The sequence below is a fragment of the Manacus vitellinus genome, unplaced genomic scaffold (assembly GCF_001715985.3).
Source record: "Manacus vitellinus isolate BGI_N305 unplaced genomic scaffold, ASM171598v3 scaffold_26_pilon, whole genome shotgun sequence".
NCBI lineage: Eukaryota > Metazoa > Chordata > Aves > Passeriformes > Pipridae > Manacus > Manacus vitellinus.
The window spans coordinates 7183817-7326197 of record NW_021939960.1 but is presented as its reverse complement, the minus strand read 5'-3'; the positions used below and the strand labels follow the sequence as shown (position 1 = coordinate 7326197).

At 45.2% G+C, this 142381-nt stretch overlaps 4 protein-coding genes across 10 annotated transcripts in view; 1 reads left to right on the top strand and 3 right to left on the bottom strand.

Annotated features, from left to right (window-relative positions):
- Positions 1–20408, top strand: part of CHRNA4 (cholinergic receptor nicotinic alpha 4 subunit) — a 21193-nt gene extending 785 nt beyond the window's left edge. Inside the window, 4 exon segments of the mRNA XM_025895233.1 lie at positions 866–1017; positions 4614–4858; positions 13534–14914; positions 19823–20408. Of these exon segments, the coding sequence (XP_025751018.1) occupies positions 866–1017; positions 4614–4858; positions 13534–14914; positions 19823–19948 (1904 nt within the window). The 3' untranslated portion in view covers positions 19949–20408.
- Positions 20409–26321: 5913 nt separating this feature from the next.
- On the bottom strand, positions 26322–77620 carry COL20A1 (collagen type XX alpha 1 chain). The gene is made up of 40 exons (XM_018073873.3): positions 77515–77620; positions 74284–74368; positions 71826–71936; positions 70011–70154; positions 69625–69783; positions 68509–68709; positions 67120–67275; positions 66042–66161; positions 65713–65877; positions 64333–64497; positions 62851–63023; positions 62113–62242; positions 61465–61610; positions 59724–59847; positions 59111–59250; positions 58384–58513; positions 57715–57857; positions 56509–56641; positions 50910–51052; positions 50164–50293; positions 49549–49605; positions 46705–46743; positions 44515–44653; positions 42667–42809; positions 42184–42293; positions 41347–41505; positions 39279–39356; positions 38555–38641; positions 36349–36402; positions 35291–35386; positions 34726–34779; positions 34324–34377; positions 33947–34000; positions 32500–32571; positions 31784–31819; positions 30376–30442; positions 29351–29539; positions 27991–28068; positions 27183–27338; positions 26322–26686 (listed from the first exon to the last, which is right to left on the bottom strand). The coding sequence occupies exons 2-40, from the start codon at positions 74354–74356 to the stop codon at positions 26673–26675; spliced, it is 4422 nt and encodes a 1473-aa protein (XP_017929362.2). The 5' UTR covers positions 74357–74368; positions 77515–77620; the 3' UTR covers positions 26322–26672.
- A 2749-nt stretch (positions 77621–80369) lies between these two features.
- Positions 80370–95508, bottom strand: LOC103765799 (DEP domain-containing mTOR-interacting protein). Its single transcript, XM_008932763.2, has 9 exons — positions 95267–95508; positions 89222–89400; positions 86040–86163; positions 84626–84804; positions 83815–84000; positions 83308–83448; positions 82972–83042; positions 81799–81903; positions 80370–80642 (listed from the first exon to the last, which is right to left on the bottom strand). The coding sequence occupies exons 1-9, from the start codon at positions 95350–95352 to the stop codon at positions 80514–80516; spliced, it is 1200 nt and encodes a 399-aa protein (XP_008931011.1). The 5' UTR covers positions 95353–95508; the 3' UTR covers positions 80370–80513.
- Positions 95509–104503: 8995 nt separating this feature from the next.
- ARFGAP1 (ADP ribosylation factor GTPase activating protein 1) lies at positions 104504–126028 on the bottom strand. Of its 7 annotated transcripts, XM_018073819.2 has the most exons (14): positions 125846–126028; positions 122216–122279; positions 121206–121315; positions 119743–119914; positions 119014–119114; positions 118353–118442; positions 117614–117710; positions 116179–116235; positions 115196–115228; positions 113827–113856; positions 112102–112158; positions 110463–110522; positions 109193–109269; positions 104504–108742 (listed from the first exon to the last, which is right to left on the bottom strand). In XM_018073819.2, exons 2-14 carry the CDS (start codon positions 122273–122275, stop codon positions 108415–108417), a joined length of 1272 nt encoding a protein of 423 aa, XP_017929308.1. In that variant the 5' UTR covers positions 122276–122279; positions 125846–126028; the 3' UTR covers positions 104504–108414. The 7 variants fall into 7 exon arrangements, with proteins under 7 accessions (XP_017929308.1, XP_017929310.1, XP_017929309.1 ...); XM_018073821.2 differs by lacking the exon at positions 110463–110522 and having other exon boundaries at positions 109193–109263; XM_018073820.2 differs by lacking the exon at positions 113827–113856 and having other exon boundaries at positions 125846–126026.
- Positions 126029–142381: the final 16353 nt, after the last annotated feature.

Below are 142381 nucleotides of genomic sequence, written 5' to 3'. Positions count from 1 at the left end.
ATAATCCAGGGCAGATAAAGACTAAGTAGAAGCCATATTCCACGAGGGACGTGGGGAGAGCCCCCGGGTCCCTCTCCCCGCTGTCTGCTACAGCCGGCACAGGAGCGCAGCTCCTCCGACAGCCCCTGCGTGAAACGTGGCTTCAATTTTTAATAACCAGCAGGCACCTCCGACAGTTCCTGTAGCCTACGTGCAGGATCAGGGCTGCTCCTTGCAGCCTCCAAGTTTTAAAGTTGTGCCTGAGAATAACTGCAGTCTTGTTATCCAACCTGTGCTCTCCCCTGTCCTCCTCCTTCCCCCTTAGTTTTTGTGAAATTACAGCTATGAAGGTTAAAGAGCTGAATTTCAGTCTCCTTTTTTTTTTTTTTTTTTTTCTGATGCATTTGGTGCCAGTTTTAATGTATAAATATGATCCAAACCCCCTATCTCCCAGCAAGAGGCTGCTTTTTCCTTTTAGGCTTGCCCTTCTAGTATCACTCTTTCCTGCTTGCAGACTTCAGCGCTAGAAACTTGCCATAAAGTGACCATAAAAATTAGATTCAGGGAAGAATGGCCCATGTAGTGTTTTCCAAATGTGGTATTATTGGTGGCCATGCTGTGTTCAGACCAGTCCTGCTCTGCAATGGAAACCCAACATTAGGAATTGGCCACTGTGGGTGAACAGAGTGAGAAATACACGGAGATGTATAGCAGGATGTCAACTCACCCGGGTGATATCATGTGTCCCCATGTGCCTGTTGCTGGGGTTTGCCACAGTTTCCCCCCCAGAAGGAGCTGGTTGTCTGGAGCCAGAGAAGGCTCCAGCTGTGCCAGCCCTTGGAGCTGCAGGTGTTTTATGCTGCTGTGCCCCGTTCCTTCCCTGCAGCCTTCAGCCATGTGGAGACCCGAGCCCACGCGGAGGAGCGGCTCCTGAAGAAACTCTTCTCTGGTTACAACAAGTGGTCCCGTCCCGTGGCCAACATTTCGGACGTGGTCATTGTCCGCTTTGGCTTGTCCATCGCCCAGCTCATCGACGTGGTGAGTGCAACCCGTTGGTTTTGTGTGACAAGAGGCCCAGAGTAGCCAGGCTGGGGCTTGGGGAGAGGCTCTTGGTGCATGTGGGTTTTACTGGCTGATCCAGAGTTGGGTTGGGAAGACTTTGCTTTCAGCAGAGAATAGTGATTGTGCAGCCAGCTCTGCTGAAAGAAGGCATGACTCATGTGAGTAGCTGGTCATCAAAGTGGATCCTTTATTCTTCATTTACTATATCCTAAATTCCCTATCAAAAACCCATGGGACTGATTACAGCAGAGCAGAGGAGCAATTGGCATAAATGCCAGAGAATTCTGGCTAAGGAGAAGATTAAATACCTCACTTGGAATTTGAGCCATAATTACTAATTTACACCAGCTAATGGGAACAGTGCTTTGCGTACCTTGGGAAGAGACCTTGCTGAAGAATTTTCTGCAAATTAAAGTTTTGAGGGCTTTTAGCTAATCTGGCAGATATTAACGAGAAAATTGTTTCTGAGTGTTTGCTCAAATAGAAGTTACACGTGTGCAAACTGCATGTGCTCTGTACGGAATGACGTGGTCTGCAAGCAGACTGATGTGCACTGAAATGGTATTTAAGGGATTATTCTGTCACAGTATGTTGAGGTCAAGTGTTGGGTCCACAGGACAGCCCTGCAGGGCTGCAGATGTCAGGCACAGTCACAGGCTTTACAGCCTGTGCAGATCTTGCTCCCACATGCTTCTCCTTCCTGTCTCTGCACCTGGCACTTCCCAGGACAGCGTGTTTGGGCACCTGCACGTTTCTTGAGCAAGTTCAGCCTGTCTTTCAGAGAATCACAGAACAGTTTGGGTTGGAAGGGACCTTTAAAGGTCATCTAGTCCAACCCCCTTATTTTTCAGAGGAGGAGGCTCCCTGACATTTTTTACTGTGTTGATGTGGCAGAGTAAAAGAAGTGATAATGCCCCATCCCTGGAAGTGTTCAAGGTCAGGTTAGACAGGGATTGGAGCAACTTGGTCTAGTGGAAGGTGTCCCTGCCCATGGCAGGGGGTAGAATGAGATGAGTTTTAAAGTCTCGTCCAGCACAAACCATTCTGTGATTTCTACGATAAAGGAAAATATAATGCGACTTCAAGACATTACTTCTGTGGGACAATCATAACAGATGACTCTCCACACCATGACATATTTTGAGATCACAGTTTTGAGATGCAACGGACACAGAGCCAAGGTGTTGCAGGAGGTGGGGAATCAAAGACACCAGTTGCTGGTGAGTTGCATCTCCTTGGGCAGAAGCCATCAACGTTCAGCTTTGCAGCACAGAAATGGTCTTCCATTCTCCTCCTCGCTCTTACATCAGCCTGAGGGATCCAGGGCTGTTTGCAGTTGCTAATGTTGAAGTGGTACAGTTCTCATCTGAATAATTGATAAGACTAAAGATGAGACATTAGTGACTGTGGAAGCATGAAAGAGATTTTCCATTATGCAGCTGCTGAACTGTGGAAGGGTGGGATCGATACACCTGCTCCATAGTGCCTTCCCAGTTTACTTAGGAAGAATTAATCTTCTTAAAATCATGTCAGTGGTTAGAAGTGCAACTCACAGGCAGATCTGTGCTGAGGCCTGTGGGCATGGCTGGAGGAGAAGTCTCAGCCCCTCCTGCCCCAGTCTGTGTGGTTGGGACTGGTGACACCCCTGCCACCACTGCGGCACTTCAGCTGTGTCTCTCCCTTCCCGACAGTGACAGTTTTGGTGCAAACCCTGCTGCAATTGTTAGACCCAATGTTCAGCTCCCAAAGACAAGGAGTCTGAAAGAGAAATCAGAGCTGTATTCAAACCCCAGCTCCTGCTGACAAAAGCTGGGGGCAGGGGAACAGAAATCAATGGGGAACTTGACATCCCTGCATGTCCTTACCTCACCCTGGCATGCTGAGGGTTTTCTGAGCCCACAAATAAGTGGTGAGGGATCAAGCATGTGCCCAGGAGCAGCCACTGAGAGGCACACTTGGATTCCTAAGCCTGTTTCTCTTCAGGACCTCACCTACTGTGTTCACCTTGAGAAAAGGGGCCAGGCAGTGCAATCCCCCCATGGCTGCAGAGTCACTGCTGTTCTCCAGGCTGGCTCTGTGAGGAGCAGACAGCTGTGCTAGTGGCACTTGGTCATCAGCACATTGCAAACCTCCCTCCTGAGATAAACCCATGGGACTGGAGTCATGCTGCACTCAGGTCAGCAGGATGGCAGAGCCTCAGGTGTGATGGGCAGGAACTTCCACCAAGGGTGGTTCCAGAGAGAAAATTTTCAAAAAAGGACAGCACCTGAGAGACTGGGGCTGTGGTGGAGACCCTCAGGTGCTTGAACTGCAAAGTGGTAAGAGAAGCAGATGTTCAAGGATCGGTCCAGTCCAGGGTGTGCAGCCTCCTCCAGTGACATTCCTCATCTCCCATCAGCACCCAAGGAAGTAGCTGGATATTTTGTCTTCCTTTGTTGCTCATTGGAGTGGTTTTTTATGTTTCTCCTTCCTCCATGCCACTCTGGTTCCTAACCCCCGAGGAGAGTATCTCTGATCAGGTTTTACACTTGGTGCACCACAGCAGTGAGGGGGCTCAGGAAGGAGGAGGCACAGCTCCTCCCAAACCTCCTGGTACTTAATGTTCACAATCAATCCTGTACTGCCACAAGAGCAAGGTTAATGATGAGCAGTTTGCTTCCAAATGAGCCCTGCCAATTCAGCTGGGTTTGATGCCAACCAAAGAAGGAGAGAAAAGAAATAAACACACAAATAAGCTCTGAGCTCTGGTGTGACACTTTAGTCAGAGCAGCACTGGGCTCTGCCCTGGGTAAGTCATTTCAGTTACTTATAGAAATGTTGTAACAAACACAAAAGGCAAGCAGCAAGCAGTAATTAACTCTACTACAGTGCTACCAGCATTATATCTGCCCTATATTTTTAAAATATATATGTGTACAGTCATACCTTTCCATACTATTTCTAGTTAGAGTCAGGAAAAAAATCTACCTGTTGGCAGAATGGGAATACCCCAGGCTGTCCAAGTGTTCCATGTCAGCAGAGCAGCTTGGATTTATTCAGAAAATCCAATCCATATGCTCTCCTTCCTCTATTTGGTAAAATTAAAACCACTGTTGAGCTTCTGGTTTCCAGAGCTGTGTTCATGGGTAACATTTCACAGGAGAAGTACTGAACACCACTTGCAGATGAAGCTGAGCATTGTAATCCACCACACTTGTGAGCAAGGGTGTATATATCCAGAACTCCCTTCCTTCCGTGCACAGGTCAAAGCCAGGCTGTGGAGGTTTCTCCTCTACCTGGCATCATTGTCCTGGGCTGAATCCATCAGCACTGAGGAAAATCCCAACAAATTCCAGTCCATCTGCTCACAGGATTGCTTAGGTGCAGGCTCAGCTGTTCGGTGGTATCAGGCAGCTGTGCCCTGTCCCATGTCAAATGACAGAAACATCTGCTTTTTATTTCCAGGATGGGCCTTACATTTATTGCAGAGGTGATTTGTAATTACAGAAATGATGTACAATTAAGAGAAATTTAATGAGTCCTTCGGGCTGCTTCGTCTGCTTCCGTAACCAATATCTGATCTTGCATTTCAGGATGAGAAAAATCAAATGATGACCACGAATGTGTGGGTGAAGCAGGTGGGTGTGACCAAATATGTATATTTTCGTGTTCCATTTCAGTTTTGTGACTGAACCCTCACAGCTTTGTAACCACCTCATTTTTGGCAGGAGTGGCACGACTACAAGCTGCGCTGGGACCCCCAAGAATACGAAAATGTCACATCCATCCGAATCCCCTCGGAGCTCATCTGGAGGCCAGATATTGTCCTTTACAACAAGTGAGTGTGGGCACCGTGGCCAGAGGGCAAACCCATCCTTGCAAATTTTCTCTGTTCGTGGTGTTAAAATGCTTCTTGCAATTATTCCTCTTTAATTTTGTCCTTTGTGGTTGGATTTCATGCAGATTCTATAATATCTGTCCCAGACGTGCCTTAAATGATGTGGCTGACATTCATTGCAAGGGCTTTGCTCTCCTAATGATCCTTTCTCTGGGCAGTGAGTTTTGTTAGGGGATGCCAGGTATTGTTTTCTCTTCACATGTCAGATGCACAATTGAGCTGGATTTGAGCTTTCAGTCCTCTTAGATTTCACTTCACCCAGGAGCTCTCCCCTAATTCATCACCATCAACTGGAAAAGCCAATTACTGAGGATGGGCTTAAATAAGGAAAATATGCTGAAACGTGTCAGGCTTGTGTGTCTACAAATAGCAGTGTCAGGTCAGCCAAATACCATTCTAGAATGATTCCTAGAATGATTCATTCTAGAATGAAACAGGTATTTGTTCCTCATCTCAGATGATTGGAACCTCTCTCTTGTATGGACACTTCTTAGGGAGCAGGTGATGGTTTTCTTTCTTTCCTTTGGAGCCTGTTGATATTCTTAAAAAGATTGCCCAAGTGCCCAGACTGTTTTCTCCTAGGCTTATTATACCACAGCTCTCCAGTCTCCTAGGATGTTGGATATACCAATTTCCCACCCCAGCACAGGCTCTAGAGAAAACGCTGCAGGCATCAAACAAAAACATCTTAGTATGTGGCTTACACTCAGAGAAAACACTCACAGCAGCAGCCAGGCTTGTTTTTAATAAACAGTTGCCTGGTTCTAACTTGATATGATTTTGCTTCTGTTTAAAAAAAAAAATAAATGGCTGAAGCAGGAATCTGCCCAGGGAATTTTGAGCTCTGGAGACTACAGGAACTGTTATCTTTCCCATTAGCTCGTTTCTGATCCTCAGTGGTGTGGAGTGATTGCAAACCTCTTGGAAACCACTGTATCCCCACTCAGCGCCTTTCAGAGATTAGCCCAATGGAAATGACTAATTCATAGGCACTTGGACCTTCCTGCCTTACAGGGACACACTCTGAGCATGAATATTGTATTACAAATGCCTCACACTGCAGCCAAGAAAGGTGTTCACAGCTTCCACTGGAAAAAAAAATTGAATGTCCTTGTCATTCTCACTGCTTAATTAATGACGTTGGCAAGAATTATTATTTCTGGAGCTTCTGGTGGTTGTTGTGGTGGACCATGGTGCCAAAGGAAATAGCATGGCACAAATCTCCACGGGCCCTTTGTGCTTCAAACCATTCATTTGCTGGATGGTGCCCAAGAGCCTGATGTGTCATCTCTGCTTCTGCTCCCTTGGCTCACCAGGCTCATCACAGCTGATGAGCATGGGCCATGCAAGGAGGGGCCTAGAAATGAAGAATCATAGAATCCTAGAATGGTTTGAGCTGAAAGAGATCTTAAAAATTTTCTGATTCCAACCCTCTGCCATGAGCAGGGACCTCTTCCACTAGACCAGGATGCTCCAAGCCCCATCCAGCCTGGCCTTGAATGCTCCCAGGGATGGTGAGGCCTCCAGAAGGAGACCTTGGTATCCTTTTGTGTTTTGGGCATTTTGGGACTTCATGCTGAAGGCATCCCCCAGAGGTCCATGGGCACTCAGACCTCCAAGCTGGGTACCCCTACATGCTCTGCCCCTCTGCTCTGTTCTAGTTCACTGTCACTTGAGCATCATCAGGGACTCCAGGGAGCCCTGGAGTCAGAGCAGCTACTCCAGAATGTCCTTCTTACCCTCTCCTGGGGCACAAGCCTTTCAGCCTTGCCCACCTCATTGCTCTGACTTGCAGGAGGTTGGGCAGGTAGCAAATCTAACTGTACTGGGGACCTGCTGCCACAAAGGGGAGTTCTAGTGCCCCAGCTACCCAAATCCAAGCTGCTTCTCTCCCTTCATCCATACTTATCATTAATAATCATGCCTTCCTCTGTTGGTTGTCATGAGTCTATCATGCATTTTTAATTGGTTCCTTTATCCATGAATTAAACATGGATGTAGACACCATCCATTAGCCAGTCAGTAATGGTTTTCCATTAATTCTATACCTCTTTACAGCTATATTTCCCCGTGCTCTTTCATACAGCCTTATGTGAACTGTTTTCTGCCCTGGGATGTACTTCTCTCTTCTACCTAACTTCCTACCAAACACATCTGGAGCTGCAGTCAATGTCTTAGTTGCACTGCTGTGTCAGGTTTCACATTTTTTAGGGATTGCAGGACAATACATGCAAGGCAAAACCTGTAGCATGATGGGACACCAAGATGAGGCTCTTCTGCACAGCAGCTCACCAGCTGCATTACCAGCCAGGGCTTCTCCTTGTGGGCATAGAAATGACAGTGACTGCTCCTGGGTGATGCTAACAAGGATTCCATCTTATATTTTACATGCATATATAGTTTAGAGGGAATTTAACATAGGTGCAGGGAATTCTGGGTCTCTAAGAGTAAGAGAATGTGCAAAGGAACTTTGGTGGAGGAGAGCAAGTGGCCACGTTGGCCTTTTGCACTCTTCAGGCCTTTTAACATGACCTAATTAATGCTTGCCACATGGTATTTGTGTTTGGGGTGGAATCCTTTGGAAAAGAGACATTCTGGGCAGGAGATTATACAAATGCCCCTTCTGTTTTTATTTTGTGTTATATATATAAATGGTAGAATTTAAATTGATTTCAGATTTACATCGTTAAGGAAATCTAACCCCTTGTGGTGAGGTTATTCTCATATCTTGGCTCATTATTGTTGAAAACCCTCCATTTACCCACTCCAGAGGCCCAAATTAAATCAGTAAACTCAGTTGGTTTGGCCTAGAGAGTATATGTAGTTGTCAACACTCATAAGGAATCTAAAACCAAATTAATATCCTACAGGGAAATTAATATGCTGTTGAATTTTCAGGCTTGATGAGACAAGTTTCAAGACTCTGTAAATAGTTTCTGCTAGATGTGATATAACATATGCATAACAGAGGAATATGAGTTCATGGTGAAGTGACAAAGCCTCCTCTTTGCCAAGAAAACTGGCTGTTCCTTATCTGAGGTTGTAAAGGCTCTTCAGGCACCACCAAATCATTTATAAATGAATTATCTAATCCTCTGCATTGATTTATTTTCCCATTCATTAATGGATTTGAAGAACATTTTATTTTTTTTTAACATATTTGAAGTAAAAAAAAAAATATTTTTCTCTAAAAAGGCAATAAGCTCTTGGGGCTGCATTTTTTTTTTCTTCTTTACCAGTGTTTGAGTCCCTTGGCCACTGTGCAACATAGGAGCTCCAGAGCAGAAACCCCTGAAAGTGCAGGTTTGCATCCAGGTGCTCCAGATGCTAAAGGCTGCCCAGGAAAATCCAAGACATGTCCTTGAGATTAATGGATGGGCAGGGAACTTGAAACGTGAGCTTCACTGCCTGTTTTTCCACTGTGTATTTGTGGTAGCATCATAGCATTTGTCTTCTCTAGCCTGATTGTAAAACCTGGGAATGCTGAGAATTCTAAAGTCCTCGGTATTTTCTGGTGTTAAGTGTTCCAGAAAATAATCCCTGCCTTAGACTCCACAGTCACAAAAAGTAAAATAAAATAAAATAAAATAAAAGATCTGACGTGAAGGGAAATCAAACACAAAATTCTGTAATTAGGAGTAGGAAATATCTTGAGGAATTCACCCAGTGGTAAAATGGACACAAAGGATTACTGGGCTGGGTTAGATGACCATCTGGCAGGCAGCTTTTGAAAACCATGAGAAAGCAAAGAGTCCTTTTGAACTGTACTGCAGCAGCTTGTTCTTTTGAACTATTCTGTGATGTTTACAACCAGTTTTATTTCTGGAGTAATGCTGGTTTCATGACTCATCCAAAGCTCTTTGGAGGAGAAATACCAAAAGATGCCCCAGTCTAACCTTTAAAATATTGGAAACATTCTTGACATTTTTCTTTGTGTGTGCTGGCACAGATCTCATCATTGTGCACCAGATTGTACTTAACTTACAATAGGCCAAAAATCACTACTTCACACTTCAGCTTCCCTGATTCTTCTGGGAGTTCCAGTGACTGTAATTCTGGAGAGGGATTATATCTTTAGATGCTTTGAGGTTTTCTGCCAAGCACTATCCAGTAATACAGGAACTGATGCAAAGAAATCTATAGGAGGGATCTCTCTCCTGGGCTGTTGCTGTGTTCCCATCCAAGGGCTTCTCCTACCACTATGCTGAGGACAGAGCTGGAGTTTTGCCTTCAAAGTGCTGACAAGGATCTTTGGCAAAGGGAAGAATTGGAGCAAAATGCACCAATTCAGCACTGTTGGAGCCTTCTGAGAGACTTGTGCTCGTTCCATGGGCGTAGCACAGCCGTTTCTGAGACAGATGCCTATTTTGCTGAGGGACAATCAAAGTGTTGGTTATCACCAGTTTCTAAATATCTAAATCAAGCAAAAGCTGGGATGTGACCCAAAGAAGTAACATCAGTGACAGACACTTCCATCTGTGTACCCAAAATGTTTTTTATCCAATTTGCCAAGACCTTGGATATATTTAAAACCCAACCGGATGAGATCCTGGTCCTCTTGTAGCTGATCCTGCTTTGGGCAGGGAGCTTGAACCAGACAATTCCAGAAGTTCCTTCCAACCTGTGCATTTGTAGTTATAACTTTGGTAGCAGAAAACAATTGTTTAAAACTATGTTTTCTGGCTTGCCTTTGGAGACAATTTTAATCAGAATATTACAGAAGTGTCTCTTCAGTGTGTACTGAAAGGGTGCTGAGTACATTCTTTACAGGGGTCTTAAAACCACAATTTTTCTTGGCTCCTGCCGGTTGATGAAAAATGCTTTAAATGAGGATATTCTACTTTATCCATATATGTATATCGCTAATTTTCAGGCTTTTAAAGCTCTGTTTGGATTTAAATTTTATCATCAGAAGTTAAAATAAATGTGTGCCTCATTTACATGCATTCTGAAAACGTTTAATTTTGAGAGATGATGTATCTCCCAACTACAGGAAAATAGAAACTGACACACACACAAAAAAGAAAAATTCTCCATTAGCAGAGCTTTTTAATGAAACATGGATGATGGCTGCCAGTAAAACAATGCCATCCTTGAACCCTTATAAACTTAGGAGATTTAGGAGAGCAGCCTTTATTCTCAAAATGAGAAATCCAAGGCTGCAGCACACAGTACAGCTTTTTCCTTGGGAGAAAAATAAGCAACTGTCTTTCTTGCCGTGCAGTGTTGTATTTGGCAAAAAAAAATGTGAGAGCTCCAGTACTTTATTACTGATATATTTTTAAAGCTGTCAGGTCAGAGTAATCAGGAGAGTCTGACTATCTTAGTTCTCCAGATCTTGTGATGTTTACCTTGCACTCATGCCTTCTTCCAAATGGTTTTTCATGACAACTGTCACAACAGAGTGGTCTTGACTAAACGAGATGAAAATGTGCTACTGCTATAAAGGAATGGCTTCAGATTTTCTCTGTCCCACTATATCAGGTCTCCCACCTTCCTGCCTAAGGAAATATTCACATTTGCAGTCAGGGCTGTCGGCACAGGAATGGGTCTTCCCACAGCAAAGCTGTCCCCAAGGAAACAGGGTTTCCCCAGTCTCGTAACTGCAGACTCTGCTTGCAGTTGGTTGTCTCACCTTTATACCCTGGAGGAGACTGAGAAAAGACTTTGGAAGACTGTCAACAGCCAGGTGACCCTGTTTGCTCCCTCTCTCATGTGGGGAGAAGCAGAATGAAAGTCTCACCCAGGATGAAAGCATCTCTCTGGGCTCGCACCCGAGAGAGCATCTCTGCAGGTTCCCCCTCACCGGCAGGGTGCCAGCAGGAGCAGCTTCCAGTCCAGTAAACATATGTTTGAAGGTCCAATGTGGGTGGTAAGCTTGGGGAAGGAGGCAAAAATATATATACATGCATGAAGGGTTAAGATAACTGAGAACACTGCCTTTGCATGTCATAGCTGGCTGGAATACAGTCTATGTACACAGCACGGCTAATTTACCCTGCTTACAAACTCCTCTGCGTTGAACTGCAATGAGAAGTTCAAACACACCCAGTAGAGTCAGGAAATACTTCACAGCCCTGTTAGGTTGGTGAAGCAGGAGGATCCCGGGGTGGTTTATGGCTCCTAAAAGTCAACAGCTGACTAAATCTAAGAAGCTGTTCTGCTGCTGGTTTCACTCCTGCCTTGGCAATGCAGGCAAGACCCAGCCTGGAAGGCAGTACCAGTGTAATTTGTAATAACTTGTGAGCCAAAGAGGACCCAGGATGAGGCTGGGTTTTTTAGGCAAGCAATAAACAAATACATTCCTCATCAAACATGCAGATTATTTACAGAAATAATTGACATACAAATCTGCAGCACCACACTAGTTCCATCTACACTTGCGGAAGAGGTATGTGGCTGGTCACACAGAGGCTGCAAAACTGCCAGGCAAGGGGACTAAAACACAATTACATGAATTTATGATTCCTGGATGACCTTTTAAGAAGAGTTTCATGCCCTTTTCCAACAGTTTGCCAAGGAAAAATGCACACCTCTGTTGTTTCCCCAGCCACTTACACATTGTTCTACCTGACAAGTGAACCACTAGTGGATGCTCATAATCCCTTTTCTGTAATAAGATCCAATTATAAACATTGTTCTATTAATGAGCGATTTAATCATGCCTCAGAGATATCATTAAATGCAGAATTGGATTCCATATTCCTATAGAGATTTAGAAAGAAAACCACTGAGAAGAGCAAACTCTGGACTGTCACTTGCTGTGCATGTTTCATGTCTCAATCTGGCTTTACAGTGCAGGCAAAACCCAGGGGAAAAAAAAAAAAGAAAAAGAGGTGGTTTTCATCCAAAGCACATGTTCTCAGGGTGTAAATTAAATTTAGGAAAGAAGAGGTAAGAAAGGAGCTGGGTGGATTGTACAGTGGTATTTCTCAGGTTTATTTGCTTTGGAGTAACTCACGGTGCTCCCTTAATCCCTTTGAGACAATCTGGGTTTATACATAGTTTTTGCTTTCCTTTAAAAAAAATAAAAATAAAAGGCATTTTCGATCTTCAGAAATAATCCAGTTTAGAGATAAAAAAAGCACTAGGTCCTCTTGTATCCTTTTGTTTCTGTAAAATCTGCCACAAAGCACAAAGACTTTCCATTAGAGAAACAAAGAAGAGTTTAGTAAAACCACACACGAATGTTGGGTTTATTTTTTTCCATTAATTCAACCAACCTAGAAAACTATCTCAAGAGAAAGAGGTCTGGGCTGTGATCATGGGGACTGGGGGCATGTTCTACCTCTGACCAGATACCACGTTGACCAAGCAGCTCAGTGAGGGCCAGACCCTGCCACTATTTCCCAAAATGAACTATACTACACCAGGCTCATTTTTAGGATGTTTCACAGAGCAAGAAGGAATATGTGATGCAAGCTATGATGCACTGGAACAGTTTGCTCAGTTGTTCCAGGCCGAGCTGATGGGGTTTGGAGCAACCTGGTCTAGTGGAAGGTGTCCCTGCCCATGACAGGGAGTTGAAACCATATGGTATTTAAGGTCCTTTCCAACCCGAATAATTCCATGATTGTCTGATTGTCTGAAATGTCAAAAAGTCCTTTTTCACCCTTTTGCATATGAATGAATTGGTGTTCTCCTAAAGAAATGAATTTAGGGAAGTTCCTCTGTGTTCTGCAGCTTAGGGAACGGATCCTGCCAGATCATTCCTATGTTGTTCCTCTTGCTACTGGTGAGAAGTAGCAGAGGTGAGACCCCTGCACACCCTGTCACTGTATGGCTGCTGTCAGGGCACATCTGGGTACTGAAGCAGCAGAGCAGGGCCAAGGGATTTTGCCAACTGCTGGGAAAGCAGCTGCAGGCTGGGCCAGCTCCTGCAGGAAGGGCTGGGCAGGAGCAGAGAGCTTTCTGTCTGTATCAGCCTGAATAATTCATCTCAAGTTTTTAGCAGAAGCTCTCTTCCCCTGCTCAGCTTCCCCTTTGTCTGGCAGAGCTGCTGTTTGTGACTCAACTTCTTCCTCCAAAAGCCTGGAAAATGGCTTTCTGATACAAAATCCTGGGCTGTTATCTATTTATCCTGTACTGCTACACAGAACCCGACTGAGAGTCCCTGTAAGGAGACACCATAAAAGACAGTTCTCTTCCTGACTGGGAAATCAAGAGATTGACTTCCATTACTCCTATTAATAGGATGCTCTTGCTGGTTTTCATGTAAGAGACCAAACAATTACCCAACATTGTTTCATTTTTAGCAGCTGTCACAATTAATTCTGCAGAGCTCACAGCTACACTGCCTGAGAGTGCTTCCTCCCAGCCCTCTAAAGCAAACTCAGCCCATTCCAGGGCACTTAAAACTTGTGCACAATCACCTCAAAGAACTGACTTACGTCAGGTAAAGGCTGACACTGCATGGAAATTCAGGGCTTGTATAAGCCAACAGAGTTCACAATCCACTGGACAGAGCAGATGGATCCAGTGTTTGCACACAACGTGCTTCTTGAATCTCTGTCAGTGTATTTTTGGAAGCCAGGCACTAAATATCCTATTTCTTTAGCAGAGTTGACACGTCCTAGAGAAGTCTCAGTCTTTTTTGATCTTCCATCTCTCCCCAGTGCTGACGGTGACTTTGCAGTCACCCACCTGACCAAGGCTCACCTCTTCTATGATGGGAGAATTAAATGGATGCCACCTGCTATATATAAGAGCTCCTGCAGCATCGATGTCACCTTCTTCCCCTTTGACCAGCAAAACTGCACCATGAAGTTTGGCTCCTGGACCTATGACAAAGCCAAGATAGACTTGGTGAGCATGCACAGTCATGTGGACCAGCTGGACTACTGGGAGAGCGGGGAATGGGTCATCATCAACGCCGTGGGCAATTACAACAGCAAGAAATATGAATGCTGCACAGAGATCTACCCTGATATAACTTACTCCTTCATTATCCGGAGGCTGCCGCTGTTCTACACCATCAATCTGATCATCCCCTGCCTGCTGATCTCCTGCCTGACTGTCCTGGTCTTCTACCTGCCCTCCGAGTGTGGAGAGAAGATAACCTTGTGCATCTCCGTGCTGCTGTCTCTGACTGTGTTCCTGCTGCTCATCACAGAGATCATCCCATCTACCTCCTTGGTCATCCCTCTGATTGGGGAGTATCTTCTCTTCACCATGATATTTGTTACCCTGTCTATCATCATCACTGTCTTTGTGCTCAACGTGCACCATCGTTCCCCACGTACCCACACGATGCCTGACTGGGTGAAGAGGGTCTTCCTTGACATAGTCCCACGTATCCTTTTCATGAAACGCCCCTCCACAGTGAAAGACAATTGCAAGAAGCTCATTGAATCCATGCACAAAATAACCAGCGCACCGAGGCTTTGGTCCGAGATCGACGTGGAACCCAACTTCACTACCTCATCTTCCCCCAGCCCCCAGAGTAATGAGCCTTCACCCACATCTTCCTTCTGTGCCCACCTCGAGGAGCCAGCCAAGCCTCAGCCTGTCTGCAAGTCACCTTCTGGGCAGTACTCCGTGCTGCACCCAGAGCCTGTACAGGTGACCTGCTCATCTCCACAGCCCTCATGCCACCCCCTGAGTGACACCCAGGCCACCTCTGTCTTGAAAGGCAGATCACTGAGCGTTCAGCAGATGTACAGTCCCAACAAAGCAGAGGAGGGGAGTATCCGCTGCAGGTCCCGGAGCATCCAGTACTGCTACCTGCAGGAGGACTCTTCCCAGACCAATGGCCAGTCCACTGGCTCTCCAGCATCCCAGCGGTGCCACCTAAATGAGGAGCAGCCCCGGCACAAGCCCCCTCAGTGCAAGTGTAAATGCAAAAAGGGGGAGGCAGCTGGCACACCAGCCCAAGGGAGCAAGATTCACGGCGCCAAAGAGCAACACCTCGTGCTGATGTCCCCAGCCCTGAAGCTGGCAGTGGAAGGGGTTCACTACATTGCAGATCACCTGCGAGCAGAGGATGCTGATTTCTCAGTAAGTATGCCAACTTAGCCTGCTCTCCTTTAGCAACCCAAAAATTATCTGCTAGGGAAGCCCCACCAAACCTTAAGGTTATACAGAGCATGTAAGTGCTGATGTAGACTCAGCCATCCCTGATATTGTGGCTTTTGGACTCACTGGCCACTGCAGACACAGTTGGAGACGTCCTTGGGGTCTGGGCCAAGAGGGCAGCACAACCAGACCACGCTCAGGGCTGCTCTAGGACAATGGATTCTCCAGCAGAAAATAGGAATAAAGTTGTTGTTAGGTAGGGAGGAAGCAGGTAAGGTTGTGAGAGAGACCCAAAATGCAATCATCTGGTGGGAAGAGAGACTTATTTTTTACAGAGAAGCCTCTGACAGACAGGGAACTCACACACTCTGTTTTTTATTAAGCACTGACTTTGACTATGGAGCCGAGGAAAGTGAATTCCCCAAATAGGTTGTGGGTGTGGGAAGCACGTAGTAGCATGGGGATATTGCAGGGTGTGATTCCTCCTTAGTGGACTTCCACTGGAGCAGTGCAGGGAGGTGGGTGGACAGACAGATGCCACGCTTACTCTGTGAGGGTAAATATGGCTACAAATAGAGGAAGGAAATAGAGGCTGAAAGAATCTCTTTCAACGGAGATAGTGATGCACATAACGAATGCCACATTCTTTCACACCTCCTGTAGCTCTTTCCTGCAATACTATGGATACAGTGTGCTAGGAATTATGACCATAATAAAGGAAGGCACAAGATAACCTGAAATTAGTCATGTTATTAATGGAAAGTCTTACCTAGCTTTTTCTAGACAGATCCATAAGCAAAAGTTACTTCTTAGTTGTGCCTACAGTTTAAATTTTTCAAGATTCAGAATCAGTGCAAGTCACAGTGCTTTTATACAAGACTTCCTGGGCATGAAAAGTGTCTTTTATTTGCACTTTTCACAGCACTGAGCACTTAGAAGCAGCAACAAAATGTTGAATACTACTGTCCTCTTTGATACCATAGTTAAAGGCTTCTGTTCTTTAATGTATTTCACTTCACAACATCCCTTTGAGGAAATAACTGTTTATTCCTCATGTTGAGGACTGACAGCCAAAATACAGAGATGAAGTGACCTGTTCAAGGTCACAGAACAAATCTGTGGCAGAGATGGGCTGTGAATCCTCATCTTTATTAGTTGACAGCCCAAAACTCTTTGCCAGGCTAGAGCACTTCACAAGCACATTAGAAGTGCAGGAATTAAACTCTGCTCTCTCCCTCCGGCAATAACCACAAGTAAACCCAGGGATGGCAGCTGAGTTTAACTCACTCTTTTCCCCATGGTGCAAATGAAAGAATATTACACCAATAATACTTCCCATTTCAACTGATTCTCTCTGCTGAGCTGGTTGGTATCATCAAGAACTGAGTCAATTAACATCTTGAGTTCCTTCCTTTTAATTCTTTAAAATGAAAACAGTCTTCAGAAGCCATGAATTTTCTTCTGCTACTCTTCCCTCCTGAAATGATTATCCTGAGGAAAAGCAATTTAGAGCACTAAACATCAAAAGCAGAAGAAAAGGAGCACTTTTGAGCCTTTGGTCTCTGACCCAACCTCCTGCCAGCCCAGCCTGTGAGCAAAGGCACCAAGAAATCATCCAGCAATGAGCTGTGGGCAGGTCTGTGGGCTCCTCTTGGGGAGTCTGGAGCACTGGTTTTCCTGGGGGTGACCTTTTGCTGCTTTTGCACAACAGTTGTTGTTGGCACAGTAGGCAGAGCTTGGGTTTTCAGACCTGGGGGAATAATGCTGACCTCAGTCTGAGGCTATACTATTTTCTCTTTCTGGATCCAAGAGGTATCAAGTGGGAAGGCACATTTTTTTTCTCCAGGTGTAAATGAAAAAGAAGAGGGAAAAACAGTTTTCTGGAATTGAAATATACTGTGAGGAGCAGAACTCATCGAATAAAATGAGAATTTATTGGGGAAAAAATCAGTACTCGGGAGTTTGCTTTCATCATAAAATCAAATTGTGGCATTTCTTCATGGAAGTCTTCCATAAATCTATCAGGAGGTGTCTCTGATAAAACTGCTGAGACACAGCTTGCTGTCTCATGGGCAATATTTCCACAGACATGCACCTTCCCAGAACAAGAACAGAGCTTCTTTTGAAGTTTTTTTTCTAAAGCTCCATTGCCACAGGGGCAGCGCTTCTAAATTAAAAGTAAATAGCTCATTTAATTAAGTGCTTCAGCGAAGACAAAATGGGAAATGCAAGAGGCAGTTGTTTGTTACAAAAAGATATCTGCAAACAATACAAGCACAGTGGGACACTGGGGAAAACGCAAGATGGAATTGTCCCGGCAAATGATGGAAATGCCATTAGAAATTAATTACAGACTGAAAAGCAAAACGAGTTGGATGTCACACACGAGCCAAAATAAGCAGACACCAACAGCACCATCTGGGAAGCCTTGCTGTTCATGGTTGTGTGTGTCTGTGGAATACTGTAATATGAAGATTTTGAAGACAGCTTAAAAATAAAATGGGAAAGAATAAAGCTGAAGGGGAGGAGACAGAGGATAATCTCACTGGTTTATTTTTAACAAAGTACAATAAAACCACCTGGGACTGCTCTAATCTGTGTTGCAGACTCCAGATCCTGGGGATCAGATGCCACCAAGTCACCTCAATCCTCCACTTAAATCCTGGGGCTCAGACCCGTGAGGAGCTGGACCAGGAAAGAGCTGCAGATTCCCTGACTTTTTGGAAATTTGAGGGTGGGGGAATCAGTTGCCCCTGATTCTTTTCTGAAAATAGTTTTGAGTGAGCTTCTTAAAAACTAATCAAAATGCAGCTCAGGACTTGTGGTGGCAGATGTTGGCAGCTGCAGAGATGTCAGAGGGACGTCTGCGGATCCTGCCCCACGTGAGGTGCTGGACCACAGGGAAATGCTACAGTGCTGGCAGAGCACAAAACACAAAATCCAGATCATTTTTTTTCTTCCTCCTCCTTTTTTTTTTCCATTATCTCTCCATAATTTGCAATTTCACCCTCTGTGCTCTCGGTCTGAAGCTGGATATTGATTTTACAAACTCATCTAATGCACTCCCAGCCATCATTTTCAAGATGGGCTGAGTATTTCTGCATACACCATTACATTTGAAAGCAAATTTCTGTCAAATTTTCAAGTTGTTCCTCTTCTCCCATTTCCCCCTTCTTTTCTCAAAGAGAAAATCATCTAGTTTCTTTTCTTTGCATGATCTAGCACTTTTACTAGCCTGAATATCCAAAAAAGCTTATTTTGCCAGAATGGGGCACTATTAACTCAATCCAGCTTTCCAGTTGGACTTCAGATGGTACATTTCAGATTTTCCTTACACATTGGTTATGTCATGAGACACTAAACACATACATACAGTAATCCAGAGCTTACTTAGCTGCCCTTCTCAAAAGAAATTTGAAGCATCAGAGACTCACTCCAACACTCAGCAAGTGATGAACAGATCAGAAAATAGGTGCAGCAAAGGGGAGCTATTGACTTAGACTGTATCCTGGGGATGACATAACTACTTTTGGTTTCAGTGGTCACTATTTCTTTTACTCTAATTACAGATGGTTGTACTGAGGGCTGTGCAATCATAAAATAATACGATTTTCCCCAAGAAGGTGACAAGACACAGGATGAATCTCTGCTTGTTTCCTCTACCTATTCAGTAATAAAGGCTGGCTTAACTCGGTGCTGGTTTTATAAGGAATAAATCTATCCATTGCATGAAAATATTTAACTGATTCTTACACTTTTGGCAACGTTCAGGTGCTCCTGAAATTGAAAATGCTTTGTTCAGAGGAAATATGATTTGGTCTCCAGTGCATGCCTCATTTCCCAGTTCACAAAGCTGCTTACTGAGCCAAGGAGCTCAGTAATGCCACTGTACCTGTGGAAGCATCATCTGCTCAAAATGACATTTCATTGATCTTTGGATTGCTTCCTTCAACAAAATGAATTTTTGGCAGCCTTGGCTTTGCTCTGCCTCCTTCTCCTTTCACCACACTCCTGACTTGCTGCACTCACAGCCACTGAAGAGGTTTGAGCGAGCTCCTGCTGAGATGTTTTCTCTGAAGAGTGAGGCAGCGTGCCAAATTTCAGCCCTCGGGTCTATTAATCACCAAGTGGGAAATTGTAGGAAATTCTAATGGGTACAGTCATATCAAATAAAACTTTGCCATCTGATCAGTCCTCTTCCTTGGAAAGAAATTATTAACAGCAATGTAATAAAAGAGGTTTTCATATTATGTGGTTTCTTAATGAAACAGCCATTTACAATTTCTGCCTGATGGTATTAATAAGTACTAGACCTTCCCAGAGAGGAATTGCTGGAAAATCCTCCCACAGCAAGGCAAAAACGGAGAAAAAGGAGAATGAGGGACACCACTGCTTTTATTTGCTGGTTCATTTTCACTGCTTACTCACCCAAAGCTTTAAATCCCTTTGCAGAAAGAGGTTGGCTTCATTAATCTGTAAGCAAATCTGTTTATGAGCCAGGGGAAACAACTCATTTCTTACCCCTCACCCTCCCCAGCTTGAATCTCATCCTCATTTACACACCCAGTTACAGCTGTTGCTCACGGGAAATGGGATAGTGAGTGTACAAGTGAGGAGCTTAATTATCCATGAGTGTGTGTCCTCCCTGGGGATCTGTGAACAGGGTTTGTGATTGCACATGCACACCCACAGACCTTCTGGGAATCTGTCTCTCACATCAACAATTCATAGATTAATCTTTGCCATTTTATAGGACCACTAAATGTGAGACCTTTCCCTTCCTATCTCTGGAATTAAACAACAATATCCTTTTTTGGAACAAAGCATTCATAGTTTTCATAAGTTTTGGTCTCAAATAAATGTTAATAATCGACCTTTCTGTGTTCCCAGGTGAAGGAAGACTGGAAGTACGTTGCAATGGTCATTGACAGGATCTTCCTCTGGATGTTCATCATTGTGTGTTTGCTGGGAACTGTTGGCCTCTTCCTCCCACCGTGGCTGGCAGGAATGATCTAAATACAGGCCCAGAAGGAAGAAAGAATTATCCCACTCTATGGATTTTAGTTCACCTGGAAGGAGAGGAACAGAGAAACGGAGGAAGCCCTTTGAATAATTCACTGCGTGTCCATGCTTGAGTTGCTCCAGAGCTCTCGGGGAATCCTTTCCGAGGTCGCGTCATTTTGCCAAGACATTTTCATCTCCTCCATCTAATCTAGGGGAAAAGTTCTTATTAAAGTCTGTCCATAGCATGGTGGCATTCATTGGCATATACTCAGCAATGTAAGAACACGAGCTTGTCCCTAAAGCAGCACATAAAGGGGCTTTGCATCCCCAAACCAGCCCCTGGCAATTAGCTCCAGTCATCCTCAGAGGTCTCGGTGTGCCCTGCCTAGTGATTTTGCCCTGTCAGTCTGAAGTGGTTCAGGGCTCTGTGTCCCTGTATGAGTCATTTTATAAATAAAGTTCTGGATTTGGGGTACCTGTGGAGGATGTGGTCTGTGGTCAGCTGGTGGAAAGGCTGAAATAACTGCTTGGGACCGACAGTGATCATTAGCACAGCAGATGCAGTTTTTACACTGACAGATTTTACTTTGGCCAATGACCTTCAGAAGTCGTGGGGACCAGAGCTGAGTGAGGACCATGCAAATGGAGGGAGGATTTGGGGTTAAGACTGGGACCATGTTAGTAGCACTTTAGTGTACTTTCAAAGGAAATACCCTGGATCCAAGCTGCAAAATAGCAGAGGGTCACCTTGAGCTGTAAAACCCGTGGCATAGGTGAGGAAGGTACTTAGAGAATGGGAAGCCTAACAGAAGCCCAGGATGACTTTAGGATAATAAGGAAATAGGGGAACCCCAAACAGGACACACAGGCTCGGGAATTCAGGATGACACTTTGCAGAAATTACAGGCCTTAAACATGGCCACTTGTCTCAGCAGCTGTGCTCTTCCCAGCTCTACCCAAGCTAAATCAACCTTTTTGCCCACCTCGTCCTTGCTTTGGGACCTGCAACAAGAAGGCAGGGACAGGTAGCAGCAGCCAGAGAGAGAGGGATTCCAAAGCCCTGTCCTACTGCAGGGTGACATTGGTGCTCCAAGGCTCAGCTGAGCTAGAGGTGTGGGTGAAAGCCTGGAACACAGAGGGCAAATGTGGGCTTCGCCTGCCTTCTACCTGTTCTCTGTGTGCAAGTGCAACTGCAGGAGACTGACCACACTGGAACAGAGTCAGGTGAAGCCAGAGCTGGGTGACACCCCAGGTGGGTGTGCCACATCTAAGGGGGACATGAGGCTTGCCCGTGCCACATGGCTCAGTGAGCAGCAGAGAGCTGCTCAGGCTTGTGACAGCAATACTGGAACTGAACAATATGGTTTAGAGACTTCTTTGAAATACAAGTTACTGCCCTCAGTCCGAACAGCACAAGCTAAAAATCAATGCAGTGATCAGCCTGTGTGGATTCATCTAAGAAGTTACAACTGACCTCCATGTTCACAGACTCAGCCAAGTGCTTAAAATCTGTTCAGCTCACAAAAAAAAACAGAGTAGCTGAGCTTTGGGTCAGTTCCCGAAGAGCTGTGCTGGCACAGCACAGGGAGGGAGGATGAGGGAGCCTGAGCTGCTGCTCCTTGTTGCTTGTTTTCAGAATAAAGAGAGCCTCGGTCTTTGGAGATGCTAATTTATCCCTTTTCACAGTCAGTGAGTTTGCTTATGGCAATGAAAGGAAAACAAACAGTCAAACATCTTCAAGGTCCAGTGCATAAATGTACCAGCACAGCTGCAGTCTGTGTGCAGGGTTGCCAGTGGAGGGGACAGCGGGGCTGCCTCACGGTCTGTGTGACAGGCACGCCGGGCTCACAGGGGCAGCCTGAGCCCTCTCCAGCACCTTTTCACATTTTGAGTGCACCAATAATCACGAAAGTAGAAGATTTGTGACCCTGGGCATTGCTGGGTCAGGGGCATCATATCTCAGCAATGCCCATGACAGATGTGCAGAGCTCCCGCTGCCACCTCGTCCTCCTCCTCCCCCTGAGCCCATGAGGATTGCTGGCAATGGAGCAGGTGGGAGGGTTGACTGTGCATGCACATTTTTAGCAATAAAACCACACTCATTTTCCAAGCTAGGATGGAATCAGCAGCATCTCAAGTCTCTGCTCACATCTCCCAGCAAACACAGGCTTGGGCAGCAGATGCCTGAAGCCAACCCACGGCAGGAACCCACAGAGGAGAGGGGGCCTGTACAGCAAGAGCTGCTGTTGGGCCCATGAGAGCAGAAAGGAATGATTTGGAGGCAGCAGGAGAACTCATAAAAATTTAAGGACAGATTAAGAGCCGAATGTTTAAGGTGGCATATTGGGAAATTCAGTAGGGACAGGCATAGGCTGTATTTTGTTCACAGCAAAGGGCCCACTTCAAATCTTCACCTTTTCTGCTAAAAGTTATTGCCAGTGCACACAGTGTGAAGTGCAGTGTCTCAAGGGGAGCGTGGCACTGTGACAGCAACAGAGAATTCTCTGGCAGAATGGCCCTGCCAGGCAGGAGGAGGAGGAGGAAAGGGCTCCATTAGCACATCAAAAGTATCGGGTGTGATTAGGAGTGCTAAGGATGTGGTTGTGTCCCTGAAGAGTAAGTGCCACTTTGGGATCAGAGAGTTTGGCAGGACAAGATGGCAAGTGACAGCTGAAACCAGTTACAAGGGTGTTACTGGTGTTTGGGGAGAAACTGGGGTAGATCTCTGGCATCCCCTGCCTTGCTAAAGACAGAGTATTTTTCCCACACTGGTAGCTACACTCCTTCTCATGTTGCATCAGTAGTTTCCCACTTTAAAGTTCAAATAAATTCTTCCTTCTGCTTCTGACATGCTTCCCTGTGAATTCTAAAGAGAGAAATTAGGAATCAACACTTACCAGTCTTTCTTAGACAAGTTATTCCCTCTTGGAGGTTTTTTGGGAGGATGTTATCCCTCCATAGGATTCAATGATCAGAAACTGGAATAAAACTGGGACATGAACCAGACTATAACTGTAGAATAATGAATAATTCTGCTATTCCTAACCCATGAAACACAAAGAGAGGTTTTTAGCATATGAAAGACTCCAGGAAAATGCATGCAGCCAGACTGCTAGCATTTATAATGTTCCCATCTCAGAAATGATTCCAAGGACTTGACTGAACAAGCTGACGTCAGAAGAAGAGTGAGGAAGCAAGACTGGGATACAGCAGGAGCTCTAAAACTGTCTTGGAAGAGATTCAGAGCAAAGTAATGGGTTTTCAGGCTCCAGGAGTACAAAACTAAGCCCAGAGACCCCAAAGGCACCACAAACAGCAGATATAGGTGTTGACCTTTTCTGTTTTACTTGAGCAGGAGATGTTGTATCCTCAGCATGATGATTCCTGCTTCCCCTCCAGTACAGTTCCTTTGGGCATGAATGGAAGAAAACTGACTGTAATAACCTCAGTTACCACCATTGCTCTCTTTTTCCCCACATCCTCTTTCTTTTCATTCCCTAATGCTCACTTTGTCTAGATCATCTTCCCAGCCATAGAGGATGCAGGGTATTTTATCTGCAGCTGGATGGCAGGATGATCTTGTAATCCCCTTTTCCCCAGCATTTTCAGCACTGTTCTCTCTCTCATTCTCCAACGAGCTAATCCACATAGTTTATATCACCTCCCTTTTGGATAAGTTTCTCTAGACATTTTGCAAGAAACTGTACTCAAGGAAATCCACTGGTGTAGGGACAGACAGGCAGCAAGATGCAAGTGTGAGATGCAAGATTCACGTACAGTACTAAGAAAATCCCCCCCCAACAGCCCCACCTGGCTCTCCCCCACTGCAGTGAGGTCCATTTATGAGATCTTTCGTTCCTATCGAGGATGTCTTTTTGTTTCCAGCCCTTTAAATCTGGCCCAGCCCGACTGCTGAACCCTGGAGAAAGCCTTTGCTGCTTGTTAGCGGTGTTGCTGGTTACTCCTCTATACTTGTATTTTACTCCTGAGAGCGATTTAATACCTTACAACAATGCTTTTAGCAAAAATATCTGTCACTGAAAGGCCAATGCCAGAATTCAGCTGCACCAGGTGGGTCAAACTCTGCAGCAGGAATAAAAAATCTAAATTTATTGCAATTTAAAGACTGGAGGATAGAAGGTTTAAAGAAAATTGAGAAATGATGTCACACTACAAATGGTATGAAAAAGAAAGTCTCTATGGCACAGATTACTTCAGGGCACTAATAAAAATGAGCAAATCAGTAGAAAGGATTTTAATAAGGACCAAAGAGAAGGCAGGGAAGCAGGCATTGATCTGCAAAGGAGAAAAAAATAGTCTGAGCGTGTGGGTTTTCACAAGGATATGTTAAATTTTTATAATTGAGAGCCAAGTCCCCACTAAGGAAAGACCTGCAAGAGAACTCTTTAAACTGCATTGCTAATGAATTACACTGCTCTGAACTACAGTTTGCACTAAAAATGATAAACTGGAAGGGAAAAGCACAAAGCACTTAAAAGAACAGCACAAAAGGGAAAACAACAGGTTCTGTTCAGCAAAGAACAGAGGGTCTCCTGAGCCTCCCTGTACCTTCACCTTTAGGGCTGCTGTGTTTCTCCAGCTGCTGAAATATTTTCTTTTTGGATTAGGACACTCAGCGCCCAAAATCTCCCCTCAGAAATGCCCCTTGGCTCAAGGAATTGGGTTACAAAGCACTGGCACAGGCTCTGTGATGTTACATGGGCTAAATAGCCGTGATTTCAAGTAAATAAAACCACTCATGGGACAAAGTTTAGGAAGATAAATGGACAAGTTGTTTGTTCAGGTTGTCTGTCTCCCAATCAATAGCCCTTCTGGGACACAACTTTGTTAAAATCTGACCCTTCCTCTTGTATCTGAAATAATAAGACAAAAGCAAATGTCACTAGAAATTCCAACAAATAGATTTCATCCCAAGGCAGGCAGTGAGGGGCTGTGAGTAACCTTCAGAAGCAGTCGATAAAGAAACATAAAGGAGCTCTGTCTCAGTCACCTGCAGTTACTGCACTTGAACAGGCAGAGCAGCAAGTCCAGAACTGGGAATTTGGCTGCACTAGTCTGGGACAGAAAGGAAGCAGCATCACCTGCAAATGCAGATGTTCCTCGTTGAACTGCTCACCTTCCCCAGTTTGTGAGCATTCCATGGGAACAATTTTCAGTTCTGCTGTGCAGGTACCTCTTTTACCTCCTTGCCTTTCCTTTCATCTGCCAGTTATCACAGCTGTAGGGGTTTATATCCAGGGCTAAATGCAGAACCATTTCGAATCAACTTCATGCAGGTTTGGGTTGCCTTTTTTTCTTTGGTTTAGTTGTGGGGTTTTTTTTCCCCTGAGAACAGTGAAAACACAGTTCAAAAGCTTTTTGACCTGTATAAACAGAAACACCTGCAACTCCACAGCACCTATTCAGGGTGTCCCAGTGAATGTGTCTCTTCAAACACTGTGTTCTCAGTGTGCTGGAACCTTCAGCTCCTCTGACCTCTCCTTTTTCTTCTGCCTGGAGCTTTGTCTGCAACAACACTTCATCTGAGCTACAAAGATTTCTATTTTATATGTCAAGGCAACTCTAGAAAGCTCCATAGTGACCAGAAATGTTACTTCTATGAGAGTGCATACTTCTATGCAGGAATTTGCACAATGCTCCATTTTTTTACCTCTTGACAGCTTTGAAAAATACGTATTGATAATTTTTGTGTCATCCTGCTTTAGCAAAAAAAAAAAAAATGAAATATTTTGTTGCTCTAGTTTTAAATCAGAGCTCAGGAAGGATTGTTTCTGAAGCAGGGGCAGAGTACAAGCAGTGATCAAGCACAGCCTGAAGTAGTGATTGCAAAGGAGGTACATTTTTATCAGTATCTGCATGGTTTGTTGTAGACATATGCCAGACGATGGCAAGGAAAGGGGATGTAACACGACAATTACCTCCATATCATATGGGTAAAAGCCAGACTCGGAGCTGTTCAATATTCCTGCTGATAACATGTAAAGTAGCTACTCAGACTGCAGGAGGGAGAGATGGAAAAGGCAGCAGGTTAATCTCCAGCTCCTCTCAGCACACTGCTGTGCTGTGACTCATATAAGGCTTTGCTTGAGTTACCAAGCCCCAGTGAAGGAGGCTGGACTGTGGAGGGGTTTGTCACACCATGGGAAGGTCTGCAATATTTGTGTACATAACACTCCTGCAAGGAAGCCATCAACATTCTGCCAGAAGCAGAAACAGGCAACATGGTGCTAAACTTTGTTACCTTGTCAACTAACAGAAAATTCAGCTTTTCTCCAGTGGATTTGCATCTTTGGGATGATGTGCTGTTTTTCTCTGTGCGGGGGACCCAGAATAAAAATTGACAAAAAAAAAAAAAAGGCAGACAAACGGGCAGAAATTATCTGTTATTTCTGAGCATTTAAATACAGTGTTTGTTTTTCCTACAAGTCTGTCAGCCTGCATCTCCAGCTGTGCCTTTGTCTTGCTGTGGGACATGAAGTTTGAACACTGCAGGGGTCCAGTGCTGAGAACCAGAGAGAGGGCTCACCCAAACACAGGCTGGTCTGGTGGCTGTAGTGTTTGATTGACACGTCCATATAGAAATGATGAGGCATTAAAAAAAAACATAAACAACACATTTGGTATTCAGGTTGCTGCTTCTTTTGGAAGTGCATGGAGTTTTCAGCCAGAGATTTCCAGGGAAAAGCAAAGTCTTCATCTGCCTCCGCACCAGCCGTCAGGGGACGAAATCTGTGTGTGGAAAGGATGAGGCCACTGAGCAAATGAATAAATAAGTGTCAAGGTCTGAGAAGGAATGGCACAGAAATAATCCTCTTCCCTTGTGAATCTTTTGTTCCGTGCCGGTGAATTCCTTCATTGCCCAGGTCTCTGCAGCACTGAGCCCCCGTGAAATGTGCGTGTGGGAAGTGAGTTATTGTTCCTCTCTATCCACCACGGAAACATTGCTGGGGACATTAGGAGCTGAGGATACCCCCATGATCACCCCACCTGCTCGACCACTGATGCAGTTATGTGTTAATCCATGAAGGATGGCTGAGGAGCAGTCAATGGAACCGCCTTTTATCCCTATGGGTTGCACTGAATCACCCCGATTGCTTTGCAGGGGAGGCTCTTGCAGGATTGATGGTGCCTGAAGGATGAACAAAGGTCTCTGCCTGGCTTAAGAGAAGTAACCAGAGACCAGCCATAAAATGATAACTTTTGTACTGTGATAGTCAGGACTTACCTCTTCTACCTGCCCCATAACATCCAGAGATATCACAGGCCCCTGGATGTCCAGGCTGTCCGGGTTGTCCTCTGGCACCAGGAAAACCTGGAGGACCAGCATTCCCAGGGTAACCCTTTGGACCTGGTTTCCCCAGCACAACTTCTCCTGGTGGGCCTGAAGAAGGAGAAGCATTGTAAGCTGTAGCACATCTACTTTAGCTGCTTCAATGTAATACCTCTTCTGTATTTTCCTCCATCCTTGGCTGAAAATGGGTCCTGGTTATGAGAATCCAAAATCCACAACATGCCAATGCGTAAAATCACCTTAACCCCATGATCCATCCCAGAGTAACTGGTTTTTGTGGTTTTACATCTCAATTATAAAAATTTAAAAGAATGTTTGACTACACTCTCTTGATAGTGCCTGGTTTGTTATGTCAGTGGCAAAGCTCCTGCTGTCTGCCAAATCCTAACAGATCACTCACAAACCCTTACGTGTCACGAGCTGAATTTTCAGAGTTTCTATCCCCAGAGCATTTGGCCTTGCATGCAAAAACGTAACAAAACTAAAATTCTCTGGATATATCTCAGGTCATTAAAGTACATCATCACCTGGAAATTGGTACCAGAGAGAAGAAGCTGCCTGAAATAATCTCTTGTGTCTTAGCAGAGAGGAACTGTCCAGGATGCTGCCAACAGTGCTGGGGGGAGAAGGCTAGTCCACCCCACCACAATGGTCCTACAGCTGGTTAATGTTTTGAATCTGAGAGCTGGTGGGCATCAGATGGCCCTGCTGGGTTAATGCAAAGAGGTTGTATTCACTCTACCTGTTCTGCCTCTGGGTCCTTGGCTCCCCTCCTCGCTGGCTCCAGATGGTCCTTTTTCTCCTTTGGGCCCTGGGGCACCTAATTACAGATAAGAGAGAAATGTTGCTTCACTGCATTTCAAATTTCACCCTGAATTGGTGCTCCTGCAGTCTCCCCACATGTTGAAGTGGAGTCACAGACCTTGGCAACACTGAGAAACATCCATTTGCTTTAATTCAGTCTGGGCACCTACTCTCTTGCTGTGACCAAAAGGGCATTGATTTCTTTGATCCAATTAGCATTGATTTGCAGCCTGATATGGGTGGAAATGAACTTTTTTCACAGAGAAATTCACAGTGATAATGTTAGTGCACCAGCCTGAGGGTGAGATCCACCTCTGTGCTCTTCACATCGAGCAGACAAATCACAAAGCTGAACTGTCTCTTCAACCAGGGGCTGGTTAGTCAGGATTACTGGTTTTGTGTTAAATTAGTCACAAAACCAGCACATCTCAGAGAAACAGGTACATTTTTAGAAAACACAATTTTTGATCGTTTTAAGATGAAAATATTTTGACCAGCCACGTCCTCAAGATGGTTTTACAGTGAGATTCATCTTCTCCCATCTCCAGCTCGACAGGCTGGAAACATCTGCAGGTTGATACTCCCTTTTCTCTGAAGTGACATTTTGATAAGCTTTGCAGATACCAGATGAGGCTGACTAGTGCAGGAGTAAGGAGCTAAACAGCACATTTCTAGTTCCTCAGAGGTGTTAGGACACTGCTGAAACCAATGTTTTTCATTTTATTTTGACAGATAATTACTTGAGCCACTGCCAAACACTGTCTGTGAAACAGACATCTTCCCACTATTCACTCATTCCTGTGCAATAACTGATGCCACATCTGAGATTACATTAATCTATTTCTTTAGTCATGTGTGAGTCTTTCATTGTTGAAACTACTGCTCCAGAAACCCACTTCCACTTTCAATATTGCTTCAGTTGCTTCATGCCTTCAGTCAGTGTTTTCCAACACTCCTCATTTCTGTCCAAAGGTGATCTGTTCCACCACTATATGCTCACCCAAAGGGCTGTTCCTTTCGCCTTTCTGTAGCCCTGAGCCTCCTGCCCTCTAAAATAAAACTCTCCATCCCCCAAAACCTTCCTCTCAATGCAAAGGTTGAAAAAACAATGGGCTGCATCTGGTTTCTGCCTACTCTTTGAGAGGGGGTGTCTCTTCCTAGAATTGAGAAGTCTAAAAGGAAAACAGCGATGAGATGATATCATGGATTATCTTTACAGTACTGCTTGAAGCACTGAAATGTTTAGTTAAGGTAGCAAAGCTACAGTAAAAAATGTTTACAAAGGCTTCTGTCCATACCTCTCTCTCCTGGATACCCATCTTTGCCTGGCCGTCCAGGGATGCCGTTTTCTCCTCTTTCTCCATTGCTCCCAGGGGGACCTGGAGGACCTGGTGGTCCTGGTTCTCCTGGTTTTACCCTTTCTTCCCACATGGGAACTGGCTTCCTTGCGTGTTCATGAATGAATGAATCAAATTTCAACACATGAGCTGAGAAAGCAAGACGGAAAATTAACATTTCCTTGGCTGGGAAATTCAGAAGAGAGATAAAAATCAGAAGATGTTGTCTGAAAAGGTACTTAAAATGATCAGATAGTGCTAAATAGCTGTCAGTCCAAACTGAGGAAGCCAGAAGATGAAGATGGGCAGCTGAGTCATGACTTTGCTACCTGACCTTGGTCAAACCTTTATTTCTCTTTGTGCATCACAGCACAGGAGCTTTATTAAAAAAGCATCGTCTCAAGAGGAATCAGCACATATCACCAAAAGAATTATTTCTTTCAAATTAGTTTCAAGCTTTCCCATCTAAGAAATAAAGAAGCCTCTGCAAAATACTAAAGGATGCTGCAAGGAGATATTTCACAGGTCTCTGTGCCAGTGCCACCCAATAAAGCAGCACTTAGAGCCTGCAATGGGACATTTGTTATGTGCAATGCTCAGCACAGCACAGGATGGAGGAGCTCCTGGGGTCACTTACAGCTTCATGCTGTCTCTCCTCTGTTTTTTTCACTACTGGGGAGTCATAAAACCATAGAATGACAGAATGGTTTGGGTTGGAAGGGACCTTAAAGATCATCTCGTTCCACCCCCCTGCCACGGGCAGGGAGACCTTCCACTAGACCAGATTGCTCCAAACCCCATCCAACTCAGCCTTGAACACTTGCAGAGATGGGGAGTCCATAACTTCTCTGGGAAACCTGTGTCGGGGCCTCACCACCTTCACAGAGAAAAATTTTTTCCTAATGTCTAAAATAAATCTGCTCCTTGCAGTTTAAAGTCATTCCCCTGTGCCCTGTCACTACAGGAGTTGGGCTGGTTATACTCACTCTGAATCATCCGCTCACAAGCCTGGCTAACAAGCTGGTAAATTGTGGCCAAGGACTGTGGTTCCCCCTGAAATGAAGCATTTTTTTTTTTTAATGAAGAAAAAAAGGGAAGCATTAATATCTTTTATAAAGGATCGATATCATAGTTCATGATAGCTTTCTGCACATTCATTTCCTCAGCTTGAGTTTCAGAGATATTAATTACTGTGAAATGCGGCTCTGTTTATTTATCACAAAGCTCTGAAACCAGAAAATTGAAATTGGAAACATCAATAATTGCTTTTCTCCTGCACATCAAAAAGCCCAGACCGAATCTAAATAATTACCGAAGCTACCAAAAAAGGGAGAGCAAATTTCACCCTCAAATTTTATCAAAAAAGATGCTAAGTCTATAACTCAGTGTTCTGTGATATGTAAAACATTTAGTATGATCAGATATTACAACATCCTATCTTTGACTCAATCTTTTATGAATATTGATTCTTACTGTTACTGTATTCTGAATAAATCATATGTGAGGGGTCCTCTAGAAAGTTTGAGTAAAGTAAAGAAAAGTGATAAAAATTCAAAAAAATGCTTAAAAATAAACACTAGTTCTGTGAATATTCATGCCTAATGTACTGTGTACTTCCAGAAACATTTATAAAACATGCATGTCTGGCTGGATCACAGTGCAGAACACCCAGACTTTAAAATCTGCTCTGCACAACAACCAAGGGAGGGGGAAATGGAAAGTTCCACTGGAAAAGAAAAAAAAAAACCCAAAGCAAAAAAACCAAAGAAAGTATAGAAAAGGAAAAGCTGGTGGGATTGGAAGGAGAATGCTTTTAAAAATTATAATACTGTGGCATTAGCTTGAGACAAAAGCACCTCAGCCCCTTCTGAAGCCTAATTTCCATAAGCCAGTCTTGGCAATGAACCTCAGACTCCTAGAAAGTCATGGGGTTTCTACTTAATCAAAAGTCAGGATGAGAAAAATTTCATTTCCCAACAAAACAACCTTCCAAGGCAGTGTGGATGCCCTGACCTCCAAGGTTCTGTGCTGGGGCACAGCTGACAATTACTACAAATGAGTCCTCTCATGCAATGCATTAAAACAGAACAATTCGGTGAAGCCAAGCGGGTTTGTTTTTTCCTCTTCAGCAAAGAATGGATTTTTCTGTTGACATTTCTGCTTCATTACTACAAATGATACCAAGGAGCTCCTGACTGCTGTGGGATTATTTATATCTCACCAGCACAGCCCGTGCAGGTGAACGAGAAGGCAAGAAACAAAAGGTACATGAAGTTATTCAGCACTAGAAGTTTGGCTCATATTTGTAAGCAAAGGTTGCAAATCAGGTTACCACATCCACTCTTTTGAGTGTAGGATACAGTGACAGTGTTACCTGGCACAAGAAAAACTCACTTTCTCTCCTCTTTCTCCTTTTGGACCTGGCAGCCCCTGTAGGGGGAAAAAAATAAGATAAAGAAGTCTAGGGAAAGGAAGAGCAGAAAAAAACCCAATATAAATAAATGGGGATATGGGTTACATTAGTGGGACACGGAGCACAAAGTTTGTTTCTCACAGTTTTGTTGTTTGCTTGACCTCATGACAGTGACTAGAAGAGCTTTAAGTCCGTAAGAACATTTTGTTTTCCTTTTAAAGAAAAATAAGCAGTAACTGGAGTAGTGGCATAAGCACCAACAACAGGGATGCAGAAATTTCTCAGATGCAATCTTAGAATAGATTTCCCAACAGGGAAGGTGGTTTTATCATCTGAGAAAAAGAAATACCTGTGACATCTTGATCTGTGGCTGCACCTACAAGCTCAACACTGGCTATGCCAGCTCAGGACAGACTCCCTTGCTTTATTCTGGAGTCTTACATGAGAAATTCACTTGGCTGTTGGATTTTGTGTAGCCTGTGAATTTACAGAGGGCAAAGGGAGGTGGGATTTGTCGAATGCTTTATCAACAGTTTAGTAGCCTGGGCTTTGTGTGTCCAGACACCTGCTTAAGAAGGATGAGAGTGAATTCAAACTATTCTTTAGACCCTGGGAGAGACCTGCTGTGGGAACAGCTCGTTTCCACTCACGTATTCCATGTCTTGCCCTTCTTTGATACCCAAAAGCAGAAACTTACTGTTGGCCCAACATCACCCGGAGGTCCCTTCTCGCCACTGCTGCCTCGGGTGCCCGTCGCTCCTTGGAAACCCTGCAGAGAATACAAATTAAAAATCCAGTTATTTCCTTTCTTCTTTTTCTGTTCAAGGAGCTCCAGGGGCACCAGCAGTAAGATCTTAGAGGACTCTAGCAAGGGCACTGCAGCCTTAAGTTGCCTGTCAGTACCTCACCCATCCATGAGCCCCATGTTAAGAGGATATTGTGTGTGAGTCATGTTCACATCATTCCCTATTACTGTCTCAATTATGGCCAAGCCAGCAAAGCTGAGTTTTACCAACAAACTGCAATGTAGTTTATACCCTACAGGCTTGGCTTTAGATCCTTCATTATGTATTCAGATTTAGACATAGCCTAAAGCACAACCCTTTTCTTGAGCCTCCCAATACTATGTGGTTGTTTTCTTTTTGCTTTAAGACCTGTGTTGGCCTCTAATACTTTTCAACAGTAACAGCAGCTTAGAGAGTGGGAAGTGCCCTCTGTGGTCATCTCCCCTTTATCAAGTCATTTGGAGACTTAAAGGGAAGAAAAAAAATAAGCCAAAACCAACTAGCAAAAATATATTGTTTTATAATTCTCCAGCTATTACATTTAAGCTCAGTAGAGATTAACAACTGTTCTGAACAGTGAACATAAAAGAAGTCTTCAAGGCACCAGAACAGCTTTCAGAGCTTCCTCTGAAGGCTACAGTGCTTTCCTCGTATTCAGAAAGCTGAGGTTCAACCCTGCCAGCTTCACATCTTCCCAGGATGAGCAAGTCAAAGTTATGAGCTGAATTCAACCTTAGCTCCCATAAATAACTTAGCACAACTGCTGCCAAATTCCTTGTAATTGAGAAGTGAGACTCAGCTGTGAGAATCAGTAACTTATCAGGTCCACCATCCATCAACTAAACCCAAATTTGGTTCAGTTTCCCATGTAAAATGAAATGTACCTGTGGTGCCTTCAAATTAACAGATGTAAATCAATAGATCTTAAGGTTCTGCTACTCTGGGCACAGCAGAGTGCAATACACTTACCTACATCCAGCCCTGGCAGCAGGTATTGGCAATGGTGTGGGGAGTAAACCTTTCACACCTGCCTCCATCCTCCAGCTCCTGCTGATTTCAGTCTAGCAAGACAAATTACTTCAAACTCAACCAACAGTTGGAAAACAGTGGCACCAGGAAAGCCAAAATAGCAAAACAAGCATCTCATTGCTGGGATAAATCTTCCTAAGGACTTGCCAGAAGAAGCCAAGGTTTTTCTTCTTACACAGAGAGTGCCAGGGGAAGTTGTCATCTGCCCAATGTGCCAGATATTCCCCATGGTGCCCCAAGAAGGGTTTTTGTCCTGACACTCCCAGATGAAATCCTGAGATTCTGCTGAGGAAGAGATTCTGGCATGGATCACTCTTAATGAGTACTCACCCTTGGTCCAGGAGGTCCTGGAGGCCCAGCTGTGCCTTCTAGTCCCCTCACCCCCTGCAAAGCCAAATCCAGTCATTTACTAATGAAAGAACTCTAACAGACCTCATAAGCAGTAGGATGTTTTTTCCATGTGCTGCTTTTAACAGGAACTTGCTAAGAATGGGTAAAAAATGCATCTACCAAACAGCAAGAAAGGTAGCACCTGCTCAAATTTGGCCAAACCTGAGATGACCCCATTTTTTGACCCAATCCCTCTGGCTTTGTGAAAAGACTGTTCACTTCTGCACTGAGTGAATTGGGAGAACTGGATGTTTTGGTACACTCACAGCAGATTTTTAGGCACCCGGGCATGAATACTCAGAGGTGAGGTGTTTTACCTTTGCACCTTGAAGTCCATCCCTGCCTGGAGCTCCCTGCACACCAGGAATGCCCTGTGAATCAGAATTGCTGGATAAAGTTGGCATCTGATTATCATTGCCCTAATTCATCTTGTGACAGTGGACAGAGGAAAAAGATGGAAAAAGATGGTTATTCTTTAAACAGAGTAAAGACTGTTATCCCAGCTTTAATTCTATTATATCTGGCTTCCAGATAGGTCTGTCTTTCTTATCCCAACTGACTCAGTTTCCCTTGGGAAAGTGATGACACTGCAAAATGAAAGGCAGTTCCCAAGCAGACAACAGCAACAGCTCTGTGGCTTTTCAGTCTTGTTTAAAATAGTTCCTGGGACAAAAGGACAAATCTTTGGGACAAGTAGAAGAAATGGTGTCTTTCATTACCTGCATGCCAGGAATTCCAGTGTCTCCTTTCTCTCCTTTAATTCCTGGTGGTCCCTTGGATTAAAACAGAAGCATTCAGTTAGGCACATGGCAGCAGCACCCTTTAAGGAAAACAGCATCCTGCTGCTCCACATCCACATCCCAGGTTGTTCCTGCTCCCTGCAGTGCTCCAGGGTAATTTGCAGCCACAGCACATGCGTGGGGATTCTGCCATCCCAGACATGCATGCAGAAGCTACTCCCTGCCAAGCAATGATGATCACTGGAAAGGAAAGTGCCTGAATATTCATAGAATATCCTGAGTTGGAAGGGACCCCACTGGGCTGTTTTCAATAAAAGCCCATTAGTGAGAATCTGGACAAAAGCAGGCTTTGGCTGGAATGAAAAAGTGCAGGGCCTCATCAGCACAAAAAATATTGATTGTCATCTCTCCCTGGTGCAGCTGTTCAGCTGCTGGTAAGGATGATGTAAATACACAGATCACAGCATTGAGACACCCATTTCTGAGACATGTTCTCATTGCAGAGAGCAAGTAACAAAAAAAGGCAGTGGAAGAGATCACATACCACAGGACCCTGAACTGTGATTCCTTGGGAACCTGGAGAGCCTTGCTGGCCACTGGGACCTGCTGGTCCTACTTGTCCAGGTGGGCCTGGTTCACCCTAAAACCAAAGACAAGAAAAGAATCATAAGGAAAGGAAGTGTTTAGTGCCTGCTCTCCTCATGGGCTGCACTGCTGACCTGGTTCAGCATTCACCATCTACAGGATTCAAGATAAAGGTGGGACAGTGAGGGGATCTCTAGTAACCTCAGCTGCCTTTGCCTTTTAGGTCTATGGTTTTGGTTCATCTGTCATGAAAGCAGAGAGCAAAGCTGCAGAGGGTGCTTTGCAGAACATGATTCACCTTCCCAAGCAGTAGGTCATTCCTGTTATTCAAGATGGTCTGAGAACAAAGGGAAATGTTCCTTAACCCATGGCTGAGATCTGCATCCATTCTCATTCCTTCCCCAGAATCTTTCCCCTCTGACCATGCTGCTTTCCCAGAGGTCACCCCAAAGAAGGTGACCAGTGGGCTGCTCTGGCTCTGCCCTGTGTTCATCCATGGAGCCATGAACACTTGCACCAGGGTTTGCTGCCATCCCCAAGGTGTGGGGATTGAGACCCAGCCATTCCTCAGAGCTCCTCCTGAGAGCTCTGTGTGGTTCTTGCTCTGCCTCCCTCCTCACATTGCTCTGCCCCAGAGCAGTACCAGCCTGTCTGGTCCAGAGGCTTGGCACCCAGAACAAGCACAGCACAAAGAGTGACCATTTTCCAGCACAGCTGCTCTCAGAGGACATTGCTGACCACGTACAGTGCCTTAATTCAGCACAGTTGGGCTCATCATCTCTATTTCCAAAGCCCAACTGATCATTTAATTCATAATAAGTGATCCTATCCTTCACAATGCACCATTAAGGCTCTGTTTGGGCTCAGCTTGGTGCAGTGAGACAGTCCCCAGCCCAAGGAGTCCAGCTCAGACCAGGAATGTACTCACTCAGCTGCACTAACAGAGGGTCTGCACTCCTGCTCCCACACAGCCCAAAGCAAACAAAGCCAGAAGTAGTGCTGAGTATCAGGACTCACCTTGGGTCCTGGCTCCCCCTGCTCCCCCTGAGGTCCTCTCCTCCCAGGGCTGCCCTGCCAGTGGGACACAAAAAACATCATCATATTTATTGCACTGTAGCCAGGAGCCTGGGGACAGAACTTTGTGCACTTTGCTGCACACAGTGAAAGGTGTTTCCTGCCCCACAGAGGTCACAGCAAATAGGGACAAGCAGAAAATTAATCAAGTCATCCAGGAAGCGTGGAAAAGGAAAGAAGAAAGGAACAGCACACCCTCTTGGTGACCAGCACTGGGAACTCTGCACTCACCTCCAGCAGGGAGAGATGGAGTTTCAAACTTTCCAACCTCCCTCCAATTCCCCCAGCAAATCCATCCTGGGACAACATCACATATGGACATGGGAATGCACTTGAGAAGAAAAAGGAGTGCTCACACCTACAGCCCTTTGGGACTCTGTTGGGTTTTATACTGTCACCCCAAGAGCAGAGACATGCTGAGATCAGGGACAGCAACCAGCTCTGGGAGACCTGGCTCAGCTCTGCCTAACTGCTGTGTGGGGAGAAGAAACAATCCTTCTGGCATGAACTAATATTGTGTGAATTTTCAATATCTGAATCTGAAAGTTGCTATTCTTGAGTCTAAAAAACCACTGGATTTGTTTGAATTGAGGAGCACCTTTGGGAAAGGTGCTTTCAGAAGTGCCCAGAAAGTCATTTCACAAGTCAGCTGGATCTGGTTAAAAACCCTCATTATGGCAGCAGTGAATACAAGGTGGGACATAGTCCTGCTAACTGGAATTTTAAAAATAGCAATGAGTGCTGTTGTGACTGCAGCAAATTACCAAGGGTTTAGTGGTGTGAGGATAAGGTTATGTGTCGAAACCCGATTTCCTCTAATGCTTTAAAGAGTCCTGCTCTTTAAGGAGTTGTCAGTGGAGATGCTCAAACCACAGGGCAATGCAAGTGGTAATTACACACTTAGGATATTGGAGCAAACTGTGACAGTGGAGTGTGCTGTTAATTAAACTTGCACCGGAATGAGCAAGTAATTACTCTGCAATGAGAAGCTGTTCCTTGCACGGAACTGAACTCACAGCTAAACCACAGGGCAATGCAGGAGGTGATCTGAGACCTTTTCACTTTAGAAAGGAGGCAAATGCTTTTTTTAATGGTTATTTTGCAGGAGAAAAGCAACTGGAATGGTTGAACTGAGGTGCTCTGGACAGACTGTCAGGCTTCAGCTGTTTTGTGCAAATAAAATGTTTTCCCCCAAACTTTCAAAATGCAAATTTTTTGATAACTGCTTCCTAGTGTTTAACTGGAATATTTTCTCCTGCGATTTAAGCCCATGGTGACTTTCCTGCATCCATAATGGATAGGGTAGAATATTGCATTTGCCCTTTATCCCTGAGCATATTACATATGTAATGACTGCTTTCTCTTCCCCCTCATTTCTTCAGGGTTTTCTCACAAGAGACATTCACTGAAAAGAAAGAGATCTTTGGGGACAGACAGGATTGCAATGTCTCCCCTTTCTCTTTACACTGCCCATCCACACAGACACTTAAAACAGTCCAGTTTAACATACTATCCACATAGGAAGGTTTTGTGGTGGGTTGAGGGTTTTTTTTAAATTTAGAGAGTTTCAGAGCCTACAATCTATGACATCTCTGCAGACACCGAGGGTGATCTGTCCTCCTCTCCTAAGAGGATTAACGTGGTACCAGGAACTGCTCAGCCTGTTCCCAACTGCAGCTGTTGCATTGCCAGCTCACCATCTCCCCGTTACATCAACATCTGAAATCTGAAGGGCAGCTCTCAGACTTGCCCTGGCACGAGTAGGACCTCAAAGCTCCCCAAGATAGGATGAGAGGAAGTGGCCTCAATTTGCACCAGGAGAGGTTCAGATTAGGTATGAGGGTAAATTTCTTCACCAAAATGGTTTTCAAACACTGGAAAAGGCTGCTCAGGGCAGGGGTGGAGTCACCATCCCTGCTGGGATTTAAAACATGTGTACAAGTGGCACTTGGGGACATGGTTTAGTGGGCTTGGCAGTGCTGGGTTAATGAGTGGATTCAATGATCTTAAGGACCTTTTCCAGCCTGATTGATCCTGTGACTCTAAAGCCTCATGGAGCCCCAGGAGCACTTCCCTCATGCCCGTAATGCCCAAAAACCATGAAGCAACAGCAGCCCGTGTAATATTCTGCATGGAAGGGTGAACTCACAGGGGGCCCTGGGGGTCCTGGCAAGCCTGGACGGCCAGAAGTGCAAGAGCAGGCAGGAGCCAAGGTAGGGCAGGTCTCCTCATCCCTCTGAAATGGAATCAAACCAAAGGGTCATGAGCAGCTGCATAGCAAGAGCAGGGGGGATCACAAGTAAAATATTCAGTGTTTTAAAATTCAGTCTTTCAGTTAAAGAAAAGCAGAATTCTTTTTTTCTACTCCACTGAGATTTTTGTGAGCAATCAAGTGCTTTATTTTTCTGTCAAATAACAAGTTAAGACAAAAAAACCCCAGTGAACCATCCCTGCCTGCAATGTGCAAAACACATACTGGGAGATAATTTTTCTCCTTGCTAAGTATTTATACACTCCATAAAGCAGTTTTCTGTGTCGAGAAGAAAAGTGCAAGCAAGAGTGGGAGATGTTGTGCCTCAGGGCTGAGATGGCAGTAAAGCTGCAGGGCTGTCAGGGCTGCTGTCACGGATGAGGTCGTGACAGGAGGCACAGAGACTGCACCAGGATTTGGTGCAGGATTTCTTTTTGAAGCAAACATAGTTCTGCTTACTTCACCAAGAAACACACTGATGTTATTCCCAAGAGAAGAGGAAAAAAAAATATTTTCCCTCCTGAGTCTGTCAAAATCATTCACAGTGTCAGTTCAGTGCCATGGACTTGTTCCATCATCCCCAGTTTCCTGTCAATAAGCTGAGTGGTCCCTCTTGTCTTACCAGTGCAGGGAGATCACAGCATCTGTCTTCCTCTGCCCCTGTGCTGCTGCACAAGATCTTCAAAGACTGCAACTGGAACTGGGAAAAAGAGAGAGTTTGATAAGAAAGTACCATTGGCACCCACCATCCATCACCAAATCTCATGAAGTTCAAGTGACAAAAAAAATCTTCAGTGATGATTTCTCAGGACTCTTCCATATGATCCCATCTATAATTGTGCCACAAAAAAAACCACAGCATGAAAAGTATCCCCAGATATTGAGTGTTCTCCAAGCCCTCAGGTCTCTGTCTTGCTAAGCAAGCCAAGGAGCAGCTTCACAGCAGCAAAGACAAGTCTCCAGTTTACTCACAGCCTTGCAATAGCAGCAGGTTCTCAAGTAATTGGGCTTCAGCATCACCAAAATGTGAAAGCAGACTTTGATTTAGTCCCCTTGGGGGTGTGGAGATAAGAGTAAATGTGGCAGCAGCATTTCCCAGGGCAGATGTGACCCCTTCCCAAGAAATCCCAACCTGTCTCTCTCGCTGCATCCCTAACAACCAACACATCTTCCCATTCTGATTAACAAAGGAGCACACAAAGCCAAACAAAATAATGAGGCAGAGATTATTTTTGCTTTCCTTGACACCATTTCTCATCTTTTTTTTTTTTTCTTTCACTTCATGCATTTAAAAACGAGCGACCTGTACAGCCCAGGGAGGGTGACAGGCAGCATATGGATATAGATGAGCCCTGTAGATCAAGTGGCATTTAAAGATATCTTAAATTAAATGAGGCTCCATGATAACCAGTAATGAGACACTCTGTCTTCTCAAGGGCAGCAGAGCTGTGGAAGATGTGAAACGTTTCTGGGCTGGAACGGCAGTGGGAGTAGGGGCAGCACAAAGCTGTTCATTACTTGGCTAGACCTGCCTACCTGAGCTGCTGGCAGGGAGAATTTGGGAGGGATGAGGAAAGCACAGATTCCTGCCTTCTTTGCCACACACTTGTGATCAGATTGCTACAGAATTTATTTAGGAATTAAGTGAATAATTTTTGAATACCAGTGTCTCTTGATTTGTTTCACAGTGGACCCCAGAATTTACAGGCATTTCCAGTGTCCATTTTTTTTCCAGGTATATCTCAGTTTGCAGCTGGGAAGACACATGGAACAAACTGTTTTTAAGTGCTGCCTTAAGGCAAGGGGAGTTATAAATCACCTGATGAGCTATTTTCCCATGGACTTATAGATCTAAGAGCAGAGCCAAGGAGTAAAACCTTCACATCAGTGGTGAATGATTTCCGACAGCCCCAGCAGCATGTTGTGAGTGATGAACCTGTCACTGATTGTGCACATAATTAACACTCCTGTTTTGGGGAGTAAGTATGGAACAGACTGCCAGGAGAAGGCATACAGGGGTGTTTTTGTCCTGAGGAATGTGCACTGGGCTGTCTCAGGGCAGGAAACTGAGTCCACACGTTCCCTTGTCCTTTCCCCTGGCAGTGCTGTGTGAGGGGGTCAGGACAAACCCACAGGCTGGCACACACTGTTTGGGTTGTTTTCTTTTCCAAGCAGCAGCTGATAAAGGGTCTGTATACTGAAGATTATTCTCCTTTCATTTGCATCTAGATAGGCAAGTCCAAACACACTGGAGACTGAGGCACATCCAGCCCCACTGCCTTCAGTCACCAGCATTTCCCGACATCACTCCATGGGGGCTGATGAGCACAACCTCCCCTTGCAGAAGCAATTCCCAAACCCTCCTGTCTCCTTGAGCATCTCAGTGCAGGAGCTGCGCTTCCCCAGTCCCCCAGGGGAGGCAGCCAGCAGAAGGCACCTCTGGGACACGCTCACGCTGCTGCTTGTGATCACCATCCCCAAACCCAGGCAGGAGGCGGGAGGGACGAACGCGCTCCCCCGGTGCTGGGAAAGCTCATTAAAATCACAGGGATCAGCGGGATCAGGGCACGGCTGTGCGTCACAGCGGTGTTGGGAGGCATTCAGAGAGACAGTGCTGTGAGATGGCTCTCCTCTCCATCTGCCCACCCCAGCCAGATCCAAATGGAGCCCCCCCGTTCTCCGGCACTCACCGGTGCAGACCCGCTCCTGGGTCCTCTGGTCCTGGTCACTTTTCCCAGCATGGTGAAGCCGGCGGTGGAGATGCTGCCGACGGTGTTGATGGGTTTCTCTGCTATTTTCTTACAGTCCAGATAGAGTTTGATCTTGAAGTGGCTCACGGCCACGTGCACCTGGGCAGCAGGTGGAAAAAGGTGTGTTGGAGCTCTGCGACGAGATGAGGGAGTCTCTTACAGACAGTAGTGCTTTCTGCCCACTTCCCAGACTGCTGCTGTTGATCCCCTCACCTTTCCTCGGGAGAAACCTTTCTGGACCTGTGATATTAAATACCTCAATCTTCAGAACTAGCTGAATAATGACCCTGCCCATAGATACTGATGGAAAGTGCTCGTTGCACATTTGGGTGCAATACCTTTTCTCTGAGGACCTAGATAGCCAAAACCCCCACCCTGCTATGAGTGATAAAGTGGCTTTCTCACAAAGCTGGATTCTTTTTTTTTTCCCTTCTTCCAGCACTAAATGATCACCAAAATCCAAAATTGAAAAAAAAAAAGAAAAAATTGATTTTTCATTTTCCCCTCATTATTAAGACTTAAAAACCACCTTGATTTTGGAGTTTCTGGGGAAAAAGGGAATCAATATGTGGAAATTACGTTTTGATCACAAGATAAACCTAAATGCTTTACAATTATAACTTTCAGCATATCAAAGAGGTCTGTCAGTTCCCTGGTAATCGGGATGCAAAGCATTTGGATAATCACTCCTCACTTTGAACAATACACATTGCTGGCATAACACTCCCAGACCAGAGTGGGATTGTGAGCCACATTTCTCCCTCTTTTGATAAGGACCTTATGAAAGCTCCCATAGAATATCTTCTTCACTTCCTGCTGGTCAAAGGAGACTTCCTGTAAATCAGCCTTGTAGTCATGATTGAAATAGGTCAAGGATTTCTTACTGGCTACAGGGGAAATAAATAACAGCTTAGAATTAAAAGAGAAATTGATTTCATCCACAGACACAATAGTAAATAATTAGACTTAAATAAGGTGGAAGATTTAGTATACTATCATGAAATACTTCTAAACAATGGAAAACAATATGTAAAAATAAAGAATAGGTTACAAGCAGAATGAAAATGAAAATATGTCTTTTAATTGCACTTCAAGGCAGTATTTTAAATGCAAGGAAGGCAGCAACGGGAAATCTTCTCACAAAACCACTGCTGAGTAACAAAACCCTTAAAACTTTCCAAGTGAACGCCAAAGCGAGTTCTGCTGCTCGCAAAATGCATGCAAATACCTGAATGTAATGTATTCAACAAGAAAGCTTACGGTCAAGGTTAACCCCCAGGAGAGGCTGGAAGTCCTCGTCCGTTATCTGCCACACGGCAAAGGGCTCCTTGGGGGTCTCGGGCAGGAGGCGCAGGAGGATGCTGATGGTGTGCTCGGGTGGGATGGCAAAGAGGTGGATGTCACTGCAACGAGACAAGCCAAGGAAACATCAAGTGACTTAAATCAACAGGCAACATCCTCCAGGCAGGGCTCGTCCAGCCTGTTTCCTGGGCAGGGTGGCCTGGAAAAGCTTCGCTGCCGAGAGTTGATCATGATACGCCTGGAAAGAGCCTGGACCCTGTTTGTGCATCCCTCTCAGGCTGTTGAGGTCTGTGCTGAGCGATGAGCACTCATGGGCCTTCCCCTCGTGCCTAGGGGATGCTCAGGTCAGTGTCAGTCCATCACTGCCAGAGCTGCCTTAGGGAATGCCAAGGCACAGCGAGTGCAGCTTTAATGCTTTCCAAAATAGAGCCCAGCAGAGGCTTACAAAACACCCCTGCCAGGTTCCAAAACACTACACCAGGTCTCCTTTTCAAGAAGGAGGAATGATTGCCATATATCATGGGGTAAATCTTTAAACTCTTGGCTTAGGAACATGGCTTAGTGGTGGACCTGGCAGTGTTAGGTTAAGTGTTAAACCTCGATGACCTTAGAGGTTTTTTCCAACCTTAATGATTCTGTTAGTCTAAATCAGTGTAAATACCCTTCAGGGATAAGCACTGAGCCCACAGAGAAGCCCCCAGTGGGTCCCCACATCCCAGTTGCAGGATTTAGGTTCAGCAGCAGTGAGAGGATACAAGGCAAGTGAGGAAGGTCACATTGGTTATGCCTGAAACATGCCTGTAATCTGAAACAGGACACATTTGCATGGGCATATACACAACTCATTAACCATCTTTTCAGGACTGAGTCATAAATAATACGAGGTTTTTCTTTCTTTTTCAATTTCTAAAGGAGTAATGTCCTTGGAATGGCATCTATAACAGCTGAACAAAAGGATTTGCCCATCCTTTTCTGAGTATTTAGACCAAAGAGTTCTCTGAATCTCCCTCACTCTGTTTACTCTAAGAAGCTTTACTTCTTTAACTAAGATTAAGCGGAGCCAGTGCCTCAGTAATTAGACTTTAAACAAAATAGCAATGTCAGGAGTCAGATCACTCCTGATTCATAATCATAAAAAATGAATGAGGTCATGGGAGCTGCCTGGCCCGCTTGGGACCCTGCAGAGACGCTTTGTACGCAACGAAACGGGGTCAAGTCACAACCCAGAGTCAGTGGTTACTCCCTCTCATCAATACAGCCCCAGCTGCACAGAGCAGCTATGAGAGTAATGTTTTCTAAAACAAAGATCTCTCTCCAAACCAGAGATGTTGGGAGAAGGGATTGAAAATGAAAATATGACCTAAAACTGCCATCACTGAAGAGTAGGTGGCTGTGGACAGAATGCCTAAGGAATGGTGCAGTGTCCATACGTGACATGATCCTGATGTCCATCACAGCAACTAACACTGCTGGAAAAAGTGATTTTGTGGAAATGAAAAACATCACTGGGAAAATGTTTGGCAATAAATACTGTTGTGTTCCCTTAACTTCTGTGTGACATGTTTCAACTCATCTTGAGGAAAGTCAGAGGTTTATTTATAAATACATTAGGCAAAAAACATCTGGCATTCTTTTCAGTCTGCCAGTGGTTTGATTTAGCTCATCTTTACCATTTTGTTTCGAAGTTGCCAGTGGGGGCTGCATCATCCCTCCCCAAATCAGTGACCTTCCTTTCCTGTGCACACAGCTAATGTTCATGCATGAGACTGAGCATGAAGGTGACACCAGTCACAGCTCTGCTCCCACCTGGTCCTCTGGGTGAGCTGAATGTCTCTGAACAGGGTGAAGGTTCGGGAACCACTGAACACAAAGGGCTCCATGGCCACGCCTTTGATGGAGGAGTATTCCTTCTCTACTAAGCCAAAAACTTCCATCATGTCAAATCCTGGAAGGGACAAACAGAAAAATCAGTGATTAGAAAAAAAATGCAAAAGAAGTGTGTTTGAAGAGCAGGTAGAATTAGCATGGAGAAGGCAGTAAGTGTAAATGCATGGCAACATGACACCAGCAAGGCTGTCCAAACTCGAATGTACCCCACAAATGGCAGCCAGGGAAAATAAGTTTGTGTCTGTATCCTCTGTGCATACTGGCTGTATTCTCTTCCTCTCAGAGGAGAGTGGACTAAAGATGGAGACTTTCACAATTGTGTTTTCAAATCTTCAGAATGAAAAACAAATGAGAAAGACGTTACTCCAACAATTTCTCCTTTTCAGCTAGACACAAAATATTATCTTCAAATGACGTGGGATCAGTCCAGTAATTGCTAGCAGGGAGAGACAATTATTTCTGCTCTGAAATGCCTTATATATGAGAGTCAGAAACTGAGGAAAGAACTTTAAAATATGAGCGTTTCCATTTCTCTCTATTTTCACCAGACACCCGGGGGTGACCTGCCTCATGTGGTTTACAGATTCTCCTCTGACACCTCTGACATCGCCTCCCTGGCTCGTGCAGCTTCATCTCTCCTAGGTCCAATTAAAGCTCCAAGTAATTTTTTTCATTTCAGTTTTCTGTTCAGCGAGACAAGATCTCATAATTTGGATTCTTTCTTAGTTTATCTGAGTTTGCAGCAGCCTGGGTGAAGGAGATGGTTCCTTCTTTAGCAAATGGAAGGGCTACAGCTTCATTTCAGTGAGGTGCTTTCAGTCCAGATTCCCTCACTCTTTCACTGTTTACAGTCTTCTGCAGTTTGTTGCCTTGAGTTTTTCTTTTGCCTGGGGGTTGGTCGAGGATGCTTTTATTTTTATTTTTTTTTTTCATTTTCCAACAGTACTAGGGAGTTTGCCAAAGTAAATTACCTACTTGAGGGCCATTAATCTCTGATATGGAGCTTCTGGCACTGGAACCTCCTTTAAGAGGTGCAAATGTAAAGACTGAAAAGAAGGCTTGAGTCACAATTACAGACATATTGTAATATAATCGTATTATCATCATAGAATCATGGAATCATAGAATGACTTAAGTTGGAAAGGACCTTAAAGATCATCTAGATCCAACCCCCCTGCCATGGGCAGGGATGCCACCCGCTAGATCAGGTTGCTCCAAGCCTCATCTGGGCTGACCTTGAACACTTCCAGGTATTCCATCACACCATGAATCTGTCATGGAATGGTTTCAGTGATCTACTTGTCAAGGAAGAGAAGGAGAGGTCAACACTTGTTGTGGCTTTATGATTTGACTGCTTTGGCTTCTGCATCCACAGACTGGGCAACAGTGCTGAGAGTCTCCCAGGTGAGGATGCACATCCCTGTGAGCTGGGAGGGTCAGGGCTGGGAGCTGAGCAAAGATGAAGTGACTCAGCCACAGAGTAACCAGAGTTGAGACCTGGAGCCAGTTTGTCAGTCTGAACTGTATCACAAAATGCTCCGGGAAGGAGGTGATACCACTTTATAAGCAGAACTAATTGTTTTCTAAGTAAGAAGTTCTTACAGCTACCCCAACAGCATGAACAGCTGCTGTGGCACAGACAGGAGAAATGGGAAGTCACTGCCCTAGCAAAATCCATACAGCCTGGCTGCAGAGAGCTCCTCGGGCATCTAATCCTCCTCCAGAGGATGCAAAGGTGATCCTGGGGACGAACTGAGAGGTTTTGTGTTTGACAGACTGAGGAGCCTGCATGAGTCAGGAATTTAAATCCTCTTGACATTCAATGGCTGTTTGAAGTTACACTTCCTTAAGGCCCATGAAAATCCTGGTGTTAAGCATTAACAGCAGAGAGCACGAGCTGGTGGAGCACGAGCCATTGGGAATACCAACTGAGGTACTGCAGAATATTCTTCTACCTGATAAAGGATATTTTCCAGTTTTGGTCCTCACACTTCTCCCCTTTTCCATGGGACTTCCCCTGACCCCCCCTCAGCTTTTGTGCATGTTTCAAAAGCCAAGACCAGTGGTGTGTTGAGTCACAGCCCAGCACCACCAGGGCTGCTACTGTACCTCGTGTGGAGCCCTCGGCAGAGGTGATGGTGGGGCAGGCTGTGAGAACAAAATGAAAGGGAAAAACTGTTAGAGGGGGAAAAAAAGGCAGGAAGGGGTTATGGAAGCAAAACAAACACAGTTCCTCTAGATAAAGCAAAGGAAAACCATAGAAAAACTCAGAATATTCCGCAGCTTAAATCAGAGCCTGGACTTCAACTTTGTTTATATATTTACGGAGAAAGAGAGAATTTATGCTTGTGCAAACTTAAAAGTTGTTTCTTGGCTTGCCCATCATAAAAATAAAAATACTGTCTTTCATCATCAAACATCTTCATGATCACTTTCTTTTGACTGACTCACCTGGCACCTTATGATATGAAATACAAGGGAGCATCATATTTGGCAGGTTTCTCTTTAAAAACAGACATCAAAGCACCTTTTTTTTTTTTTACAGTGCCTCGGTGGTGTTGTAAAAGAAAGATACCAAATTTTGTACCTGAAACTTGAAATACACGCAGCAAAACTATATATCTCAACTTGAGAGTTTGGCTTTTGAATGTGTTTCAGAGATTCCCTTGATGAAACCTCTGAGATGCCATAGGACAGAAAGCAAAACCAGAGGTGCAGAGACTGGGATGTGACGCTGGAACAGGAGGCACCAGGGTTATGAGCTCTCTGTTGAAAAGGCTCAGGTGAGGAGGTGCTTTAGAAAACAGCTCACGGATGTTACTTTCAGTTATCTGCTGCCACGTAAATCCCAGGCCATGGATGCCAGATGGAGCTGGAACAAAGGGAATGCTTGACGCAAAATGAGAAAAGTCCCTGAAAATCAAGGACACTTGACAAGATTGGCTGCTTCAAAAATGGTTTTCTAGGTCATCAGTATAATAGAATCTAGGAGATCATTTTACTGAGGCTTTGTTGTAGCCTTGCCATTCTTGCATCAATGCCATTTTGTACCTCAGCAGAAAATCAGGCCTTTCAGTTTTTCATACCTCGCTTTTGTAAAATACGTAAGAAATTTAAAGGGGGTGACTTACCCTCCCCGAGAGACCTGAGATTCCTAAGTCTATAGGAGTGTCAATGCCATTCTTCAAGATTGAGAAAGGGCACCCAAACCTATGATTCTGATAGCCATGAGACTGCCGAAGCCAGGATTTAAACCACAAAGACTTACAAGTTGCCATGACCTCCATTGTTCAACCTGATGCTTAGTTTTACACATAAATACCATAATTCTGTAGAACTGGGTATAAAACTATTGAAGAGATCCATGGAAATCAGTTAAAAAAATCAGTGTCTGAGTCTTGAGCCTCAAAACCATCTCTTTGAGTTTGACCCTGGTTGTGGAGCAACGTCCTGCATTCAGGGTAATCTGACTTAAATCTCCTACTTACACACTGCTCTTACCCCAGCCTTGAGCATGGGGCATCCACAGCTTCTCTGGACAACCTGTGGCAGGCCTTCACCATCCTCACAGGGAAGAATTTCTTCCTAATATCTAATCTAAACCTGCCCTTTGTCAGTGTGAAGCCATTCTCCCTTGTCCTATCACTCCAAGCCCTTGTAAAAAGTCCCTATACAGCCTCCTTGGAACTGAAGAACAGTGAAGAAAACAAAATGCCCCCAGAGTCACATAAACAGGCTACAGACTTGTCCCTTCTCCGGGTATCTGACTTTCTTGCTTGGGGAGTCAGTGAGCTCATTCTGACTCTCGTCCAGGCTCCAGGGTCCCTCTCACTGACATCCCTGGCAATTCTCACCTCCTTCCCAGGCTGGTGGCACTGGGATTGCTCACAGTTCTTTGATCTGGCAATGCTCAGCTTAGGTGAACCATATCAGAGTCAGGGCAAGGATCCCTGACTTTGGCAGTTTCACTTCTGCTTTGAAGATTTTTCCCTAGACTTTCCAGCCTAGGATTCCTGCTGTCTTGTTATTCTCTTTGTTTTTTGTTTTTCTCTCCAAACCCCAGCCCAGTGCAGTTATTCACTGTACAATAAACATTCACTCCTGCAATGTCAGATCATTTCTCTCAATAATTTGGTTATATATCTTTTTCTGCACATCCAACTATTGTCTCAGCATTGCTACATATTTCTCTCATTCTTCAAAAAAAAAGATACTTTATAAAACATGCTGAATTTAATACTCCTTCTCTTGTCTTTTCAGCTTTCATAGCCAAACAGCTATATTAAATTCTACAAGGTGACTCATCAGCCTTATGGGAGGACTGTTTTCTGCTTGAAAGTTCACAGAACTTTTCCACAGTGATCTGAACACCTCAATAAACCATTTGAAAACTTAATCCGATATATTCTTTGTTGGTTAAAAATTAGCAATTTTTTCATCTAGGTTGCTTCATTCTTCAATCTTTACTTCCCTCAACAAATTTGAAAACTGAAATTTTGTTTGGAATGGTTTCAAATAGTCAAGAAAAGCCAGCGATGACATAATATCTGTATTCTAATATTTACTTCTTAATAACTTTTTATGACCCTGTAAATTCAACATTTCCTCTCTAATTCATTTCATAGTTTGCTTTATATCAGCTATGAGAACATATGCTCATTAAATTTAATAAGGGACTTTACAAGGAATTTTAATTTGAAGCATGTCATCCTTCTCTTTGCTCCATTTTGGTCAAGTTGTACAGAAATCCTATAAATACTATCAGTCTTTATACTAAATGAGTCTGATTTTAAGAAGTCCTGTGGTTTCTAGTTGTCCTTGGACAGTCCCCAAGGGTGTCTGTCAATAACTGACTGACAGACCTGTTCCTGCTGCTCTGCAGAGCCCACACTGTGCCATTTGCTACAGAATGAAAAACAACAGCAAAGCAGAACTTTATAGGAGATCATTTACCCTCTGGTTTAGGTGGAATGAATCCTCGTATTGAAGGGAACTTAGACAGCACTGGAGCTGAAAGAGAAAACAATCATAGTTGTTAAGAATCACTTCTTATCATGTTGATAAGAATCACTAAGGTTGGAAAAGACCTCCAAGGACATCCAGTCCAACCTTTGACCGAATACCACCACGTCCACTCAACCATATCACAAAATGCCATGTCTACTTGCTTTCTGAGCATGTCCAGGGATGGTGACCCCACCGCTTCTCTGGGAAGCATGCTCTGGTGCTTAACCACTCTTTCAGTGAGGAAATTTTTCCTAATATCCAACCTGAACCTCCCCTGGCACTCCTTGATGCCACACGTGAGCTCCGTTATTCAGGACTGTGGTCCCTGGCTCGAGACCTGGAGGGCCTTCACCCCTTCCCACTCATCCCAGAATTGTCTGGAGTACAGAAATTGGGGCAGGATTTTCATTTTTCAAGGCCAGTAGTTTACCCTTCTGAGCAAAACTCCGGCCTCAGCCAGAGCCCAGTGTGAGTGAGGACATTTCTTCCCCAACAGAGACTGCCTCTGATCGACAGATGGAGGGCTACAAAGAACATGTCCATTCTGACAGATACATTTACCTGTCCGTCCCGTGGTGGATGTGCTCTCACTCTCTCCTGTGTAGTGGATGGCAGAAATGGTCACTTTGTAGGCTCTGTCAGGCAGCAGTGACTGCAGGGTCACTCTGCTACTTTTGCCAGGAGCCATGATCTAAAATGGGATGAAAAAAGAGCCAAATGTTTGGGCAGGCTTCTCATTCTAGCTCTTACTTACACCCCAGAGCTCGGTATAGGAGTTCTAGTGTCAAGTCCTGGGACATGGAGCAGTATCCCTGCTCAGCTCAGCCAAGGAAGCCTGTTGCTCTTGGACTAGACATGCCCAGGGGAAAAGCATTTACCTATGTGAAGACACCAATATTACTCATAGAAATACAGTGGGAGTGCCTTATGATAGAATAACCAGTCTGCATTTAAGCAGAAAATCTGTGTTTTAAAAGGATGATGTTTAAGCTCCCTAAGTAGGAGGGGCAGTAGATTTATCCCCCACCTCCCTCTGCCTCCAGAAATTCTCCACCCCAGTTCAGGGAGCAGAGAAAGCCACATTATTAGTGGTTTTGATGACATAAGTATCTTAATTACAAAAAAAGGCTCGGGATTGTGTTCACAAAGCAACACATCAGGAAGAAGAAATTTAGGTTTGTAGTCCTGTGAACCTGATATCCTCATGGCAAACCTGACTAGAGTGAGCAGAGCTCCCCTGAGCACGACACTGTCCCCTTGTCCCTCTGGTCCAGTGTCTGTCACCCACAAAGGAACTGGAGCTTTACCGTCTGCTGGGCACCAGCATCAGAAACAGGGCTGTAGGTGATTTTGTAGTGTTGCACACGGCCATCAGGGGGGGTCCAGTGGATCTGAAGGCTGGTGGGGGTCTCGGAGTCGATGAAGAGGTTGGTGGGTGGGCTCCGGGAATCTGCAACAGGGATTAAAGGTGAGCAGCACAAAAGGTGGGCAGTGATTCCCAAATGCTTCAGGGCTCTGCTGTGCAAGTAACCAATGCTCAGGGCAGAAACAGCCACCTTGGGGACCAGGCAGGAGAGAAAACAGATTTTGAGGGGATGAGGATTGCCCAAGCACAACACGCCACAACTCAAGCATTCAGCAATTCACAGACTCCCCTCAAAATTCTTGGAAAGGAGAAACAGTCCCAAAGCACAAGGCAAAGAGATCCTTTGTATACAACACGGACAAACATCAAAGCATACTCTTCATAAAGACCCAAACTGAAACTGAATTTCATCAAAAATCTAGAGGCACACTAGACAAACAGCTTTACTGCCAATTAAACTCAGATCCCGTATCAAAGTTAATCCATCATAATTCCTAACACTTTCCATTTTTTTCTTTCTGATTTAAAATTACTCTTAAAAACCCCCAGGGCATCCAGCACACCACAGTTTTGTTTTGTACTTCTGACACCAGCACCCACAACCTTGAGGAAGGGACTCACATGCAGTGCCTGAGTTACTCCCCCTTCTCTAGCCCTGCACTGTGATGTATGGATGGATCCAAATTGGTGATGGTCTGAGCCACAGTCAGCCAGAAAAGGGTTTGCCAGAGACCAAAGCTGAGTAATTTTTAATTATGTAAATGCATTTGCTTCCCTGGGGTCCTGCTGTGCAGCAAACTGGACCTGAGGACAGAGGTTGTTATGCTGGAGTGAATTCTCTGAGCAGAAACTGAGAGTTAGTGAGGGAAAAGCAGAGGTGGTTAAATCAGTTCAAACAAGGGGGCTAGAGAATGGGGTCCTCTGCTCCCAGGATTTGTTTCCAAGCAGTGTCTCACTCTGTATGAAGGCATGTGTCTGGTCTTGAACCCATGCTGGTGTGAAGACACAGAAGTCTTGGGCTCAGAAAATGAAGAATTTATTCAGAGGAGACCAAAAATGATGGATGAGCCCTAAAGACGGTCAAGGACACATACCAAGGTGATGAGATTTCTATTCTGCAGTTTTACTTGTAAGGATCTTCTGCCCACCCAGCAAAGTGTGGGGTGACCTTAGAGCACAGGTTAAGTGAGGATTATTTGCATCTCCATTGATTCTCCTTCCCTTTTCTGCATAAAATGAGCTTACTTTTACTGAGGCTGAACCAAGACTGCAGCAGCTGAATCAGGCTGGAGGCTGTAGCTGTGCATCACCGCAAGGTAAAACAGAGAAGAAAACAAGTGTGGGAGGTAAAGTCACTTCAGCAGCACTATTATTAGTCAGTCCTCTATGTCTGCATCTTTACTGGCTGCACTGGCTGTTTCCTTGAGCTGAGGTAAGTGCAGACTCTGCTTAAATGAACTTTGAAGGGAAAGTTAGGGAAAGTCTTCTGAGTCCGGTTTATTCCAGAAAGCCCTCAGGCCTGGCAGGATTTGATGGCATGGACCTGACAGCAAAAGGAAAGGTCACCTCCTGAAGCTGCCCAGGAGGATAGAAGCATCTCTGACACAGAGGACACCATCTGTGTCTTCTGTAACCTCTCGAACCTCTGCTCCTCCAGAGGAGGAATCCCAGCCTGCCTCAGGTCTAACCAGAATGACAGGCACATATTCAAATAAGAAGCAAATGCTGGACTCCACTCCATTAAAATACTCATCTACAATGATTATTAGCCATGTTTTTTCCCTACTACCATGGGTTAAAGCATCATCCCCACATTTCAATCCTTTTTATTTGCCACATATGCTCTGCTGGGAGGAGCTCATTGTGGAGTGGGATAAAGAGCTTGAAGACATTTCCCAGCCCCAGGCTGGAGATGCTGCTGGCACAGCTTAGCTGGAGGAACAGGGCACATAACTTCATACTACACTTCAGTGCAAAGGCAGCCAGAGTGGCTTAGCCCAGCTTCAGCAGCAGTTCCAAACTGTATCCAAACTGCTCTCTCCTCATCCTTCAGGACTGTTTTATTTTTCTCAAGCTCCTTTTCCTCAGCCTGGATGAAAGAACTCTCCCTCAATATAAAAGAGGCCCCCATCTGCTTCTCAGCAGGACCAAAGCCAGCCCTTCCAGCATTTTCCAAGGATCACCTCCCAGCAACCTCTCCATGTGCCAGCAATTTCCTCTTCCAGAAAGCATCATCTGCACACCCACGTGCTTGCACGGAAGGTTTGTGTTGGTTTGAAGTACCATTAAAGTTGTTCATTGGTATGACAAATGATCACTGTGTAAAGCCTTTGGTCAAGGATAAGAACCTTGTTACACCTGACAAGTTACACAACACACTGAAAGGAGAGCTCTTAACTCAAATGAGAATCCAGTCTAAATATAACAGAGAGACAAGAAGAAACATCAGAACCATGGATAATCACATGGTAACAATTTTGTTGTCCATGGGAAATACATCAGTGTGCTTTTGTTCCTGCTCTGCCTCTTGAAAAGTCTGCAGGGAAAGGTTTGCTAACTGGGTTACTGAAAAATAATCCTAAACTTTTCCTTTTTTTTTTTTTTCTTTGTCAAGGCTGAGAATTGGAAAAAATCCACTTCTTACATGCATTTTGTGACAACTAAAGCACTCTCTTTGGCACCAAGTTTTTCCTTGGGTTTCAGGCTCATGTAGGAGTGAGGCAATGGCAGAGAGGGACCAGACTTAAGGAAGGAGAGAGGGGCATCCCAGCTCTCCCTCACTGGCACAGCAGCAGGGAGGGGTTCCTCCTAGAAGGACACCCAGACCACCTGGCACCGGTGGTGGGAATGAAATTAAGGTATCTCAGTTATTTATGTTGCAATGATCTCACTCCATGTAAATAGTTAAATATCTAAAAAAAAAATATTTAAAAAGACATGACCTGAGTCTTTCCAGCTACACATCTTAACTCCAAAAGTAATTTTTACTCCTTCGTGCTCTCTCTTAATATTAAATTAAACAATTACATCTTAAGCACTAAGTGCTGAGCAAGATAAGAAGACAAGAATGGACATGAACCATACCACAGCCCCCAATTTTGTTTCCCTTCCAGCTGAAGCTACTCACCCATTCTGAATTCATAAAGTGACACATCTCAAACTGTAACTTTGAAACAACCTTTCTTCCTGCGAAAAAGATGAGAAACCTCATCCTAATCCTTCCAAATGACATGTCACAGTGATGAATGTTGCTGGTTTTCATAAGAGGATGACGTGTCTGGTGACCTGTTTTCCTTGAGGGATTGGTGTCTGCAGGGTCCCAGAGTGGAACCCATTTGGTCTCAAAATGGGCATTTGAGGTGGGACAATAGGGATTAGTGGTCCTGAATGAAATGACCTTGGTGTTCTCACCTCACCCCCAGGGGAGGGACACGGTACCATTTTGCAAAACCAGCATGCAAAGGGCATCACTCTGACCTGACATTTTTTTTCCTTCACCTTCAAAGAAGTATTCCTGGAAGGATGAAGGACAGGGAGAGAATCTTCTGTTACCAGTGCTTCCTGCTGAGTTTCACTTCAGACACTGCCCTTAAAGTTCAGCATTTCTTGGAAATTCTACCGAGACATTTTGAAGAAGAACTTTGTGACTTGACCTGTTCTTATATAAAGGGATGTTGCCAAGAGAGGAAAAGAGAAAAACCATGATGAAAGCAAGAGTGGTTTCTCAACCTCCTCTAACACGTATTTCTGGTTTTGTTCAGCATAACCTGATCAGTGCTATTCACCAGGCTTCAACTCAAAGTCTCTGCCATCCTGAGGAGAACTGACAGGTTTCATTGCTGTTTCAGCCCCTAGAATTTCATTTTGTAATGAAAATTAAGGAGAGAGGGCTCAAAAATCAAATCAAGGGGTTTGGGTTTCCAGATAACATAAGAGGTTTCCATGCTGTAGTTGGATGAGTTACTATTCACCAGCTCTGACATGTAGGTTGACACTGTTGGACATCCTGATCACTCAGCACAGCATGAGTGGGTAGCTTCTGCTTGAAAGACTGAAGATTTGAAGTATAACCAAATCCCAGAATTTCCCATATCCTACAGAGTGCCACATCTTCCCATACATCCACTGCACAAGCCTCCAGCAATTTTCTGGCATCCCCAGGTTTCCTCTGAACTGCCCAAGACCAGCACTGGAAATCACAAGCCACCCCTTCCTCTGGGCCACTTCTCTGCAGGCACTTCTTACTTTAAACATTAGGAAAGAATTAACATCAAAACCACTAATTTCATGTGCAGATATCATCTGGGAGAAGTGTGGCAGTGTCCTGGCTGCCCCTGCAAACCGACCAGCAGCACCCAGGCACTGCCCCCCCTGCCCAGCTGCACACCTGGTTTCTTTGAGCGCTTGGTGATTTCTTCGTGCAGAAGGCAAAGCCTGACATCCCCAAGGCGTCCTTGCTCCTGAACAAGGACAGCAGCTGACAAGCAGAAATCAAATTGCTTTCCCTGTCCCACCGGGCTGCCAACAGCAGCAAGGACTGGCTTGTTCCAGTGTGCTCAGAAAGGCACTGTCCCGTGTCGCTGGCAGTGGGCTGAGGGAGCTCCGCTGACACTTCATAATTCACCACATAAAGCACAGTAATTAATTTTTGAACCCTCTAAGCAGCCCTAATTTTCCATTTATCATTATATATCTGTAGGGTGTTTGCTTTCTTGTTTTTTTCTTTTGTCAGTACGTTGCTCCAAGGCACTTGTCTGAGGTAGCTTTCTACAAAGATATGTTATTATTATTTATTATTAATAAAACCTGAGCTTCTTGTTCCAAGACTGCCACTCACTTTGAGTTTCATCAGTTCAACACCAGCCTAAATGAGCTTTTTCTGCGAAGGAGGTTGAGAGCTGAGAGATGGAGGAGGAGGACTGCTGTTGTTGAATGGATTGCATTCCATTCACTGCCAACAAATCCATTTTACACGCAATATTAATTACAAGGACCTCTGGGAGTGCCACTTTTTAACCTCCTATCCTGCCTGTACAAAGCCAGATTTAGATAATGCTTCCAAGGCATTATCCTGCAGGATTCTCTCCTAATTTTATGAGTGCCCTCAGATGAAGCACAGCTCAGCAATGACGTAGCTGAAGAAATCCTCACCCTCCTTAACAGACAATGTTTTACTAACAGGAAACATTCATTAGGCAGCACAGTGACACATTCAGCTGAACACCCTGCAGAAAGCCAAGTCATTTGAATCAATACACTACACAGAAGCACGGGGAGGGAAGAAATATATTCTACATGAAACACATGCAAGGGTATCAGATGCCTTTAAATGCACCAGGCTGATGTGTTTGCCCAGTCTATTTTTGTCAGGACAAACTAAGAACACTTTAAGGCATTTGTAGCTTCTTTTAGACATTTGAGTTTGGGTTTTCAGAGCTGGAGGTGACCAGGTCTGAGTTGCTGCTCTGTGATAAGCTCTGAGGCATCCCATGGCCTGTTTGTTATCCCTGGGCTGTGGATTCCAAGCACTCATCACTTACTGGTCCTGTGATGAACAGAAACCGTGTCGCTTCGAGCACCATCTTTGTAATAGGCCCAGATGGATATTTTGTAGTCAGTGTTCTTCTGCAAGCCTGGCAGGACAGCTGTTGCCACATTTCCAGCAATGGAGAGCTGCAGCAGGGGAAGAGATGAGTCAGTCACATTCCCAGGCATCCCCAAGCTGGTTCATGACATCCAGGTGTCCACCTCAGTGGTTGCTCACAGGCACAAATGAGTTAGCACTGGGCTTTGGGGACAAAGGGTACTGTCTGGGGCTGCACACATGTAAGCAAAGGCAAAATTCCATCCCTGATTAATGCAGAGCAGATGCCCATGCATTGTAGCCCAGTTATATTGAGGAGCTCCTTCAGTATCACAACACAGTGGTCTGACACAGTCAGCCCACCTGGAGCACAAAATCCCTTTGCTGAGTTTCCAGCTTTTAGGAGAGCTGGGGACAGAAGCCCCAGTAACACCCCTGTTCCAGCCCAGATGTGAAGCATTACAGGAGAGACTTGTGTATTTAAGCCACCATTTAAACTGCTGTTTGACCTCATACTCAAAAAAGGGGTTTGAGATGGAAAAGGTCACCTGATCCATCCCTGCCCCTCCTGCACCAGCTCTGTCTCTGGTCATTCTCCTCTGTGTGCTTCTCACCTGGACCTCATCTTTCCTGAAGAGCAGTATCCCAAAAGTATCAGTGTTTACTAGCTCTGAGGGGAGCAGAAGTAGCTTCACCTGTCTTAGAGGCAATACCTCCAGCTATAAATATTTGAGTATTGTCTTTTTCTTGTCCACAACAACTTGACATTGTGGGTTGGTGATTCTCTGCAACCCCAGATCTTTTTCTACTGAATTGCTTCTTAGCTATTTGTTCTACATCCTGTATACCTGTAGTTAATTATTCCTGCCTAAGCTTAATACTTTCTGCTTGTCCCTATTAAATTTCATCCTTGAGGTTTCCCAGAACACTTCTGCAATCTTCCCAGAGCCTGTAGGACTCCTCCCTGCTGTGCCTGCTGCTTCCAGCACTAAAGGTGACTGCTCCACTGAAAGCCAGATCCAGGACAGACCCTGCTGAACTTTTCCGTTGCTTAAGAGCGTTTACCTGAGCAGTTTTACACCACCCTGTTGTAGGTGAGTTCAGAGCCATCAATCAGGCACAAAGCCAGCCCAGCTCCCCAGAGCTGTGTGTGGGTCCATACCTCCTGAGGCTTCTCTCCACTGGCTGTGCTCCACTTGATCTGATAGACAACCACATCAGAGGCAGCGACAGCTTCCCACTGCAGTCGGAGGCTGTTCCCAGAGAGCTCCGTGACCTTCAGAGCGCGCGGCGGGGGGACCTTTACTGAGGGATGCAGGAGGAAAAGGAGCTGAAGTTTGGGCACTGACAGCACCTTGTCAGAGCCAAGGTGGGGAGCAGATGGCTGGGGAGCAACACATCAACCAAGCAGATGTCTGAGACCAGCCTGTCTGTCACTTCTTCAGACCCACATGACAACAGTCATCAGGACAGAGAGGGGTAAATTATTTTTAAAGCCCTAATTAAGAAGGATTATCTCTTTTATGGAGAGGACACATGTCACATTGGTTTTGTGAAGGGGAGAAGGCTAGGAGGGCTCTCAAGGACACAGAGGTTAGTGATACATTATGCTTTTCTTCATTTGCTCCTTTTCTTTATTCCCTCCACCTAATTTTGAACATTACACAGTTGGACATATTCCACACACAAAGAACAGCAGCCATCTGTGCTTCGTGCAGGGGTTTTGGCCACGAGCTGCTGGGAACAGTCTCAGAACATCCCTAATTAGACTCACACAAACCAACTTTGTCACCTGTTACTGAGACTAAAAGTATTTCCATTCCCTACTTACAGGTGGTAACATTGCCAGTAATTGGAAAGGAGTCCCCTTCATCATATGCAGATCTGACACTGATGAAGTACTGGGTGAGGGAGGACAGAGGTCTCAGGACAGTGGATGTTGCAGTGCCAGGAACTTCTACCTGCAGTGGAGGAGTTGTATGAGTTTTGTACGAGACAGGCTGAGACAGATGGAGTTGTTCAGCCTGAAGAAGAGGAGAGACCTTACTTCAGCCCTTCAATACTTAAAGGGTGCTTATAAGAAAGGAACAGACCTTTTAGCAGGGCCTGTTGTGATAGGACAGGGGGTCATGGTTTTAGACTACAAGAGAGTAGATTCAGACTAGATATAAGGTAGAAATTATTTTACAAGGGTGGTAAAACCCTGGCACAGGTTACCCAGAGAGGTGGTGGATGCCCCATCCCTGGAAACATTCATGGCCAGATTGGACAGGGAGCTGAGCAACCTGATCTAGTTGAAGATGTCCCTGCTCACTGCAGGGGAGTTGGACTAGATATTTATGGATGTCCCTTACAACCCAAACCATTCTATGATTCTATGATTAGGAGAGGAACAGGGGTACAGCTGCAGAGAGGTCAGCAGGTGGGTGGTAACTGCATCGGAGGTGCCCATTTCAGTAAAAGTTAAAACACTTCCAGCAGACGAGCTCTCCCCGAGCTGTGGAAGGAGAACAAGTTTCCCAAGTTTCTTCTCCTTCCCCCAGCCCCCAAGGACTCACCTCTCCAGTGTTGCCCCCTCTGCTAGAAGCATAGGTGACGTGGTGAGCTCTCACGGCGGCAGACGCGGCCTCCCAGCTGACTCGAACGGACGCGTGGCTGAGCTCGGAGAAGCTCAGGAACCTGGGGGGACTCAAGGCCACTGCAACAACAGTTACTGACAGCACTCTGAGGCTTCACAGGCTGCACAATGGCAGTGCCACTGTTTGCCTCCTACTGTTCTTAGATGATCCTACCTTGAACTAAGAAGCTCATTCACCATGCAGGGATATAATCGCTCTATGTCACTACCATACATGTGTTTGGGAGGCTGTGAAAAGCTACCTGGGTTTTAGGTTGAGAAACAGCCAAATAATTCTCTTTTTCTCACAGACAAAAGAGACCTCAGGGAACAACTTTTTCTGCAGTCCTTTTTAACCAGGGGAAAATCACTCCTTTTTCACAGCTCACCATGTAATTAGAGATCCCCTCAGGGACCAATATTCGCTTAAGATCAGGCAGGGAAGAGGCAGCATGTTTACAAGCCACATGCACAATATGGGAAGCACCTCATTTAACACATCTCTCCTGCCTTAAGTGTTTAATAACAACTCAATAAGCAGCAGCAGCACTCACAGGTGGTTTCCTGGATGCTGGCGGGATCGCTCGCATCTTCCCCGTACATCGCATACACTGCCACGGAGTACTCAGTGCTGGGGGACAGCCCATCCAGCAGCACCTCGGGCTGGGTCACCTTCACCTGTCGACAGAGAGCTGTTTTGGGGCACCCTTCAGCTCCAGGGTACCTGTCAATGCACTTAACAGAGGAGGATCTTACAGAAACACAGGCCAAGGTCCCTTTGGTTTCACTAAGGGGACTTCTCCACCTTAGGTCTTAGAATTACAGAATATCCTGAGTTGGAAGGGAGGCACAGGGACCATCAAAATCCAAGACCTGGCCCTGAACAGGACAGCCCCAAGAATCCCACCACGTGCCTCAGAGTGTTGTCCAAATGCCCCTTGAATCCTGGCTTGGGGCTGTGACCACTTCTCTAGGAAGCCTGTTCCAGTGGCCAGCCACCCTCTGGGTGAAGAACCTTTTCCTAATATCCAACCTAAACCTCTCCTGCCACAGCTTCATGCCTTGGATCCTGTCACTGGTCACCAGAGAGCAGAGATTGGTGCTCTCTTCCCTCATGAGGAAGTTGCAGACCATGATGAGGGCTCCCTTCAGACTCCTCCAGACTGAACTAACCAAGTGACCTCTGTCGCTCCTCCAGAGTCTCTTACATGAAAATGCTGCAGCTGTTCTGGGTGGACCGGGGGTATGCAAGAGATGTGATCCCACTTTTCTCAGACACATGGAAAGCTCTGGCAGAAGAGCTGGCTGCTGCCAGCACCTCCAGAGCAGCCGGGCTGCTGCCATCTGCTGCTAACACGGCACAGTCACAGCTATCCTCCCGCAGCCTGTTCACTGCAGAGATGCACCCCAGAGACTTTTAGGAGTCTGCACACACTGAAGCACAGCTTATAAAAGGCTGGGAACGTTTTAACGCTAGTTTTGCAGACATGGGGTTTTTGCATGCTCTGGGGCATTGCACTCTTGCAGTGAGTAGGTCAGGAAACTGTGGAAATATTCCAATATGCTGAAGTACAATTTTAAATGTTGGGTTTGCTTCAAATGCTCTGCATCTTGTAAAAAAAAAACCCCACAATTATGCACTGAATGTAGAGTATAAGTAATAATTGTTCTGTTTTGAAAACCACTCTGCAATTGCCCCTATTGCTGTGCATTCAGGGGGGAATCTAAGTAAAAAAGGCAACACGTGTTCCTTCCTACTCCTTTTTTTTGTTTCAAATTCATATCCTCAGCCTACAGGTACTTCAGATAACTCATTAAAATGCACAACAAAGAGTTCTTAAATGTTTCTAAGGGTTTTCCATTCATCAAGCATTGTTTTATTCATGTGCAGTGTCGTAGGTCTGTTTCCAGATGTCAGCAAAAACCGCCCTAACACATTTTCAATGAACATTTTAAAGATAAACACAGTAAAGACGTTTATATACAGCCTCAAGGATACAGGAATTACACTTGGGGCTGCAAAGATGTGAGTTCAGTGCGTGGGTTTCCAGGGTCCCATGAGTGAGTCAGATCCCTCCCATGCCTTAATTTCCCATGTGAAACCCTCACAGTTATAAATCACCCTGAGACACACCATAAAAAAACAATCTTTTAGGAAAGATGTTTCTGGCAATAATTCTGATACATGTTTTTTTCTGTGACCACACAATACCAGTTGACAAAGGTTTAGAAATAGCACTAAACTCAGCCCAAACAGAGAAAAGACGATATTATAGTTATTCTCACGAACTCTACCTCTGCTGTATAGTCCTCTGCTCCATCAGGGGCTGCAGAGCAGAGCACCAGATAGTGTGTGGCTCCCTGGGCTGCTTTCCAGCTCAGCCTGATACTGTTGTGGCTCAGCTCAGAGACGCGCAGGGAGCGAGGGGGAGACAAAGGCACTGAAGAGAAAAATAAGGCAGAAAGACACCTTCAGTGTTATAGGTCTCCAACAGCTCGAAACTCAGAGGAGACCTGGCTTTGCTACAGTTTCTGCAAGCTGCTGGGCACCTAACCCTCATCTAAAACACAGTGGAGCAGTTGCTTTACAGAGAATAGGTTTAATTCACTTAGAGACCAAGGATGAAAAAAACCCAGCAAGGATTGCAATGTACTCCTAGCAGGGTGTGTTACTGCCACATCAGTGGGCTGCTCTGCAGAATGACATAGGAGGGAAGGACCCCTGAAGGTCTGTGGTCCAATCTGCTGGTCAAAGAGCAGCTTACTCAGGATCTTGTCCAGTGGAGTTCTGAACACCTCCATGGACAGAGAGCTGTAGAGAGACTGAATTTGAGGAAGGGGGAAATACACAACGTCAGGCTCCAGCCTGAGGTGGTCTAAGAGTGAGCTTTGTTCACCTTTCGTAGCCATGCATCAGCATAATCCTCTCTACTCACGACCTACATGTGGAGGTGACGCCTCTCAGCCCATCCCCAACAACTGTGTCGTAAACAGGGAGCACCGACACCAGGTACTCGGTGTGAGAGGTCAGGTTGGAAAGTCGCAGAGAGGAGACTGCTCCATCCAAAACCACCTGGAAGCACAGGGGAGGGCTGTCAACACAGGGAGGTGCCAGATGCTCTCTGGCAGCAGAGTGGCTGAACTGGCCATCCCTAGCAAGCGTGGCTTCTCTGTGGCAGTTCTGTTGCCCTCTGAACTTTGTGCAAGCTAGCATCTCCCCAAAATAGGGAGGCAAGAGGAAGTAAGGATTCCTGTTCCCCACCTGGGATCTATGCAAACACCAAGCAACAGATTCTAGCTATGCTCTCACTGAAATCAGTGGAAATCCATCAACAATTTGGATTTGCCTTTCTGAGTCATATCCATCACAGATGAGCATCATCGGACAGCTCTCTGTACTTGAGTGTCCTCTTTGAGTCAAAACATGCCTTAGGGAGGGGATAACACTGTGTAAGAGAAAAATCAGCGTCAGCAAGGCTCACACTATTTCTAGCAAGTTGATATTTATCCTGCTCCCTCTTCTGTCTTGTCACCCTATTATCTCATCATATTTACACTCAGTGTGCATTTAATTAACAGATGTCCCACAAGAATTCTCTACCTTCTTTTTGTCCATCCAAGTCTACCTAAATTCCCAGCCACCATCTGGAAGTCGTGGCAGTCTGGAGAAAGGTCTCTCACCTCTCTGGGGGTACCACCCTTGGATGGATAATACACAACCCGGTATTTCTTTGGTGGTCTCAGAGGAGGACTCCAGGTCAAGTTCATGCTCTTGGAGGTCACAGCTGATATTTTCAGGTCAGTTGGGCTCAGCTGGGGACCTGTGTTCACAGGGAAATCTTTCACAGTGCTGCCTAGGAATCAGAAACACAGTTACTTTCTTATAGTCAGACTTCTCTCTTATAGTCAGACTTCTCATGCCAAACGTACTTTCCAGCTTATAAATATGAGTGACATTTTTCAAATCAACTTACAGCCTCCTTCCCTATAGAGTACAGAAGCTGTTCCAAACTGCTCTGAAATAAATATTTTAAAACTGGGTGTACAGAGAACATAAATACTCTGTAGAGAACAGGCTGTGTATTTTGCTGGGTGCAGGGAATATTTTTTCAACACAAGCCTGCGTTTTTGCATGTATCCAAAAGATGACCCACCTTTCCCTCAATCACAAAAATTTATCAAAATGAACAAGCAAAAATTATTTTGGTTTCTTTTTTGAGAAGCCCATTTTTCTTCGGCCTAATCGTCACCTTTGAAAAACGTGTACTTACGTCAAACAAATACAAATTAATGAGGATGAATCAATTAAAATAAAAGTGTGCTTGAAAGTTAGACTTTCCCATTCTCCTTAGGCCAATCTTAGGGCAGAAGGAGATGGAAATGCATAGAGGATATTTCTCCTGAGAATCTAACCTAACATCTGGAGTGGTTCTTCATACAAGCTGTTTGCCAGCAAAGGAAAGAAATAGGCTGTTTGATTTTAATTTGAAAATGCCTTGGAGGTCCACCATTTAAAGTCTTGTGGAGAAAAGAAGGAAGTGTTTAGGTGTTTTGTCAGCTCCTCATCCCATCTCCCCATTTACTCTGTACACTTTCCCTAATATATTCTCACATTAGTGTTTTTGCTTTTTCTGCCTCCTCTTGGTTGGAAGAAACTCAGAAAAGGGGATGATTAAAACACGTTTATCACACCATATAATAACGGAAGAGGGAAAAGAAGCCCTCCTTTCCCTGTAATGGTAATTATTGTCATTAGGTGATTATATCCACCAAGAGCTGTCCAAACCCCTGGTAGGAATGGACGTTGCCTGCATTGGCTCACTGGCCAAAAGCAGATTCCTAAACCAAGAGTATCAAAATGGAAGTATCTCCAGGTGATGAATTCTGTGAAATGTTAGAGGCAGCAGGTGTTCTGCAGCAGAGTAAGGGTGGAAGGACTGCATCTGGAGGGTCTTGTAGAAGAAAACAATCACAAGAGAAATTGATGTGGCAGCAAGAGGGCTGAGCAAGGAGATCAGCACTGAAGGAGAAGAGTCAGGTGGTGATGATGGGTGGTAGATCTCATGGAGGGAAAGGTATGAGAAAGGGTCAACCCTGACTGCAAAGGAAGGTGGATGGTGAGCAGAGGGAGGGTCAGCGCTCACTGAGGAGGTTTCACTTCACCTGCGGTTTCCTTGTTGCTCTTCTCTTTGATCCTGGTGCACAGGACCCGGGTGAGTTTGCCAACCAGCGAGCTCAGCAGTGGGAAGTCCAGCACGTTGTACACGGTGAGCTCCAGCGGCTCCGAGGCCACCTGCTTCAGCTCTGCCTCATCCGCGTTCTTCACCCCTGCAACCAGCGAGAGAACCAGGCTGAGAGACCCCCCAGAGATGAGCAGATGGACCCCCCAGAGATAGGTTCACCATCACCCTTCTCTCCAAGCAGAGCCTCCCAGTCATTCCAGTGCAGGGGTGGTGTCTGAGTCGCCCTGGGCTTTCCTGCAGCAACCACCTCAGTCCAGCCTGGGAAGAGCTTTCAATGCTATGAGTTCAGATTGTCTTTAGGGTCTGGAGATGGCCTAGTGAATCCTCCTTCTGTTTTCCTGCCTCCTCATCACTTGCAGGCTGTGCTCCCAGGAAGGCAGATATTTTTCAATCTGAGAGGCAGTGGGCATAAATGGGCAAAGCACTGAATGAATAAACAACAATTTGATATTTATGAGGTGCCAGCACTCCCCACAGAGAGTCTGTTGTTCATCCGAGCATCACACTGTATTTCAAGAGTCAGGGATGAGTAAAAAGGAGCCTGCTTATATAACAGAACTTCTCCATCACAGAGCATCCTCCATCCATTTCCTTCTATTCCTCATCCAGATTAACCCTCTGCAAACCAAGCTTCACAGTACAACTCATTTTGCTTCCTAGTGCTACATTCGAGGTTCCCTAACATTGTCCAAGCAGTAACATTGCCAGACCAGGATCCAGCCTGATTTCTCAAGTCCAAGACCTTTACCCTAACAGCTTTGCCCTTCTTCTTTAGGAGAGTTTTCTGTGTAACTTTATTGCTCATGTATTAGTCTCTAGCAGACTTGTGTAGTCATCAAGGACAGAGTTGCTCAAGGCCATTTTGCATCTCGTTATTGCTGCTGGACAGTGAAGAGCAGATAACATTATTATTCAGAGAAGTGGGAAGTTGTGAGAGGCAGTAATTATACTGGAGGTCTTCTGCCATCCCCAATACAATATTCTCTTGCCTAATTCCACAGTTGAGAATATTGTTTTTATTGCACAGGTCCCTGGGGCTCCCAAAGGTCTTTAGATTGGAGGTATGAAAACTCTCATGTGAATGCTTTCTCTAAACAAAAAAAAAATACCCTTTGAAGACACTGCTTGTGCTGAATAAATGAGTTAATTTTCATCTTAGCCAAAATGTAATTAGCTCTTACCCACTATCTTAGTTTTACAGCCTCAGGATGCTCCTATCAAAGTTGAGGGAACATCATCTTCAATTTGAAGATGACCAAAAGCAGGTTGACTTCGTCCTTACTGATGGCTGTGATCTTACCAATGGCAAATATCTCTATGCCCAGGTTCTTCAAGGTCTGAGCAGCCAGGTTGGCATCATCCTGGGATTTTCCATCAGTCAGCAGTATTACCAGCTTCTCAGCCTCCAGCCGGGCACCAGCGTCTGGTTTCAGATTCTGCTCCAGGACGTGGGTCAGCGCCAGACCTGGGGAGGAGCAGAGCTGGATATTGTGCTACAGCCTCCCAGGCAGCCCCCCTTTACTCTTTTCTCTGCTCCACAATGGCCTTGGTCCCCACAGAGCACATGGTCCCGTGGGAACAGCTTCCCCCGCACAGACCACTCAGCAGAGACCCGGGAGATGGAATTACCTGTGAAGGTGTTGCCGCCCTTGTACCGCAAATTCCTGACGGCCTCCAGCAGCTGTTCCCTCGTGGAGTAGGTGCTCAGATCCCACTCTGTGCGGGGGTCACTGCTGTACTGGGACAGCCCTGGGGAAGGCAAGGGCTGTCAGCACTGTGGCAGCCAAGGTGAGCTGCAGGAGCCCCACTCTGGGGAGGGGATGTCAGCCTGGACAGGGGAGGTGGCACAAAGTAATGAAAGGGAGTGGGGGTGAGCAGGTTGGGTTTCTAACTCTGTTTCTCTGCATGGTTCTGAGGAAATGGCACAGAGCTGCGTCAGGGGATGGGTTTAGGCTGGATATTAGGAAAAGGTTCTTCACCCAGAGGGTGGTCAGGCACTGGATCAGGATCCCCAGGGAGGTAGTCATGGCACTAAGCCTGTCAGAGCTCAAGAAGTGTTGGAAAATGCTCTCATGTACATGTTGGGATTCTTCTGCAGGGTCAGGACTTGGACTTGATAATCCTTGTGTGTCCCTTCCAACTCAGGATATTCTATGATTCTACAGTCCTTGTCGTGCAGGCAGCAAAGCTGTGCCTCAGACCCCACGTAGTACAGGGGTACTTACCCCTGTTGTGATAATCAGGAGTGTTTGTTAAGGTCTCAAAGTTAATTGGGGTCAAACTAGTCAGCTGCAAGGGGTGAGAAGGATTTACACAGTCCTGTTTCATGTACATCCTGACTGTCAGCATCACTCAGAGCTGGAAGCAGCACCATTCCTAGCTGAATTCACAGCAGCCCCAGAGCAGCAGTGCCACTGTATCCAGTGTTGTGGCAGCTGTTGTAGGCAGCAAATCCCAAAAGTATCTCAGCATCACCACCCAACCTGGTGCTGCCCAAAGTCATCACTTCTGTTCACTGTGCAGCTATTTTTGACCACCACTAGAGGCCAGAGCTTGCTGCCAGATAGGAAAAGCTTTCAAGAGCAGCTTTAGGACCCCGTCCTAAAGGAAAAAAACTCCTCAGAGGAGCACATAACCACAGGAATAAGAGACCAAGGCCCCTTCAAACACAGAGATCCTAAGGTCAGGAAGCAGGAGTGTGTCCTACCTACTCTTATCTTGTCTTGGGCAATACTGAATGGGGAAATCAAATTGCTCAGAAACTCCTTAATGAGCTTGAAATTGTTGCGGCCGATGCTCCAGGATCCATCCACGAGCAGGACAATATCAGTCATTGCAGGTGTGTCACACTGGAACTGGGAACCTGAGGGGAGAGAGGTTCGATATTGAGGGAGGCAATTGTAAGGAGGAAAAACTGCTTCAGTTTTAAGAGAAAGAGTGAATCTGCTGTGCAGGGCTTTGTCTGGATGGTGGATTGGACCATCTGCCAGTCTGACACATCTCAGCATCTTGTGAAAGCCACAGATCCAAGGATAAACCATCTCAGTACCGAGGAATTGCATGGTGCACAGCTGCACTTCTGCAAAGAATGGGTTAAAGCTGTCAGGAAGCCTGTGCTAACCCAGGCACTGCTCTCTGCAAGCTGTCAGCTCCATTCCATCTCAGCCCCAGCCCAGTGCTTCCCTTTTATCTAGCCTAAGTCTCCAAGAATTGCAGGAGATTTTTTAATTCCATTCCATCACGAGATCCCCTGTGGGCTATAATTATTTTGTGGGTTTATATTAAGTCCAATCTCTCCGTAAAAACCTGCTGGCATCAGAGATACTCCAGCCCTGCCTTTCTCCCCACCCCAGGCCTGCAGCTTAAGGGGGGATAAGATAGGGCATGTTGCTGATTGAATGCATCTTCCTTGAATATTTCTTGGATGGGGAATTTTCCATCTTTTGTGGAGGGAAAGAGATGACCCCATCAAGATTCAACAGGCTCTAAAGAGGTTCCTCTCCTGTCTCATTTCACAGATGTGGATTCCTGTTGGTCTAAAGGGACCAAAAGAAGATGCTCTGGCCCATCCCATTCCAACAGAGCTGCAAGCCATCACAGTCTCAACTGAATCTGGGGGATCATCCTGGATCAGTTATCTGTGAAACATGAGGAACAAGTCCAGAAGGAGGGGAAGGTTGGATAAGGAAATCCCTGATGTGCTCCTCCCCTTCTGAAGGCTTGGAAAAGTCTGTGGCTGGGGATGCTCTGCTGAAGAATACGAATGCTTACATGAATCTGCCAGAAGCAGGGGGAGATGACAACATGAAGAGAGAATAATACCAAATCAATAAAAGTCAATAAATTAAATCATCTGGAAGGAATTTTTGGCCCAACTCCTGCTTTCCTTAAAGTTCAAGTTGTTATACAGAACTCCAGTTTCTCCAGTGAGCCCTGACATCTCCCAAAGCATGACCTAGTAATTGGAAGCACCATCAGCAGGACTGTACTCTCCAAAATCTCGTGGGTAGAGAGTGGGATAGAAAGCTTGTATTCAACGAGCGTTTGGGAAAACAGCAGGGAAGAAGGAGCAAGACATGTTTGAAACCCTTCTCACCTCGCCTCGATGAATCCTTTGTGGGTTTTTCCTTTCCCAGGGACTCTCGCTCTGAGTTCACAGGAGTGCGCGGGGGCGATTTTGGGGTTCCTGATGTTGCTTCTGTCACTCCGGCCTCCGCACTGGGCTGGTGTCTTGTGGTTTCTCCTGAGCCCTTTGGCTGAATCCCCTTCTGCCTTTTCTTTTCAGCTCTGTCCTTTGCTGTGCTCCAGAGAGAAAAATCCCATTGTCCTTAATTGTGTTATCCCCAACCAACTGCCCCACTCTTCCACTGATTTAAACCACATTTGACACAGGTGCAGGGGGCTCAGAGAGGGTAAAAGTCCTACAGGCTTATGTAAATAGGTAGCTAAATAAAGACCACCTTCAATCTTGCCTCTCTGAGAGGGCTGCGTGTGGGCTCATGAGTTGCTAATGGATCACATCAGAAGTTTGCCCTTTCCATTATCTTTGGTGACGAAAAATGATGAATGTAAATCTAAATCAGGGAAAACATACCATGGCACCTCATACCCAATGCCTCTACAGAGCTCAGAAATCTGTGACTTGCACCCTGAGCTAGTGCAAGTCTTTTTAGATACAGGCCCTGCTGGATCTTTCTTCCATCAACATGTGTAATTGCTTTTCGAGTTCATGCAAACCTTGTTGCCAGATACATGAGACTCTCTGTGGTTATATACAGTCCTCAGCCATAGCAGGTTGAGGAAATCCTTCTTGTAGAGCACTTGCAGCCAGCCTTGGGACACAGACTCTAGGGAAACCAGCACCATTAGCCCCAGCACCTTGTTCTCAAAAGATCCACTCCCAACTGAAGGATATGTCTGCATCTGCTGAATTTGGATACCTGTCAGCCCCAGGATGTGCTTTTTTAGTTTGGCTGGTGTGAGGGGCAAATATTTATGGGTTGTTTACTGTGTTTCTGTAGCTGAGAATTGTACACAAGGGCCTGGGCTAGCATGTCTCACTAATTAATGTCTCCAATGGAGTAGGTAAAGCAGGGAGAGGGTGGGATTGGTTTTAGGGACATCTGAGCTTAATGCTCCAGCCATGGCAGCAGGGCACAGGCCATGACTCAAAATCAATCCAGTGTGACTCCAGGATGGTCAGAGCACCCACCTGTCTGTGTCAAGACAGTGTTCAGGGGTGGTGGAGTGGCCTCTGCCACCCCACTGTGCTCAGCTGCCGAGCTGCCCAAAGAGGTGAGATTCTTTCCTGATGCAGCTCCTGCATTTCTTCTGTTATTTCTGGTCTGGGATGCATTTTTCAGTTCCTCTACTGTGGAAAGACCAAAAACAGAGAAAGTGTCCATCTAGACAGGTCTGTGAGTCACAGTCCATCCCTCATCCCTTGGGTCTTCACCATCTCCCTTTCTAACCTTCCAACCAAAAGAGCTTTGTGGTTACCATACAGTCTACAGGGAGTATGCCAGAGGATGAGCTCAGAGGAATCCCCAAGAGCCTCAGGAGCTCTCTGAATGGTAAAATGTAGCCCTCTCCACTTACTCACAAATTTCCTCTTGGCAAACAGGGCTTCCTGGGAGCTGTTGAGCACGTAGACCTGCAGTGTGTATTCCTTGGTAGGGCTCAGCCCTCCCACTGTGGCTTTGGGAGTCTTGGTTTTCAGCATGACTTCTTGCTCTGAGTCCCCTGAGGTGGGATGAAGCCACAGTTGAGAGCCTGTTGGAGCTTAAATTTAAGCTGACAGTAGTGAAAGCATCGCTGAAATGCAGGGAATGTTCTGCCTAGGGACTGCAGTCAACTCTTATTTATTCCTTAAATTTTGAAGATCTCTGATTTTTACTCTTTTTCTCTCTGTATAGTTGAGAAGATTTAGGTGGGGTTTTTTTAAATTCCTTACATGTGCCCAAAATGGAAAACCAGTTCCCATCCAGTATTACTGCAACTCTGGCCAACTTCCCAAGGAGTATTTGAGTGAAAAGCTGGTCTTGAGAGGGTAAAAACTGGCTACTACTAATGAAAACATCCAACTGATTGAGGTCATATGTGACAAAATGAGGAAGTGACTTGGTGTCTCTGGAGGTCATTCTGGCACTTGGGACTCATCTTACTTATCCCAGACACTCTCACTGTGCTATCTTTGCCCCAACTCTCTAAGGGCAGCTGCTCTCTGCAGGAGACAGCTCATTTCTGGGGCTGGCACTGCCTCCAGACCCCTCCACAGTGATGTCCCATGCTGTTGGAACCTGCCCTGGGACTGTGATGCCTTGGCCACTCAAGAACTGGGGTGTTTCTGTGTTGGCAGGGCAGTGAGCAGATGGAGCAAGGCAGCAATTGCTGCCCCACAGGCTCTTTGCTACACAAAACAGAGAGGGTCACACCAGCTCCCTAAACCCCTCTGATTGGGAGAAGTCTACAAGCTTTAAATTATGGAGATGGATGTGTTTCTGACCCCACCATCCCTGTGCTTGTGCCTAGGGCTGGAGACTCCCCAGCCAAAGAGGGAAAGCCTCAGGCATGTGCTGGGAGAGCCAGTGGGGATTCCCTGCATTCCCAGGATGCTCTGCATTCCCAGGATGTTCTCTGCTGAGCTGAGGCTGTGGGGAGGAACAGGGAAGGAATGAGAAACCTCCTGCTCCAGCTTGGGAAACAGGTGGGGGCTGAGCTAAAAGCGGGTGGATGATCACAGGAGCTGTGCCGCAATCCTGCCTGGCAGCTCCCTTCTCCAGCTCGCTGGGAAAGCCTCAGCAACAGGAAACCAGATGCCAACCAGGACTAAGGTTGCCTCCAACCAGTGCTCCCTGCCGAGGGATGTCCTGTCCTTCCAACACCACCAGTTTCAGCATCTGGAATCATGGAGCAGGGGTAGGGAGCCAGGGGATGAGCCTCCCCACACACACAGAGTCAAAGACTTCCCATCCCGTGTCTGTGCAAGTGGTGGCAGAGTTGGGAGCTCTCACAGAAGAATCAGGTAATGAACCTTTCCTCATCTTTTTTATCACACAGTCCCAAAGAACAGCACTTTCTGGCTAATCCTTTCCCCCAGGGTGAAGAGAGCTGAATTTCATCTCTCTCTTGTGAATGAGTGGCAGAGGGACTATGGGCTGCTCCCATGGTGGCCATGGAAGAAAGACTTCTTGTCTGTACTACAGGTACAGCCCAGAGAAAAGTTTTGATGTAGGTAATCAACACTTGGAACTAGAACAAGCCATGGACAATTCCCTCTGACTTCTTTCTATCACCTTAAGGTCTAAATAATGCTCCTACTTAGGTCCTGTTCTCCACCAGAAAAAAAACCGTGGATGTCAGTCCCTCATTCATGCACAGATCTCTGCTGATGTCCAGTGTCTCAGCTCATACCTGCCATGGGCTTTACCCGAACTTTGTAGCCACTGATGTTCCCTTCAGTCTCTTTCCACTTCATCTGGAGCCTGTCTTCCGAGAGGACAGTGAGCTTCAGCCGGCCTGACCCTGGGGAGGAGGAGACGTGCCCATGCTGTTATGGATGCAATTCCTCCCTCTGTGTATACACCCACAAAACACCACATGTGCTGTCTCCTCTAAGGACCCGGGAACAGCAGCAGTGCAAAGGAAGCCTCCACCGTCCCACCCAAGTCCTCACTATCCCCTGAGGCTGCACAGCAGCTCCCGCAGTTCCCCTGCACCTCTGCAGACCTGTATCCTCCACCCATGCAAAAAGGAGTTTCTCAGGTGCTCAAACGAGTCCTCATTTTATACCTCTGAAAACAGGAAAAACAGCCCCCCACAGAGGTAGGAGCTTTCTCTGCACCCCTCACACCTTGGAGGACTCCCCCAGGAGCTTTCCTGCAAAGTGTTTTGTTTCAGCAAGTGTGTTCAGTGCAAACATCTGAAATGGGAGGGCAGGAAACAGATAAGGGGGCTCAGTGAGGCTCTTCAAGGGGCTTGGGCTGCTGAGAAATACAGAAATTCCCAAGGTGATGGATCCCATGCTTCTGCAGAGAGATCATTTCAGCAGCAGCTCCAAGGACCAGCAGGGTTTGGAAAGAAGGCAAAAAAAAAAAAAAAAAAAAAAAAAAAGGAAAGAAAGAAAGCCTGATAAAGTGTAAATAACAGCTCCTGGCAGGACCATAACTCATAGGCACCAGCTTGTATCAGTTTGCTGCAGGGAGCTGCAAACCAAATGACAAATCCCAAGGAAAAAAATAGTAGCAGACAAGGAGGCAAAAAAAAGAAAGAGCACATTGCCTTATCATCTCTAGATTTCACAGCTATCTGTTAAACCCCAGCTAGATGTCTGAGCTCGTGTCACTCTTTGAATCAATGATTCCTGTCGTACAAATGCCACCAAATGAAACTTTTTCACTCGGCTGGATGTAAGATGGCAACTCAGCAGATTTCTCTCCTCTCCTTCTGACACTGTGCCCAGAGCTGCCTTTCCAGCAGGATGCCCTAATTTGCAGTGAGTGAACACACTATAAGCATCTGCACTCAAGTGCCCTCCCACATCATTTGCAGCTGTTACCAGCCTCTTTACCATAACTCATAAAAAAAAAAGCTTAGGGTGACCTGGAGAGTCGACTCAGTGCTGCCAAACTGTTACTCAGGACTCCTGCCCAGGAAAGCAGTGAGAGCCTGCAGTGAGGACTTGCTTGTCTCAGCCCCACATCTGTGCCTTAACCTTTCCTCACAGAGGCTTCCTGCAGGCTGCCCAACAAGCAGATAACTATTTTGGGGAAACAAAGCTCAGATTCACATCTCACCCCAGGCAAATCTGAAGGGGAAGAAAGAAAACTTGGGAAAGAGGGGTGAGGGGAAAAAAGCAAATCCCAGAATCGTGCCTAAGAGAAATGGTAAAAGATCATGGAACAATGAGGGGAATTCACAGTTAGATTAAACATGGAGCTGTCTGCTTTTGGCCAAGTGTGGTCCAGCTCCTTGGCCATCACTCTAGGAGCCCAGAAGCTAAAATACAAGAATTTCCCCAGGCAGACCAGAAAGGACAACATCTTCTAAAGCGCCATTATGTGCTGGATGCAAATGATCCCCAGTGCCATGAAAGCTTCACTGTTTCCCTGCCCTGTGTTGGATGTGCACCATTTGATGCTGTAACCTTGCTCTCCAGCTGACAGGGAGTTAAGCCCAGGCTTAACTGCAGAGCCTGGTCTGGAAGATAACACAGCACAGAGACACATCTGTCCCAACTCCGCAGCACCATCACCTCCCTAGAAACATTTGTGGTCACCAGTTCCACACAGGGTTCAAATATAATGTGAAGGTGGTTCTTCCACATCAGAAGGGCAGTGGTGAGGTGCTATAGGTATGTTCTGGTCACTTGTGGCACTACCTGAGCAAAATGTGTTGCAGGAGGAAGGCAACTCGTGTTTTCTTATCCAGATGTTGCATCACATGTCACCATAGGCATCCAAAGCACCAGGAGAGAGGCAGTGACTGAGAGAGGCACCCCCCTTTTCCTTCCTGTATCTCAAGCTCCATCTGCAGATCACATAAGCCCCTTCATTGCTTGCACAGGCTGAAATGCATCCCTGGTGGGAGGGAGTGGCACGTTGAACTGCTGCCAGTGCTGAGGACAGGCTCTGCAGGGTGGAGAGGGATCGAGGTGCTCTCCCCAGATGGGCCCCTTGATCTCTCATTGCTCTTCAAGCGTGGGAATAGCTTCACCAGCAGACACCAGAGCACAGCAAGCCCCCAAAATCCTGCATGTCCTTGGGAATGTCCCTTGCAGTGGTGCCACTGCCAATGCCCAGGGCTTGGGCAAGGGCTGGGCTATCCCAGGGGACAGAAGAAACTTAGGGGCAAGGGCAGGCAGGCTCCTTACCTTGGCCCACTCGTCCCCAGACATGGCTCAGCACAGGCAGGCAGGCAAAAAAGAACCAAGTGTGAATCAGCATGATGACCAGGACCTACAAGAGGGCAGATATCAGGAAGAAGAAGTAAAATTTATATTTCACCATATCAAAATCCAGTTTTTTGCAGTCCTCACTTAAGGCACCACAAGCTGAGATCTGCAGCTCTGGGCATCACTGACGGCACTGAGGGGTCCGCAGACTGAATGGAGTTTGTATGTCAACAGTTTACAAAGAAGAGGTTTGCTTCTTATCTCACAGTGAAGTTCCCAAGGAGTTACATTCGGGACTGGTTGGGATAGTCTTGCTTTAACTTGTTCACCTGAACAGGCTGAAAGCAGAGGCAGTTACAGACCTGATCGTGGCAGAGGATCAGTTAGGCTCAGGAATTAGCTCTGCAGCAAGGACAAAGCTGGCTGGCTAAGGACAGCCAGCCCTGGACCACAGACCTCGAGCACCTGCACCTGTTTTGCTGGTCTGGATTTCCTTGTTACTCAGTTTGGTCAGAAATGTCAGGTCAGCATCCAACGACCCTGGTGGAAACAGTGCCTCCCCCTCATCTTGATCTCAATAAACCAGGTCTTAAACACACTTTGTTGGCCTTTAGCAATGCATCATTGGCATCTGTCATTTCTGTGCTCCACATTTCAGCCTTATTGCTTTTGGCAGAACCAGACCATGCACCCGTTTCCTCCACTGCCGTCTGCAGTGACATTTCACTTCTATTCGTTTTGATGGACAGGTATTTAAAGGTTCCTGGCAAATGTCTATTTCCCCTCAAACACGTCAACGTTGTAGCAGTTTCAAGCAAAAATAAATACACACGTGAGTGATCCAGCCATGATCTCCTGGGGTTTAAATCAGTTCTAAATTGCTGGAAGAATGAGTGGAAAAATATGCAAGTTATAACAGGGAGTTGTTAACCGCCCTGCTCTGCCTGTGATTATTTTTTTTTTGATTGAAGATCAGGTTATATGGAACAACTGCAGTGTAACCAAAGCCTTTAGCCATGGGAAACACTTGCTTTATTTTTCCAGCTAATGAGGTCATTGCTTATAAAAAACAGCAAACATTTTACGGGGGGGGGGTTTGGGATTCTGACTATCAGCTCCAGAAAAACAAAGCCTGCCCTGGCTTTGGAGATGCATGTGCCAAACAGCAGCAAGAAGCAGGCATTCTTTTTAAAAAAATCCTGAATTAAAAGTTCATTTGTGCCCTTTTGCAATGCCACCAAACTGCCTTTGATTGCCTTGCAAATTCCCCGAGGCTCTGCTGGCAAATGAGATGCCAAACTCTGGTAAAACTACTGGATTGTGTATTATCTTTTCATGTTAACCAGAGTTACATGGAATCTGAAGTCCGGAAAATTAAGCCTGTGGGCTCCTCCAGCCTGCACTGATCTGGGTTTATTGCAGGCTCTGTTTGCCCTGAAGGCCTGAGCTTCCACCTGATGGCAAAGATGAGTTAAATATTATCATATAATCACAGAATTGTTTGGGCCAGAAGGGACCTTAAAGTTCATCTTGTTGCAGCAGTGGGGACACCTTCCACTATCCCAGGTTGCTCCAAGCCCTGTCCAACCTGGCCTTGGACACTTCCAGAGCTGGGGCAGCCACAACTTCTCTGGACAACCTGTGCCAGGGCCTCACCACACTCACAGCAAACCAGGGGTTAATCCAGGCTGGATGCAGTTTGTCCTCAGGTTGTGGATCTTTACTGTAACTAAAGTGAAGAGCAAAAAATTCAGAGGCAAATCCATCACTATTCAGCATCTTCTCCAACATTCATTTTCCTCCCTTTAAATCACAAATAACAAATGCACCTGTTTGAAATGGTGGAAGACACACAGCTGGAGGAGCTGTCTCCTACCCTCCCTGCAGAGCTTCCTCTCCACGGGTCACCTGTCAGGTCCCAAGCCCCCACTCCAGGGCTCTATGGTCCCTCCCTATCCATTTCTGCCATCACTGGTGCCAGCATCCAGCCAGGTTGAGCTGTGGACCCTGGGACTCAGGGGACCACGGTGACACCAGCCTGCTGGCAGGCAGGGAGCCTCTCTCCTGTTACTTACCCTCAGGGAAGGAATTTGGAGACAGCAACACATGGAGCATGTGGTCAGTGTTTCCAGGGCCTGGAAAATAGGGGTGTGTGTGGGACACACCACTTTCCACTTGCCCCAGCTGTGTGCTCAGAGAGGATTTGGAGGTTAATGAGGCCAGAGATCCCCTTATTTGTACGGGAAAATTTATAAGCACTCACTTTATTTTAAGAAAAAAAAGATCAGTGCAAAAAATTCCTGCCACTTACTTAAAGCAGCACAACTAAAGGTGAGGATTTGGGGGCACTGTGAATAATTTCTGCTCTCCACAGCCACAGTTTGGGGATGTTTTCTCATCCCAGAGGTCATCACTGTCTCTGCACAGAAGTGCTGGCAGAAGCAATGTCACCTCGTGTCCCACTCACTGCCGGACACACGAGCAGTGCTGGGGACAGCCCTGCAGGCAGCCAACTGCAGGGAATAAATCTGTCCCACATTCCCTGAGTGCTTTGCCGGTAGAAGGACCTAAACCAGACAAAAAAACACATTCATCAACCCCTTTCTGTTCTCTCCTGGAAAGTTCCTGTATTTCAGTTCCACTAATCAACAAAAAGTCTCGATTATCCCAGCACCAGCCTCAAAAAGGCAGGAATAAGTTTCACTTCTGGGTTGAACATTTGCAACGCTCCCAACTCATCAGGCTGAGTAACTTCAACTTGATACCGACCCACTCACACCTCCAGGTGGGAAAAACTCACACAGATAGCAAACCCTTCCAAGCACTGTCCTTTCTGGCAACCATTTCCTGCAGTTTTGTACTATTAACCAAAAATAGAACAAAAAAAAAAATCAAACCAACAGGCAAAAGTGCATTTCTCACAGCCATCACTCCTAAAGAATTGCCAAAGTAGTCCTGGCAGTATTTAAACCGACTGGCAGGGAACGTGAGCCTCGAAGCCACTTCACAGTAAGAGAGAGGATGAGACCTGTCACCCCTGTGTGGCATCGGCAGTGCTGCCCCGAGCTCAGCTGCACCAGCTCTAAGTTTCCCGGAGAGCAAAACCCTGCAGAAGTTCCCTGCTTGGGATCCCCACACACTCCCCAAAACAGCACAGCCCCTCCTGGGCATCCCTGCGAACCGAGCCCCAAAGGGGAACGAGCCACAGACCTCTGCGGAGCGGCGGGCTTCCCCTGGAGTCAGCCGGGAGCTGCGGGAATCCAGCTACATTCTTAAATTGTGGGAGAAGCTGCCCTGGCGCCTCGTCCGCTCCTCGGTGCGATTAAAGATTTCAATTCCCAGACGTCAGGAGGGATAAGGAAGGGGAGGGAGAGCAGGGGGAGAGGGATGGGATTCCCCCACCTCCCTCTCCGCACGCAGCGGCTTGGCCCCTTCGTGCAGCCAAATAAAGCAAGAGTCTGCCTCTATGAAAAGCAGTAAACGGCTTTTAGTGGCTTTGCTAACTAAATAAAATATCCGTCTGGGAATCTGCACGCCGATTTCCTAGAACGCAGCAACAAGTCGTGGCTCCCGCCCACCACCAGACTCCCCGGGATGCACCCGCATCCCATTAAATGGTTTTGAGAGCCCAGCATGTGCGCTGAAGGCGAGCTGTGCTGCGTTTGTTTAAGGAAATTAGGCACATCTGTGAGTTTTGCAAGGCCAGAGGCTGAATCACGAGCTGGAGCTCGATGGTGCCTGCGGACTCCCCGGCTGTGGGAGACAGCCCTGATCCGCTCCAGCGTGAGGTGCTCAGAGCCAGGAGCACCTGGGAGAGACACCCAGCTCCCTGCCAAAAGTCTTTTGGAAGGATTTTGTCCTCATTGGCAGGAGTGGAATGACTGACAGTGTCATTTCTCATTACAAATGGAAGCCAGATTTTCAGCTGCATCTACAGGGACTGTCAGCATCACTCTCCCATTGCAACCAAGGGAGCTATGAGACACCTGGAATTGCCATTCCATGGGAAACACAGGTGGTCTTGGAACAGTCAAGCTAGATGGAAAAAAAGTAATAGTTTTCAAAACATTCTGCATAATAAATGAACATTTGTTAGTTCATTGCAGTTTTGTTTCATAACTTTGTAAGTGTTTTAAAGCATCACAATATACAGATCAAAGGACAACGCCAAAATGAAGCACTTAAATCATAGAATCACAGAAAAGATTAGAAGGGACCTTAAAGACCACCTTGTTCCAATCTTTCTGCCATGGGCAGGGATATCTTCCACTAGACCAGGTTGCTCCAAGCCCAGTCCAACCTAACCTTGAACATTTCCAGGGATGGGGCAGACACAGCTTCCCTGGGCAACATGTGGGCAACGAATCATATTAAAACAAAACATGGAGCATTTGGTACCCCATGGAGAGAGGGTTGTCTCTGCCTTACCTGTAAATACCACAAATTACCTCTTCTGTAATTCCTACTGGATTTCAGAATTTGCTCAGATTTGCTACAGTTTACTTTAAAAGTAGGAGAAGGTGAGAAAGGAAAAAGCACATTTCTCCTGTGCTTCACTTCGTGGAATTCAGATGCAGAGCTAAAGATTCCTGCTGTGTTTACATCTGAAAAATCTGGACCTGTTTCCATGCTTGTGTTCAGGTTGCTGCTTTCTGGCCTGCCTTTACCAAGGTGCCCACACAATGCCTGGATTTGACCTTAGTTCAAGTTGAACACACCTCGGGTTAAACCTTTGGGCCATCAGGGACACCCAAACGCTCCCTGAAGAGAATTTAAAAAACAAAAAGGCAGATTGAGGCTGCTTTATTCGTGCACTGAATGGCTACAAATAACAACTGGGAGTGTATTGACAAACGGCTGAGAAGATGGTCTGGTTTCACTTAGGGGCTGGAGGGACCCCAGTGGATTATCAATGCAAACATCTTGCCTGCACCGTGTTCCAGGAATGCTGAGCTCCAAGTAGTCCTATTACTTCAGCACCAGAACTGGGGGAACACATATCCCTTTATACCAAGGGGAAAAAAAAAAGACAGCCAGCAGTAAGGCAATACCTAATACACAGCTGCCACCAGATTTTCCAAGAAAGTCAACCCCACTTTAACACAAATCAAAATTACTATTTTGGAGCTTTTTTGGGTTTGAGTTGGTTTTTTTTTTAAGGTTTGGTTTGTGGCCAAGCTGCACGGAGAGCCCTGCCCCAAGTAGGAGTGCTGGAGATCATCCTCTCCGTGCACAGCACAGCAGGCTAATCACAAGCAGGATGCTCTGTGAACTGGAAAGCAAGAAACCTCCCCAATTTCTTGTTATTACCTGTTATTCTATTTTTAGCTCACTTTCAGGGTAGTTTGCAAGGAATATTTTGCACTGACTACAAACACAGTCATCCTCCAAGCAACAGAGTCCAGGTGGGCTGCATTTTGGTGGCTTTCACTCTTTTCTGTTCCCTCCCTGAGTCAAACTCCAACTAGGACACACTTCTGGGCACATTCTGCTTTTGGTCTCTCCATTCCCCCACTGCCCCCCACCACTTGGTTGGTAGAAGCTTACAATATCTGGGACCTCTCCTGCCTCCACGCTGAGGTGAAGCTGATTAATTAATTTAAGCATTATTAAGGGATGGGGGCACAAAAAGCACCATCATGGAAGTCTCCCCTTTTCAAGAAACAGCTGGGAACAGCAACCAGCCCCGGCAGTGAGTGTGGCTAAGCCAACAGAGTAGCAGGAGCCTCAGACTTTCCAAGGAAGCACACATTCCTGTATTCATTTCCTTATTTTCTTGACAGAGCCGATGGCACAGCTTATGGGGCCATCTGGAGAGCACATTGTGTTCTCGGTAGACTGCACAGACAGCTCAGGGCAGCTCAGACATACTCACTGGGTATCAAACTTCTTGCTGCTTACCAGCTTTACCACCTGCCTTGCAGCCTGGCTGGTGGATGGCTTGTTCTAAGGCTTGGGTCATAAAGTGCTGAATTCTCACACTGGCACTAAAAAGGACCTGCAAGAGCTGAGGCACGCCTGAGAGCAGGGAGAGAATTTGAAGAATGTAAAAATCCAAGATTTGTCCATTAGAATGTATTTATTTGAAAATATATTAAAATGCCTGGGTAACATGTCACAGTGAATGGTCAAGCTTGGTCCCTCCCCACAGTCCATCCCTGCTTAGTAGAGTGTCCTGCCTTTCCAAACAGCAGTGGGATGAGACTCCTTCATTCATCACTGGCTTCCATGACTTCCATCACGAGAGTCCGTGGTCCTGTCATGATGAGGCTGCTGATGGTCTGATAGTCCAGATGCAAAACACACGCACCATTCACTGAGAAAACAAACTGGCACACCTACAAGAGAGGAGGGAGGGGTTACCTTCAGTCTCTTGGCACCTTCTGCCCATGACTGACTGGAGCCAGAGGCTGTGATGCAAATAACTTGCCTCAAAAGCCTTGAAACCCCAAAGCATCACCACTCCACAGCTACACTGATATCACAGCACTACAATCACTGTATCATAAAAATGGGACCAAAGGGATTTAGGCTGTGAGCTAACAGAGAAAAAAAGACTCATTTATGAGCAGTGGTTCATTTCACAGATGGAAATGAGGCACAATATTAACATCTAGCAATTTGGTAGCAAATGAGATTAGGTAAAGAGAAATTAACTGGGCTCTTGAGTAAATGAAACAAATTCATCCATCCCCTCCGAATCCTGCCTGAAGCAAACAAGGAGTCACACTCTGCCTCTGAAGGATCCCATTATTTCAAATATCCATGTGACTTTAGACTTATATCAGCTTGTAGAAATGATTTTCTCTGGCTGCTGGGGTCTTTATAGGGAACTGGGAAACTCAACATTTCTTTCATGCATGCCTAAAACCCTATAGGTGAAACTCATACATGCCTGGGCCCAAAACGAGTTTCAAGATCTCAGTTCATTTCACTTGAGCTGGAAATACTGGAAGTTACTTGATGAATCAAATCAAGGTATCAGTCTAAGGTTATTCAGCTTTCATGCACATGGAAAAAAGTTCCATGTAGAACTCCATTGCTGATAGCAGGGAAACAAAATGTGTTGCATCTCAGGAGCTGTGAGAGCAGGTGATCCAGGATAAAACTCTGTTCCTTCCCTGCTTCACTGGGAAATCACTGGAGCTGAACTGGGAATTCTCTGCTTTGCTTTCAGCAGCTCAAACAGTTTTGACAGCTCCAAAGTCTACCATGGGGATGGTTTAGTTTTGAGAGAGTTTTTTGAGTTCTAGCTGCCCACAGCCCCTGTTCTGCCCTGGCAAAGGCAAATCCTCCTCTGTGCCACCGCACAGGGTGCACTTTGCCTGCAGAGGTCATCCTTCCCTCCACCTCTCCCACAGCTCCACGTGCTGACTCCACAGGTCTGATCTCCACTGCAGGAGGTGGGGTTATCATGGAGGATGTGTTCAGCCCAGAAAGCTCAAACAGGACAGAAGTCTTGCCTCCAGTTAAGTCACCGTGAGGAAGAAGTACCTTCATCCCTGCAGCAGCAGCAGGTCCTCCTGGGTCCACTGCCTGGATGTGGCAAGGTCTTCCTCCTCGGACCACAAACCCCCAGCCCACTGCATCCCCCACGATCTACAAGCAGAACAAAAGGGTTTTAAAAACCAAGGAATGGGCTGGACAGAGGAGATGCAACAGTTCCCAGAGAGATGGAGAGCTCATGATCGTAGTCTCTTCTGGGTGGGAGAGAAAGGGTTGTGCTCCAGTGAGATGCAGAACTGGTTAATTGCTCTCTGCAAAGCTGCTTTGTGATTAATATTCCCTGCCAGCAAGAGCAGAAGAGTGAAGCACAGGCAGCATTAAGCTGAAGTGCGAGGCATGCACCGAGAGTGTGCTGAGAACATCTCCAGAGCACGCACACGGTGCCTTTTCCTTGGCACAGCAGAGCATTTCCAGGGTGGAAGTAGCCCCTCTTGCCTTTTCCACTCTGATCTCAGTCAGAGCAGTTTGCTGTAGTACTGCGGCCCTCTGATGTGACTAAAAGAGAAAAGGAATTCCCAAGAGACTTTGCACATCACCCATATAAATAAATAACAGCAACTGCAGAGCTAAGCAGGAGGAAATGAGCCATGAAAGGCCCAGGCTGGCAGAGTTGAAGGGCAGGGCAAGAGCATTCAGGAGGAGAATGAACAGCACGTCCTCATACGTGCCATGCTAATCACCAGCTTTATTTTTCTTAGTATGGGTTGGATTGGAATGGACCTTAAAGATCATCTCATTCCAACCCCTTGCCATGGGCAGGGACACCTTCCATTCAACCAGGTTGCTCCAAGCCCTGTCCAACCTGACCTTGGACACTTCTAGGAATGGGGCAGCCACAGCTGCTCTGGGCAACCTGTGCCAGGGCCTCACCAAAAAAACCCCTCCAAAATGGGAGGTTTTTCCTGTCCAGGAAACATTGTCTTTCCTAATCTACCCCTTTAATATACATTAAACTTTTGCAGGGGCTGAGCACATTTTCACCCACAAGAATAAGTGAAGACATTTCCCCGCTGAGAGTCACCAACCAAAAGCCAGGATGATGTGACAGGCAATCAAAGCTATAACATAGAGAGGTCAGAGCAGCCAACAGAAAGCCATCCAAGCACAGGCAGGGAGCTGGATACTGATGGATTGGCAATGCCATTCATAATGGTCACTCACAGTCAGAGTTTTCTTGACATAAGGGGCCCCAGGGGACAGGAGCTCTTCGTTGGTGACGGGTCTCTTTAACACTAGAGCAGAAGGTGACAGATTCTGTCAGAATCAAGGGGTTTGTACTGTAAAGTGCATAACAAGGCAGCCTGGGGATTACCCATTCTGCACACAGAACTCCTTGCATTCATCTCAGGGTTTTTCCAAACACTTGCACAACTTTTTAAATCACAAAGCAGAGGTGAGGCTGACCCTCTCCTCTTGAAGAGTTGGGGTTGAGCGAGCCTGTGCCCTGAAGGAATGGATGTATCCCATGTAACAACAGGGCAATGCAGAAGCCCAGACCTGATTTGGGGTTGCACTCGGCCACAGGAGGGAATACCAATGTAGGAGCAGCACTGAAGTAGGGGTTGGAGTTTCCAGAGAGGGAAGTGATGCTACTCCTTCGAACTGCTGAGACAATTTTGATCTCCTTGTTGGTCTGGACTGAAAGAGGCAGAAATAACAATTGCTCAAGGAGGAAACAGCCTAGTTTAAAATAACAAACTTCACCCCCAAGCCTGACCCACACCTGAAAGGTAAGCACCCGCTGAAGATGGCATTTGAGCTTAGAAAGAATAAATCCAACTTCAGAGAAAGATCTAGAGCTGAGTTGATGCTAAGCTGAGTTATTTTCCTGGGGTGGGGAGCTGTGACAGAGATTGCCACTGTGTTGTGACATCCACCACAAAACAGTTAGATGGGGGGTCACATGTCTGGAGGGACATCCTACGCTCTGCTGGAGCAACACCCTTGGACACTCTGGTAATGTAGTCCTTGCTTTCACACCCCTCCACAAACACATCCAGTTACCAGAGAGAAAGCTGGTGTTGCCTGGGTCCGGGTTGAGCTTGCGAAGGCAGAAGGGGCTGTCGGGGCTCTCGGAGAGGGCACGAGAAGAGTTCTCATTGAGCAGCTCTGTGAGACGACGCCGCCGGCGGAAGTTGATCCAGAAGTGGTACAGGATGTCACTGTCAAAGAAGTGATGCCGATTGGAGACTAGGAGAGAACAGGGGAGGAGGGAGAGGCTGAGGGGGTGCAAAAAACATGTAGCAAATATCCTGAGTGACCCCACTGAATTGCTTTTAGTGCCTCTGTGCTCTACTGTGGTTTTTCTGACTGTTTGAGAATGCTGCCTGCAGGGAGGGAGGGACAGCAGGGCCACCTCCCCAAGAGGTGCCATCTCCCAGGGGTGCACTTGGTGTCACAACCCTCCACCTGCCCCTGTCCCAAGACACTCAGAGGACTTCCTGCCTTCCGAATTGCAGGTTTAATTCCGGCAGATGGTTCTGATGCCCAGCCAAGCAGAGCTAAATGTTACATCCTCACACCCCAGCCCTCCAAACCCAGGGGTGGATCCCAGGCCTGTGGCCGGTGGCTTTGAAGAACCAAAGAGCAGTAGCTCAGATTTCAACTCAAAGCCTTTGCGGGTGGTGCAAGATTGCTCCGGTTTCAAAGGTCACCAGCTCCAAACATAGAACTAAAAGGCTCCATTGCCATCTCCAAGTGGGCACTTGACCAGCACTTGTTGCATGACATGAATGGGGGTTTGTTCCTAGCACAGCCTTGACAGTTACGCTCATCCCTCGCTTTCCATCCCAGCTCCGGCCAGACCCTTGCTCACCATGCTGAATGATCCCATGCTCCAGCAGTGCTTGTCCCAGCTCCACGGCTTCCTGTCTGTTTTCTACTTCTCCCTCCTGAACGAGCCAGTCGACCATCTCACAGCCCAGGAAAGTCCTCTGGTACTTCACCGAGTTCTCCTCTCTCACCTTCAGAATTGACTCTTCCACGCTCACCAGCCTGGCACAGAGGTGGGACAAGGCTCCCGTGACACTGCACATCCCTGCCATCCCTCACAGGAGCTGCAGCCACACAAAGCAGTGACACGGCTCCCATGATGCTGCACATCCCTGCCATTCCTCATGGGAACTGCAGACAGACAAAGCAAGGCCAAGAGAAGCGAGCAAAGCATTGCAGCCAAAAACACCTGGGAGCAGTGGGAAAGGAGGGAGGAACACAGAGCTGCAGTCAGGCATCTTTATTAATCTTCATCACAGCAGAGGGAGCAGCTTCAGCAAAACCAGTTCAGCTGCCACCTCAGCTAAAGAATGCAGGGAAAAGCAACCAAATGCAGGAAACACATGGCAGATATCCAAATGGATGGAGAAGGTGGGTTTCAGACAGCACATAGTCCATGTGCAGCATATGTGAGAGCAAAATCCAGTGTCTCCACGAGAGGGTGCAGCTGGCTCAGCCATGAGACAAGTTGGCTGGATGCTCTCCCCATCTCACAGACACTGCTGCAGATCAAAAGCAAAGTCCAAGGGATGCACATCTGGAGAAGGGGCACGGAGACACCCGAAATCACCACCTGCCTGGATGAAGGACTTCTCCTTCAGCAGCAGTTTGTGAGGGGCTGTTAAAGGAAACAAGTCCAGAGGGTGAGCTGGGGCTGAACCCTGGGAAGGTGGCCCGGATTTAAAGCCAGAAACAATCAACACAGGAAAACCTAAACACTTGGAGGTGGAAAGTGTTTTCTTTACTGTTTGAGAATTAGCTTTTCCATGACAAATTTTGCAAATAGATTGAGACACAGGGCCCCAGGTTCACAAGGGTGTTGAAAACCCCATACCCTGCTGACTTTGGCCACAAGTCCTAAAAGAGCTGGTGGAAGCAGTTCATTGGAGGAGAGTAGAAGGTTGCTGGGAATGGCCACTGGACATTCTAATCCCAGGAGCACTCAGATGAACTCTAGTGCTTCCCCATACAGATCCCAGAACCTGCACGTGGGCTGGAGCCCTTGGAAGCATCCATGAGTTCATAGTACAGCTCCTGCCCCATCCCCAAGGATGGTGGTTGTCCTGCAGCTGTGACAGGGCTCAGGAAACAGCATTTCCCAGAGGGACAGCATTGGGTACAGAGAAGGGAAAGCGAAGCCAGCAGGAGCTGTGGCTCCCAGCTGCAGAGCACCAGCAGCCAGCACAGCCAGCAGAGCACACTCCCAACACCCCAGTGCCGGGACAGGACTCACGTACTTCTCATAAAGACTCTGCCCTCGCATGAACACCTTCACATCCTTGCTGAGAGGGAAGGTCCCGTCATCCTTGCGGAAGCGGTAAAGCAGCTTGGCATCCTTGTAGTCCGAGTGCTCGTCGCAGACTGGAAGAGTTCAGGGGAGGGATGTCAGTCCGTGAGGGACAGGCAGGGCTCACACTCAGCAGGATGTTGTCTCCAGGTTCAAAGCTGAGAGGGCTGCTCCGTGTCCTTCTCCGTGCCCTTTGCACCATGGAGCAACCAGCATCCGAGCCTTCAGTCCCCAAAAAGTAGCTGCTTATAAACACCTGCAGCCCATGCTGGTGGGAGAGGTCACTCCCAATGTACAGACCTCGGGAAAGCTGGAGTTTGAGTCTGCAATTGATCCAGACACTAAAACATTCATTAGAAAAAGCAGGGATTTTTTTTCCCTCTTTTAATTTAAATGTTTAGGTTTAGACTAAAAGAGAACAAACAGAATTCCCTCAATCAACTTTTTTTAGAAAGCTGCTGCCGCTGTAAGCAGATTTGGATGACAGAGGAAAAAAACCCACACTGCATCCAAACCCCCATGAAATCACCTCTGTCTGTCAAAAATACTTGTAAGCTAAAAAATATAGTGGCATGAATTTTTCCACAGCATTTTGTGCCAACCCTGCCCAATCCATTTGTGTGGCAAACTGACCTCAAGAGAAAGTTTTCTTCAAAGCCAGATACATACAACTGCAATAATCAAATCTGTCTGAAAAGCCTTGGTTTCATCTTGGGCATGGGCACACAGTCTGTAAATGAATGGCTGTTAAGTCCATGCAACCTTTAGCAGGTAAATATTTGGGATGCAGCTTTGAGATGAACTTGTTTGCAACACATTCCTAGACTACAAGTTAAAAAAAATAAATAAAATTATGACAAAAAAGCAGCCCAAAAATCACACACCAGCTTTTAAAAGCCAGCCTGTGTTCAGGTCCACACATCTGAAGCAAGAAGAACAAAGTTCAATGGTAAAAAAAAAAAAAACAAAAAACCACAAAAAACCCCAAACAAACAAACAAACAAACAAAAACAAACAAACAAACACCAGAGAAAATAATATGCCTGCAAAACAAAGAAAAATTGTCAAGGGAAAACAGAAAACCCACAAATGTTTCCTCACTAAAGTTACGTCATCCACTAGAGTGAAATTCAAAAGGCGCAAGACACTTCTTGTGAAAATTTTAACACTTTTTCCATCCTTCTGAGCAGACCAGCAAAACCACATTCCCCTTTTGGTGAGCAGCAAATGCCAAAACTTGTCAGATGATCTGGAGTTCACCATTCCTGCTGAGCAGTTGTCTCGGATGAAATCAGGACGCTAAAGCCGGTGAGTCATCGAGCAGGAGGGCAGGATAAGGTTGTTTGAACAGTGAAAGTTTGCATCCTCATAACTCCAAGGAGCAGCCATTCTGATTGCATTGCAATCAGGAGTAGAACTTAAAGCCTTACAGGACTGTGCCCATAGAAAACCAAAGCACTTTTACTATTTAAAGACCATTTTCAATGTGTTTTCAGCGTGTAATGGAACCAAAGCTCAAACCACATCAGACAATTAAGAGGAAGCACAATGATCTTCACGAGATAATTATCATCTGGATCCCAGCAGAGAAGAGGACAAACAGTTTAGTCAGGTAATTGCCAAGCACCCAGAGCAGTGCTGCATTAGCAGGCAGCCTTCTTTCCACAGGGCTAACAAAAATTAATGGACAAAAAGCGAGTTGGAAAGTCAACTTCTGTGTCCTGCCAGGAATTATTACAGAGGCAGGATGGGCACATCCCAGTCAGCAATCAAAACAACACTGGCACCCAGTGCTGCACAGGTTTAATTAACTAATGGACTTATTTGAAATTGTCAGCTGGAGAGATGGAAAATTAATCAGCTTTAGGTGTTAATGGTTAACTGAGAACTCCCTGCTTCAGCTTTGTGCTTTTGTGATAAAGCACAGCAACAGTCTATTTTTATTCAAGGCAGTTTAATGTAAAGCAAGTAGCAGATGGCAATAGAGAGTGTTTGCATTGCAGTGGTCAAAGGCAGCTGTTTCTGGACCCTGGAGGAGAGAGGGGAAGAGAGGACTGGATTTGGTGTGGTCATTGCTTCTGTCTCCTCAGCTGCATCCTCGTGTGACAAACCACCCCCCAGCTCCAGGTTACCACATCTCCTGTCCCAAAGACCTGGGAGCAAGAGAGCTCAACCACAGCCCTTCCCACCGATGGCAAAGGTGTCCAAGAGCTATTTGATAATCTGGGACTTTTGTTCCTGATTGTGCCTGAAAATCACATGGAGAGAAACTACCTTTTGCCAATCTGAAGCATTTGTTTTCTGTTGTTATATTGGGACCAAGGGCTGGACCTTGGGGATTGCTCTGCAGCTCAGGGACAGGCACAGAGGTCAGTACATGACCTGAGTTAATCCAGAACTCCTGAAAGTTCCAAATAAATTTTAAAAAGAAAAAAGCCTGAATTACAAAGAGCTGGGCTTGAGCATCAAGCTGCCTTCTCACCTATCCCTGTCCTTTTTTTTTTTTTAAATGAGTTCCATGAACAAGCCTTTGAAACACACTTAAATCCCAAGAGAGGTATTCCTACAGGATTGCTTCAGCTTCAGGTTCACAGGTACCAGATTACTTTTGCTTGGAGTGATGTGGACTCCACAGCCCCACTTGTCCCATCATGGGGAAACTGAGGAACTGGGCTCTTATGGAAAGAAAATTAATTTTTCTGCAGATGTGAAGTGTGTGCTGTAATTCAGCTTCCACTTCTGCATGACACAAACATGAGCCAGACCGGCTGCTGTACAAACACCCACCTGGCTGGATACAGGACAATGCAGGCCAGGTGTTACTGAACTTGCTTCCAAATGGGAGACACTTCAGATGCCCTTTTACCAGCACACAGCCCAAGCCCCTTTTCTGATGGGCAGGGAACTGGCACGTTCCCCAGAGCAATGCACCATCACACGGATCCAGCCCCATACAGCCTCCTGCCTACCCATCCTCTCCCAGCTTCTCTGGGAGAGAAGCTTCTTCCCGTAGGAAAGTGGTGGGCAGGGACCTGGCCACACTTCTGTATCCTGGGCTGACGGACACACGGTGAGCAGACACACAGACACCTCCCTGAGGGGGCTCAGCAGGCAGCAGAGACACCCACACACCGTGATGGATGATGTAGTGGTCCATCAGCTTCTGCATGAGGCGGATCCCGGTCTCCCGGTCCGGCGCTTCCTTGTGGTCGATCAGCCAGTCCGTGAGTTCCTTGGCCACGAAGCAGTTCGGGTACGTCCGGAGGTGGAAACGTCTGTCCTTGATGAGCTTCCCATCGTGGAGGCGAAGCCTGGAGGGAAAGGCAGCCACTGAGCACAGCTGGTGTCACAGGGGAATTGGGTCTGACTGCCCAGCATCTGTCCAGCTTGGAGACACTGCTGATGAGTTGGGACTTCTGGCAACCACCCAGAGACTAAAAAATTCAACCAAACCCCTTGGCATTGCAAGACTGGATTAGTCAATCCTAAGGAGCCCTTCCATCAGGCCCTTCTCTCCTCTTGTTACTATGCAGGTTATATAATTGCCTGCATCAGGCATAGTCTGACCCACACGTGTCTTTTTGCTCTAAGCAAGCCTCTAAAAAACACACAGCAGCAAACCAGAGGGGGTGAAGAGGGGACAAAACTCAGGAAAAAAAATAGCAGTACGTATATTTGTCATCTTGGCACTGTTCTGTGTCTAGTTCTCCTTCCCCATGACCATGAAAACAGGAATAAAGATGCCCCCAGGACAAAGTCTTAGTTCATAGCTCCAGGTGGGAGCAGTAACAGGAGCCTTGGTTTCTTCTGTCAAAGCAGTGAGTTCCAGGTGGATCCCATCACTACCCACTAATCCATGAACCACTAATCCACAGCAACAGTGGACAACAGTCCTGACATTTTCTGCTTCAGAGTGGGATTGACTGGGACAGAGTTTGCCAAAACAACAACCTTCCTATCCTGAAAACCCCGATGTTATGGCTAGTCTGCAGCTCTGATGGAAAGATATATATGGGCAAAAGTACTCAGGTGAGCATGGCTTTGAATTTCAAAAGGACTTTAACAACTGAGCAAGCCACAAGGCACAGAGTTCTTCTGTGTTCCAGCCAAAGCCAACCCAGTCTGGCAGGAGATCTGTCCAGGGGCCAAAGTTCTGCCCTATAGTCATGACCGTTCCCAAAACACCAACCCTGGAAAATGCAGGCTGTATGCAGCAGGCTCAGAAGGGAGATGTTAATTAAACTTCTCTGTAACTCCAGGATGTTTTTGGTTTCAAATTATTCTCCTCAATTCCTGGTTTTGCCCTGGGCCAGTGTATTTTATTAAGGCATTAATCACTGCAGCCTTTCGTTATTTCATGCCTTGAGTTCTTTTGTTCTTTGTGGAAAAGTTCTGTGTACAACACAGCATGCTGGACAACAGTTTTAGGTACCATATGAGAAGTTTAAGTACCCTAAAAATCTGTCAGATAATAATGGATTATCCTCTACTGTAGGATTTACAAATACTAAGGTCCTAAAAATCTAAAGATAAAAACTTCTTTGAGATGAAAAATCAGTAATTGATTATTGCAGTTAATGCTGAGGCTACTACAAGCCAGTATGATTAACAGAAATTTTTAGACCTTCCTGGAAATTCAAAGTTTAAACCAAAGATTCGTGCAGAGCCAGCTCCTGGCCTTGCCTTTGGCAGACCTCCCTCAAATCCTGAGGTCTATACTCAGCATTTCACTCTTTACCTGGAAGGCTCATTCCCACAGGTGACCAGAACTCATTCTGAATACTGATTTTACCCAGAAAGAACAGTCCACTGACAGCTGCCTTGCTATTTTTAGAGGTTTTATCTTTTTCTTTCCTTTATTTCATGGTCCACTGTCAAAATGCAATCAGGCACAGCCAGCAGTGACTACAAACAGGCTCCCCCTCCCTCTGCTACGGGGGAAGACACAGTCAATTTTATATGCTTTCTTTCCTTTGCAATTAGCAAGTGGGAAGGCACTTTAGAGGCATGTTTGGTAGAGATAAAAAATGTTCCAAGAGTGCTCTATTGCCATAAAGAGTCTGCAGGACTCCATAAACATTATACATAGAGATATATACACACACACATATATATACATTTATATATATACACACACTCAGACATGCCTTTCACATAAAATAACACATAGACACACAAGGCCTGAATCATTGGGAGAACACTATTTCCCCTATAGATATTTTTTTAATCGTGTTTCAGAATACGGAAAAAAAAATTCAGAGGTCTTGCAGAAGAAAAATTAAAGAAAGGAAAAATTATTTCCAACAAACAGTGCTGCTAACACCTAAGATTTAAAAATAAAAATAAAAAATGCATTTATTCTGAAACTATCCTGTTGGGGAAAATTGTCAGGACAGGAGTTAGGTGGTATTTCAGCACCTCTGGAGCAGCAGCACGTTGGAGCTTTGTGGACTGTTTTAAGCCTGTGACAAGTTTTCCCTCTGTCCCACAGAGCCAGGGCAGCGGAAAAGGCACGACTCGAGTGTCCTTGTGCTCTTTTCACTTTCCTCTTGTTTACTGTTTCCTGTCAACTCTGAGGAGACAAATTTTGTCCTTCAGACACAGGATGTAACAGCAACTGCGTCTTCCAGCAGCTCTTGTATGATGGTAAAACAAAGTATGACTGGGTTATAATCATGCTTACAGATTAAAAAAAAAAAAATTAAGGAAATATATATAATGCAATATTATGAGTTTTCTAGACAGCAAAATCTACCCTGTGAACATATTATTTCTCCAAAAGGAAAAAAAAAAAAGCAGAATAAAACCAGGATAAAACACTTCCTGGAACATGGGAATGGGCTCTTATGAAACGCTCTTGGCTTGGCAGTCAAAGCACTGCTTCCATGTGCATTTGCTTTGCTTTGGTTGTGTTGGGTAAGCAAATTGTTTCTCTGTCAAGGTCACTACAAAGCCATCATTATTCATCCTTGTGTAACCTTGTTGAAAGGGACATCCACAGCAGTGCCAACAGAAGAGAAATAAACTCTCCATCACCTCCTGTGTAAACAGACCTTGAGCATCTCAAATGCCAAGGTGGATCTTTCAAGGATACTAACTGCAGTTCACATTCTCAAAGCAGTTCAGCACTAATGAATGGCCTTGGAAAGATGCCTCATCCAAAGGATCTTTTTTGTTCCTATTTTCATAGAAAAAAAAAACGAACAAAAAAAACCCCCAAATCAGCTAAGTGCTCACTAAAAGGTAACAACAGCCACAAGAGAATCTCTGCAAAACAGCTGCTGGAGAGGCACATTCAGGTGACACAGGCACTGCAAACAGTTTGTTGCACCCCCAGTCTGCAAAAGCACCAGTACATGTGGGAAGAGGGGAGAGCTTTGCCTGCCTGTGGCAGCCCAAAGTGGTACAGAGATGTTTTCTTTTCCTGCTTGTATTTAAAACAGACCAAAATCTCAAAAAGAAACCCCAACAAGCACAAGTCTATTTCCCAGTCCTCGCTTTTACTCAGCTTTTAGTGCTGAAAATTTAATAATTGACTTCTAAAAGTCATTCTGACTATGTAGTATCATCTTCTGAATAACATTCACTGCTGCATCAAGCAGTGCCTCACGATTCTTCAAGGAACACATCCCCACTAGAAGAGATACAAGTCCAACAGAGAACCACCAAAACTCCAGCAGACCCAAGATTTTCAGGCAAGAATACAAATTTTTGCATGTTCAGCTACACATCTTTAAGTGAGCCCAATTTCCAGAGCATCAAAGCATGAACACTTTGTTTCACAGCATCACAGTTTGATTATCCAAATAAAACACTTGTCACCTCTGAAAACTTAGGACAGTGGCTGAAATCACAACTTTGTTCTTCATAGGAGAAAGCATTCACTGTCCTCTCACTTTTTCTGTGGAAGACATAAATTTGCTGAGTATATTTTATGTTTAAGAGTGATTAATGCAGCTTAACAGAGTTATTAGAGCCCAGCTGGTTCACTTGACCATGGGAATACCCAGGTGAGAGTGCACAAGGGCTTGTCCATACTTGAGAGTCTCTGATTACAGCAGGGTGTGAATGCAAAGCGTGGAAGCTGTTCCAGAATATCTCTGTGCAGATAAGCCATTTGTTGCAATTAGAAGTGACTAATTGGGCCTCTCTTACAGAATGCCACCCAGGAACACACAACGCCCAGTAAAACTGGTGTGATTTTCATGCAAGTTTATATGTCTGAAACAAGAAGACTGGCAGCAGATGTGAGGAATGAGCCCAAGACAGCAGTCCTCTCAAACTCCAGACCAGAATATCAATTAGAATTTTTATTTTCATCTTTTTAGTGGAGGGAGACTCAACACCCAAAACTCCTCTCCCCCTTAAAAGACCAAACAGCAGCATCCTCATGGAAGCAGAGAGAACCTAGCAGATAGACAGCCCAAACCACACTGGCCAATCTCCCCTCTCTTCCTTTAGGATCCATTTCATTCCCAGCCATCCCCACAAAGCATTCCCTCACCCTTCCCTCGTGCAGCTATTTCTGGCTGGGAAACACATCCTGACACTGAACAGACTCATCCCTCTGGCCAAACCAAACTCGGAGGGATTTGCAAACTTGCTGGGAAGACAAAGAACTGTAAAGATGGAGCAAAGGTTTGTTTGACTAAATGTGATAGTGGGGAGGCAGGGCAGGAAGCGGAGAACAGGGAAAAACAAATGTTTGATATTTCATGTAGATGCAACAATGTTATTTGCTGATGGAGGTTTACAGAGTCAGGGCAGCCTGCAAGGCTCCTTCACATGCTTCTGTATTCCATCTGTGGGGAAAAGCAGGGGGAGAACAACATGGATATTTAGCCATGTCCATCTGCTGTTGTCTGAGACATCATCCAGCCTCTCTGCCTCAGCTTCCCCATTGGTATGCATTGGAAATCCAGGTCCCAGGAAGATTCATACCACTAACTACTTACCTGCCAGGCTGTAAGATCCCCCAAATAAATATTAAGCATGTTCTTCATCACTCATTTCTCCTTCTAGCCAGGGGTTCAGGGAAAGAGGAGCCCAGCTGCAGGCTGGTGTCCATCTCTTCACCCTCCTCCCCAGGTTTCATACCCTGTGCTGGCCAGGGTATGAATACCTGATCCCTTCCTTTGGCCCTGGCTATAGGACTCATTTTAAACCTCAGTCACCTCAGATTAGTAAAATACTGAAAACATAAATAAGACAGAAATATGAATAAACTTTCCCTGCCACTTTGAACACTGACTGTGTTTTCAAGATGGGGCCCCAGTCCTTAGCTGGAAGTTATCAGTCCTTGATACAGTGCAAATAATAAAGCTAAAGCTAACAGTACTCTCTGAGAATGGACAACAGAGCAACACCAAGCTAATTTTAGGAATCTGATGCTAGCAAAAATCAAACCCTGGGCTATTTACATTATTCAAGGATATATTTCCTAATTTCCACCCACATTTCAAAACAAACCAGAATGGCTCCAGATACAAACAAGCACATTCTGCTCAAGAGCTAGGAAAGCCCACAGTCACATGCTTTGAAGCAAGTGAGGGTTCTGACCCCAGATGCACAAGGAACACGCTTTCTGAGCCACACAGGTTTTCTTGCATAGAATAGATTTTTGTTTTCATAGGAAAAAATAAATCTCAGAAGCTGCTTAAAAGCTGGGACTACAAACCAGCAGAAGTTCCCAAAAGTGACTTTCAAGAGAGGTAAGATCCAATTCAGGCACATGGCACTCAGGAGATGCCCTTCCAAGTCACCCCAAAGTCCAAGCATCCCCAGAAGTGATGCTGACCCCATCCAGGCAGGGACCAGGGACCTTGGGGGGGCTGCTCAGTGCCAGCACACCATGCTCTGCACTTGGGGGAAGGTGCAAAGGGAGAAAAAAAATTGTTGCCACCTCAACCCACTTGCCAGTTCCTGGTACCTGGAGCTTAATTGCAGGAGATGCCACAGAGGAGCAGCAGGACAAGATGATGTGGGAAAGGACCTGGCTCAACGCTGGTTTGGTGGGTGAAGGAAGGATCAGCAGGTACTGGGGAGGGGGCGATACTGATACCTGGGGGGAAAGTGCTTGCTCAGAGATAAAGCTTTGAGCCTCCTGCTGACGGGATAGAGCCCATAGCCCCGGATACAGCCCTGCCCCAGGCTGGAGGAGGACCCCACACCTCCTACCTCAGCTGCTCTCCAGCAATCATCACCTCTGCCCGGTAGTGCTGCTCGGTGGCTTTCTTCTTCAGGCTGCTGCTCAGGCTCTCCATGCCGGGCTGACGGCGGGCGGCGGTGGGAGATGCTCCCCATGGGATGCGGCTTGGGAAGATTCGGGCCCCCAGCGCCGTCCCCGGCCGCTGGCAGGGTGCAGGTTGGCAGCCTGAAGTTGCTGAGTCCTGCTCCCCGCCTCTCCTTCCCTCTCGGCAGGCTTCGGAGGAGGAGCCTGTTGCAATCCGAGCCTGGCTCTGCGGGCTTCTCACCCGCTGGCTCCAGCCGGGCTTGGGCTGGGAGCCGGGAAGGTGGCAGGGATGCTCCCAGCAGGCTGGGACAGCGTCCGGGGAGGTAACTCCGGCAGGCTCCGGGCACACGCGGGCTGGAGGATGAGTGGTTTGGTCAGCCATCAGACGGACAAAGCACTTCCTTCCTTAGGCTGTAACTGCCCTACAAGGGTTCAAGGTGTGCCATTCCCCAGCACGAGCCAAGTGCCTTGTTCTCATCCTCCTCCCCGAGGACTTCCTGCCTCTCCCCAGGGTGGGATGCATCCAACACTTTCTAAAAAGGGAGTTCAGAGCAGCTTGAGCCATTCCTCAGTGCAGCAGCCATCACATGGATGGCTGCTGGATGGAGAAGCACAGGCTGTAATGAGCAAGAGCTGGCAGTGATGAGTCTGGGGCTCTGCAGGTGCCAAGCTGACACCGGATACCACCTTTAAAACCTGCCTCCAGGCACTGGTACCTGCTCAGCTGCTACCAGGCATTTCCATTACTTGAGGTACTTTCTGCAGGCCAGAGCTGACCTAAAAGTGACAGTGAGCAGCAAAGAAACGGGCAGAGGAAGTGGGATGTGGAGATGGTTAATTACATCCATCATTACCATCAGATTCATCTGAAATCAGATTTCCATTAGTTAAAGCAGGAGTGAAAAATATTGGCTGGCATAGAAGATCAAACCTCAGAAACACTAAAGAAACCTACCAAAAGAGTGTGTGGGAGCGAGGGAAGGGAAGGAAATTTTATCAGCTGAGGAGTTTCTACTTCAGTTTGAAGTCTGATAAAGCATTAGTAAACTAAATGCTGTCTTTAATTAGTTCATCTTTAGCAGCAATTCATAAGCCACCAGTGAGTTAGCCAGTACCTTCATCAGCACAAGCAGACCCTTCCAGGCTTATGTTCCATAATACTGCTAAATCCAACAAGCCTGGGTTAGGGATTTGAGGAGCACAGCACAGAACAGCCAGGGCCAGAAGGAACAGGAGACACAGGGTAAAGGCATGGCAGTAACTGCAGGCACACTGGTCTTCCTAAATCCAGCATCACTGCTGGTTCTCTGCTGCTGGAGGAGCAGCAAAGGTGCAGCTCAGGGGCTGGACAAACCTCGCTCCCAGCAATCCTGTCCAAGCCAAACACCCACTGCAGCCTGGCCATGCAGGGAGCAGCAGTGATGGGCTGAGCCAACAAGGCTCCCTCTATCCAGACTATCCCAGAGCACACTCTCTCCCATGTGCTGCTGTTCATGCCAGGCCATAAACGCAGGGGAACAGGCTCCCCTTGTGCACACAGCAGGCTCAGCTGGCAGCCCTGGGGCAGGCTCAGGACGGCTCCTTGAGTCCCCTCCAGCAGCAGCAGCGCCGGTGCTGGTGTGTCTGTGCCAGGCCTGAGGTGCTCCCGGGGCAGGCACGGGAGCAGCATCCTTCATTCCCAACATAAATGCCGTTGGGGGAGATCCCCAAGATCCCCAGACCTGCCCATCTCATCACTCCCCGTATTGCTTCAGCTAGGGAAAAATTGCTGCTCTCTTAATCATTGCATAATAAATATTTTCCTTAAAAAAAAAAAGAAAAAGAGAAAAAGAAAAGAAAAAAAGAGACACTCAGCTCCAAGCCTGAGAGTGTTTTACAGTAAAAAGGTAAAGGATTCCAGCTCTTGCTAGCTTCTTTCCTGAAAGACACAGGAGGAAAAAAGCTTATTGCTCCCATAAATAACCTTGTAAAATGTGCCCTTTAAATTAGACATTAATATTTCTACTTAAGCTGCAAAAACAAGGAAGAGAAGCTACTAAAAATATATTATCTCCCATTCTCAAGTCTGGGAAGCACTTCAGTCAAGAGAGCAGAGAGAGGGCACAGCAGCCAGTGATATCCAGAGCTGCTGAGGATTGTGGAGCTGTGCTCAGAAAGCTGCCTGTGGGCATGACAGGCAGATAGATGGACTGAAACTTCTCCTGAGAGGACAGAGGACCACTGTAAACCCACAGCTGTTAAAGAGAAGATGACTGTGGAGTAGCTGTTTTCCCAACAAGGACTCGACCAAGCTCATAACATAAGCTAGTAGGCTTGAGACAAACTGGAGGATGGTTTTTCCCCTTCAGCAGCATAAAATTAAATTGTGCAAGTTGCCATCACTTGATATAAAGCCTCAAAACCTAATTGATTTTAAAAAAGGACACTAGGTAAATTCATGCAGGACATGGTATTGGTATTGAACAGGGAAATCCAGATGGTTTCTTCTGTCTTCACTGGTGGAAGCTGCAAGAATATGTTAGTGGAGAGGTTACTGGCCATTTCTCCTCCTCTTTCCCTGATTTCTGTTACTGGTCCACATCAGAGCAAGGATCCAGGCCTGGAGGAACTTCTGCTCTCCACCAGCACAACACTCCAAATGTCACAACCTGAGGGGTTTTTGCACTGACATTTAGAGGGAAGAGCATGTCTTCAATTCAGGAGCAAAGCCATGTTAAACCGAAGCCCTGTGCCCCGTGCTCACAGCACCAAGCTCTTATTCAACCTCAGCAGTGCCCTTTGCAGATTTGACACCTTTCATCCCAAGCAATTTGTGTCACTGAAGGGAATGTAGGGAATACACCCTGTAAATTGCTGTTAATTCCATCCTAGAGGTGACAGCATTTCAGGGCTGGGAGAAACAATCCCTAGATATATGTCCCTCACTCCCCACACATGAAGGGATTTATCAGCTCCATCTACAGATGAAAAGAGCCCTTCACAGCATGGCTTTGGAGTCTAAGCCACAATGAATTGCAAGCAGCACTGCAGAGTCCCTTCATCTAGGGGACTCATCACCCCCTCCTCCAGAGGGAGTGTCTGAATTTTCCTGTTTCAATAGATTAGGAAGTAGTTGGACTCATTAAGTGTCCAGAAAAGATAGAGGCACCTCTGGGTGCAGCCATGTACCTTGGTCTTCAACTCCCAACATTGTTACAGCAAGTAGAAGGTTTAGCTCCCACTGATTTTTTATTTCTTTTTTTCCTTCTTTTTTCCCCAGCAGGGTTGAGGAAAAGACAGGAGGGAATTAGATGAGTTTGTTTTGACAAGCTGTAAAAAGATTAAAAACCTGTTTGTAAGGCTTGCCAGGAGACAGCACAGAGGACACTGTGAGCTTTCACAGCCGTCCTTGTCATTGACTGTAATGTTTGCCTTAGTCCTTTGCCTAAATTTTGTCCTCCCTGTGGCAGTTCAGGCTCTGCATTTCAAGCAGAGAGCTGGAGAAATCTCCCGTGCAGGGCAGCAGAGTCTGGCAACAGAGAGATTCAGATTTTTCCTGCTCTGAGCTGGCACATCTAACACCAGCAGCTGGTAGCCAGCCATCACTTCTCACCCCACACACTGACTTTCATTTAGCTTAAGCAAAAAAACCCTAAAAAATTTAAAAAAGGAGTTCACAGCCAACATCAACACAATAAACCCCCTGATTTTGCAGGGCCCATGTTTCCTCTGAGCGAGACAGCCCTTCCCTGGCCAGCTGACACTGAGCTGTCCTTGCCAGAGGACATTTCCCTCAGGGGTAAGTCCTTGTCACCAGCAAGGTGTGCTCACCTGGGCTGGACCCCATCCAGAGAGCCCAGCATTGTTTGGGAGCCAGGCTCTCCCTGCTGCTTTCAGAGAAGTTGTTTATATTTGGCAGTAAAGTTCACAGTCCACCCCTGGGACTATTTGCTGCTTAACTCATTGGTGTCAGTGCCACAGCAAACGCTGGAAGCCCCTTTGCATCAAACATCTCCATAAAACCCCCACTTGGAATAGCACATCAGCAATACTGGGGGCATCTTCTCTGGAGACTCCTCATCCCCAGCACCCAGGGAATGGTTTTGTAATCATAAAAGGCAGCCTGGATATTGCTGTGCACCAGGGAAATGAGCTGCACCACGGAGACCCCTCCACTTCTGTGTTGGAAGCTGCTCAGGGGACTGGTCAGCAGTGTTCTCACAGCCCAAGAAAATTGGGAAGGTTTATTACCTTCTGGTGGCAGCAAATGAACACGTTATTCAGCAATTTCTCATTACCTGGTTATAAATCTGAGCTGGAGCTCTCTTGTCATTGAGTGTCCTTCATTTTTTTCCAGAAAAGAAATTTGGATGTTCGAGCAATATATTGCTTCTTTCCACAGAAAATAAAGACTGCTAACCCCAAGCAATCAAATGCAAGTCAAAATAATTTGGTTGGCTACAAAGTAGCAAATAGGAGGCTCTTTGTTTCCCTTAAAGTTGTAAGCAAACACACCTCAGTCATGGTTCTCCAGAACTACAAAGAATAGAACTTTAGCTTGGAAAAAAACCCATACAAACAAAGAAACAAAAAACCCAAACACTGAAAAATGAAATTCTCCCGTGATTGTATTGCTCCAGGACCCGCAGCTTTAATAAAAACACCACCAAGCACTCACTTTCATTATGAACTAAGAAAAGCTTTCATTGGGAAAAAAAAAACCAACAAAGAACAAGTGACAACAAAAGAAATGCTCTTATGCAACAAGACACGGAATCTGTGTCACCTCCACTTCCCCATTCCTCAACATTAGAACACTTAAAACTGTCAACAGTCCTTAACTTTCAGCTCCCAAACCAGTGTGTGGGTGTGAGACTTTGAAGCAGGGCACATGAGTTTAGTTCCCTCCGTTCACCCTAAGGGTGAGACTCTTCAATGTGTTTTTTAGGCCACTCAGGTGTTGCAGACCACTGGGATGGGGACATGGAGACCTCCCTGCCCCTGCTCTGGGACATCTCTCGAGGTGCATCTCTGCTGCTCCATCTCCACAGAAGCCTCCCAGGGCTGGATGATCTCAGAGGTCTTTTCCAAGCAAAACGATTCCATGATTCTGGGAGGAGCAGACATCAGAGCAGCACTCACAGCTCCCCAGCATGGTCTGGACACCCTGAGCTCAGTCAGGGCCCTGCCAGGTGCTGCACAATATGTGCTGTGGCCAATTCTAGACCCACATTTCTCCCAGAGAAGGAATGCTCAAGCTTCAAAGGTGGGAAAGTCTCCTGCTGTAATGGGAATGTGCTAATTATGTTATAATTAGCCTGGACTAAACACAGCCAAAGGAATCACTCCTGGCAGGGGAAGTGTAATCCTATCACAATCCATTAAAAAGAACTGTTGGCTATAGCTGTGCCAACCTGTATCAGGGGTGATGGACAGACAGCCCTGCCCCAGCTCTGTACATGAGTCTGCTGCTTCCTCATCATAAAGAAAGGCTGCTACATTGGCTTAACAGAAAAGGGACAGGGTAACAGGGACAGAAAAGCCTAGAACCTGGTATTTTTTACAGCCTGAGCTTTAAACTGCCATCATCCAGTCTGGTGCACTCAGCCAGAGAGAAGGGAGAGCTGAAATCCCAAACCAGTAAGCAAAATCAAAGGAGTATATGTGTGTGGTTGGAAGAGAGGAATTTGCATCGTTTTGCTTAATGCAGCATGAAAGTCACCAGCAGAGGACAGGATGGGGCTGTGGATGAGCAGATACACAAGCAGGAACACATTTCTAACCCTGCATCCAGCTATTAGAACCTCATGGAAGAAGTTCCTCCAACAGTGACACAATCCCCTCTAGAGGAAGGAAGGAGAAGTGAGGCTCTCCACCAGCAGCGTCCATCCTACCACAAGCTCTGAAAGAATCTTCATAGAATCATAAAAAGTTTGGGACAGGAGGAGCCTTCAAGGTCATCTAGTTTCAACCCCCCCACCATAGGCAGGGACACCTTCCACTAGACCAGCACCTTCTGTGTGAGCTGGTGAGTCCCCCAGTCCTTCTTCACAACCAGTGCAAGAGAGGGTTTGCACTGGGACTGATCCAGAGGAGTTTCAGCCCAAGGAATACATCCAGCAGAGTGCAGCTGGCAATAAGACTACACAAGAAAATGGACAACAGCCCAAGGAAGATTCACCAGTCCTGAGCTGGGGCTTTGCAGCCACTCCTCACCATATGAGTGCTTCCCTCTGGCACTGATGCTCAGACATAATTCATCTGATCGTGTCAGTCTCTGTGTCACAGTTCCTGTCCCACTGGCCAAGCACAGCTGAGCCATTTCACCTCCGATGCCTTGTGGGTTCTGGGAGGAGATGAGTCAGAAAAGCAGGTGAGTCTCTGTCTCCATCACTGGCAGAGTCCAAGGCACGTGTGGCCTTCAGCAGATGATAAAAAGCCCTTCACAACCACCATCACAGAGAGGATGGGCATTTAACAGACATGGAAACCGGTAATTCCATTCTGCAGAAGTTCAATTTAACTAGCTGGGGTATCACCAGCAGCCTAGATTACACAAGTATTTATTCCACTTCTTTGATGTGCTTCATACTCCATCACAAATTCTATGACCAGGTGACCACACCTTGGTGTGGACAAAAGGAGACTTGCAGCAGTCTCAGATTCAGATTCTCTCTTCTTGCCAGTACTGCAGTGACACTGGGGAGCTTGACTTGAATGGTGAAGCCCTGTCTAGGTGGACTAAATTTGTAATTCAAGTTCAGTGCATTGCATTGAGCTGCACTCCAAAAGTGACAGCTGATGGCTGGAGTCAATAGGTAATTTGAGAAAACAGAATTAAAATAGCAATTCCCTCCTGGAACTGTATCAAGCTTCTATGTAAAAACAACACAGAGAAAAGGGTCTGTAAAGAAGAAAATTCCTAGTTTGACCTTGATCACAACAGCCTTTATATAGGCTGGCACATCAATTTACATGTATTAACCATCCATGTCAGCAGAGTAGGAAAAAAAGATGTATATACCAGTGGGTTTTTGCCCTAAGTAGTCAAACAGAGTTACATTGAAGGCAAGATGAGCAGTCCAGTACAGAACTGCTGATATTAAGCAGGAGCACTTCAATCAGAAGTGGTGATTTTTTTTTTCCTAAAAGACACACTCCAGCCTTTCTGCATTTCCTGGCAGGAGCTGATCTATCTATTGTAAAATTCAACAGCCTCAGCAACGCTGAGCAGCCTCTCTGAGGGAGCACGTTTTGGCAGGGCTTAAAGGGAAAGACAACAACTGGTTTACATACTGTGCAGAGCTGATAGCACTGGATTTTCCTGCTTGAGCAGCAGTCATGGTCCTGCTGAGGTACAACACGACTGTTCTTGGCAGTCTAAGCAGCCAGTTCCACCACAGACTCGGTCTCTCCCATTTGTTCTCTGCAATTGAAAGTACAAGGAAGCTTCTCCTAGGAAGTCTTTTCAGTGTTTCTTTCATCTCTTCTGGTTTCAGTCAGTTTAAACGCTGCCATTGGGGCAGCATTGGTGAAATTCAGGGATTGGAGGTAATGCATCATTTGAGGATAAAAATGCAGGCTGGTTTAATCTCGCCTAAAGCGAACGTCAGCACCTTGCTCAGAGGAGGAGGCTGACCTTTCTTTTCCTGCGTTGCTGAGGAGATGCAGCTTCCTGCTGACAGAGCACAAATGGCTGGAGCCAGGACAGGCAGCATGTCTTGGCCTCCTTGCAAATTAGTGACTGAACAGACGATGAGCGATCGCGCCGCACGTACGTCAGAGCTTTGGGTTTTACAGCTTCCCAACAGCACAACTCAGCTCCACTGCTCTTTTTCTGTGGGACTTTCGGTTTCCACCCCATGGCCACACCCTGCAAACCTTTGGCAAAGCAGTGGAGAGGTGCAGAGCCTAACCTGTGTACTGGGCTAAGCCTGTGGAGTTTGGGGACGTGGTGGTGGCCAACCAGCTCCTGAGAGCCCACCCAAAGCGTGTTGCAGAAGGTGGAGTGCCTGCGGATGAACATACTGGAACAGGTGGAGCGCACAAGGAAACTGGAAACATCCCCATTGCCTGCTTGCACACCTCAGAGGGCACACTATCTGATTCCTTCAAGTCAGTGAGGTGTGAAGCCCTGGAAACCCAGGGAGCCATCTTCTGAGCCTGCCCGTGCCATGGAAGTGTGCAACCAAATAATGACAAACCAGCTCAAAAACTTACTCACATTCCTGGGATCAGAGCACAGAGCACAGCTGTGAAGGGGCACAGAAACTTACCCAGCAGAAGCAAGTGGACATGATAATTCAGTAGTGATCTGACTTTCCTCAACTCAATGACTGGTATTTTCTGGTCTAGACTCCACTTTTTCTATCAGCTTGTACTGACTGGGCTCAGTTTGAAATTCAGAATACACATTACTGCTTTCATGGTATTTTGTATAAGTTGCTGGGCTCTGTATGTTGTCAGAAGAGAGGGTTGAAATCCTCTTTCCAGAAACAGCATATCCTGTTTACTTCTAGTAATCCCATGTGAAAACTTTGCATCTGACTCACAGAGCAGCCCATATGGCAAGAATGGACACAGTGCAGTAATACCAGTGACATTACCCAACTCCAATGCCAACTTTTTTTTGGTGTAAAAAATCAGTAAAATTACTCCCACAAGGCAAGTGCAATTCAGTCCTGCTGACCAAGAACATAATAAAAGATATTTGAAATTTAAATAAAGCCCAGTGCAGTCACCAGTCATCTGGAGTACTCACGTGGCTGCCTGGCTAATGAAGGAAACTGGAATCTTGAATGTGAACCATCATCACCAGCTGAAGGATTGGCCAGAGGAATCTCACTTTTTGGAAAGGAAAACTGCTTCAAAAGTTACCTTTTTCTGCTGTGTTAAGTGCCTTTGTAGATAAGCTAATAAAAATCACAATACATAAATCTATTAGCAATTACCTTGCTTTCTATTTTATAGCTCCCCTTAAATTAAGGAGGCAACCAGTGTTGTCTCAAAACTGTTCCGAATTCAAATAGACCTAAAATTAGCATTTTAAGTTAGACTGTGAAATTCCAAGGAAATATAAAGATGTTTTTGGCTCTGTCATTGACATTGGTAGCTTCCATTACTAGCAGGAAAGAATATGCCTGACACCAGCACATGGGTTTAAAATTAACTTAAGTCTGCTGAAAAAGGGCTGAACACTGTTCTGCTCCATATCTCTTTGCTTTATTATAATGCTCTTTAAAAGATGACACTGCAGTTCAAGTCCAGAACCACTCTACAGAACAATGAATAGTGTTCACTGAAATCGATATTCCTGTGAACTTCACAAAAAACACAGCAGGAGAATTAAAGATACAGTACTCCATTACTGACTAAGTTTCTGCTGGCATGAGAATGAAAGTGGGTTCTGCAACTAGAGGCCACTAAACCATTAGGATCAAACTCCAGTAATGGACATTGAAATGTTTCTTGATTTCTGTTTAAATCACTGATTGCTCAAACCTTTAATTGGGTCACTGAAATGCAATATTCCCAAAGTAAGGTCAGAACTGAAGTACTTGTGTAGGCTGCTACTCTCCAAGAGGACCACTGTATCTTTAAATGTATCCTGGGTTAAACAAAGGTTTTATCTACACTTGTTAAATTATTGCACAGACCATTACACTGACAAGTACATTATGAACCCATGGAATGTTACAGTCTGGCCTGGAAAATAAAAGCAGCAGCATTATCCTTGAGGTCCCAACCATGAGGGAGAGCTGGCCAAGCACTTCTTGAATTGTAATCATTACTAACAGGTATAAAGACACAAATGAAACACTTTAAAATAATCCCTAACTCCTAGGATTAGGTTTGGGAGCATTCTCCAAGACTTTCACTCTTTTTCAAGTGGCACTTAGCTTGAATGTCTTGAAATTTTTCTTTTATCAGATTACCTGTAGGAATCCAGCTGCTCCGTATTTTCCAAAGTTGAAGCCATACAAAGAAATAAAAGACTTAAACACCAGGAAATTTGAACCACCACTGCAATGTCCAATTGTTGCAGCAGCCTTTTCACCTACTGCACCATCTCCTGGCAATTTGCTTGTACGACTTCAAATTGTGACAACATGGAGTGGGACTGAAAGGGAAGCAGAGCCCACTGGTCACCCACAGCACACGGTGACAAGATCACTTTTACAAATCACACGCTCAGATTCATGGCTGTATCTTCACTTAGACAGGCAACCTCAGCTCCAGCAGGCTGCACTCAGTGCCTCTGCTACAGTGCTCCTCATCAGGCCAAAAAAAGAAGGATCTGGGGAGAGGTTAAAAAACCAAATCTGATTCAGAAACACTCGCTCCGCACATGCAACTTGCTCGGATGCATTTCTTCAAATTGCAGAAAATTCCCACCTACTTTAAGAAAAAGTAAAATCCAATAAAACAGAGGCTTTGTAAAAGAAAATGCCCTCATTTTGTCCTCTCCTCTGGAAGACATGATCAAAATGTTCAGACTCTGACAAGTCATTACAAAAATACCAATTTGCCTCTCAAACTGAGACCAGTTGGCATAATAGTTTGTGTCTGCAGTTACACTTTCTGCTGTCATAATGGGTTCTTTTAATCTTCCAGTAACACCTTTCTGGGAGTTGCAGCATTTTGTTGCTTCTCTCCAGCACTTCAAAAAAGGAGATAGCAAAACTTCTGCCTCCATCTCCTCAACCAGAAGAATCATTACCCAAAGCTCCTGCTTGAGCAGGGCCCTGGCTGTTTAATTTGGAACATAAAAGTTTCAAGAGCTACAAAAATAAAATCAGAAGAACAAACAAATGGCTCATGCCAACCATAGCTGCAAGTGATACATAAATAAACCAGTTTTCTCCTGGGCAAAGCTCACAGCTGAGGAGAACGTGCACACACCCCCCACAGTGCTGTTGATTGAATGGCCTCTCCTGCCACGAGCTATTTCAGGAGATTTATGAAAGAGAAACTGTAATAAATTTGTATAAAGGAAGCTGAATCAGCTTCGGACTGGGCAGCAGACACGTGACAAGGAGGCAACAGAGGTGTGTGCATAAAAACTCCGAAGTTATATTTGACATGCAACTAAGCTATGACAAAGTTATACTTGGAACTGGAGAAAAGAAGAAAAAAAACCCCTCGTTTTACAGTCAGGCTGTAAACTTCTGCCAATGGTACCAGGAGCAGAATTGTAAACCGAGATCTCTCGTGCCTTTGGCACTTCAAAAGGGTCGGTGTCAGCAAGGATGTGTTGGGAATGGCTCAGCCTGGAGAACACTTGGGTCCTGAGCAGCTCCAGGTCCTGCTGTAGGGGCTCAGAGACCACGAGCTTCAGAGACCACGAGCTCAGGAGAAGCAAGAGGGGAAAAAAAAATCCCAGTTCTTGCAAGGACAGGGCAAGAGAAGACTAGAAAAAATACTGTGTTCACCATCTGTAAGATCCTACTAACAGAAATACAGAGCCAGGCTATAAATACAGCTACTTCTACTTAGACTTAAGCCTTTAAAATCTGCTGCTTTTGAGGAATTCATGATTTTCCTTCCTTTTAACACTCTTGATATTACTATAAGCTCAAAAACCTCTCTGAAGAGGAAAGAAATGACGCATTATTTAAGTTTTGACAACACTGGTTGGTTGTTGAACAAATTAACTGACTTTAAAAAGAAAAGGCTTTTCAGGTAACTATTAAGATTTACAGGGTTCACAGGAAGAACTCCATGCTGGCAGTAAAGCAGACTACATAAAACATGAAGTTTTCAAGCGAGCTGATTGTTTTCGTGCTGAATGTACATTTACAACCCATCCCCAAAAATAAAATGGGATGCCTATGACACCTCTGCTGTTAAAGTCACAGTTCTTCTGCAGAAGTTATGGTTTGTGTCATGCAAAGCAATTTGATGGGTCAAAACTGAGACATAACTGAATCTTCTGTTCCATTCCTTAATGCTGACAAGGAGTTTCTGAAGTTTCCAAAATAGTGTTTCTTTAACAAGATCCAGGAAATGTGGAGAAATGCATGACAGAGAGAGAGATACAGTTTGACACATTAAAGATTCGTTTGGAAAACATCTGCTTAAATTAAATTTTACTATTAAATCCAGACATCTACTCATCTTGAAAGGGGCTTGCTGCCAGGCTCTTCCCTTAGTGTTCTCATATTTTCCACCCATTTTGTCTTGCTGGAATCTTCTTTATAAATTTGTTTCACTGCCAAGCAGCAGAAAGACTTCATTTTTATCAGAATCAGTACAGTAGATGAGTAGAAGGAAGAAAGAAAAAACAGACCACATAAAATACTCAAACTGGGGCAAGGGTGTAGGTGAGGAAGGAAAACACCACAGCTTTGCTTTTTGTCTGTGTAGCAAAGCTGCACAGTGTAAACTCTTAATCCATTGAGTAGGGTGGGCAAGTACAGCCATTCTGGATATCCCTTGATAGCTCAGGTCAAACCTGTAAGTTTACACAAATAATTATCTAGCTCTAGATTCCTTATGAATTCTAAGGGGAGAAACTAAGTTTTAAAATACTAAAAAAAAAAAAATAAAATAATGTCATAAAGTTTAAAAACAAAGCTCCAGTAAAAAATACTTTAAAGACCATCTTGAATTGCCAGACTTAACGTAGTCAGAGCAATACATAAGGCATTTGAGCTAGATCTATTCAACTGCAGTTTGCTCATTTAATAACTATCTTTTCAAGTCACACCCTGTCCTTTGTTTGCATTAAACACCTCAAATCTCAAATTAGATGAGGACTGGATGAACACCTATGAACCTATACATGCAAGGTTGTGCCATGAAAGTGTCCTTGCACCGACTTTTCTCATTTGAGCATTTGTGTTAAGAAAGTCACTGTGGCCAATAGTGCAAGGAGAATACAGTTATCACTATCCTTAAAAAAGGGAGAGCCACCTTCATGTGATAAAAGATTCAGATGCTACTTTTTTTTCCCCTAAACCAGGATATAAGAAAGGAGAATGAATGGGAAGCACAAAAGTAACAGATCAGTAAGGTCAACCATGATACTCCAGTTGTGTGTAAAACTTTCTCCCCTCCACCAGCCAGCACAGCCTCCCTCTCCTCGCTGTGCAAACCAGGGTTTAACAGAGTTCTAAAAGTCATCCCATGCATTTTTTGTTGCCTTAGGAGGTTTCCTGGTCTTGCTCTCCCCTCCTGCGTTTTCCCAGTTGGTCTCCCAGTTTTCCCAACTGTCGCTGTTACTGTTCTTGTTGGAGACCGTTCCCGAGCCCCACACGTCCCAGCTATCGGAGCTCTTCTTCTCTGTGGAATTGTCCACATAGGTCCAGCTCTCACTGCTTGGAGATTTATGAGCTTTTGGTGGATCTGAGTTGCCAAAGGTCTCCCAGAAGCTTTGATCTACAGCATTGTTCTGGTAGCCCTCCCCTCCACTGTTCTGGTAGCTGTCTCCCTCAGCTGGTCTTTTGTGGGGTGGAGGGGAGGGAAAGGAAGGAAGAAATAAATTAGTTACACCAAATACAATAATTTTAAAAAATGACCACAAAGAAAACTACAATTCTACTGCCCTTTGGTTAAACAAAACTAAGGATAAAGGGCAGAACTAAATATATTGCTCCAAATGGCATAAGCTTATAGTCTAATTCACAGATTTTATGACCAGCTTTAACAGTCCCAGGGTAGGGAATATGCATTTGGAGTAATTTTTAAACGAAGATGTGTGCCCTGTTTTGTTCTCAGTTGTAAACAAATAGTTATATTGAATTCCTCCCATATTACATAGAGCAGGACTGCTAGCAAAGACAGAATAATTTCTAAATACTGAAAAATTACCTGCCACTACACTGCTGAGAATGTACAGGAGATAAAACTATGCATCTAAAGAGACACAGAAAGTAACTACAAAAAGTTACCTTTCAGAATTATCATCTGGTTTGCCCGAAAAAAAAGTGGTGACGTCTCGCCATCCCTTACTTCCAACTCCCTGAACCTAGAGGAAAAAAAAGACACTCCCTTCATTTGGGCTGATCCAACCCCTCTGCCAGGTGCAACAGCAAAAGCCACAGCACAATCCTTCCACTTGTTGCCATAAATAGAACACGTTTCACCAGAAAATTTAACTCACAACTCATTAGTGTTTTTGATGGGCAGATTTTTGATTGATGTAAAGAACACACATTTCACAGCATCGTGCTGCTGGAAGAGCTGAGAAGCAGGTCAAGTTTAGCTTTTTCCCCCATCGCTGTAACATCTTTTGAATTCTCTCCTGGATTTTCTTGACAAAAATACTAGAATTACTTCTTACATAAAATTAAACTTAATGACAGCACTGACGTTTTGATCTCACGATTGTTGTAACAAGTATTTATATTTCTATTGCTTACAAAGCTACCTTCACTCTGTTTCAGTATTACTGCACTACCCATGTAAAACAAGCCAAAAGTTGAGTTCTAGAATAAGCATGACTGCTAGGAGAATCCTTTGGGGGTTATTATAATGGACTGGCATTGGATTAGAAACACAAATTCTGAAGTGACACCCATGGATGGTGCTATTCTATGTCATAGATACTGAGGATGAATCTCAGAATTCAGCCTTGGAGGCACCAGGCTCTAAACAGAACAGGTAACATAATTCACTTTATTCAATTATGCCCAAAGTCTAAGGCACTAACTAAGCTGGTATGTGAGAGAGCCTCCAGGGCTGACTTCACAGTGCTAGAAAGACACACCTTCCTATGTAAGACATGCAAGGTATCAAAACAGGTATAAGATTGTGCAGGATTTCTGTGCTTGGCAGCCACAGGCAGCACTTACCACATCACCGAGCAACGAGAGCGAAAGAAGACAAAGGAAAAGGTGCAGACCATTAGTAAGTTTAACTGTACCAATGTAACACAAGCTGTCTCCATATTCTCTCTCACATTTCCTTTCTGTGTTTGGGACACTGGCTGGCTTACAACCACACCATGTCCTCAGTGAGACTGCTGCGAGGACCACACCACACCTGTACAGCTTTTAACATCCCAACAGAAGGACTGTCTGCTCAAAGTTCCACTTTCCAACTTTCTCTCTTCAACACAAGCAGATGAAAGCTGCACTGTGGTTTTGTATCACTTTTGATAAGAATATGGAGACTGGCTTGTTGTTTGGCCTCCCTGAAGCCAGGCAGGCCACCTCATACCTTGCTGGCCAACTGCGATACCCCCATGGTGACCTCCTCAAATATTTTCCCCTCTTTCACCTATGTGAATCAAAGGATTGATAATTAGCCACAAAACAAAGTATTATTGAAACTCTAAGACAGGCTCACTTGTGCTTAACAGCTGAAAACATAAAGTGTAAAAAGAAAAAACAACCCTGAACTGAATCAAAATATATTTAAGCTAAAACTAACAACGTTAAGAAGATGTTGATCTATAATGGAGTGAACCTTGGGAATGTGGGAATTTATTTTACAGATATACACACAGTTTGAGGAAGGTACCATTACACTATTGCTGAGCATAAAAACACCAGTAAATAAAAAAATCTGCAAACATGAAGTTTTTTATATATATTTTACTGGATACAAAGATGTTTTTTAGAAACTTAGCATTTCCATTTTATTCTCTCTCCTTTATAGATGCTTATTTAAATATTAAAAGGGTTTTAAACTTTGGTCAAACAGAACACAACTGGTGCCTTTTACCAGTTAATAAATGGCAGCTGTTCCAAAGCAAGTGACTTTGTATAACCATATAGAGAATACCTATTTTAGTTAGGAACACTTATTTAGAACTAACAACACAACATCCTAAGGGAAATAGAACTATTTTTTAAATATAGAATGCATCATTCCTCATTAAATTGCCCTACAAAATAAAAATCAGCTCAAGGAAATGCACCCTAAAATAACCCTGAAAATAAGGGTTTATTTAGAAATAAGTTATGGATAATTCTAGGGAACAGAAAACCAACTAGAGTCTTCTTGTGTGGTTTGAAATACCACATAAAGAATGGTGAATTAATAAAGGTAATGTAAGAAAAATTATTTTGCAATGTGATTAAAACATTCTTTTCAAATTGAAAATCAATCCAAATCCCAAAGTGGTGGCATTGCTTCTCTTAGGATAGCAAAGATAGTCTGCTTTATCAAAACCAGTGTATTTTAAGAAAAACTATGCAGGTAAGTGGAGCACCACATTCTCAGAAAAGACTTTATCAGAATTTTGGAGCTGACCCAAAATTCTAAAGCACAGAACAAATGCAGGTCAAATGGGAAGGATGTAAAAGTATGTTTTTTTAAACATATGAAACAGGAAGGCAACATTTGACACTGGGGAGAATCTCTGACTAAAATCTGTAGTATCAGTGATCACTGGTCACTTCTGAGGAAACAAAGGTTGGAAGAACATGTTATTTTTATTGATGAACTGTCCCCATTCATCTTAAACATTTACTTTGTCCCAAATTCTACCCCCAGATGAACTACAGTGGCTCAAAGATGCTTGACTGAACTAAAACAAAGCTGACAGGCAGATGACTAAAGCACTGGGAACTTAACAATCAAAGATACTACTACTAACATATATATATATATTTTAAAAAATAACTGATTTCAATATGAATTTAGGGTGCATTTTCATCCTGTCCCATCTTCCATTATTGAAAGCATGAAATCTATAAAATGAGAAAGACTGGTGGAGGGAATTTACTCTCATTAACCTTTCTTTGCTAACATCCTGCTTTGAATTGTTTGATATTTCCCCTTTACAGAAGGACACACTGCCTGAGACATCATAACCATTTTTCTCCAAGTCATTTACTAGTTCCAAAGTTACCTTTTCCTGTGCAGGTTTGAGAACATTTTCATTTAATGTCTGACCTAACTCTGATGCCTATTTAAAAGCAAAACAAAAACAAAGTCAGTTATATTTTCTTAAAAAACAAAAACAAAAAACAATAGTCAACACCTTCTGCAGCCTCATTTTTAAGCAGTATCTCCAAAAACACAAGAAGCCTTAAGCTTTGATTCACAGAAGCAGAATGAGCTGAAAAGCACACACAATAAAGTGCTGCAGGAAACATTAAAAGGCAAAAAAAATAAAATCAGATACAAATGGCAATAGATGCCCAGAGCCCAAGCAAAGTCTGGCCCTGCATTGGAAGCAGAAGCAATGGTTCAACCAGCAACAGCCTCCAACACGGGCCCCTTGCTAATGCCTTCAGCTGAATGTTTGGAAGAACTGACCTCATCTACCCTTATTTTTTTCCTACTAATGGAATTACTTTCAGAATTAGATCTTTTGTGCCTAATTTTTCCCCAATTCTTCCGTCTTGTAGCGCTCCAGTTGTAGTAACAGCCCAAGTGTTTCTGAGCAATACACAAGAGCCAAAGCTGTGACAGAAGATTTTTCTAATCTTTTTTAAAGCCCCAGGTTTGCAGGGAGAAAAAACAATGAACTTCAGAAATCTACTGCAATCCAGAACAAGATGCATGAGGATATTGTACTTTTGAGGTAATTTACAAAAATGTAAGCCCACAGTGTAAGCCACTAAATTATTTTCATTAGACAGTGCTGACAAGGACAGCAGGGTTTAGGAGAGTTTCACTTGAAATCATTCCTTTCCCTATTAACATAGTAAGCCTTTGACAGATTTAAACTTTTCTTTGGCATTGTCCTATCACACTGAGTGCTTTCTGAATTATCCTGGTTAATCCAAAAGGGCCAACATGCTTGCCAGGAAAACATTACTCCTAAACATCAGCAGAGACTAAGGAAGCTTTATTTCCTAAGGGTTTATATGTTATCACTAACATTGGTCAGGCTGTGAGCCTTCATTCATGTTCTTCCTGGGAATGGATCACTTTGGAGATCTTTCCTAAGAAGCCTTTCTCTTACCCACAGCACTCCCCAGATTCTCCTCTTTTCCCAACCATTATCTCCAGTACTTCTGCTCCTTACAGGCTCAAAGTTCTTGGAGAAGCAAAGGCAAAAGGTAACCTTGCTTCCACCTAGTGGGAAATGTGAATGTAAATCATATAAGGCTTGTTTCCACTGGGAGTGAGGTCAGAAAGTTTTTAAGAAAAACAAGAAAGGGGATTTCTCATCTTTGAATGAGTCAGAGATCTATTAAACCTGGCAAACTGTTTATGTTATATAATAAAGAGTGTAATACACTCACAGTAACAGTTTAGGTGTGCTAAGTGGAGTCACTGCTAGAATTAGGAAGAATTCTTACATCATCCCTCTTCCTCAAGCAGATAATTTTGTAAATATGGAATGGAAAGGTACAGTTGTATTTTCCTGAAATCATCCGTGCTTATGGAGAGCACGGATAGGAGCAGAGTCACTTCTTGGACTGTGCAGAGCTTGGATATCTCTGTCCTATTTGACCTACTTTAAGTAGGTTTGAAGAAATATCACCATACAAAACACACAACATTATTCTAAACAGATCTGATGTAAGGCAGAAAAGGAAAAGACAGCTCAGGAGCAAATGCACATATTGAGCACGAACAGTGACAAGGAGTCCATGCACAAGAATATATGTGAGGGTGTTACCGGCTCTGGCTGCTGCTTGTAGCCCCAAAACTTTACCCAGAGAGCAAAAGAGAAAGAGCAAGGAAGGTAGAAGCAGCTTTTAGCAACAAATTGGCAGCATTTTTTCAGGCAAGTTAAGTAGCATGAACCTTTTCCAACTTAAACATCTACTGACAAGACAAACAGTGAAATGTGTTTGGTCCCTGGGCACCGAATACACTTTTAACCGATATACCACATCAGAAAGATGTTACATCTGTTCTGCAAAGCATCAGAAGTTTCAGGAACAAAATTTAAGGTTCAGTGACACAGCTTAGATTCTAGAGCACCATGTTGCTGAGGTCCTTGTCAGTAGATGTGATGAGCTTTGACACTTAATATTGTATTTACATTTGTTAATAATACTAAAGAAAGAACAGCTTCTAAAACCACCAGAAGGAGGGAAAGAGGAAGAGCTGTAGAAAACTTAGTTTTTCTTACATAAGCCAAGCAGCAAACACTTTAAGGCTTTTAAGTAGGAAGTTTGGGTGCTTTAAGAAGACATTTTTATTGCAAACATGCCCAAATGTGGCTATTTGGAGGATTAATATCCCAGTGCATACACCTGTCTGAACACCAACACCTGCTGCTTCACATTTGTTTTGAGCAACACCATCTATGTCTATGAGAAAGCAAACCAGGCTAATGCTGCACACACCAAAGAGTTATAGTTCAAGTAAAACTCCTGTATCATATATTAATATATCTAAGTCCTGTCTCACTCAGAACTTTGGCAAATTAGGAATCCTATTTTGCAAATTTTTACATTTGAATTTAAAACTTTTCCATGCAAATAGATCTTATGTGAGAGCTCTGTGTAATTCAGGTCTGTCTCTGTTTTAACCCTAGTTTGAAAAATTAAACGCTTTTGTCATAATGACTTTTTAAAATACACACAAGCAAAATTATTTATCAATAATATTAATATTATTAATAATATTAATAAATTATTAATAATAATGATTTCACATTTGTAACTTATTAGGCTTTAGCAACGGAAAGATGGCTTCCCTTATAATACATCATCATGAAAAGTGCTTCAAGATAGATCACATCTAGGATTTACAGAAATAAAATGAGGGTATTTTATGTCTGTAAGCTCTACTGCCTTTCCAATACACCCAACAGGTACAAAGAGCAGAGCAGCACTGTTTATTTCTTGCTTAATTTGATCACTGAACTTGATTGCAATTCCTATGGAAATAAAAGCTAGAATCTAAACATTACTGTGCATTATGGAGGAAAAATACACTGGCCTGTTGATGATCAAATCTAAATCAATTGGTACAGGCAAATACATGACATTTAAGGACAATTACAGTGAATAAGACAGAGTTAAATCTATAATCACCTTTTGACTTGCTTGAGATCCAAATCTGGTAGCCTGATAGTAAAAAGAAGCAAATACATTCAGATTCACCAGGAATAAACCCTTCAATTTTTAAATACACACATTTCCTCTCCAAAAGGAATGGAACCTTCGGCAGAATTTCACAGTGAGAAGAGGATATCCATATCACCACCTCTGGCATTCCAGATTGCTCTGGGGAAGCATAAGTCTTTCTCAGCTTGCAACAGAGGGAAGAAAGGATTTTCAAGATAGACTAGAACTTGGTGGGCCAACGCAGATGAGTATCAATATTTTTGTCTCTTATAATGTTACCCAAAGTAAGAGGTAATTGTTATGGTCATGGAAGTTTGGAATAATACTAAGCAAAACTGAAAAAAGTTGCAATGCATTATATTCACAAAAATATTTAGTCTCTTTCCATCATCATCTATGTAAATTGAATTAAATTCTCATTTCCTCTGGTTTTCATTTACAGTTAGTTGAATGACTGTCACTTAAGTGTGCCAATCTGCAGAACATGCAGAGCATGAAGACCATTCCTCAGTTTTTCCCAAATCATCCCAGCAGACACAAACTCTGCCCAACATGCTTTCTGTTTAGACTGACAGAAATGCTGTAGGTTGAGAGAAGACAAAGGAAAGAAAAATAGAAAACTATCAGCAGTTTGTAACTTGGTATCAAACTCCTGCTGAAGAATCCAATTTAGCCTTACTTGGCACCGACTGAAATTTCTACTTTATAACAAAAGTTTTTCCTGACTTCTTTCTCCTAAATCCAGTGGATAAATTTACAAAAACATCCATCCAGAAACATGACAAATGATCATGAGATCTGCAATCTGTATGTAACTAAGCCCTAGGCCAGGAAAGGAAGAGCAAAATTTAGTTTGTCCTGGTAAACCTTCTCAAGTTTCATCACTATTAGAACACCAACAGAATCCCTGACTTTACAAGCATTAGCTAAAATACATTTTATTTACTTACACCCTCTTTAGCAGCTGAGGCAATTTTGCTTGCTCCAGTTGTGAAACTGCTCCATCCCTTTAAAGAAAGCAAGGAAGCCATAAGCTATTTGTGAATAATAATAGCAAATAATCAAGTGCTCAGTATAACAGCTTAAATTAAGTCAAAATTCTCCAATACAGCTTGTCCTGTAGTCATAAGAACTACCTGCGAGTGAGAGAAAAAAATCACAGCCTCTCCTTTACTGAAATTAAGTGATGAATTTCCAGTATTTGTGTCAAACCAGGCTGCAATTTTGAACAAACCTGAGCGTTTCAGATGTTTTTCTTCTAAAAATGACTGTATGTGTGGGGAAAAACAATCCCATGCAGCAGAAGGAGAATTGGTTTCCTCACCAGGATGAACACCCATGCAAGTAACTCAGGCTCACAATAATGGACTAAAATCCCACTGTAATGTGTGTCTGTGGTCACACGAGGGCATTCCAACCAGAGACTCAGGGAGATCTGGACTCAAATAAAAGGTTCACAGTAACATGAACACGGTGTCCTCTCTCCTCTGCTGCCTCAGCACACCTGCAATACATCACAGATGTGGTTTCTAATCTGAACTCTCTGGTCTATAAACTATGACATACCTAGAAAATATTCAGCAGACCTATACTAAGCACCCTGTGGGATCACCTGGAATATTGTTCAAAGGTTCAGGCATTACCTATCTCCATTAAGTTCTAGTGAAATTACTTATTTATTTTTAAACAAACAACAGAACCTGGTGTGGATATTCAGGCCAATAAGCCTCTATTGAAGGCTACTGGCCACTAACCTTGGTAGAAAACCTTACTGCATTTCCAAGTGACTCCAAATCCCAAATATGGTTCAGCACTGTTACTTTGCATCCTATCAAAGCACCAATATTTCCCTGACTGCCTCTGACTTTATTCCCATTTTCCTTCAACAATGCATCTTTCACTATCTCTACTTGAATCACAACAACTGTTCAACCATATGCTGTTATCTCTTCACACGCTGTCACAAGTATTTCAAATGTTTTCATCACTGCTCAGGGCTTCTGGCACCACATAGACACACATTTCAGTTGTTTTCCACTGAACATACCTAATATGGTTAATTGATTTAGAGCATTACCAGCCTAACTGCTTCTCCCTACAGGTAATTACTTTTTATCCTTCAGCCCTGTTGAGTATTATTTCTTGATCCATTGCTACATCCTCATTCCCTTAGTTCTATGAACTGATATCAAACATAACTTAAGTTTTGCTCAAGTTTCTCCCCTCATTTCATCTTGTAAAGTCTACCAGTATCTTCTTCACTCTTTTGCATCTCTCTGTATCTACCTGCAGTCTTCAGTTTCTCTTCTCTGTTTATATTCTCCCAAAACAGGGGATACAATGGAAGAAAACTGAGGTCACAGAAAGCTTCCAGCAATTCCTTACCGAGTACAATGAAGACATAGCATTATTCAGGAAGTCATCCTCTTTTTTTGGAGGGTTTACTGTGTTTCCAAACCCCACATAGCGATTCTCTTGGCCACTACCATAAGATAATAAATGAACAGTATCTGTATCAGCAAGCATTCATTAAAACTATTAAACAAAAACTGAAAAGCATGAAAGAATAACAATTGTTTCTACACCTGGGGAAAAAAAAAGGTCCTAAAGCACCTAGAACCCAAAGCCCAAAACCATTTGCTTCAGGAAGATGTAACACCAAGGATCCACTGAGAAATCCTTGCAAATTACAGTATCCCTGTCCAAGCTAATGATTCTCCAGGTTTAGCAGATCACTGATATTAGAAAGCTGAGTAAATCCTAATAAAATGATACATGAAAATGAGGAAAGAAAGAAGAAAACACTGTTAAGTTTTATAAATCCCTCTGTTTAACTTAAATCACTGTAAGACACAACAGACAAACAGAACTCCCTAGTTTGAAGCCCACCACAGTAACATTTGGAGTTACAAGCTTTCCCTTCAATGCTCAAACATCTTTGTTATACAAATGCATTAAGAGACACTTTCCTTCATCTTACATCCCAACATATTTATAATACTAACCCAGTCATAACTGCTCACTAGTGAACCAGGATCACACTTGTGCAGCTGTAGTACAACATCCAAATCTTTGTTATGCCACAGAGACAGGCATTCAAAAAGGTCAGTAAAGATTACATTACCCTTGGTAGGAGCTGACATCATCATTTAACCAGTCTTCAAAAGCCTTGTCAGAAGAGGCAGTTGCAGTGTGAGATTGTCCAGCAGAACTTCTGAAATAAAAGATTCAAGTAGTAAACCATGTAAAGCAAATCCCCCCCAGCTCTGCAATGCAGCTTGATGTATATCATCATAATACAGATGAAAAACGGATTATTTTTTCTATCTATCAAGTAAGGACCTCTAATGCAACCACTAAAAGCCATGAAGTGCTTGTTCCTTTGATTTACAACTGCTTTTTCAGTTAACTTGGTCCTTAGGGTGCACAGAGTAACAACCACTACATGCAAAAGCAGAAACACAAAACTGCTGTGGTCCAGCTTTGATGCTCCTGTTGGTAACGAGCACCACAAGGGAAAAAGCAGTTTCCTCTTCCCTGGCATTCAATCCCAAACTGGCACAGCACCTGTGAGTGACACAAATGTTTCAGGTGCATTACAAGTCAAGATAAAACCAGCCTGGCTTTGCTGCCCTTGCTCACTTGTCTCTGCCATGGTTTAAGGTTCAGGTGGAGGAGGTGGGAATTATTACACCATCATCAACAGAATAAAACCAGCAGACATTCAAAGACCAGGTTTTGACCCTGCTGTATCTTCAGCAACATTAGATAACAAGGATACATACCGGTGAGTGGAAGAGAGAGGCATTTTAGGCTGAGGTGGGGTCCAGTTCCTGGCAGGAGAAGTTTCAATAGACCACTCCTTGCCTTCAGCCACTGTAGCTACCTAGGAGAGGCAGGAAAACAGTCAACAATGCCAGGTCAGAGTTGTCATGCAAGTCATACACTGGTTCTGTATCGTGACAACAAGTCATTGTTCCAATTTGCTGCCAGCTGCAGAGATCAATTAATTTGTTTTCCCAAGAAACTATTTTTTTTCTAACTCCCAGGCTGTGATGTTGAATTGAACATTGGTTTTATTTCAGGCAACTTCTTCCAGCAGGCACATTTGGTTTTTGAACTTTTCAGAAGGGGGCTGGGGAGTCTTGTGGTTTCAATTCCTCATCCCCACCACAGATGAAAGTGCAATATTGTCTCAAACTTGGTTTTAGAGATAGTTGCCCCGGATAAGGAAGTTGGTCTCAGAAAAGCTCCTGCCTTTGCTCCTGCCTCCCCAAGACCCTCCGTCCTAACTGCACCTTATCTCAGTCACACACTATCACTCCTTTTCTGCCCAATATTTGAGACATTAACCCTCCAGGATTTCAGTCTCTCACACTTACCCTTTCAGGAACTATTGCAGAGGTTCCAAAAGTTGCTACTTGCCCTCCTCTGCCCTTTCAAAAAAAGTGCTTACAAAGTACTTTGACATTTTCAGGTCGTGGGGGTGAGGACACACACAAAACTGAACTTACCTGGTCTCTGAAGAGAGCTGCAGCTTTGCTGTTGTACTTCTCTTGCATTGTCCAGCAGGGATCATAGTCATCTTGAGACTCTAAGAACTGTCGAAATTTGCTGTTGCCTCCAGCCTTCATTTTCTCCAGCTCAATATCCTTCCACTTGTCCATGGTTACAGAACGTACAAAACTGAAAAGCAGGTTTGTTTTATTTTTTTTAATTTTAAATCACAGCTTGTTATAATTTCCTGCTGTATCAACAGGGACAAAAAAAAAAGCTTATTATAAGCTATCTCAAAAGTTGAGAGTACAAACATGTTAGAGAACACTCTCCAAGTACAGAAAGACAGATCATCATAAGAAGGTGGGCAGATCCTCACCGAAATAAGCCAAAATCGTGTCATTTATTGGCATTTTAAAGAGACAATCAACAGAAGGCAAGTGACAGAAAAAGCAGCTTTCTTCAAGAAATTTCTTTCAGGAATTAATCTAACCCACCATATAAAAGAAATTTTTGCCATACTTCACTCTGCAATTTTTTCTGCCTATTATCACAGTTACACTTCAGTGACCTGCAAAGACACCTCCTTGTCTCAGTCCCTGCTTTTGCTCCCAATGACCATCAGGTACTGGACAGCTCAGCTGCTTAAAACAGCCTTTCCTAACACCTGACCTCATCCCAGGGCACTTGTGACTGCAGCTAGCATCTCAACTCTGCTTTCAGTCATAAATTCTTGCTCAGTAAACTGTATTAAAACATACAAACAAAAACAAACAACCTCCCCCACACACAAAACAACCCCAAACAGTGCCTTGTTGTTAAACACAAGGTCACAAAGGAGGGGGAAAAGGCTCTTTAACACTTGTAACTTGTCTGATTTCTTTTTCTTTCTCTTTCTCCCTAAAGAAATAGCCTTCATCACACCCTCATCTCAAGAATTTCATTTTTTCTTTCATGTAACATATGGAATAGTTCCAAACTCTTCTTTTCTATGCTATTTCTACTCAGTAATGAGCTTCAAATCAGCCCTTGTAAAGCAAAGCATGTACTTCTGAACGGCCCCCTTGCTTTGCTGATTTCCCCTCTAGACTTATTTCTTCCTCATTTGAGTAACCATCCCATGCTCTGCCCCTATTCCATATACACACACTGTGAGTCTCCAGACCTATTCCACAGATTCCCATCTCAGCTGAGGATGTTTCTTGGACAACAACAAAAATTATAATTTATATTACTAGAAAAAAAAAAAAAAAAGAAACCTCCTGAACAGAATAAAGCTGTTTTGGAAACTAGTTCTATACCAAACTAATTACAGACAAGGCGCAGAGAGCAAAGCCCACTTTGGAGAGGAACATGGAGCAAAACTGCCAGTGAAATGTTGGATTTGAGACATTCTATACATTCCAAAACAGCACATTCTGTTCACAGCCATGATCACTGAGGTAACCCAACCCAGTCCATGTCTGCTTGAAAGGCTGACCTGAGGTGAACTCCCAAGCCTCGGTGTTTTCCTGAGCACTCAAGACAGATCCAAATTCCATAGGTCACACTCACCCACTGGGGGTTAAATGCACCACATTCAAAACAGACCTGCGAGAGAAAAACAATTATCTCTGCAATCAGCCATCACTTGTCCAGGTGAAGTTTTCACACTACAGCTCAAAAAGTCAAATCATGAAAATGATTTGAAAATGATTTTACATGCCCAAGATAAGGGGAGAGTTCTTAGTGTTTGGAAACACCTTCCCTGAGAGCAGAAGCTTCCTTCGAGTATTTATTTATGCTGCATGTAAAGAAATGATCATTAACTTGGATTATAAAAATTACTGTACCAACTACTAGAAACCAGTGAGGAAATACAGATGAGCAAATGGAAATTACTGAGCAAAGAATTCAATTTGATTTCATTTCCACTTGAGGGAAGAGAAAGTAACCAAACTGAATTCTTGAGGTTTCCTTGGCAAAATAAAGATGCAACATCTAAAGTTTGGAACATTTATTCAGTCAGACTACAGTTTGGCAGTAAATGATAGCAGATCTAAACAGAGGTTTTTTTCCTTAAAAATAGCTTTATTGATCATACAGTGCAACAACTGAAGTTTTATGACTGGAATCACCACTCAAGGTTTAATGAACTGACCTGTCCATGGACTATGACATTTAAGGTTGTGTACAATCAAGTTACTTGAAACAAACAATTTTAATTAAGCTGTGCCCAAGACACCACTTGTTCAAAAGACTCCAGGGGTTTCAGAATAACTAGAACTTCTAGAAGACTTGTGCCAAAGATGCAGCAATGTATTATAATACATCTATGAATAAAAGTTACTGGAACTAACAGAAATATGAGACATCCAAATTCATATGTTACCATCAGTGAGCCATACTATAAAGACAACAGCTGTAATAGACCCCAACCTACATTTGGAGTAGGTAAAAAGAAAATTCAATTCTACAAAGCTAATCTAAAGAAAATCATAATTTTCTCACATTGTTCTCATCTTGTGCTCTGACTTCCTTGAGAACTTTCCTTGTTCTTGGACTTGCCATGATTCTGGAAAGGGAGGAAAACATAAAACTAAGTCACAATCAAGGATTTGATTTCAGCAAGATGTTCAGCCCCTTACAAGCACATCTCTGTGACAAAGAGCTTGGAATCCAAACCACTGACTCACAAGCAGTTGCAGAGGAAAAACAGACAAAACAAACCACCATAAACCCCACAATCTTACTTTTCCATTTACTTTGCACTTTTGGGGGGATTTAGTCATCTCAGGTCCAAAATTGGAAAGCTGTAATTCAGCCATGGCTGAAAAGGGGTTGGGGAGTGATAAACATGGAAACTCTTCTATGTCATGTGTTGTATCAAAACAGACTCTACTGGATGCTGCTCCCAGACCAACCCACTCCCCTTCCTGAAAGCACTTTACCCACAATTACACAGGATCACATGCATAAAACTCAACAGACCTAAGCAAAAAACAACAGAAACTCTCACACTTAAGAGAGCTGAAGACATTCCTAAAAGAGCACTTTGCTAGAAGATACAAAAAAATCGTGATTTCCCAGAAATATTGAGTTAATTATCAATGCAATTCTAAGAAAACAAGGCAATTATTGGGACCTTTCACAGAAAATAGAATTCTAGTTCCAACAGTCACGTCTTGCTGGCAGACCACATCATCCCACTCTAATTTTTATGATGCATGAAACAGCAAGGAGCAGAGTCAAGCTACAGCTAAAATCCCCACTAAGAGAAAAAATGTGATTCATACACAGTACACAGCCTGGAAAAGCCCAAAGTATACAAAAACATTCATGATTAAAAGAAATATAGTGTAGGGTGCAGCATAAGAGTGCAATTTAGAGGAAAAAAAAATCCTATTTCCAACTAGTAGTACGATATTTAAATTAACCTTAAATAAATAACATGTCTTCTTTGTTTTTACTTCCATCTTTTCATTTCTACTCCAGAAAACAAACTTCTAAGATGTAACAAGACAGAAGTCACCAAGCTGACCGGAAACATCATCAGGTAGTAAATCTCAAGCTTCCTGGTCAGTCCAAATACAAAGCATAAAATAGCAGGTTGATATTTGCATCAAATACTGGTCTGAGAGGGACAAGTGCCTTTATGCAAATGCCTGACAATACTTCACTGTGCTATTTGGCTAACCAGTCCTAAGTCCTTAAAATATCAACAGAATTAACAATCTTGCAATAATTTTAGAAGGTAAACGATTAACTCTTCCACAGAATTTCCACAGCCCCAAGGGATGGAAGGAGAACATATCTTCAGTATAAAAACGAAGGTTGTTATAAAAAGAAAAATGCTACAGGTAAGAAAACATTAAATTTGTATGACTGTGACATCAATTTCTTAGAAATCCCCAAAGCAGAGCAGCCTTTCTGTGAACTGCAACCACAGGGGTACAACAAACACAGTTATTTGCAACACCGGTTGACTCAGAAAGAAATAAACTCAGTGCTGTACCTACATATCATCACTGTTAAAAGCAGAAGTTATTTGCAGCAGAACTCACTGCCTTTTATCTGAAACGCTTATTCCTTTGTAAACATCTTGTTTGTAAACATTTTCTTTTGTAAATAAACATCTTCCTTTGTAAACATTTGTTGACAAATACTTGGTTCTGTGGAATTTAAGGGACTGTTTCCACTGATGTTTAGAATGTGCTGCCTTTCAACCTTAATTTGTATTAGACAAGCACAGGTAAGTTGTGAAAAAAAGTGGTTTAGACTGGAAAGGTTACTACAGTTACGGGTGAGTGAAATCTTCCCGTCATCCTGCATCCAAATAAACCCCAACTATTGTCAGTAATCAAACAGAAATTGTGTAACTTTCAGAACAGGAAAAGTGTGGCAAGCAAACCCTCATATAATGGAACACACCTTCTCCAACAGCATTCCAACAGCATCATTCAGTGTCCCACAACTTACTCATGTGCATGTGAGGAGGGAGATAGCACTGCACATAAAATGCATTTGCTCATGTCCTAAACAAAGACCATAAACACATTTACATGAATCAAAGTCCACGCCTTCAATTCCATTATTTGCCCCTGGTGAGACAAGGGAAAATCCTTCCTCTGTAGCACATAAATTAAGTAAATAACTCAGTAAGAACAGACAGACAGACAACAGTGCACACTCCAGGCCCTCCTCTTTGCCATGATTGCTATACTCTCTTTGCATGACAACTCCTCTTCCTCAGCAATTCATGTGCCCAGTGTCTTCTTGTACACTACTGACAACTTCCAAGCTCCTCTCTTTGGCTGGATGCTCAATCCTCTTACCATTATCCTTCCATTACCATTTTCCCTCCTTTTCCACAGGTTTTCATTCACAATAACCAACAAAGGCAATCTATATGCAAAGGTTTTCCAGCCTCAATGGCAAATGAGTATTGCTAGAGGTGACCAATTCTCATGCACCAGGAATTTGTCTAAAGAGTAGAAAGGGACATCCATCCTCCAACAGCCAATATCCAGCCCCCTTCAGTGTTTACACACAGTATGAGTTTCAGATCCCCAGCTCTTAAGCTGACAGAGGAAGCAACTGCTTTTGGTTCTGCCATAACTGTGGGGTATTTTTTCTTTTATAAAAACTTTTTAAAGGAAAGACTTTGGCCAACTGCAGTCTGAAGACATACCCATTCCACAGGCACCAAGTTCCCTGACCAAACCATCACATCTGCCTGGTGGGAAGGCAGAGCTTCATCCATACCATATCATCCAAGAAAAGCAAGAGTTGACTAGACTAAAGCCACCCAGCTTGTCACCTTCTTCTCCTCCACCAAAGCATTTGGAAATAAAGGAGAAGGAAAAAAAGTCATGTTCTAAGCTTTCTAAGAGGTAATGTCATTAGAGTGCCTGGTTTGTTTCCAATTATTTTCCCACAAAGTTTTAAGTGTTCAAATTATCTTTGTTTACACCCAAAAGCTGAGCCCTGGTAGCTGACTGGACACATAACCACTGTGCTGTTTAAGTTTCAGGAGTAAATCCTGAAGAAACAGCTGTGCAGACACCTTAAATAAATAAGCATTTTTTTGTTCTGACATAAACAGACGTAAGCAGTAATAAAAACATTTAGGAATAATTTTTCACTGAAGAATATAAATATTTTTGCCTAAGGGCTCGAAGGCGGAAATAGACAGCTTCACACAGAGCAGTATCACACTCTTATTTCCCAAACAGTCTGCTTCCAGAGCAAAACCCAGACATATACCGTGTGAATTTCCAGGTTAAGAATCTCTAGTTTGCTAAAAACTAAGCCAAAAGGCAGAAGTGGACTCGACACTTTTACATGAAAATGTGACATAACAGGACTTTGCTCCTCTGATGCAGCAGGAAATTCACAGCCAACGTGGAAAGAGCTTTGCAATTCAGCAAAGAAGAGTCAGCGGGTGACGTGGTCTGTGTGACTCCGTGGTCCTGAAGGCTCCCTGTGAATTCCACCAGGGCAAAAAGGCCCCAGAGGCTGAAGAAACCCTTCGAACCGCACACTGCCCCCACCTCCGCGGAGCAGGCACGGTTCACAGACACACCGGAGGCCGGTGCGTCCTGTCAAAGCGGAGCAGCCTCGCCCATTCAGCCGCCTTACCGAGAGCCCGCAGGGCCGCGGGGAGGGCGATGCCTTCAGCCACACCTGCGCTGCCTGGGTCCGAGCGGAGCCTCGCTCAGAACATGGCCGGGTTCCGGCCAGCGCTCCGGCCTCTGCTTCCTAAAGGAGGGGGGAAAAAACAACGCAGAAATAGGTGAAATGCGGGGCAAGGAGATGCCTCCTCCCCGCCACGCCAGCCTGGCACCGGCCCCTCGCCGCGCCCCCGGCACCGTCCCGTGTGACAGCGCGGGGGCCGGGGCCGCGAGCGCCGCAGCCAGCTCGGGGGCGCCGGTTGGGGGAACGAGCGCTTGCCGGACAGCGAAACCTCAGCCCGGGGGAGCCGGCGGGGCCGGTAATCGGGGCGCCGCCGGCCCGTTCGTTTATCCGGCCGTCCCGATCCCGGATCCCGATCCGATCCCAAAATCCGATCCCGATCCCGGTGCCGGTCCCGCCCGGCGCCGCCGACGTTGCAGGGCGCGAGGCATTGTGGGCGCGCGGCTTAACCCGCTGCGGCCCGGACGGGGCGAGGGAAAGGCGCCCAAAATACCCGGTTATCCGGCTTTCTGCGCTTGAAGGACAACCCCGGGGGCTTGGGGATGTTGGGGTGTTTCAAACCAAGAAAAACCGAAATAAAGCTTTGCGATGAACTTGCGCTCGGTGGAGTTCCAGACGGCAAAAACAAGCTCGGGGTGTATCTGGTGGGGGGAGGCTGCCCGGAGAGGTGAATTATATCGAATTATGGGTTTTCAGAGAGGCCACACGTTGGTCCCAGGCACGTTGAGGGGGGTGGTTTGGACCCCCGGCCCTCCCGTGGTGCTGGGGAGCAGCTTCGCTTCCAGCTCCGCTCGGTGCTGGTGTGGTCCCAGCGGGAGCACTGGGTGCGGGTTGGGGAACCACAATATAAGAAGGATCTAAAGCCATCTAAAGAGTGTCCAGAGGAGACCACGAGGATGGGGAAGGGTCTAGGGAAGCCATACGAGAAGCAGCTGAGGGCACTCGGCTTGTTCAGCCTGGAGGAGACTGAGATCAGACCCCATCACGATCTGCAGGTTCCTCTCGAGGGGCAGCACCAGCCTCTGCCCTCTGTGACCAGGGACAGGACCCGAGGGAACAGCCTGGAGTTGTGTCAGGGGAGGCTCATGTTGGGTGTTAGGAAAAGGTTCTTCACCCAGAGGGTGGTCAGGCACTGGAACAGGCTCCCCAGAGGAGTGGTCACAGCACCAAGGCTGCCAGAGCTCAAGGAGTGTTTGGACACAGGTGGGATTTTAGGATGTCCCGTGCAGGGCCAGGAGTGGGACTCGATGATCCTTGTGGGTTCCTTCAAACGCAGGACATTCTTTCCAGAGATCCTCCCAAAGGTGAGGGTGGATCAGATGGAAAGAGGGCCTGGAGCTGCTCTGTGGTGCCTGGAGGCACGTGCCAGGCGAGCACATTTATGCTATGCATTTATTTTTAATCATCAGCTCTAGGCACAGAGCAATGATTTAGTATTTACGTATGAATCCCACCGAGACGATATGCTGCTCATTTCAGTGCAACTCCTCGTCTGGCCTTCGTACTTAATAAGTAGGCTATTATCTTCCTATCAGTGCATGGGAGATTAACAGGAGCCATTTTCATTACCATTAATGGTGGCTACATACCTAACACCCTCACATCAATGAGAAGATAATGGGCCCTTAAGTGTGTGTGTGTAAGGAGAAGAGAGGGAGGGGTATGGAATATAAAGCAGACTCGCCTTAAATAGTTTGCTTTTCTAGTAAAGGAGAAAGTGATCTCTTCTGATAAACACCATCATTTTCTGGTAAACACCAACCAATGGGCAATGAAGTTCCCATTACACAGATGCTGTATTATAGGGCCAAATGAGAATATTAATCTTAGTTTTCCCACATAATTGGTAGATAATCCAGTGACAGGTGTTGGTGTTGGCTCTGCAGCAGTTCTGGAAGGGTGAATTTGTGTCCTCACAGCCTCAGGAGCAGTGTTGGGTGGTATCTTTCATCCATTGTGGTGCTGGACTGGGAGACTGATGCCTCCCATGGTCTTTATTTACTAAACTTGCATGTTCACACTCTGGGCAGCCAACCCTTGTAGTGGCAGCTTTGTCTTTCTGGGACCAGAATTGCTTTAACCAAAGAAGCACAAATAGTGCCTCTGTTTTGTTGTAGTCATGATATTGCAATTTTCCTTGGACCAGGAGTCATCCTTAACCCCTAATGTGCAGTGAGCAGCAGACTCACCTACATGAAGGCTGCAGGATGGGACTGCCTGGTTTGCAGTTGGAATGAAGGGACACCACAAACATTTACCTTTCTCAGCAAGCAAATAAATGCACACCATTCCCTGTCCAGTTTGCACTGTTCCAGGGATTTGGGATGGGTGCATAGCTCTCTCCCAATCTCTGCAATGTGTGACAAATATCTATTCTGAGATAACAGATAATGCCAAGAAGAAACATTTACAAAGGCACCATGCGTGCCTTTCCCTACTGGCATTGTGTTCCCTACTTGTTCCCTTTATCTGCATATGAACTGTTTCTACCTTGAAACTAAATGACAAATATTTTTAGCACAATTGCCATTGTTATATTTGTTATGCCCAATGTCAAGAACATATGAAATGTGATGATAAGGAACAAATTGCAGCATAACAATGATGCAAGGCAGGCACAGTTTCTTTGAGCCGTTTTCCATGTCGAGATTTTGCAGATAGAAATGATTTTACTTGGCTTCAAAAAGACAACATACAAACATGTAAAGGGCAGCCTGATTTGAGAGCACAGAAAACAGCTACAGCCCAATTCCACAAAGATTTCATGAACATGTGCAACATAATTGCAGTGAAGAAGACTAATAGCAAGTGGAAGCTTACTAAGATAAGCTACCTAGTGTACAATTTTGCTTGTAAGTTAATGATTTTATATGATGGCTTTGAAACTTCTTAGGTAAAAAAATAAATCTTGGGAGCAGGATTTAAACCAAAGAGCACTCATTTTCACTTATTCCTCTTTTACAGATTTACTAAACCCTTTCTGATCTATTAATAAGACTAGATTTTGGCTATTAAATATCACAGTCCCTGACATAAAGGAAGTGGCATTACCACTTGATTTAAATTACACAGAAAATATTGGAAAAATCCTCTTCTAGAATAGCTGACAGAATGAGCTTCAAATATTAAAGGAAAGAGAGATACCACAAAACCTTGTTTTGACTTGTTTACTGATGCCTATGTGGGCTGAATACTATATTCTGTACTAGCAGCACTTGTCGTGGACTGAGAAGACGTGGATTTGTATTGCCTTTTTCCCTCCCCACACATCTGATATTAGCCACTATATTAGGATGTGACAATGCTTAAATTGAGGGGGAACAAAAGGAAATGTAGATACCCTTGTTAGATAAATCTATTTAATAAATCTGAAGAGTGAGGAGAGAGGAATGGACCTGCTTGCATGATAAATGTCACCGTTTGAGTTCTGCTTTGTCACTGCGTATGACTCATGTAACTGTTTGAATAACATATAACTGTATATAACTGTGTGAATAATAACAGAACACCGAACTCAGCCCTTTTAACACCATGAGAAATCTCATTCGTTGATGGGACTGGGTGGTAACACCCTTTTCCAGGAGGGTTTTTTGGTGCTTCTGTGTGTTGCATGCTCTGAATAGCACCCTGTGAACTGTGAGCAGGTTGTCACCTGAGCCACCAAACTCTCGATCTCATTTTCAACTTAACAGGCTTGGGAGTTCAAAGTGACTTCAGGGAGTGTCTTGTAAATCTTGACAGAAGCTCATTCCTACCAACATTATGTCACATTAAAAAAATATTAGAAAAATAATGTGCGAAATGTATTCTGCTATGGGATGACACATCAGTTGTTATTAAATGTTTATTTTTTATTATTGTTTGTTATGCTGAATAAGATTTGTTTTTATTAATTATAGCATTCAGGGCTGTTGATATTCATTGCATTTGGCAGCCACAGCACAGCAACCTTACCCAGCTACAATGAATATTGCCATTAAGTTACAGAAATGCCACATGGACGTAATAAAACAATCTCTTCCTTCTTGTTGTATAAGGGAACATTACTTTTTCCTTCCTTTTCAGCTGAGAAACCCTTGTATCAGAGCTTTTCTAATACATTTCCTCAGACTTTTCCTTACATTTCCTTAGACTTCATTCCTTAATTTGACACTGACACGAATCTGTAATTCCATCTAATGGCCAGCACAGCCGTGCTGGTGGTCAGGCACCAAAAGCCAGAGTTTAGGCAGGAGTTTAGTCCTACAACTGAATCTTGGAGTCCTGCCTACACCATGGACCACACACCACAGCCTCTGGCTCTGAAATTCATGTCCAGCTCTTCAAAACACAGAAAAGATCAGGACAGTAATCAACCCCCATCCTTCCACTCCATATTTATAGGGAATTCACTTCTGATTTGAGCTCCCCGTGCCCACTCCCCCATGCAGCTGGGAGGGCATTTTAATGTGTGCGTTTCCACTACCCGTCAGGTTACTAAGACACCCTTTCTTTATGCTTTTCCACCTCATCACTACAGCTCATCATAAGCACAAAAGCTTATGCAGCTAGTTGTATTTAGAGACCCCCATAAGTCCTTGTACCTGTGTACGTTTTGTTCATTTCAGAAATGAAACCTAATTTGGAAAGTTTTCATATGAGGCAGCAGGAAGCTTTACTCTGATATTAAAACAGGAAACAGAAAAGTAAAACCTTTGATTTGAAAAGCAGCTGTTGCTACACACAGCTTAAACTTTGTGTTAATGTCAAGTCCATGTGTGTCACATCACAGTTTGTCTCACTGTCAATCAAAGTGGGCAGCTACTATGGTCCAGGCAGGGTGAAAAAGCCTGGAAGTGCTGCTACCTGCCTGTGTCTTCTCTGTGGATATTCAGAATGAACTCTGGGAGGCTGGTTCAAGTGGCTTATTTCCAAGGCAATTAAGTCTTTGTAAAGCAAATGTGTGTAAAAAATGCTCCTTCAGCCTGGTGGCACCTGACACTGCTGACTTCTTAATACGCATTAGCTCTCACTGGCTTGGGATTGGAAAGAATATCACTGAAAACACGGCAGAAAAATAGCTGGGTTTGTGTCTGTATGTGTTGGAATCGCTTCTGACTGCATGTTTCATACCTTCCTCGGGGCACGACTCACCGCACGCCCGTGCACACACTGCTGCAGATGTCCTTCAAAAGACATGCTCAAAGAAACTACTTGTTATTGATTTCTTCTCCATCGTATCACATGAGCCTTGTAAAATTGGCTTGGGGAAGTCTGTAATCATTTGAGAGGAAAAAATGATTCCTGAGCAAATGGGGAGGCAGTTTTCCTAAACGAGAGCCCCCTAAGGCACTGCCCGAAACTGGAGACTGCACTCACCCTTCAGGCTCTTTTTTTTGGTCATATCATTTGAGAAATGCAACTGTTGCATGGAAACCTTGAATAATCACTTGGTATCAATACCCAGGGACCTTGGCAGCTGCATTGAATTACTTCTTGGTCACAGTGCCTAGTGAAATTGCGGCTGGAAATGTGGCTGCAATCATGCCAGCTACTCGGATTGCAGGGGCTGAGATGCTGGGGTGTCAGCTGCCACAGCCTGCTCCTCCTGCGGGACTTAACCCTTCGGGCACTCCCTCCTCTCTGCTCCAGCCCGTGCCTGTGAAAGCACCTGCGCCACTTTATCAGGAATGCTGGCAGAGAATCATGGAATATCGTGAGCTGGAAGGAACCCACAAGGATCATCGAAGTCCAACTCCTGGCACTGCACAGGACGACCCCAAAATCCCACCATGTGCCTGAGAGCGTTGAACTCTTTGACTTGACTTGAACTTCTTGAACTCTGGCAGGCTTGGGGCCGTGACCACTGCTCTGGGGAGCCTGTTCCGGTGCCCAACCAGCCTCTGGGTGAAGAACCTTCTCCCAGTATCAAACCTAAACCTCTCCTGACACAGCTCCATGCTGTTCCCTTGGGCCCTATTGCTGGACAAGCCATCCCAGAACCACTATGACACTAGTTTGAGCAGCCTTTCCCACAGTGCTTCAGTAGTTGTTACATGTTACATGTTCTCAGTCTTCATACTGTAAATAAGACAGATGGGGAATTTCAGTGGATTAGGGAGGATCTTCAGTGCTGCTGCTTGGGTGAGGTGGTCTGTGGCACAAGGCATCCCCCTCGGACTAACAAAAATGCTGGCAGCTTCCAGGGTGTTTCTGTCTTGATGTTTTTCCTTTATAGTCACGAAGAAATAGAAAAAGAGTTATTTGAAGGGCTGCTCGTGGGCTGTTATGGCAGAATTGTCAAAGCATCTTAGAAAAGCTGTAAAAGTGTGAATTTGAACCTTGACTCCACTGTAGCAGTTAATGGGTGCTGATGTGTTTGATCCAGGGGAGGATTGATGCCAGTCATGTTTCCTTCCTACAAGCCCTTGATCGCACAAACAAGGCAGCTGTGTCAGCCAGATATGGACAAAATGTTCACTTTGCTGTTATTCTGAGGTACCAGAGAGCTTGGTGAATCTGCCTTCCACCTCTGCCATCCTCCACTTGCCCATCAAAGAGTGATGAGAATTTGTTGTGCAGCTGAGCAGGTTAATATTAGGGAATTACAAATGTGAAATGCAGATGATGGTGGTGTAGAAATGCTGAAAAGTCTGGTTAGGAGCTGCCTCCCCCCAACATCCAAGACTTCACAGGGATCAGAGAGAAAATGACATATTTCACACACCAGCTCTGATAAATTTTACAGATCGCCCTGGGCTGCTGGGAACCCATTTCAAAGCATAAAAGTCATTGAAATTTTTCCTTTCTTGTGTGGTGATGAGAACAATTTTTGAAATGGTGTGCTTTGCTGCCACTGGGCTTTTGTCAGCAATGAATTCACCAGGCTGCAAAAGAAGGGAAAGAGCAGAGTGTGGTTTCTTTGGCCATGGCCTGATGAGAGTGTGTCACTGCGGTGCTGATCAGTTTGGGTTTCTCTGCCTCTCTGATCCCTCTGGAGAGAAGAAGGACATGTCTGGGCTAGTGCCACCTCTCTTGGGTCTTCTACTGTGGTTCAGCTGGTTTCAGTCCCAGAGCAGCTGAGCTCTGTAACAGTGCTCTAGTTATTAGCCCAGGGTAATGGCAGTTGAAAAAAATTACTAATTTAAAATTAGAAGGTCAAAAGCCCTTGTGTTTTTGGGGTTTTTTTTCATCATCTCTCTGTAGATGGTTCAGTAACCTTTTTCTATGTGAGAAGTCTTTGGTAAGACACATGGGACTGTCACAGAGTCCAGTTCTTAACAGCAGACTTGGCTGCCTGAGGTGAGAGGCGGCAACCTCGGGTCACCAGCCGGTAGATCCTCTCACTGCATCCAACATTACAGGGCAGAGCCCAGTGCCCTTTCCTCCTCCCACCCAGGAAGATGATTTGTCCTAACCCATTGGTACCCACACACATTTTAAGCATCCACAGTGTCCTGTGGCTGGAAGCTTTACAGCTCACCCACCTCTTACGTGAAGACTTTCCAGCGGATCATTTTGAATGTGTCCCCAGGAAATCCTGCTGTGCTCAGTGCACAGCCAGCATCACTCAGGCAGCTGGCAGTGGGTTTTACTTCTGATTGTGACAGAGAAATAGAATGTGACAGACCATCTTGGGAAGGCTGCTGTCTGCCCTGGAGGAGGGGAGAGGGCTGGCTGATGAGCTCCTAGAGCACTGGGACAGGCACGCTTTGCCTTTTGGATGTGTCATGGAAAGGCTGTGTTTGATCAGACATCTGTGTAAAGGCACCAGGTGACATTATTAAAATGGAGAGGAGGTGGATGTAAATGAACTGAGTGGAATAATGCACCCCATGGTACTGTGGGATGTAAGACCATCTACAGCTTTCAGCAGCTGTGACAATTACAGGGTTTGGGCTGTGAAGAGACATGTCCCCAGCTAATACTTTTAGCCTCTATTGCTCATCTTGATCTGTCAGAGCAAGGAGGCTGCAGATATGAGAGAACAAGCTGTGGCAAGATACTGCTGCTTTGTTTCAAGCTTGCTAACTTTGTTTTTTTATTTCTCCTAAAGTAAACATGGGACTTCTCAAAGTAATTTTGATGTAATTGGCCAGAAACAAGTGATAACAAGGTCCAGTTGTCTAAGGTTAATCACCCCTAAAAATGCAGCTGGATCCATGCAACAACAATTCCCTTTTCTTGGTCCTCTCGTGATGGCAAGGGATGGAACTGCCTGCAATTGCCTTACTCTGTGTACACATATCCCTGTGTATCAATATCCATGCTAAGAATTCCTCAGAACCCATCCAGAAGCCCTTAATCAGGAGAAAACCTTCTTGACATTCAGACTGAACTCTTGAAGCAACATTTCATCCATCAAAAGCTGAGGGAGAGGTTACACTCCAGGCAATAAAAAATTCAAGACAGTGAGCAATTTTGGCTTTTTTTCTTTTTTTGCTAAGTTAAAGCTGTAGTGGGTTTTATGAATTACACTTTCAGGGTAGATGTGTGGTCCTGCAGCACTTGTGCAGGAATTCATCTGGTCAGGACTTCACACAATTTTTAGGAGATGCTGGCAGCTGCTGTGGCCATGCCAAGTGCCACTGCATAGTGGCACAGTGGGGATCACTGGTGATATACTGCCCATCAGGGATGGCTGCCTCATTCAATGGTGCCTTGTTAACCCACTTGCTAATTAAACTAATTGTCATCTAAGTTCTACGTGTTTTATTCACTTAGGCCCAAATTCAGCTAAGTTAATTTTTGATCTGATGGAAATAAAGGATTTTCTGGTGGTCTGCAGGAGGCTTTTTAGTCAGCCTGTAAAGAGTCATCAAAAAACCAAATCTGTTGTCAGGAGATTCAATCTCAATGCACTTCCACTGGTTCCATAATCAAAAGAGGTGGGAGACCACAGTAGAAGCAAGTGTCCAAATTTTAACATGTGTGTAGCCCTGCTGAAACCAGTGAAGCTGCTTGGATGCTTCAAGGTGGATCCCCTTTGTGTGCAGGCCACCTGCTATACCAACACAGATAAGAAATCATACAAATGAAGATTATAAGATCAGGCTCTGGCAGTTTTAAGTCTCTCTTTGAAATATAGGTTGTGATATTCCTGTGGTTTTACTCCTCTTAAAAATCTAAGGACAGTCAGTGTGTTTTCCTTCAGATGCATGTGGAGTCCCAGCCAACACGTAGTTGCTTCCTGCATGGCTTATTAAGATAAAAGTGCAGGTGGAAAAAATCCTGTTTAAGTCAAACTTATCATTTCAGCAGCAATACCTTTTGCTGTTTCACACCGTGTCTCCTTTGCAGTACAACTGAGCTGGAAAATCACAATGCCTACGGGAGGTTTTTAGAAGCGGGAGGCAGAACAAGAGATGCAGAAAACCTTAAGAACTGGCACAAAGGCCAGGTACTAACCTGCACGGCTGTATCCCAGCCTTTCCCATGCTGTTCCCAGCAGTTTCCAGAGCATATAACAAAACCAGCCCAACCCCAGCCTGCTTTCGGCCAGCTTGAGCTCCTGTTTTAATTCTGATGTCAGGTTGTCTGACCCTACGGTGCTGAGTGAGACCTCCCTGTGCAGTTTGTAAGGAATGTTTTATCTGCATTCTTTAAAGAATAAACTGATCTTTGTTGCCTTTTCCATCCAAACCCCATACTCCTAGGAATACAAATACTGCTAAAGCGTCTTCAGTCCACAGTTTTCCAGGTGAAATAAATTGGTTTCTTCTCCGGGTGTTTTCCTTTCACCTATAATAAAATGTGTTTTATTGTATCTGACTGAATTAGTTGATGCCTTGATTATGCACAGTGCACAGGTCACATAATCAATATATTTTACCATTTAAAACCAGTAGGATTTGTGATCAGTTCAGAGTCTGCCTCCTAATCTCAGTTATTCAGAGTACGTTTGTTTGTTTGTTCTGTTTCTCCCTGTGGCTGACGGGAATAACAATAATGTTGTGAATATAAGGTTTTAAACATTCCTAGCACTGGAGGACTAATCCTCCTTCCTTAGGGTATAGTCAGGCAATGCTCTCCTTGGGTAAAATGATAAAGCTTTCATGATTTCAGCTGCCATCTCCTTCTCACCCCACTGCAATAAGCAGTGATCAGTGCCTATTTAAAAGGAAAGTGAAGCTGGTTGCTGATGGTGAGAAGTCACACATTGCTTTGGAGGCAGAGGCAAAACCCTGACGTGCTTCAGAGGAAGAAGGAGCAGCCAGAGGTGACAGAAGGAACTGTCATGCAGACACTGGAGCCACCGGAGATTGCAAAGACACAACCTCGTCATGAGATGAGGCTCTCCCAAAGCTTCTTATCCTGTCGTGCTGAGCTTAGCAACAAGTCTGTCCCAGTCACAATGTGTGGTGTGTGACCTGCTCCTCGGGCCAGCCAGGAACGTGTGTGGCAGGGAGGGCTGGCATGATCCATGTCTTCTGGATCCTGCTTCTCCTTCGGGAGGGGACGATGGGAAGGACTCAGGCATGTAAAGGAGGTGGTTGTGTGATTGTGGATTTGCTCTACTGTTCACAATTAGACTGACTTGCTGTTCTGCAGATGCAGGGTACAGCGAGTGGTGTGTAAATGGTGCTCAGGTAGAAACTCTTCTTGGAAGCAGAGAGATGTTCTCCTACATCCCTCTGCTACTGGGATTCATTCCAAGCCTCCATATATATTTCAAAATACCCACAAATGTGCATATCCAAGAATTCCTTGTCTTATCCCCCCTTTCTGAGTCTTCCATGTGCACTCTCGCTGACAAATTTTAAGGGAAGAACCGCTGTATTTTAGGTTCATTCTAGTCTTCCTAACATTCAGGTTTAACATACCAGCACCTGCCTGCGGAGGAAGGTGATGGGCACTTGTGGAAAGAGGAGAGGAGCTCTCTAAGCCGTGTGTCCTGTACACACACCTTGCCTGACCAGCACAGCGCTCTTCCCCTGCACAGACCACCACCGCGTCCCACCAGAGGGAAAACGAGGGGCCGCCCTGCCCGGGGGAACAGGACCTGCTCCCTCCTCCCGGGGGAGGGCCGGGTGCCGGGACCGGAGCATCCCAGCGCGCCTGCGGGGGCCCGGGGGCGCATCCCGGCGGCGGCGGCAAGCCCCCCCCGCCAGCCCGCCCAGCCGTCCGACGGCAGCGCCGCCGGAGCGTTGCCCTTTAAGCTGTGCCCCACCTTGCCTCCACCCCGCTCCCCGGAGGCGGCTCCGGCAGACGGACACCTACCGAACGAACGATCCGACCGACCGACAGACAGATTCTCCGTGCCCGCCTCGCTGCCGGACCGGAGCAGCCCAGGTAGCCCCAGGGCGGGCGGGCGGGGCCGCGGCCACCGGGCTGCCCCTGCCCTGCCCCCGCCGCTCGGGGACCATGGATGCTGCACCGGCCGCTGGGCCCACTCATCTCTCCTCTGCACTTTTGCGCTGAGTGAGTGGAGGCGCTCGGGGTTCGGGGGGACGCGGCGGAGAACGGGGGTTCGGGCTCGCGGGATGGAGGCCAGGGAAACAAAAGCCCCCCGCCAGGGTCTCGGTGCTGCCACGGGGCAGGGCTCCGCTCCCTCCGCAACTTCGGCTCGGAGGAGGGATGTCGGGGTGCGCTCCGGGGACGCTTTGCTGCGCCGGGGTGATTTACTGGTGCTTAAAACTCATAAAAAAAAAAAAAAAGTATTTTTCAATTAATAAGTTTGTACTTATAAAATACAACTGAAAAAAAAAAAAAAAAAAAAAAAGAAAATCGCTCTGTGAGAGGAGTCCCGGCGGCTCGGTGGCGATGTTGCAAACCAAACCAAACTTCATACGTGCCAAAACCCACCGGTACCTTCAGCCTCTTGCATGTCCAGCTGCAAGAAAAGGTCCACCCGCGTCCCCCTCTGCACGCCTGCATCCCACCCTGCTGAGGTTTGTGCTGGTTTGGAAGGAATTCTTTCAAACTCCGCCGGGATGAAGTGCTTGGATAAAATGTACTTAATAATATACATATATTTATGTAGGAATAAACTTCTCAGTGTGCGGAGAGTGTGGACCCTGGGGGGCACGGCTCGGTCCCTGGTGGGCAGAGGGGTTCCTGCTCCTCCTGACATGTGCACAGATGATAAACAAAGGTCTGGTTGTTCCCTGAGTGTCTGCGCATCCAGCCTGGATCTGGAGGGTCCCCTTCTTGTCAATAGCTAATGGGCTGCAGGGCTCCTCCAGCCTTAAAAAGGAAATGACAGCAGCTAGGTATTTAATTTCATTTACTTCTCCCGAATTCGCTGTATTTTGGAGCATTAGCAGCGTGCAGGAAAGGGCAGACTTCCTGCGAAGTTCTGTTGAATAGTTTGCTGGTGCCAAGGGGGTGAGTCTGGTTAAAACTCTTTGTTTTGGAGTTGGGTACTGTGACGGCACAGTGTTTTCTGTGCAAGGACGGCACTGGGCTGAAGGTGGGAGAGGAAAACTGGGAGCCTGCTAGTTTTGAAATGATAACCATCAGCCTCAAACTGAAGGGGAAGAGGGTGGGAATGCACCCCGGTGAACTCTGAATGGCACAATCAGAAGATGCGGGTGGAAGATTTGACTCGTAGTTAAACAAAATGCAGAATGGAAGTGGTGGGGTTTTCTTGCACAAAGCGTCTTGCTTGGCATATTTATGAGCGAGCTGAATGGCTGGGGAGTGTGTTTAGTCTCCTGGATTATTTCTTTTGATTTTTCACCCGTGATCACAGAAGAAAGAAGCTGTACCCTGTATTACATTAGAAATTGGCATCTCAACACTCACTGTCTCTTAAACCCATCACTATGTCATCCTGCTTTAAGGCACATACTCAACACACTGGGGTAAAAGAAAATAAAAATAAAAAAGAGAAGAAGCCAGGAGCTGCTGGTGCTGTTCTGCTTTCTGACAAGCGTGGGAGTTTTCTTGTATCCAAGATACAGGGACAAAGAACCCCCAGCATTTTATTTTCCTTAAGACCCTCCTCCTTGAAGAAAAGAATCAGCTTGGCTCATTCTTAAGCAAGTTTGGATGCCTCGGCCCTAGCAATTTCCCATGGCACTTGCTGGGTGAATTGGTAGAGCTGGAAAAATGTGAACTATGGTGAGGGAATTTCTGGAGCTGTGCTCCGGTGGGGGCGAGGTCAGGAGATCCTGGCCAGTTCCCAGCAAGTGCTTGGGTGAGGGTGAGATTCAGCATGGTGCTTTTTAATTTCCTTTATTATTTTATTAAGCAAAGTTTGTCTGTAAATCATCACATCACTCCCACATCCATACAGCCGAGTGACGTGCAGGACTCGCTGCTGCTCAGGGTGGGCTCTGCTGAGACAAAACACTGAAGTGATCAGGCCAAGATCATCAATAAATTATAATGACGTGAACTTCCTTTGTTCCTCTCATGTCTCTGCTCGGCTTCATTTGATACTTTGAACCCTTCACAGTCTTCCCTGTTTGTTGCCAAGCTCCGTGTCTCCCACTACTGAAGTTCCAGGGGTGAAATCCTGTCTCTTCTGTGGATGTTTTGCCTCTGACTTAAATGGGGAGAGGATTTCAGTGCTGGGATCTCCCACTTCAGTTCTACAGCACACCCCTGAGTTCCATTGCATGTTCTCATGTCTGTTCCTCAGAGCTTCAGTGGGGCTTTTTATAATTGCTGAACGGAAATCTGAAACAACCCCTCCAAAAACTCAAATTAGAGATTTGAGTTGCAGTTCTTCATAGAAATTGCTTTATTATTAGGTGCAGGCAGTTGAGTGAGTGTGTGGGGTAGTGTTTGCACACTGCAGTCTAAATGTTTTCCTGAGGGGAAAGAAAAAAGGCAGAAAACAAACATATTCATCACTACAGTGTGTGTTCCCAAAGAAAAAGTTTGTGATCCAGCCGGAGAGCAGAACAACAACGTGTGAATTCAAGGAGCTGCTACACAATGCGAATACCAACGACATCCTCAGCCCCCCACGGGCTGAGCCTCGTGGCGCAGAGAGGAGGAGAGCGTATGCATCTGTCTGAAGAAAATCAGGGCTGACTCCCCAGCGGTTTGCTAATCAAGGGGGGAGGGAAGGCTGTAGTTTGAATAAATAATTTGCCGTGTTCCAATTTTAGGTTATTGTTTCCATCGAGCGTCCACGTTAGGCTCGTGCTCTGACGATCGGTCCTGTGGGGAAGCTGCAAGAAGGTTCTGGCTCTCCCTCCCTCTGGTCCTGGTGTGCAATGCTGTCCCTAATCCTTCCCTTTTTCCCAGTCCACTCCTACCTCCAGCAGAATTTTGGGTGAAAGTTGACCCAGTTCAGGGCCACCCTGCAAACAGGCTTGTCCTCAGCCTTGGATGACGTGGAGTCAGCAAGGTGATGGGGTGTTTTCCCAGAGTTTGTGAATCCCAAGGGAGTTGTCACCTCTGCATTCTTGCTTTGCCTGAACACCTCTGCCATCCAGGTGCTGGTGTTACCTACAGCAGATCACCAGCCCTTTCTCATCCCTCCCAGGCTTTGGGCAGATGTATATTGAGAGCAAAGCTTAAATGAGCCCTAGGCCTCCCCAGGAAATAATCATGACTCTATCAGGGAGCCTCTGTAGTGAGTTAAGAAATATCCCTTACAGAAACTAAGGTTGAAAAAGGTTTGCCAAGGACAGGGTTTCCGAACTTGAGTGGTATGACAGACTGTTGCACCCAGCAGGACTGTGGACTGGGTGGCTCATGGTGAGAAACCACAAACCAGGGCTGGGTCTCAGGCAGGGAGGTATTAAATAATCATTGATTTGCTTCTTTTCTCTCTGCCAGCGTGAGATTGCACCCAAACCGTGTATTTTCTGGAGCAGTAAGTGATTGTGCACCGGAGGCACTATGTGAATTTATTTCCACTGAGCATGGAAAAACTCCCTCCCTCCCCGTGCCCTGTCCCAATAAATCAAACAACTGTAGTTTCTTTACATTCTGTCCGTGGATTGAGAGCTCAGATGCCAAGGAAAGCCTGGAGACAATTTTACAGATACATTATAAATCCCTCTAGAATAACAGCTTCTAATGGAAAAAGTGACTAATACTTCAAATGAGCACAGAACAAGGCGCCCTGGGACGGGGCTGCACACTGAGACTAACCAAAAGTAACTATATACCTTTATTTATTTATTTTCTCATGCTCTCTTTCTGCCTCGCTCTTTTCTCAGTGATTCCTTTTTAATCTCTTACAGAAGGGGGTGACCAGTTCTGGAAGCCATTTGAAGCCAGCACAGATCCTTCTCTAACTACTCTCTTGTAGTTAAAGCGATTGTGTTGGTTTGATCGAGACATGAAGTGATGCAGAGCACGTGGGAGGTGAGGGCAGAAGGCAGGATGTGGGCAAACAAAAAAGTGCGAGTTAGAATAGGTGGACTAGTTAAAATAGGTGGAATAGAGGGATGTTTTACAAGGGTATGTAGTGGTGGGACAAGAGGGAATAGCTTTAATTTGAAAGAGAGTGAGTTTAGACTGGTTACTGGTAAGAAATTCTTCCCTGTGAGGGTGGTGAGGCCCTGGCACAGGTTTGCCCAGAGAAGCTGTGGCTGCCCCATCCCTGCAAGGGTTTTAGGCCAGGCTGGACAAAGCTGGAACAACCTGGCCTAGTGGAAGGTGTCCCTGGCCATGGCAGGGGGGTTGGAAAAAGAAGAACTTTAAGGTCCCTTCCAACCCAAACCATTCTCTGGTTCTGTGCCTCGATTGATCAGCACACATGGGCTGCAAGAGGGAGGGTGGCAGAGCATCTTCCTGCCCAGGGGAAAGGACAAGCAGGATTGTGATGTCTGGGGGACTGTAGGGATGACTTGCTTGGTTTTCTCCTCTACCCCAGGGATATTTTGAACTGGAGGCTGAGAGAGGAGAGCAGGACCCATCTCTGCCCTCCTCTACAGCTGCCTCTGGAGCTGGGGCAGAGTCTCAGAGTCTCCTGAGGGAGCTGTGAGCCCGCACAGCTGCGGTTTGGCCGAGCACAAAGCCTTGGAGGGAAGAGCAGGTGCAAGGGGAAGCACAGCATCCCTTTGCTCATCATGCTGTTCAAGACCCCTCCAAAATTACCTTGTGCTCTCCCCAGCTGTTTATCTTCTCCATGGTTTGTGCTTAAATTGTAATCCCTCTAGGGAAGGGGCTATCTTTCGTGGATATGCACAGCACCCAGCACTGTGATGGCTCAAACCTTTCCTGAAGTCCTTGAACAATACTCCAGGCTAAATAATAACGTAAGTCTGAAGAGTACGTTTGACAGATGCTGTCTTCTCCGTGTCTGTTCCAGACAAAGGAAAATTAAAGCTGTGCCAATAATAGAGCTTGTCAGCATTTTCCACTGAAGCTGACTTTCAGTAGAAACCTGGGGATTTGACTAAATGAATATTTTCATGAGAAGTATCTGCTTTCCATAGACAATCCTGAGTTTTTCTCCCAAGTTTTGGCCAGAATATTTTGGCGAAAAATCAAAAATGTGCTGGCAAATGTTTGCTGTGCTGGCAAACATTTTTAATTTTAAAGCGGTGGAGATTTTCTTACAAAAAGATGAATTTTTGCGTGAGATTTTTC

Bases quoted from the DNA above. Each gene is read 5' to 3' on its own strand.
- COL20A1 (XM_018073873.3), bottom strand. From the start codon at position 74,356: ATGCTGATTCACACTTGGTTCTTTTTTGCCTGCCTGCCTGTGCTGAGC. The intron at 69,784-70,010 runs GTAAGTGGAGAG...GTCTTTCCACAG, and splicing joins TGCCAAGAGGAAATTTGTGA to TAGAGGAACTGAAAAATGCA. The intron at 59,251-59,723 runs GTGAGTGCTGCT...CTGTTGTTGCAG, and splicing joins CAGCATCCAGGAAACCACCT to TGGCCTTGAGTCCCCCCAGG.
- LOC103765799 (XM_008932763.2), bottom strand. From the start codon at position 95,352: ATGGAGAGCCTGAGCAGCAGCCTGAAGAAGAAAGCCACCGAGCAGCAC. The intron at 84,805-86,039 runs GTACGTGAGTCC...CCTCTGTGCCAG, and splicing joins GGGCAGAGTCTTTATGAGAA to GCTGGTGAGCGTGGAAGAGT. The intron at 84,001-84,625 runs GTGAGCAAGGGT...GTTCTCTCCTAG, and splicing joins GCATGGGATCATTCAGCATG to TCTCCAATCGGCATCACTTC.
- ARFGAP1 (XM_018073819.2), bottom strand. From the start codon at position 122,275: ATGGCAAGTCCAAGAACAAGGAAAGTTCTCAAGGAAGTCAGAGCACAA. The intron at 119,115-119,742 runs GTAAGTTCAGTT...TGCCTCTCCTAG, and splicing joins CAGCTCTCTTCAGAGACCAG to GTAGCTACAGTGGCTGAAGG. The intron at 116,236-117,613 runs GTAAGGAATTGC...CTTTCTTTAAAG, and splicing joins CTATGTCTTCATTGTACTCG to GGATGGAGCAGTTTCACAAC.